This window comes from Phacochoerus africanus, chromosome 3 (genome assembly GCF_016906955.1).
Source record: "Phacochoerus africanus isolate WHEZ1 chromosome 3, ROS_Pafr_v1, whole genome shotgun sequence".
NCBI classification, from domain to species: domain Eukaryota; kingdom Metazoa; phylum Chordata; class Mammalia; order Artiodactyla; family Suidae; genus Phacochoerus; species Phacochoerus africanus.
Window position 1 is genome coordinate 95,465,241 of NC_062546.1, and position 122,587 is coordinate 95,587,827.

The window sequence follows — 122,587 nt, forward strand, 5'->3', positions numbered from 1 at the left end:
TTTGTGCTTTTTAGGGCTGCACCCATGACTTGTGGAGGTGCCCAGGCTAGGGGTCTAATTGGAGCTACAGCTGCCAGCCACAGCCACAACCACAGCCACAGTCACACTAGATCCGAGCTGCGTCTGCAACCTACACCACAGCTCATGGCAATGCCGGATCCTTAACCACTGAGCAAGGCCAGGCATTAAACCTGCAACCTCATGGTTCCTAGCTGGACTCGTTTCCGTTGCACCACGACGGGCTGTCTTGGGGAGCACAGAGTTTGGAAAGAGCTTCCTCTGGGGAGCTCAGAGCACTTGCTTTCACAATAGTTTTCTGTTTTGTTTTGCATAACCCATAGCTCGGTGTCAATTTGGAGATGAAGATTCCAAAAGTAACAAAGCAAGCCATAAAAATGAGCCTTGAACAGTTCCCACAATGGCTCAGCGGTAACAAACCCAGCTAGTATCCATGAGGAGACAGATTTGATCCCTGGCCTTGCTCTGTGGGTTAAAGATCCATTATTGCCATGAGTTGCAGTGTAGGTTGCTGACATTGGTCAGATCTTGCATTGCTGTGGCTGCAGCTCCAGTTCAAGCCCTAGCCTGGGAATTTCCATATGCCACAGAATTAAAAAAAAAAAATGAGCCTTGGGGTGCAGTTCTCGACAACATCCCTGCGGGATGTTGGGGTGAAGTCTTTCACATCGGTGGGCACTCAAGTCCTGAGAGGAGAAAGGCCTTTGTCTGAATTGGGCTCAGGGACCTGTGTTCACTTTCCCACCACTGGTCAGGAAGCCACCCTTGCCAGACGTCACCATGATGCAGCACACCTCTCTGGAGTGGCTCACTATCTCAACAGGAGAAGTGGCGTGTCAGACATGAAGGCCTGCCCCAGACACAGGAGAGGGACAGCTTTGAGCCAGGTGCAATGCAGGATCCAGCTGAGAGGATCCCAGGGGGCAAAGGGCCAAAAGCTGACCTTTGTAAAAGCCCAGACACCCACACAGAGCCTCAGAAAGCCCCAAAGCCACCTCATGCTTGTGCAGTCCCAAAATGAGTCTTCTTTTTTTTTTTTTTTTTTGGCCACACCCAGAGCATGCAGAAATTCCCAGGGCCAAGGATGGAACCTGAGCCACAGCAGTGACAACACCAGATCCTAACTCACTGAGCTGCCGGGGAACTCCCCAAAGTGGGAGAGTGGGCACGGAAGGGTTATTTTGATCAGGCAGCCCCTTATTTCTCACCAGGACAGCTGGACATTGCCCACATTCCCACAGCCCTGGCAGTCCCCCACATCCTCAGGGCCCCCTGTAGCCTCCCAAAGATGCCTGAGAGCCCAGCAGCTGCTTGGAATTGGTGTATCCCAGCTCCGAGATGGGGTTTGAGATGGGTCTGGTGGATACCCCCCAGGGCATGCCTAGCAAGCAGGGGTAGGTTATAGGTCACCTCTGACTCTCCAGTATAACTTACTTTACCTAATAATGAGGACATGCATGGTGCTGCCTTCACATCTGTGGGTCACTTTCAGATAGCTCAGGTAGCCCAAAATCCTGAGGCACCCGCACAGGGTCAGTGCGGGTGGGTTTCAAACGCAGAACCTCCCCCCCAGTTCCAGTGATCCCACAGGGCAGCCTGCCTGTGTGTCCCCCTCTCCTGCTTCCCACCACAAACATCTGACACACATGGGTGAATCACCTTGAATGATCCCATGCTATTCCTAAACCAGCTCTACAACAGCACCACCTTGCCTCGTGGTTCCTCTTGAGCTGATTCCCTCAGCTCCTGGCCCTTGAAACCTACTGTGTTAGCAAGAACCACACAAGTCATTGTGTTCCTGGTTCCATTCGCAGGAAGGGGCTAGCTTGAGAGGACTGGGGGAGGCCTCCTCCACTTCCCCATGGCAAGGCTGGCTGCGGGGGTGCCTGAAGCTGCGGGAGTAGGATTCCATGTGTTGTGAACATTCAGGATTTTTTTTTTTTTTTTTTTAGGGCCACACACCCAGCACATGGAAGTTCCCAGGCTAGGGGTTGAGTTGGAGCTGCAGCTGCCAGCCTACACCACAGCCACAGCAACACCAGATGTGAGCGGCGTCTGCAAACTACACCGCAGCTTATGGCAACACCAGATCCTCAACCCACTGATCAAGGCCAGGGATTGAACCCGCATCCTCATGCATACAAGTCAGGTTCTTAACCCACTGAGCCACAATGGGAACTCCCACTTCACTCCATTTCTGCCATGAGCAGTCCTGCTCACAGCTCCCAGATGCCTGCGTGCGCCAGAACCCAGTGAGCTGATTATTTGGCAGCTAACAAAGGGAGAGGGGAACATTTCTAAAGTTTCCTCACTTCAGGTCTCCAAATCCAAATACATCCACTTCAGGAACACCTGGATCCAAACTCCCCTTCAATGGCATTCCTCTGTCCTCAGCTGACCTTGAACTTCAGAGCTGACCTTGAACTTCAGAGATGACCTTTACAATCTGCACCTTGAGAAATGAAGAGTGCTCTGCCTGTCCAATGAGCCGCCAGCCTCAAAAAAGGCACAGCTGAACCAAGATAGCGTTTTTCCTCTTCTAATGTGAGACAAGGACAACGCAGGGGAAAAAAAGAGGGAAATTACCCTTGTACAGAGGCATAGACAAGACATTATTTTGCTTATTATTCTTCTTAATTTATTTATTTTTGCAGTGCCCACAGCATGCTGAAGTTCCTGGGCCAGGGATTGAACCCTTGCCACAGCAGTGACAATGCCAGATCCTTAACCTGCTGAGCCACCATGGAACTCCCCTTTTGCTTTCTAAATAAGACCAAGGACTGTTTCTGTCCATTTACATATGTGAAGCAAAGGACCTCTATTCCCAAAGGCCACCAAGTCCCCCAGTGCACCTGTGTACCCCATATTCCTATATAATCTGTACCTGTGAGGCTCTGACAGGAAAGCAGCTCAGAAAGAGGCCATCATCGTGTTACGCTCCACATAGGTTCTACCCTTCCTTACAGCAGACTCAGATTGAATTCTCGCTGCCAGTAAACCAGCCTCTGCTTAGCCATGGAAGGAAACTCTGCGGGGGTACCCACTGATTGTAGAAGAAAAAACCCCAGCACAATGCCCAGCTTCATCTCCCCGACAGCCCAGGTCTGTTGACCGGCTTCTGAAGCCATGTTAATTTCAAGTCCTCTCCAGGTTCTGTCCTCTCCTCCAGCGGGGCAACCCCACAACTCAGCCCCAGACTGGGCGTTGGGCAGGCACACATCCCCTGCTCCTCGGAGGGGCCCTGGGCCCCAGTGAGTCAGATGCTAATCCAGAAAGGCGGCGTTTCTTACACACCTCCCCGGGCCCAAGTGCATTCAGCTCTTTCAGCCCCTTCCCTTCCCAGTGCATTAGATTGTGTGTTGAAATGCTGGAGGGAAAAAAAAAATAGAATGAAAAGGGAAGGATCAGATTTTTGCTTGATGGATACATGTATTTATATCTAATTAGGAGACCCCACTGCGAAGGGGGTAAAGTGTTTTAGTTCTGGCCTATTGAAGGGCAAATACCTATTGTGTGCTTGCTCTCTAAGTTGGTGAAAGAGTCCCAGAGTCAGTCTGTATTAGCAACCCAAGAGACCTGTGAGCAGAACCCCGAGTGGCAGGCAGCGTCCTCAAGCCTCCCCCTGCCAGCCGGGCCCGTCTGCCCAGAAATTTTTCATGCAAGCTGTTCTCAAGCCAGGGATTTGAGGATCTGCCCTATTCCACCTTCCCAAAGAGAGAGAGAAAGGAAAAGAAAAAAAGAGAGAGAGAGAAAAGGCAGGGAGGGAGGAAGAAAGGAAAGGAAAAGAGGGAAGGAAGGAAGGGGAAGAAAAAGAAAGAGAGAGAGAGAGAACGAGAGAAAAGAGAGAGGGAGGGAGAAAAAGAAAAAACGAGGAATCATCATCTATAGGACAAAGACATACACAATATTAAACTTTCACTTGAGGAATTCCCTGGTAGGCTAGTGGGTTAAGAATCCGCCATTGTTGCTGCCATGGCACAGGTTCAGTCCCTGGCCTGGGAACTTCTGCATGCCAAGGGTGCAGCCAAAAATAATAATAAATTAACTTTGGGCGTTCCCGTCGTGGTGCAGTGGTTAACGAATCCGACTAGGAACCATGAGGTTGCGGGTTTGGTCCCTGCCCTTGCTCAGTGGGTTAACGATCCGGCGTTGCTGTGAGCTGTGGTGTAGGCTGCAGACACAGCTCGGATCCCGAGTTGCTGTGGCTCTGGTGTAAGCCGGTGGCTACAGCTCCAATTAGACCCCTAGCCTGGGAACCTCCATATGCCGCAGGAGCGGCCCTAGAAATGGCAAAAAGACCAAAAAAAAAAAAAAATTAGCTTTGATTTGCATTTCACCTCCCTTCGGGTGTCTAAGGCTTCTCGAACCCCCGCAACTTCCTACTGGTTCAGAAATAACAGCACAGAGCGAGGGACTTCATTAAAGATAAAAAGAAACTGCCAACGCCTTGGCTTTCATCAGGGACACAGGTACTCAAACACGCATCAACTGGCATTCACTCTTACTCGTCAGAAGCAGCTAAGAAAATGCAATTGCATAAAATCCCTTTATGACATTGTTTGTATCTGAAAGTAATGTTGTCAAACTGTGGCTTACCTCAGCTCAGCTCACCAATAATCCTTTATCAATTCAGTGTGTCCGTACTCTGACCCCCAGCCCACCTTGCACATACTGAGGATAACTGACCCTTGACGGCCACAAGGTCATATTCTGGGCTCAAGATTCCTCAGCACCATCTCCATCCCTTCCTGAGGCCTCCCTCTATTGTTCCAGAGGGGGTTTTTGTTGTTTTGTTTTCTTTTCCTTTCTTTTTGCCTTTCTCAGGGCCACACCCCAGCATATGGAGGTTCCCAAGCTAGGGGTCTAATCGGAGCTGTAGCCACTAGCCTACACCACAGCCACAGCAATGTGGGATCTGAGCCATGTCTGCGACCTACACCACAGCTCATGGCAACACTGGATCCTTAACCCATTGAGTGAGGCCAGGGATCAAACCCACAATCTCATGGTCCCTAGTCGAATTCGTTAACCACTGAGCCATGACGGGAACTCCTCCAGAGTGTTCTTTAATTCATGTACAATGCGTTTGTACAGAGGACCTGGTAGGAACAGAGTGGTGGGTCAGGCAATGACAGGACTGTGGAGCTGCCCCACCTTCGGCTCAGTGAGGAAGGAGAGCTTGCTGGGCCGGTGCAGAGGGTTGGAGCGACTCTGGAGGAGGTCAGGCAGAGCCCGTCAGGGTCAGGAGTGTGTCTGGCCAGACAGCCGACTCCTCACATGTTCTCAATGGCGGAGCAAAGAGACTGGAGCAGGGTCAGGGTGACTCTGTAGGGCCACACCTGCCCACAGCAGCCCTGAGAGCAAGGACACATACATCTGAGATGGGGTGACCACCCAGTTAGGGAGGCGGAGGAGAAAGAAGACAGGAAACAGAAAAGGAGCAGTCAAGGAGGTGGAAGAAAAGCCAGGGTGCAGGGATGTCATGTAGCCAGAGGGACTACAGGAGCAGAGCTGGCCAAGAAGGCCAAGTGCAGGAGTTCCCGTTGTGGCGCAGTGGTTAACGAATCCAACTAGGAACCATGAGGTTTTGGGTTCGATTCCTGGCCTCGATCAGTGGGTGAAGGATCCGTTGTTGCCATGAGCTATGGTGTAGGTCGCAGATGCAGCTCTGATCCCCGGTTGCTGTGGCTGTGGTGTAGGCCGGCGGCTACAGCTCCAATTAGACCCCTAGCCTGGGAATCTCCATGTGTTGCAGGTGCGGCCCTAGAAAAGACAAAAGAAAAAAAAGAAGGCCACGTGCAGTGGAGGGATCTTCGAAGGAGGCCAGGAAGGGGTGCTGGGGGTGGGTGGTCTCTTAGTGAGCAAACTGCCAAGGGAGAGGAGACTTGAGGATGAGAAAAGTCACCGTGTCCCTCATGATCCAGGCCAGCGGGCCCAGGGCTGCAAGGAAAGGGGGTTCTTTCCTCCCAAAGTGGGAGCAGAAGAATGGCTGACTCCCAGAAGCAGAGGCCAGTAGACTGCAGGGGAGGGCTGGAGGGCAGCCCCCAGGCACGAGTCCATGGGGGAAAGGGTTGGCCTGAGGCATCTTACAGAGAGATGGAAATGGAGACCAAAGCTGAAGCCCAGCCCAGGAGGTGGAAGCCACGGGACAGGGCTGGGCCTGAGAAGGTCAACGCAGGAACTGAGATCAAAGGACTGATGGGGTGGGGTGGGGGGTGTGTTGAGGTGTATGTGTTATGTGTCTTGTGTTAGCATATCTGTTGGAGTGTGTATTAGTGCTTGTACTGGTGTGCATTGGTGTGTGTGTCTGTGGTGTTTTGAGTATGAATGTGTTGGGATGTGAGTGCTGGGGTGTGTAGGTGTTAGTGTGGGAGGGGTGTGTGTGTGTATTGAGATGTATGTGTGTCATGCATGAGTCCTGTGTGTGTTAATGTATCTGTTGGAGTGTGTAGTAGTGTCTGTACTGGTGTGTTTTGGCGTGTGTGTGTGTGTGTGTGTGTGTGTGTGTGTGTGTGGTGTTTTGGGCACAGGTGTACTGGAGTGTGCAAGTGTTAGTATGGGAGGTGTATGGGGGATGTAGATATGTGATTAAGGCACCAAAATATAAGAACAGTGACCAGTCTCAGGATGCTTTTGCCAATAAGATTGAGAGCAAGAGAAGCGATAGTAAGGCCCTTTTCTGCTCTATCCACTCTCACTCCCGACTTCAAGTGAGACTTAGGTAGCATTCTTAAGCATTTGTGATTGAGGAGGAAGAGGCAGAGAAGAAGTCAGGAACGCCAGTGTTGGCTGTGGGGCAGTTTCCCATGAGCAGGTGGGATGTTAGAGATGGTCCATGCGGCCTTGGCGTTGCCAGTATGGCCCCTGCCCCACTGTGGGACCCACTGGACAGGAAAGTACAGACTCACCCAGGCCCTCCTGCTTTTCCTGCATCCCCACAGCCACAGAAAGAAAATGATCCCCCAGCTCCCCTAGAATGAATTTTCCTGGGAACATCAGGCAAGTGTGGTCTGCAGAATTTGGCCATCAGAAGTTCCAAAGAATCAGCTGAGAAGAAGCAGTGACTTTCCCAGAGCTGCCCATGGGCATTGGCCCTGGGGAAGGGGGACTGTGTGGACAGCACATGTCTGGCATGACTATTCCAGAACTGGGGGTCTGAGTGGGGGCCAGAGCAGCGACAGCCATGCCTGCCATCCATGACAGGCAGGCTGGTGGTCTGCAACTCCTGGCATGTTCTAGGAGGAAGAATCATCCTCCAATTAATACATAGTTAATACTTTCCTAAACTCTGTCCCATCCTGAAGTCTTTACAGTGGTTCTTCACTGTCAAGGAAAAAGTTCAAATTCATTGTGATGCCTGCCAGGCTCCTCATCTGGTTCCTGGTCCCTGGTCCCCCTCCAGCATCTGATGAAAGATCCTCTTTCTCAGCGCTAGCCACTCACTTACTCTCTCAGTCCTGCAGCTACTAGGAGCCACATCTTGTGACCCAAGTAGCCACATATCTCTAGGATAACGCATCGTCCTGGTTTTCCTGGGGAAAAGGAGTTTCCTGAGATATGGGACTTTCCGTGATGGTCCCAGACCATCTAGGATAGTTGGTCATCCTGGGTGCCTGACCCCTTCCTATCTTTACTTGTGCCATTGGCCAGCCTACAGTGCCCTACCCCAAAGCTTGTCTGCTAGTAACTTGCTCCATCCAAACTTGCCTCCACCAAGCTCCTCCTCATAACTTCTGCCACCATTAAAAAGGACATCACCCAAGATCAATTTCTCTCAAAAATTCTGAAAAGTTGGGAGCTCCTATTGCGGCTCAGTGGGTTAAGAACTTGACACAGTGTCCTTAAGGATGTGGGTTTGATCCCTGGTATTTCTATTTTTCACTCATGCTCTTTCTATTTTTTGTATCATGAAGTTTCTATCATCAAAGTTATCTCATGATCACAAGATGGCTGCTGGAGCACCATCCATCACATGCCAGTCATTTGAGGATTTGGTGTTGCAGCAAGCGGGGGTGGAAGTTGTAGACCTGGTGTTGCCATGGCTGTGGCATAGGCCAGCAGCTACAGCTCCAATTGGACCTCTATCCCAGGAACTTCCATATGACACAGGTATAATCCTAAAAAGAAAAATTCTGAAAAGTCATCTTACTCCCCCAAATCATTTAACATGTACTTAATGAGTCCCCATCATATACCAGGCCCAGGAGCTAGAGCAGTGAACAAGACAGTCAAATTCTCTGTCTTCACAAAACTTTACTATCTAAGAAAGAAACCAACAATAAATATGTTTTTAAAAGCAAATAATTTCCAAGCATGAAAAGTGTCATGGATTTTTTAAAAGGAGGTGAATGGGAAGCAGACTGGTCAGGGGGCTGCATAAGTCAGGGGGAGAAGGTGATTCAAAGATAAGGACGCAGTCACAGAGATCTGGGGGAAGGCTCCAAGGTGGGACTAAGTTTAGAATGTTCAAGGAACAGGAGTTCCCGTCGTGGCTCAGTAGATTAAGAAACCAAATAGTATCCACGAGGATGTATGTTTGATCCCTGGCCTTATTCAGTGGGTTAAGAATCTGGCGTTGCCAGTGGCTGTGACATAGGTCAGCAGCTGTAGCTCCAATTTGATTCCTAGCCTGGGAGCTTCCATATGCCACAGGTGTGACTCGAAAAAAAAAAATTAAGAATATTCAAGGAACAGAAAGCAAGCCAGTGTGACTGGAACATGGTAAAGCAAGAGGAGAAGTGTTGAAAGGAGAAGTAAAGACCAGATGACACTGAGGTGTGTAAGTTCTACTCCTTAGGACTAGATTTGACCTCAATGGCCAACACACATAGGAAAAGCTCAGAATTAGGACTTCCAAGCCTGATATGATGGCTCCATGGTCATTAGGCATTCATGCTCCTTCTCTGTGTCATATTACAAAGTTTCTATCATCAAAGTTATCTCATAGTCACAGTATGGCTGCTGGAGCACCATCTATCACATCTCCATCTCAAGCAATGGGAAGGAGGAAAGTGGAAGGGCAAAGTCTTGGATCCGCAAACCTGAGTCAGCTCTGTTGAAAGAATAATACCCCAAGTCCCACTCAACATGTCTGCTTTTCTCTCACTGGCCACCCATAGATGTAAAAGAGGCTGGGAATTAGAGACACGTAACCAGGTACCAAACTGCTCCAAATCAAACAAGAGTTCAATCAGGAGGTAAGAAATACAGAGTAGGAGTTCCCGTTGTGGCGCAGTGGTTAACGAATCCGACCAGGAACCATGAGGTTGCGGGTTCGGTCCCTGCCCTTGCTCAGTGGGTTGATGATCCGGCGTTGCCATGAGCCATGGTGTAGGTTGCAGACACGGCTCAGATCCTGCTTTGCTGTGGCTGTGGCATAGGCTGGTGGCTACAGCTCTGATTAGACCCCTAGCCTGGGAACCTCCATGTGCTGCAGGAGCGGCCCAAGAAATGGCAAAAAGACAAAAAAAAAAAAAAACAGAGAGTAAATATTGAGTGGGCATTAAGGGTATGGCAAGGAGCCTGGGGTTTGTCCTATGTGCAGTGGGAAGGTTTTAGAGGGTTTTTTTTTTTTTTTTAGGGCCGCACCCATGGCATGTGGAGGTTCCCAGGCTAGGGGTTCAGTCGGAGCTACAGCCTCTAGCCTACACCACATCCACTCCAGATCCAAGCTGCATCTGCAAACTACAGTACAGTTCATGATAACGGCGGCTCCTTAACCCACTGTGCGAGGCCAGGGATCAAACCCAGAACCTCATGGTTCCTGGTCGGATTCATTTCCATTGCGCCACATGGGAACTCCTAGAGGGTTTGTTTGTTTTTTTTTTTTTTTATCAAGTCCTGCTGTGATCTGACTTACCCAGTGAGAAGATCACTCACGCTGAAGGTGAGAATAAACTGTAGACGGGTAGGAGGGGAAGAGGGAGATGAGTTAGGCACCATTGCAATAATCCACATGAGAGATGATGGGGGGAGCAGCATCTCAGCAGTGAGGTGGCAAGAAGTGGCTGGATCTGGACTCTGTTTGGGGTTAGTGTCAACAGGACTTGCCGATGGACAAGAAACAAGAGAATGGATCCCAGGTTTGGGGGCTGAGCATCCAAGAAGATGTGGTGCCATTTATGAGGAAGGGAGAGATGGGGAGAGAAGCTGGGGGTAATTAAAAGTTCCCTTTGAAGATATTGATTTTGAGGGGCCTGTTAGCTAGCAGTAGAGGCTGCCAAACTGGGAGTTGAAGTCCGTTTGGGGTTTGGGACAGAGGTCAACCAAATTTGGAGCTGCCAGCATATGGACGGTACTGAAAGGGAGGGCAAGATGAGTTCACCCAGCAAGAGGGTGCAGATGGAGAAGGGGAAGGGAGAGGGCCAAGGGTGAGGCCCTGGGGCATCCTGGCCTTGAGAGGTGGGAGAGCCAGTGAAAGAGGCTGAAAGGAGGAGGAAAGGAGCCCTGTGCGGTGGATGGACAGAGCGGGGAGCAAGGGCCAGCTACCAAGTGCTGGGAGCAGCCAAGTACAGTGATTTCTGAGAATTCATCCAGGGACTTAGCTAATCCAGGAGCATTTCAGCAGAGCCGTGGGGAGGAAGGCCCTGGACAGAGCAGCTGATGGGCAAATGGACCGGCCCATAAGTTCTTACCCACAGCATCACTGTGGAGGCTGGCAGAGAGATGGGGCCAAGTTAGGGGGACAGAAGCAGATAAGATAAGGAGGCAGTCACAGAGATCTGGGGGAAGGCTCCAAGGTGGGACTAAGTTTAGAATGTTCAAGGAACAGGAGTTCCCGTCGTGGCTCAGTAGATTAAGAAACCAAATAGTATCCACGAGGATGTGTGTTTGATCCCTGGCCTTATTCAGTGGGTTAAGAATCTGGCGTTGCCAGATTCTGAGCCACAGCAGTGACAACACCAAGCCCTTAACCCACTGAGCCACCAGGGAACTCCTTGGCCTTTATTTTTTTTTTTTTTATGCAATAACATGGAACGATATACAGAGTTCCCACTGTGGATCAGCAGGTTAAGAACCCAACATAGTGTCCATGAGAAGGCAGGTTCAATCCCTGGTCTCACTCAGTATGTTAAGGATCCAGTGTCACCACAAACTGTGGTGTAGGTCACAGATGCAGCTCAGATCTGGCATTGCTGTGGCTGTGGTGTAGGCTGCAGCTGCAGCTCCAATTCCACCCCAGCCTAGAAACTTCCATACACTGGGGGTGCAGCCCTAAAAAGCAAAAAAAAAAAAAAAAAAGCAATGGGCTAGAAAATAACAGAAATCACACATTAAAAAGGTAATTATCCTTCATGCCACTCACCTCAGTAACATCTGCATTTATCTATTTGTGCGCATGTGTGTTCTAGGTTGCCACGTCAAGTGGATCTGTTACATTGAGTTTAGGGTCAAAAGAGAACTTCCCCTTGTCTCCCTGCCCCCACCTCAACCTCAAGGCCTGGTTGGGCAGTCACCCCTCAGGGCCTGCAGCAGTTGTTTCTGCTCTCATGGGAACTCTGTGTCCTGGAGGCCCCTGCTGGAGAAATAGTGTATCTAGGTTGTGACCTACTGGTACTGGAAGCTACATCGAATGTACTGAAACACAACCACACACAGCTGTGGGAGGACCCTGCCCAGGGCCCCCAGGTTGCTGAGCAGAACAGTGGTACAAAAGCCAGCAGCCCAGCCCAGACCCCCACAGGGGGACAGACCAGCAGCTCTCAACCTGATTGCACCCACTGCCAAAAGATCCCACCCGATGCTGGGAGGCTGCCTGGCTCTGGGACGCACTAAGGCTTATTCTAAGCTAGGGCTGGGGCTGAGAACCACTGGCCCAGAGGGAAACAATGCCCTACCACCTTCCCTCATTCCACAGCCAGACAGATGTGTTTGTGGCTTCTCTGCCTGAGGCTGCTGGTTCCCCTGGGCATGGCAGAGGTGGTGCCAGGCCTGTCGGCTCCCAGCAAGCCCTGGAGGTGGCAGACCAACTGTTAAGCCCCCTCTGCCACCTGCCCCAGAGACCCAAATGCATTCGAGTAGAGACACCCCAACTGGCACATCTGGCTGAGCACAGGCAACCAGCAGGGAGCAGAGTCCACCTCAGCCATGCCCCCTGACCTCCCTCTAACACCCACATCTTTCCAAATGGATGTGTCCTCCTGGTTCTCCAGACATCAGCCCCTCCCCACCCCTCCCCTTGCCAGGGCTGTCCTCTGTTTCCCTCTAAGTATTAGAGGAGGAAAGGAGCATTCCAAAGATGACTGTGACCAGGATGTGACTGCATTTGAACTTCCTCATAGAAACTTCCAAGTACGCTCGAGAATGGAAAGGTTGGTCAATGAGCCCAGTCCACAGATCACCCAGCTTCCTAGTCAAACCACAGTCCGTGAATGCTTGCGCCCCATCAGTGAGAACCTTGCTACCCGATGTCACAGCCTTTCCCCTGTGTGCATCCTCTGAAGACTGGGCTCAGAAGAAAACAATTTGGAGTTCCTGTCGTGGCGCAGTGGTTAACGAATCCGACTAGGAACCATGAGGTTGTGGGTTTGATCCCTGGCCTTGCTCAGTGGGTTAAGGATCCAGAATTGCCGTGAGCTGTGGTGTAGGTCGCAGACGTGGCTCGGATCTGAGGTTGCTGTGGCTGTGGTGTAGGCTGGCGGCTAAGGCTCCGATTCAACCCCTAGCCTGGGAACCTCCATATGCCACAGGAGCGGCCCTAGAAAAGGCAAAAAGACCAAAAAATAAATAAATAAATAAAGGAAGAAGAAGAAGAAAACAATTTGAAAACTCCAGGAAGCCCCCTGGGGCCCTAAGAGCTCTTATCTGGAGACTTGGCCCCTGGGCTCAGACACCAACAGGGGCCTCCGAGAACGAACGAGCGCCCTTCAAGATAGAGGCACTTGCCCACTATGGACTTATTTCTGGAGAAGGATTGGCCTTGGAAAGGACTGCTGAAGAGCTCCCAGCCTGTGCACAGAGAAGCCACTGGTGGAATTTCTGAATCCACACCAACTGGGGGCTTTTTTTCCCCTGCTCTGTGCCCAGCTGGTCAATCCAGCATTGGCCAATCACCTTAGAGAAAAAGGAATATTGCCTTCAAAAATCCATCAGCCCCCAGGTCACCACCTTTGCCACGAGATGAAAATACATCTGAAGTGGGTTTGCCAGGGCCGGGGGGGAGGGGGGGAAGCAAAATAGTTCATTTCAAACTTGAGTGGCTTTTCCAGGTTTTGCTCAATCCCGGGCCAACTGCTAAACTATCTGAACTCCAAACCAAAATAAATACACCTCTGAAGTTAACCATGTTATTACATCAAGGCTGATGTAATGGTTCCAAACCATGAGAAAATAAAATTCCAGCATAATGGGTCTCTCTGTTTAGCTGGAGGAGAGGTTGGGCTGCTGGCTTCTTGTCAACTGGAATTTGGCGTTTTCGCTCATTGTTGAGCTGGGTGTGTGTGTGTATGTGTGTGTGTAACCTAATTAACAATGTTTTAGTAACTGGGCTATGAAAGGGTAGAGATAGATATTAAAATAGGACGGGGTGCAGAAAAGGTCCTTGACCTACCCAAAGAAGGTTCCAGAATGATGGCCCCCTGCCGCCCCACCCCAGAGCCCTCCCAGACTCAGCGTCTCACAGGGTGACATTCAGGATTCTGACAGCCCTCCAGGAGGTCACCCAGTTCAAGGGATGGACAAAGCTCAAAAAGGCTCAAAGATGACTTCATTCTGGGGGACAGTTTCCAAATAAAAGGGGAAACTCACCCACCCCCCAAGAAAGCACCTGCCTGGGCCCCTCCATCCTCAGGGGTTCTATAGCCAGGTCACCGGCTGGCCCCCGAGGCCACACCAAGCTGAGTAGAACTTAAGATCGATAAGGAAGTCCGATTGGGGGCATGTAGGTTCCCTGGTGGCACAGTGGGTTAAGGATCTGGTGTTGTGACTGCAGTGGCTCAGGTGGCTGATATGGCACAGGTTCGATCCCTGGCCCAGGAACTTCTGCACACTGCAAGTATTGCCAAGAAAAAAATGATCAACAACAACAACAAAGATGTCCCACTTGGTTGATGCCCTCCGCACCAGAAGCTCAAGACCACAGTCCCCTGACCTCATGCTGGGCCTACCCTCTGGCCTGGGGGGCTTGGTCCCCGAGCTCTGGCCCTTCTGCCTCCCCCACCAGGTCAAATGGAGGCTGATATAGAAGGACATCGACATAAAAAGCCACAGGTCCCGGAGTTCCCATCGTGGCGCAGTGGTTAACGAGTCTGACTAGGAACCACGAGATTGTGGGTTCGATCCCTGGCCTTGCTCAGTGGGTTAAGGATCCGGCATTGCTGTGAGCTGTGGTGTAGGTTGCAGATGCAGCTCAGATCCCGTGTTGCTGTGCCTCTGGCTAGGCCGGCGGCTATAGCTCCAATTAGACCCCTAGCCTGGGAACCTCCATATGCCGTGGGAGCAGCCCAAGAAATGGCAAAAAGACCAAAAAAATAAAATAAAATAAAATAATAAAAAATAAAATAAAACAAACAAAAAAGCCACAGGTCCCAACACCAACACTCAGCCTGCGTTTCCACTTCCCCATCCCCTGGCAGCAGCTTTGTAACTTTGCCTTCCCCAGGCCAGCAGGACTTCTCAAGTCAGAGAGATTTGCCAACCAGTGGCGCCCTGCCCATGCCAGGTTTTACCTTGAATGCAGGTGTATTTGAGGCTTTTTAAAAAATATATCCATCATGAACATCACCTGCCCACCAGGTGCAGAACCCAGAGCCGGCCTTCACCCAGGACCTGAGGGTCTGCATATCAGGCTGAGGCTCAAGTGGGGGTGACCATTCATCTTGTCATAGCTCATGGTGGAAACACAGGCCTCAAGGTGGAAATAAACACAGGCCTGAGACCACTATAACAAAGCACCCCGACTGGTGGCTCCAACAACAGAAATGTATTGTATCACTGTTTTGGAGGCTGGAAATCCAAGATCAAGGTCCCTTCTGATGTTGGTTCTCTCTTTGCCTTAGAGATAGCCCTCTCCTCCCTGTGTCTTCATACAGTCGTCCCCCTGTGTGTATCTGCATCCTGATCTGCTTTTTAGGGCTGCACCTGCCTAAAGTTTGCAGGCTAGGGGTTGAATTGGAGATGCAGCTGCTGGCCTACACCACAGCCACAGCAATGTTGGATCTGCACTGCATCTGCGACCTACACCACGGCTCATGGTGACACTGGATCCTTAACCCACTGAATGAGGCCAGAGATAGAACCCATGTCCTCATGGATACTTAGTCAGGTTTGTTTAATGGCTGAGTCAGGTTTGTTTAATGGGAACTCCTGATCTCTTCTTAAAAGGACACCGGATGTATTGGATGAGACCCACACAATGACCTTGTTTTACCTTAATTTTCTCTTTCAAGACCCCATCTCCAGGGAGTTCCCTGGTGGTCTAGTGGATAGGATTCAGTGTTTTCAGTGCTATGGCCCGGGTTCCATCCCCATCCTTGGTCTGGGAACTGTGATCCCACATCAAACCATTGCATGTTGCAGCTAAGAAAAATTAAAACAAAAATAAAAATAAAAACCACCCTATCTCCAAATACAGGCACATTCTAAGATCCTGGGGATTAGGACTCTAACATATGAATATGGAGAGGAGGATCAACTCAGCTCACGGCGGGCTCACTCAGGGGCAGTGGTGGGGACAGGGTGTAGTCAGTTCTAAGAACAAGCATTGCCATTTTGCTGAGAGCCTGCTGCCCATCAGGCCATGGTGGGTGTGAGACCTGGTGGGTGGATCTGGATGCCACCATGTGAGTGACACGTGGAAGGCAAGGACAGCAGCCCAAAGAGGAGCTCTTTCCAATGGTCCATTGAATCAGGTCAGTGAGCCAAGAATGTGTGCCTGAGGCTTTGCAAATGCATTCAAAACACATCTGCCAACTATATAGACTCTACAGGTGCCCTGGAGTCCTGCAGCCTCGGGCTGGCTCTCTGGTGGTCCCAGGAATCTGGCCCCACCCCAGACACAGAAGTGTGGGGTCAACCAGAATTTGCTGAGTTTCCCGGTGGCCTGGTAGTTAAAATCCAGCATTGTTACTGCTATGGCTTGGGTTGCTGCTATGACGCGGGTTTGATCCCTAGCCCAGGAATTTCCACATGCCTAGGGCATGGCTTTAAAAAAAAAAGAAGAAGAAGAAGAATTTGCTGAACAAGGGAACAAATAAATGCTAGTTGTATTGGATTTGGTTCTCTTGGTCTGCCCTCATTTCTTCTCTGCTGAAACTTCATTAGAATTCTGTACCAGCCCCACCATCCACTAGTAAGAATGGAGCTGGGGCTGCCCCCAGAGCGTTGGACAGCTCTCAGCTAGGCAGTAAAACCCCCAGCATGGTATCCACACTCTGAGTTGCTGGCTCTCTCTGCCCTTTGGGGGCAAATGTAAAATTTCTTCTTCTTTTTTTTTTTTTTTTGGCTTTTTTAGGGCCACATGCATGGCACATGGAGGTTCCCGGGCTAGGAGTTGAATTGGAGCTACAGCTACTGGCCTACACCACAGCCACAGCAATGCCAGATCCTTAACCCACTGAGCAAGGCCAGGGATCAAACCTGCATCCTCACGGATCCTAGTCAGATTCGTTTCCCCAGTGCCACGACGGGAACTCCAAAAGTAAAATTTCAAACACACCAGAAGATGTTCAAGAAGTGGGCATCCAGGCAAGGATCTGGCGTTGCCATGAGCTGTGGTGTACGTCCCAGACTTGGCTCAGATCCCATGCTGCTGTGGCTGTGGCTGTGGCAGGCAGTTGCAGCTCCAATTCAACTCCTAGCCTGGGAACCTCCATATGCCCCTGGTGCGGCCCTAAAAGACAAAAAAAAAAAAAAAAAGCCAAAAAAAGAAGTGGGCATCCAAAACCCCATCCCTGCCACCCTACCCCAGGGACTAGCTACGGCAGCACTTGAGCCTTGAGCATCAGGCATTTCCTGATGGAAGGGCTCATTAAAAGCCAGAACCAGATTCCTGGGGGAGACCTCTCTGTAGGTTTCGCCAGCAGGCCCCTTCTGGGCTGTCTGGATCAGTTTGGGCGTGGTCTGGTCTTGCCAGGAGGGAAGATCAGGTGACCTCCTTGAGTCCCTTCCTGCTCTGGGATTTCTGGCAGACGCAAACATCTGGGGAGTGGCAGTAGCTGAGCAATCCCAGGGGCCTGATGCCAGCAGGCACAGGGTGGCCCAGTCTGGACAATCCACCCGGAGCTCACCAACGGGTAGAGTTGCCAAGGGCAACAAGTCTGGCAGCTGCCAGGATCACCCATTTGACAAGAGCAAGAAGCAGCAGAGGAAACAGCAGCATGGTGCGAATCTCAGCTCACATGGAAAGTCAAGAAACACTAGAGAGATGGTCAAGATCACGTTAAAGTCACCCCAAACCCAGGGGGGTTGTGCTGACTGCTATGGCCCCCATGCCTTTCTAAGTTACTTTTTGATTTCAGCCACCTCTGAAATCTTCTTTGCTTTTATTATTATTATTATTTTCTGGCTGCACCTGCAACATGCAGATGTTCCCAGGCCTGGGATCGAATCCACACCACAGTAGTGACAACACCAGATCCTTAACCTGCTAGGCCGGCAGGGAACTCTAGCTTTTTTTTTTTTTTTTTTTAAGCCTGGTGGATAATAGCACAATCACCCGCTAACCTTATCCATCGGTCAGTCACCGAATCATCCCACGTGCATTTTTGAGGGTCTATACTTGATGTGGGAGAAATGTTACCTTCTTTCAAAGAGTTTCATGTTGAGAACAAGAAGAGCACAAGAGAAGCAATCATAGACAAGGTGAGGCAGTCCGTGACAAAGAGCTAGAAGCAACCTGTGTGTTCAATAGAGGTGGATGCCTGCAAGGGCAATCAGGGCTGACTTCCTGGAAGAGGTGGGGCATATGCCAGGCCTTAGGGAAGGTTTGGATTTGGAAGACACACTGGGGGCGAGTGACCCACTAGTAGGGGTGTGGCAGAGTCACGGGCAGAGGGAGCCACCCAGGCCCAGTACCAAGGGTCACCAGTGAGACACAGGTCAGCGGTGGTAGGGGACAGGCCTCCCAAGTTCTGGAGAGGCACCAGGTGAGATGCTCTGGTGGGCTGGTGGCTGTGGAACGTTTCTGCAGAGAGGGAACTTCCCCAAAGCATCCCTGAAATAACTGTCACATGCACATCGGACTGTGCACATTGGACTGTGCCAGCCATTCACGTGGTACATCAGACCACCCATCACGCTGCAGCCGGAAATCCATAGGCTCCTTCTGACCCTGCCAATGCCCACAAGCAGTGTTTTCCGTTGGATGGAGCCAGGTGGAACCCCTGCACCTCCCAGGTGTTTTAACCCACGTGAATTTCTCGGTATATTCATCACACACCCACACAAAGGCACATGTGGAATGACAGACTCAATACTACTTTAGTGGACTGGACTTGAGTTAGAACTATGTATTTTGGAGTGGGTTAAGAACCCAACTAGTATCCATGAGGATTCCCTGGCTCACTCAGTGGGATAAGGATCCAGCATTGCCAGGGGCTATGGTGTAGGTCGAAGATGCAGCTCTGATCTTGCGTTGCTGTGGCTGTGGTGTAGGTGAGCAACTGCCACTCCAATTTGACCCTTAGCCTGGGAACTTCCATATGCCATGGGGGCAGCCCTAAAAAGACCAAAAAAAAAAAAAAAGCCTGTAAGTTAGCCTCTCAGCAAAGTCTCCATATCCACAATTAATTGCTGAATATGCTGATTTGTTTATCCATTCTTCCTGCAGCGCACAGGTGCTTTGAACCAGAGAGACTCAGTCAGTCTGGTTTCCTGAGACTGACTTTTCTCTCCTGCTCTGACCTTTGCTAAGTGCCTTCTCTCATGTCCCTCCTCTACCACCAACCCTCCCCAGCTCCCACCTGGGGCAGCCCTCACCCCAGCCCCTCTGCCCACATCCCCTCCCAGAGTCACTCATTCATCCCCATTTGCTCTCCCTTTAAGTCTTGACTATGGGTCTGCATGGTGCTTACATACTGGAGAGGCAAGTGGAAACCAAATATGAAAGTCATCATATCAGCAAAAGCATTGTATGCTGTGATGGGTGAATGAGAGAGAGAGAGAGACAGAGAAGAGAATAAATGACTCTCACCAAGGAGATGTCATCCATGCTGAGGCTGAGAGGATGAGAGGGAGGTTGTGGATGTGATGTGTGAGGACAGAAGCAACTCTGAGATGGGGGTGCAGCATGTGCAAAGGTCCTGGGGTAAGAGGGGCTCTGTGCAGCCAAGGAGCCAGAAGCCAGCCAAGGGGGCTGGTACATGGTGATCAAGCTCCCAAGGTCTCACAGGATTTCAAGGGCCGTAGCTGGACTTCTGCCCTTTTCCAAACCCTTCCCATCCTCTATAATCACCTATAGGCAATGGAATCACCTTCGACCTCCCTGCTTCCCCTCTCATTCCAAATCCTCTTGGTTCTACTTGAAAACCTCTCCTGACCCTCCATTCTCTCTCAGCTCTTGCTGTGCTCTAGGTTCTCACCATCACTCACTGAATAAGGCTACGAGCCTGGCCATCTCTCCTGCCTTGAGCCCAGTGTCTCACGGCAGGGCCCCCAGGTGCTTCAGATCTGCTTCCTAAAACGCCAAGTTCAGCCTCAATGTCAAGTGCCCAGAAAGCCTCTCTTTCTGTACTGGTTTGTAGGGTTCTAGGGCTTCCTGGTGGGCGAGGATGGGCTGCCCTTGGGACAGTTTTGCTCTGCGCCCAGTGCTTCCCTTGGGGTCTTGCTTTAGCCCCCCTCCCCCAACCCCGCCGCCAGTGTCCCAGCTGCCTGTCACCCTCCCTCCAAGCAAGCCTCTGAGTATCCAGCTGCAGACCCGCAGCCCAGAGGCTTTGTTTCAGAGTGTCGGAGTGCATCTTGGCCTCAGGAGACCCTCCAGTGCCCCCCACCCTCCTCACATCCCACGTGTAGCCCCATGGCTCCACCCCAGGGAACCCAAAGGGGGAAGGGGGCTGTTGGGAGTTCCCATGACGGCACCAACCTGACCAAACTCATTTCCAGGTAATTTAACATGAGTCCTTACATCACTTTGTCCTCCCAGAAAAATAAAAAGACAGACCCAAAACCGTGACGGAGGGCCGTGCTTAGACTTGTCCCTGATGGAACAGTAACCACACCCACTACTCTAATAAACCTGTCTGCAAAAATGTTTTTCTAAAGAGCTCGTGTTAAAAACAGTATTAAGGTATAATTTCTCCGCCGTGCTGCTGTGGAACATTTCGGAAGCCACGGCTAAGGGCACGATGGGGGAAAGGCTGCTTCCCACAAGCGCCAGCCTGTCCGCACAGCTGTGGCTCTTTGCCTTCATAGAAATGGTGGTTGACAATGAGGTGACAGGAACTTAGTGACATGTGACACCAAATGTAAAGATTTGTTTTTAAGCAGTTATTGAGGTTGGTGTCCACAACCTCAGGCCTTGGGTCATGCCAAGTGAATTCATCTATGCTATTGCCTGTGTAGAGCCTCTTTCCCTTAAAAACGAGTGGTTCCTGGAGTTCCTGTTGAGGTTCATCATGTGAAGAACCCAACTGGTGTCCACGAGGATGCAAGTTTGATCCCTGGCCTCACTCAGTGGGTTAAGGATTCGGCGTTGCTGTGACCTGTGGTGTAGGTCACAGATGTGGCTCAAATCTCACGTTGCTGTGGCTGTGGCACAGGGTGGCAGCTGCAGCTCCAATTTGACCCCTAGCCTGGGAATTTCCATATGCCGCAGGTATAGCCACCAAAAAACAAAACAAAACAGGCGGTTTCTAAAGTATGTGCTTTCATGTCAGCCGACTCACCTCCTCACCCTGTCCCTCAGCCACTGAAATGCCAGGGTGTCTATGCCTCATGATGGGTTCTGAGCTTGAGATGAGTCTGCAGGGTACCAGACCTTCCCAAGCCAGACTCTAAAAGAAGTTGGGTTCACATGTAAAGAAAATATGCTCTGTGTAAGGGAAGAACAAGTATTTAGGGAGCTTGGGGTTTGGGGAGGGGTTGGCCACGCCCATAGCATTCAGAAGTTCCTAGGCCAGTGGTCAAATCTGTACCACATTAGTGACGATACTAGATCCTTAACCACTGAGCCACCAAGGGACTATTTATTTATTTATTTATTTATTTATTTTTAGGACCACATGTGTGGCATGTGAAAGCTCCCAGGCTAGGGGTCAAATCGGAGCTACAACCGCCAGCCTACACCACAGCCACAGCAATGTGGGATCTGAGCCATATCTGCAAACTACACCACAGCTCATAGCAACACCGGATCCCTAACCCACTGAGTGAGGCCAGGGATTGAACCCGAATCCTCATGGATACTACTTGGCTTCGTTACTACTGAGCCACAACAGGAATTTCCATGTTTATTATTTTTAGCTCTTCAGTGGGCCTGGCTCCAGAGTTTAAGTCTTTTCTCATGCACTAGAAATGCACCAGAAAAACATGACCCACTGACCTCCAACCCCGTCCACACTGTAGCAGGGTGACCAGGGGCCAGCCCTGGCCTACTGGAGCCACTTGAGTGCAACTTTCAGACCTCAAACTGCTGTGTGATCAGTTTACTTACAGAACATCTAAAAACTGTGGGGTGGGGAGGTGGGGAGTTCCCACTGTGGCACAATGTGATAAGAAGTATCTGTGGAGCACCAAGATGCATGTTCGATCCTCAGCCCCACACAGTGACTTAAGGATCCAGCATTGTGGCAGCTATGAATCCAGCCCTGTGGTATAGTTTGCAACTGCAGCTTGGATCTGATCCCTAGCCCAGAAACTGCATATGCCACAGGGCAGCCAAAAAAGAAAATATATAAGATAAATCAGATAAAATAAAATAAAAGCGGTGAGGGGGATTTCCTTTCTTAAATCCTGGGCCTGGTCCCAGCCCCGGGGGGCCACCCTTCCTAAAGCACCATGGCCCTGACGTGGACCCAGGCTGTGCCGCTAGTTCTGACATCTTTCCTGGAGAAGCCTGCCTCCCTCAGCAAGGCTCCCCTGGCCTCCACCTCTGCAGCAGATGAAATGAGCTTGCAGCGGCCTAATTTCCTCCCAGGGAGTAAGACAACGTTTGGAGGAAGGGTTCACTATTCGGAAATGCTCTAGAAACAAAAGAGCTTAAAAACGAGGTATGAAAAAATGAAAAAATGGTTTTGTGCCTCAAGGTTATTTGTCAGATCAGCAGGGCCCTGGTGCAGAAACCACAGATGACTGGAGGAGAGATAGATTCCCCTGGAGAGGACAGGGGTCTCAGGCCACCTGCCATGTGCCCTGGGGCTTCATGAACCTGCCTTATTGAATCTTTACAAAAACCCCATTAAAGCAGGTGCTCTCACCATTTTACATGAAAAAACTGAGCTCAGAAAGATGAAGTCATTGCCAAAGTCAACAGTTCCCAGGTGGCAGGGCCAGGACAGGAATCCAGGTCTGTCCCAGCCCATGGCCCACACTCTCCCCACCCTGGGCGCTGCATCCAGGAGCACCTCGCACACGCCCAGCTCCACAGCCAGCTGGCAGAAGAGAGATGGGGTGGATGGAGGGGAGGTGGGGGCAGGGAAGCAGCTAATGGGCCTCTATGAACATCCTCATTAAGCAAAGGCGAATGTCCATCAACATGAGAAGCGGGCTCAGCACCAGCAAGGCTGGGAGCCCCTGGTATCCCCCAAAACAGTAGGCTGTGGGGGCAGGGGTAAAAGAGCACAGCTAGGGGCAGAGGGCAAGGCAGGCATTGTTGGGGTGGGTTACAGAGAAGCCTGGAAGTTCAGGCAGCAGCCAAAAGCCAAGCTCTGCTGCACGTCTGTTCAGTGGTCCTGGGAGAGGCCCACAGGTGCAGTGGATGGTGTCCTGAAGGAGTCTCAGGACTTGGGCGTCATCTTGCAGGAAGCTGGTGGGTGAAGCTAGCAGAGTCAGTAAACACAGACCATGACAGGAGAGACCACAGAGGAGGGAAGAGGCCAGACACTGGGTGTTCCTTTCCCTCCACCCCTGCACAGAGACCAGCCGATGGTAGAAGGGAGGAGCAAGCAGAGCTGGGAAAGCAGAGCAATAAAGGCCAGCCCGGCTTCAGAGGGAGAGCCTGGCCAGAGGATGGAGCACCCAGAAGGGACAAGGAGTGGGAACTGTGAGGACACTGGCAACTATAGTGACCAGGGGGCCGTGAGCTGGCCACTGACCAAGTCACAGGCCGCCACTGAGCAAGGAGGAGGAGATGAAGTGAGGAAGACCTCATTCTGGCATTGACAAGAAAGGATCCATGAATAACAAGACAGAGGAAGACTTTTTTTTCTTTTTTGAAAGATAGGGACACTCTGAACATATTCACAGACAAGAAGGAATGGAGCAAGTGAAAGATAAGGATGGACACTGCAGAGGAGAGAAAGTCTTCATGGGTTGGAGCTGAAGAGGAGCTGGAGGTAAGCAGGGTCGGAATGGAAAGCATCAGCAGATAAGGATAGATTTGAAAGGAAAAGACAATTTATCTTGGAAGATAGGAGAGGAGGGGAGCTGTTGGAGGGGAGTGGGGCAGAAACACTAAGGTGAAGGGGCTGAAACTCACAAGCAGCCCTGGGCGATCCTAGAAAGCAATGTCAAGGCAGGCCTGGGAGGTCCAGGCAGTCTGTATTAGTCAGACTAAGCAATGCTAGCTGCTGAAACAACATATCCTCAAACCACGGAGGCCAAACCCAATGGAAGTTTGTTTCTCACTCATTGGAAGCCCAAGGCCATGTTGTTGGACAGCAGCAACCCTCTGCACAATCATTCAGGGCCCCAGGCTCCTGCCCTCTGGGAAGGAGGGAGCCCATGGGCAGTGGTGTGGGGAGCTCCTCCTGTGAGCAGGCAATGTCACACCCATGCCTCTCTGCTCAGCCCAGGCACACAGCCACACCCAATAGGAAGCTAGAATGAGTTATCCAGCTGTGCGCCCAGGAGGAGGAGGACACCGGCTTTGACTGAAACTAGCCCTTTCTGCCACCAGAGGAGGGCTCAAATAAAGGAGAGAAGATTCCAGGATCTGGGTCTCTAGTGGTCACTGTAGGTGATGGGAAATGAAGCACTCCTCATGCCCAAGTCCTCCAAGCAAACCTTCTGTGAAAATTCTGAAGATGCCAAAGGCATCATTCTGCCTGGCCCGTCCATGTTCCTAACATGGGGACAAAAAGCCTTTTCCATACATCTCTGCCACAGGACGGCTCTAGTGGGTTGTTGATCAGCACTGAAAATGTATGGTATTTGCCACAAAACATCTTTGGGGAGGGGGGCGGGGGAGGGAGCTGCACTCTTAGCATGTGGAAGTTCCCAGGTCAGGGATTGAACCTGCAGCACAGCAGCAATCCGAGCCACCACATTGACAACACTGGATTCTTAACCCACTTGAGCCACCAGAGAACTCCCCAAATGTCTTTCATGATGCAAGAAACAAACCCTTTATGCAGTCATTTCAGATGTTCTCTCAAAGCTTAGGGTTGTAGCCACTGCTGGGCATGGCCCCCTCTTCATCCCACCAGGCATATCAAGAGGGGGCCGGCCAGTCCTTCACACTCACAACTGCTAAGAAAGGTCCATGTGTAAGAAGGCATCTGGAGATGGATGTTTTCCTTTGGTTCTTGCTCGAGGAACTGGCTTTTTCTGTTTTTTCTTTTTTTTTTTTTTGTCTTTTTGCCTTTTCTAGGGCCGCTCCCACGGTATATGGAGGTTCCCAGGCCAGGAGTCTGATCAGAGCTGTAGCCGCCAGCCTACACCAGAGCCACAGCAACGTGGTATCCAAGCCACATCTGCGACCTACACCACAGCTCACGGCAACGCCGGATCCTTAACCCACTGAGCAAGGCCAGGGATCGAACCTGCAACCTCATGGTTCCTAGCCGGATTCTTTAACCACTGAGCCACGATGGGAACTCCGGAACTGGCTTTTTCAATGGGACCCCTGAGCTCCCCAACACTTTCCCTTCATTACAAAGATACTGTCTTCCATTAACAAAAAAAAAGAAAAAGAAAAAAAGAAGAGGAGAGAAAGAAGAAAGAAAGAAAGAAAGAAAGAAAGAGAGAGAGAGAGAGAGAGAGAGAGAGAGAGAGAGAGAGAGAGAGAGAAAGAAAGAAAGAAAGAAAGAAAGAAAGAAAGAAAGAAAGAAAGAAAGAAAGAAAGAAAGAAAGAAAGAAAGAAAGAAAGAAGAAAGAGAAAGAAAGAAAAAGAAAGGAAGCTTCCCAGGCCAGTTCTGAGAAGGTTACATGGTTCCATCCTATCCCACTCTGAGAAAACAGAGGTGCCTGTTTGCCCACAGGGGACGGCCAGTTGAGTGCCATTAATAAGCTGTTATTTTCATCTAACAGCTTTGTCATATGGAGTTGTTGAAACCCATCAGCCTTAAAGAGAGCAAAAGAAACACTGGGTTGAGACATCTAAGTGACCTGGGAGAGAGAGACCGGTGGCCACATGTGGTATAGATCTTGCAACATCTGTAACTGCAGGGAGAGAGGGGCGGGGAAAGAGGAAGAATACAATTGAGGCCGAGAGGCTTCTGGAAGGAATGCTAGGCTGTGTCTGGCTGTTGCACAACTGGGACCTGCCTTCCCAGGGGGCTTGCCAGGTGCCAGTAAAGGATTGGGCCCTGCTGATGGCTCATTTCATCCCCTCTGGAAGGAACACAGGGAGCCGGTTCAAGGTTTCAATGTCCTTAGAGCAGCAAAGAGGCCAGTGATGCCAGGGCACAAGAAGGGCAGCTCTCCCATGAGAGAGAAGTGAGCAGACAAGCGTCTACCTGCACGAGGTGTGTTTACAGGAGAGCGAGGTGTCTGTTTGCATCCAACACCTGTGGTCAGGTTGGAGAACAGAAGCTCATTCATTCCCCATTCGCCCCAAAGCCTAAACCTTCTCCTTTAGTCACCTGGCATTAACAGCTCCTGCTCCGCACAAGCCCCCTCTGGATGTGGGCGCCATCACTCTGGGACAGAAAAGATGGGATCCTGGGCCCTCCTTGCCTGCCACACTTCAGCCGTCCTGACATCGGTCTACAAATTCAAACCCAAACACCCACCCCCACCCCACTCATGGTTCCCACCGCCCAAGCAAAGGCTCAAAAAAGGGAAAATCAAGGAGATTAGGTCAGAACTGCAGAGTCGGGCTACTGAAAGTTTGAGCAGCTCCAGGGCATCTGATGCGCAAATTGCTAACTACCCTGATGGCTTTGAACTCCCTGGACATGCTCGGAAGCAGTCACGGGTATTGGAAATGCCCGGCGGAGCCCTAGAGAGGTCACAGCAGAGGAGACAGGTTGGGCTGGGCTGTGTGTCCTCCCCAGCCCAGCTCCAATCACTGACTCTATGATGACTTGGGGTGACTTGCTTAACTTTTCCATGGCTCAGTTTCTTCTCAGTTTATACATCCGAAGCAGTAACTAGGACCCAGTGAGATGGTCATGTCTGTAACATATAACATGGAACTCCTATTGTGGCTCAGTGATAATGAATTTAATTAATATCCATGAGGATGCAGATTCCATCCCTGGCCTCACTCAGTGGGTTAAGGATCTGGTGTTGCTGTGAGCTGCGGTGTAGGTTACACATGCAGCCTGGATCCTGTTGCTGTGGCTGTGGTATAGTCCAGCAGCTACAGCTCTGATATGACCCCTAGCCCAAGAACTTTCAAATGCCCAGGTGTGGAGCCTGAAAAGGGGAAAAAATAAAAATAAATAAATAAATACATACATACATAAGTGCCAGGGTTGCTGGTCTCCATCCTAGTGGCACTAAGTCACACAGCCACGTTGGAGAGCCAAGCCCAGACGCAGCCACTGTTCCCAAGTATCTGATCCTCCTGCTCTGCCGCAGGGTCTGCTCCAGCCCAGAACCCTCTTCTCCCAACAGCCTCGTCACCAGCACTCAGACCTGAGTTTGATAATTCCCAGCCTTGAGGGGCTCAGAGGGCCCCAACCTTGAGCTGGCGGCAACACCTCTCCCAGAAGTTGGGCCTTGGAGGCGCCACCCAGCCCACACTCACACTAGAACTGGCTGCTGAGGGTCCCCTGCTCGCCCCGCCCCCCACGTGCCCCACACACCTGCCCATCTCCCCACGTCCACAGTCAACACAAAATCAATCCGCCTTTGTTTTGCCATTCTGTTTCCACACACCCCTTCCCTTCTCTATGAAAACAAAGTTTCCCATCTTTGCTCTGATTTCTCAGCCTCCTTTTAAACTCAATAATAATAAGCTCCTCCAGGGCAGAGAAGAGGGTGCGTGCCAAGATCGGGGTTTGGCACGGAGCCCATGCCTTTCAGGCCCGGGTTACTGGGCAAGAGGTCGGGGAGACGGCAGAGGAGGAAGGCCAAGGAGCCGGACATCCCCTCACCCATCCCCCATCCAGCTCCCAGCTCGTCATGACGCTCCTCCCGGTTCCCAGGAGCCTCAAGTGACCCTGAGGGGTTCCTGCGCCCCTTCAGCTGACCCACCCAGGCTGCCTAACCGCTGCCTCCTGCCTTGAATTTTGTATCCACCCTCCCCTCCCCCGTACACACACATACACGCTCCCACCTGACCCTCGGGCGCATTTTCTCCTGGAGGAACGTCGCTATGGACCCCAAGGCAGGCCACACTGAGGCTGTGGGAATCCACCTCCCAGGGCCTCAGTTTACTCCCCACAAGGGGCTGCCAATACAAGCCCACACCCGAAGCTGCGGTGAGGAGTGATGGAGATGCCGGAGGCCACGCCCTCACCACCGCGATATCCCCCCCTCCTGTCACGGTGCCCACTTCTGCTCTATCCCACGGGACCGATGCTCACCCAGCCCATAGGCAACCTCTGCCTAAGAACTTACAGGTGGGGCATGAACTTGAACTAGATCTCACAAGGTGATCAGGCATTTCCCAAGACTGCCAGGGGAGGAGGAACTAGGGTCTGGTTCTGCCAGGGGGACGGTGGTATGTAGTTCATGGTGGGGGCTGGATGCTGGTGGAAAAGGAGGGGCTGAGGGGCAGTGAGGCCATCAACACACCCGAGAGAGGACAAGGAGAGAGGGGACTGGTCACCAGGGCCAGGCCATGGGGAGAGTGAGGAAGCCCTAAGCTGCGTCCTGGAGGGCCAGCCCCAAGCCCACATGTGTCAGGGCTGTGCTGCCATCAGCCCGAATCAGGGAGAAGGAGAAGGTCCATTCTAGAAGCCGGGCTGGAGGGCAGGAAGTAAAGGATTATGGTTCAAAGGAAATGACTTAATGATGAAGAAACAGGCTATGTTACTCCATGTGCATGTGTGTGCGTGCGTTATGGGGGCAGGAAGCAGGTACCCACACACCACCAGGGTCGCCAAGAAGAGAGAATTACTGTGAAGCCTAGGCGTGACGAATGTTCAAGACGGAGGTGGAAAGGCTTGGGGGACAGGAAAGTTGCCGACTTGGGCCAGTTGTTTAAGGACAGAAGTCAGGAAAACGCTGCCCCGGGTTATGGCCTCCACCCAGCCAAGGCATCCTGCGAGAGTGGTGAGAGCTGGCGGGGAGCCCCAGGGCCCCTCATTAGCGAAGCCACATCAGCCTGCTCCGTTTTATTACCTTCGCGTTGCCTCAGAAGAGCTTGCTCCATCTGCTTGTGGCTGTTAAAAATGTGCTTGTCTTTCTTCTTAAAAATAAAACCCCAATCAAGGGATGAAAGAAAGTGCTTTGGAGCTCGTCCAGGGACCCATCGCTCACAGGTGGGGGGAGAGGAGGGCTGGGGAGGATGATGGGGGAGGGGAGCAGGGCGGAGCGGGCCATTGGCCTGACACCACACCTGCCTTAATGACCCCAAGAAGTCTAAAGATGACTTTTGATGCTCAGACCGAGCAAGGGTCTGTAATTTAGGGCGTGCAGAAGGAGCGGTCGGAGAGCAAGGGAGAAGAGGTGTGAACATAGATGGCGAGAGGCATGCAGCTACTTTTAGCTAGGTAACAGGAGACTGCTATTAAAAGTCTGCTTGGAAATGTAAAGCAGCATATGGCCACAACTCCGAGATGTGCCAATGGGTTTCTTGTGCCTGCCGAGTCCTGAACTACCCAAGGCAAGGCTGATTGGCAGGGTCTGGAAGGTAAGACCCCTTCCCAGGGCAAACCCCTCCTCCTGTTTCCCCCTTCTTGGTAAGGGGACCCATCCGTCCCATCCCCCATGTGCGAAACACCGCCACCCTGATGCCTCTTCCCACCTCTCCCACCTCACTGCTGAAACCCCTCTGGATCCCCCCCAGCCTCCTCCATACCAGCCATCGTCTCTGGCCAGGACATCCTCCTCCCCTAGAAAGAGAGACTCTAGGGGACTCTAACATGGGACAAGAACAAAGTCCCGTGCCACCCATTGTGGCACGGTGGAAGCAAATCTGATTAGCATCCATGAGGACGCAGGTTCGATCCCTGGCCTCAATCAGTGGATTAAGGATCCGGCATTGCTGTGAGCTGTGGTGTAGGTCACAGACGTGGCTCAGATTCCGAGTTGCTGTGATTGTGGTGTAGGCTGGCAGCTGCTGCTCCAATTTGACCCCCAGCCTGGGAACTGTCAATATGCCATAGATGAGGCCCTAAAAAGACAGGGGAAAAAAAAAAAACAACAAAGTACACACCATGCAAGATGGTCTCCTGTGACCTCCCACCCACCCCAGGGGTCCAGCCTGTGGGTCATGGTCAGAACCCCCCGTCTACCTGCACCAGGCTGGCTGCTCAGACCTCCAAGGTCACACCGTGCAGTTAAAAAGAAGCTGTCCTCAGGAGTTCCCGTCGTGGCTCAGTGGTTAACGAATCCAACTAGGAACCATGAGGTTGTGGGTTCGGTCCCTGGCCTTGCTCAGTGGGTTAAGGATCCGGTGTTGCCCTGAGCTGTGGTGTAAGTGGCAGACAAGGCTTGGATCTGGCGTGGCTATAGTTCTGGTGTAGGCCGGTGGCTACAGCTCCAATTGGACCCCTGGCCTGGGAACCTCCATATGCTGCGGGAGCGGCCCAAGAAATGGCAAAAAGACCAAAAAAAAAAAAAGAAGAAGCTGTCCTCGCAGCAAAGGCCATTGTGTTTGATCACAGCCACCAGGGCACATGCAGCAGCTGCTGAGACTGGGCCACCAATGACAGCCTGCAGGTGTCTCTTATTCCCCAGGCCTGAGTGCTCCTTGGGCAAAGGCACTTGGGCCTTTCTGAGGTGAGCGCACCTCCCTACCTGCTCCCATCTCAGTGGAAGAAGAGTTTGCCAAGATCCCTGGAAAGGGCTGGGGCTTCTCTTTCCTTTCTACATCTTTTCTCAGCAAGCCGAACTAAGCACGGAACCAGGATTCCTGTCCATTTCAGGACAAATTGATTAACACCATCAAAATGGGCCAGCAACCATGGGCCCTCCCAAACAGTGGGGCTTATGTTGTCTGCTCTGCTCTCAAAAGGAACATTTCCCTCAAGAGGATGTGTATTGTTCACCCTTTTTCTTGGCACGCACACAGCATCCAAAGCCTATAATAACGCAGGTCATTAAACTAAACAACTGCATTTGGACCTTTGTCAAGGGAGTGATTCAGGTGAGCGCTCTGCCCGCGCTATCCATTTATAAAGTGTTATCCAATGCTATCCTCCACCGAGAAGTGGGGAGGTACCAGCCCCCCACCCCACCCCAGTCTCTCAGCGACATGGACTATCCTCTGGCCACGAGGTGGCACTGTTTACCCGAAAAGGGCAGCTTGGGCTTCCGTGCAGCTTAGGACTCCTTGAAATGCCCATCTCTGTGCACAGAAATATACATGGGAGGGGGGACTGTATGAAAAGCACACAGAAGTTTTATATTGGAGGGAGCCCCACCCCCACACTCTGGTGTGATCAGAAAGACATCCATCTCTCACTTTATTGGAGTGAGAGAGGCGGGGTGGGGAGGACCTCTTTCAGACCCCCAGACCCTCCCCTGCCTGTGATCCACTTTGTCATTGGCTTTTAGCCTCCCCCGACATGAGCATCTTGGAATCTGGAGGCCACAGGGCCACCCGGAACTTCACTGCTGGCTGTGCCAGGTCACTGTCCAGGCGCCCATGCCCTGCATGGGCCAGGGGAGCTCCCACTGTGGCTCAGCAGAAACAAATCCGACTAGCATCCATGAAGATGAGGATCCAATCCCTGGCCTCGATCAGTGGGTAAAGCATCCAGCGTTGCCGCAAGCTGTGGCATAGGTCACAGACAAGGCTTAGATCTGGCGTTGCTGTGGCTGCAGCCTGGGCTGGCAGCTGTAGCTCCCATTTGACCCCAGCCTGGGAACCTCCATAAGGGTATGGCCCTAAAAAGCAAAAAAAAAAAGAGAGAGAGAGAGAGCGGCCAGGAGACCTCAACAGAGCCTCCCAGTTAGAATCTCTGGCTCAGGTGATGGATCTCGCACATTGAAAGAGGAAAGCTAGTTAAGTTCCAAACAAACCTCCAAAATGTGTGGCATGAGAAGTTTATTAGAGCAGCATATGTATTTTTTCAAAGCAGAGTAATACAATTTAATTAAACTCATTAATACAATGAAAAGGAATCAGATCAGCAGATTTGGGCAGCAGCAGCTAGCTCCAGGGTCCTCCAAAGCTGAGGTTCAAGAGGAAGCATTTCTTTCTTTTTTTTTTTTGTCTTTTTGCCTTTTCTATGGCCACACCCATAGCATATGGAGGTTTCCAGGCTAGGGGTCTAATCAGAGCCGTAGCTGCCAGCATACGCCACAGCCACAGCAACGCAGGGATCCGAGCCGAGTCTGTGACCTACACCACAGCTCAGGGCAACGCAGGATCCTTAACCCACTGAGTAAAGCCAGGGATCGAACCTGCAAACTCATGGTTCCTAGTCGGATGCGTTAACCACTGAGCCACGATGGGAACTCCAAAAGGAAGCATTTCTATGCACAGAGATAGCATTTGCAAGACTGGGGTTCTGATCTATAGGGTGTTAATGGGTTTTACTTAAGGTTTTTTTACATTAAAATCAATGGGGCGGAGTTCCCGGGTGGTTCAATGGGTTAAGGATATGGCGTTGCCACTACAGTGGTCAAACCCTGGTCCTGGAACTTCCATATGCCACAGGTGTGACTAAAAAAAAAAGGCAGAGTTCCCGTCGTGGCTCAGTGGTTGACGAATCCGACTAGGAACCATGAGGTTGCGGGTTCGAGCCCTGGCCTCGCTCAGTGGGTTGGAGATCCGTATTGCCATGAGCTGTGATGTAGGTTGCAGACGCGGCTCGGATCCCATGTTGCTGTGGCTCTGGCATAGGCCGGCGGCTGCAGCTCTGATTCGACCCCTGGCCTGGGAACCTCCATATGCCACAGGAGCGGCCCAAGAAATGGCAAAAAGACAAAAAAAAAAGAAAGAAAAGAAAAGGCAAGAGTGCTTCCTGCTCAGATAAGTCCAGAAAACACTGGATTAAAAATAAAATGACCCTCAACTTCTATTATAATTGTAAACTTGTCAGGGTTTTTTTTTTTTCATTAGACAACAAGTATTTTGAAGGCAGCAAATTTATTGTCTTTTTGCTATAGTCCCAGCTTAGATTCTGGCACTTACATAGCAGCAACTCAATAAATACTTCTTCAATGAATGGGGCAAAATTTTTAATTGAAAAAATAAAGTGACTCTGAGCACGTAGACCCTCCACCAGCAGAGGCCAATGTGTAGTTCCATGGACATGTTTGGTCAGAGCCAAAATATGTTTTCACACCTTCTGAATGGTCCAGCAGGGCCCCTGCTCCAGGACTGAGTAAGTTATGTTAGAACCTCACAAAAAAAAAAAAAAAAAAAAAAGGCGTTCCCGTTGTGGCTCAGTGGTTAGCGAATCCGACTAGGAACCATGAGGTTGTGGGTTCGATCCCTGGCCTCGCTCAGTGGGTTAAGGATCTGGCGTTGCCGTGAGCTGTGGTGTAGGTTGCAGACTCGGCTCGGATCCCGTGTTGCTGTGGCTCTGGCGTAGGCCGGCAGCTGTGGCTCTGATTCCACCCCTGGCCTGGGAACGTCCACATGCCGCAGGAGCAGCCCAAGAAATGGCAAAAAGACAAAAACAAAACAAACAAAAAAAACCTCACTTTATGGAATACATTTCTGGAATGTCATGTACAAACGGAAGCATGAACAAGTCAGTCTAGAATCCCAGAGAAGAAACTCCATTTCAAACAACCACAGCATCACAATGAAGCTCTTTGTGGTGTCGCTGCAGTCCTGCTTTGTGTTTGGGTGGCCAACGCCTTCACATACTTTAGTCCTTTGATCTTCACCACCAGCCTGGAGACAGGCGGCCCCGGGTGATCAGGGCTTAGGATGAGGCAAACTGCCTCCCTCTGAGTCCAGACGAGGAAACTGAAGCACAGAAAAGAAAGGAGATCTACCCTTTGAATTAGAGACACAAAGCTCTCGTGTGTAATATGTTTCCTATTTTTGTCAAATGATGGTCAATTACATATGCCAAAACGTTCTGCGGCTTCAGACTGAAAATTAGATTGAATATAAGCAGCTGAAAATGAAATTAACATAAGTGTTAAAACCAGTATGGAAAAATCCGTACGTGTGCTGTTTCCAATTTTGAGGTGACGGACGAAGAGAAAAGCTTAAAGAGCATCCAAAAAAATGTCAACGTCAGTCATGAAACAAATTAACCAAAGTACCTGCCGAACTAGAGGAACTGACTCTTATGAGGAGCTAACAGATTTTACCTCATGGGTTTTTACCACTGTATCCAGTAAATTCCCACCCTTCTCTGAGTTCCAGGCTACTGGCCAGGATGCCTTAAGTCTGCATTGCCCTTGACCCTTGATTGATTGATTGATATTTTAGGGCTGCACCCAAGGCATATGGAGGTTCCCAAGCTAGGGGTCAGATCGGAGCTACAGCTGCTGCCCTATGCCACAGCCACAGCAACAGGGGATCCGAGCCACGTCTGCAACCTTACCCCCTGAGCGAGGCCAGGGATCAAACCTGCATCCTCATTGAGCCTAGTCAGGTTCGTTAACCGCAGAGCCATGAAGGGAACTCCTGCCCTTGACCCTTTAGAACAAGTGCCCAGAGGCTATTACTGTGCAGAGACCACCAAGCTCTAAGCCAAGTGACCCTGCCTGTTCCTGGCCACAGCAGCCTGGCAAAAAACTGAAGCCTGACCCCAAGGAAGCCATCCTGGCCCGTGAGGTCTCCCCTACACTAGGGGGAGACTAGCCCACCATGCTGACAAAGCCTAAGGTGACCCCAGGACTCCAGCTGCTGGGTTCACACTTGCCTTTGTGTAGTCTTCTCCCTTCAAGTATCGATGGGACAAACCAAAAGGCTCACTTCCACAGCCGCCAGATGAATTCCACCAACAACCCGAATTCAGAATGGGATTCTCTGGCTATTGAGCCTCCAGGTGGGAACACAGCCCAGCTGCCACCTGGACTATAGCCCATGAGATCCTGAGCAGAGGACCTGGCTAAGCCATGCCCAGACCCGCTCCCCCCACCCCACCCCCCACCCCGCCCCAGGATTCACGAGCTAATAAATGCATGTTTTTTAAGCCACTGTGTTTGTGGTGCAATAGATTAATAATATACCCACAGGCCCAGGGCAGCCAAAGTTTGACACGGAAACGGAGATCCCCAAAGAAACAGTCAGGGATGGCAGCCGCGGAACAGACACAGCAAATGTTGGCACAGAGGACCGGAGTCAGAGAGGAACTGCCGGCAGGGAAGGGGACAGCAGGGGGCCCTGAGCAGACTCCGACAGCCTGTCCACCAGAGCCAGGCATCCTGGACATGATTCTGAGTCTACAAAGGCTGGCTCTCCACAAGTCCTCTCCCCTGCTTAGTCCATCTTTCTCTCAAAACTTACCCATCTCCCATGGCCGCTGTCTCAGGTGCTGGACCATCAGACCCTCCCACCACCCACAGCGGAAACCTGCAAGCTGTGGCAGACTCCTCCTGAACAAGTCATGGCAGACAAAGTTTTTCTCATTTTACCTCTTAGAAATAATTCAGGACTTCCTGTTTTGGCTCAGTGGGTTAAGAATCCAACAGTGACTCTCTCAGGAGGGAGGTTCAATCCCTGGCCTCACTCAGTGGGTTAAGGATCCAGCTGCAGCGTAGATCCATAGGTCCAGTCCTACCCTGGCTGTGGTGTAAGTCTGCAGCTGCAGCTCCAATTCGACCTCTAGCCTAGGAACGTCCATGTGCTGCCAGTGGAGCCATAAAAAAGACAGACAGACAAAGAAAGAGAGAAAGAGAGGGAATTCACTCCAAACCCTTCTCTGTTTTTCCTCGGCCATGGCTCTAGTTCAAACACTCGTCTTCAAATAGCTCAATAAATCGGTGGCAAGAGGCTAATTGATCTCACTCTCCTCTCTTGTGCTCCTTTAAAAATATTGCTAAGGAGGTCCTGATGTGGCGCCAACGTGCTGTCGTCTCTGCGGCAACACAGATTTGATCTCCGGCCCTGCACAGTGGATTAATGATCCAGCATTGCTGCATCCGTGCAGCTTGGATTCGATCCCTGGCCCAGAACTCCCATATGCCATGGGTACGGACCAAAAAAAAAAAATTAAAATATTGCTAACAGGACTACCAGCGTATACCATTTTGTTTGACCTCTGTTACAAGCTAAGCACCATACACACAGTTATACACACAGTCACTATAGCATTCCACAGATTCTAAAAACATCATTATCCCCATTTTGAAGATGAGAAAATGATGCTCAGAGAGACTTGTCACTCATCAAAGGATACAGAGCTTTGTTGCCAAGCCAAGACTTGAAGCTGCTCTATTCAAAACCCACGTTCTTTGCACAAGCTGCCCCCTAAATGTAAACAGTCCTTAAACTTGGCCCAGCAGTGTCTGTGGTCTTATTCTTGAGGACAAGGTCCCACAGGCAGCAGGAGGTCAAGGAGGCATGTGACCAGAGTTTTCTCAGACATCCTCAAATTGTGTGGCCCCCAGAGTGATCCCCTCTAAAGCTGAGGCACTTCAAACACTGAATTGAGTCCCCGCTCCATGCACCATGTGGCCTCCAAAGCTTGCCACCACCTGGCTGTCCCCCATCAGGAAGATGCAACCTTTTGTAGTTCCCTCTGCATAGCTGGCTGCTTCTCTGCTCCTCTGGATTTTCCTCTAGTTCTCCCTCTATCTTAAACAAACTTCCTCTTTTTCCTAGTTCTCTCCTTTTTCATTCTTCAAATCTCAACTCATCATCACCTCCTCCAGGAAGCCTTCCTTCCCTTCCCCAACTGGGTCACTCACCCATCCGCCCTTCTGCATAACCCCAGTTGCACACAACTGGCACATCTCTGCCTCAACTGCACAGCATGAAAGCTGCTGCCAGTGTGTGTGTGTTTGTCCCCCCAGCAACCTGGAAGCTCCTCGAGGTCAGGTTTGTGCTTGATTCCAATTTCCTTCCCTAGTGTTTAGCCCAGAGCCAGGGACAGAGAAGGATGCTGATTGAAGTGAAGCCTTGTGCCCTGGAAACGACTGCCAGGAGCCCTCACCGCCACACGGCAGGAGTGTATAGGCTGGTTAAAAGCCGGGCTGGTTTTATGTCTCTTTGAAACCCTACCATCACCCACTTTAGCACCCACCTAGGAATTTTCACAAGGGGATAAATATTTGTCTCATTAACGGACTCTCCTTTGCCTCCCCAGGAGCCAGCTGGGCTCTCACCCTCCAGCCAGGGAGGAGAGGTCACAGTGGTCCTTGAAGCCCTGTTCACCACCATGCACTTGACTGCTGGGCGGTACCACCTGGTGGACACTTAGAAGCTTCTGGGTACAAACAAGAGTGTCTGGGAGCCTCTCTAGGGAACCTGCGCAGCAGAGGCAGAAGAATGACCTCTAGTGGTCCTCCCTGGTGCTGTTGGTCCCTGAAGCACTGGGCATTCTCAATGGGAAAGATGCAGTAATTCAAACTCTAGCATCCAGACAAAGCCCTTCATGACTTAAGAGGCTTCTGGCAGTTGCAACAGAATAAACGTCCCCAAAACTCTGTGGTAAATATTAAATACACGTCTTTATGGTTGGTAAAATCTTTAATGTAGCAGTGAATAAATTTTCTTTGTGTTTTAAAGTCAATGAAATTATCAATTTAAAAAATTCTTTAAGAAACTCTGATGGACATTTGAAATAATGTAAATACAGACAACAGGTATATCATAGTATATATTTTTCTTAAAAGGCATGTTTTAAAATGATTCTTTTAAAAAAGATCCTCCTCCCTAAGAATCACTAATAAGAGAATGTGAAAGAAATGTCTATTAAAACCAAGGCTGGGAGTTCCCATCATGGCTCAGTGGTTAACGAATCCAACTAGGAACCATGAGGTTGCGGGTTCGATCCCTGGCCTTGCTCACTGGGTTAAGGATCCGGCATTGCCATGATCTGTGGGGTAGGTTGCAGACACAGCTCAGATATGGTGTTGCTGTGGCTGTGGTGTAGGCTGGCGGCTGTATCTCCGATTGGACCCCTAGCGTGGAAACCTCCATATGCCACGGGCATGGCCCTAAAAAGCAAAAAAGAAAAAAACAAACAAACAAAAACAAAACACAACCCACCAAGGCTGGAGTTCCCGTTGTGGCTCAGCAGAAATGAACCCAACTAGTATCCATAAGGATGAGGGTTTGAGCCCTGTAGTCCCTGCTCAGTGGGTTAAGGATCTGGCATTGCTGTGTCTGGGGCATTGGACAGCAGCTGCAGCTTGGATTTGACCCTTAGCCTGGGAACTTCCATATGCCCTGGGTGTGGTCCTAAAAAGACAAAAAACAAAAACAAAAAAAAAGGCTGGCATTCCCTTGTGGTGCAGCAGGTTAAGGACCTGGCATTGTCACTGCAGTGGCTTGAGGACGAAGCTAAAAAAAATAAATAAATAAAACCAAGTTTCCAGATGAACAACAAACATATTGCATAGCACAAGGAATTATAGACATTATCTTATAATAACTTCTAACTCTTAATAGAGTATAATCTGTAAATACACTGAATCTATGCTGGGAGGCAACGACCACTTGAAGGGAGGAGCATCGTTATGGCTCTGAAAGGATGGATAGAAATTTATCCGAAATTAGAGGAGATGGAGTTCCTGTCATGGCACAGTGGTTAATGAATCTGACTAGGAACCACGAGGTTGCGGGTTCGATCCCTGGCCTTACTCAGTGGGTTAAGGATCCGGCGTTGCGGTGAGCTGTGGGGTAGGTTGCAGACACAGCTCAGATCTGGTGTTGCTGTGGCTGTGGTGTAGGCTGGCGGCTATGGCTCCGATTCGACCCCTAGCCTGGGAACCTCCATATGCCACGGGAGCGGCCCAAGAAATGGTAAAAAGACGAAAAAGAAAAAAAAAATTAGAGGAGAAAAAGCTTCCGGGCAGATGAATTGCGTGAGAAAAGGCATAGAGTGGGACGGGGGTGCAGAGCACTTTGCAAAATACTGATCTTTACCGTCGCCTCCCGAGGCGGCTATAACCACCTCGGTTTCACAGAGGCGCCCAAGTCACTGAGCCAAGATTCAAACCCAGGTGTGTCTGATTTCATACTAAGGCCTGGCAACCTCCCCTCCCCCAGGCAGGAGGGCTGCTGGGGAGCATGCGTGCTGGATGCAAGGGGCGGGATGAGAGGACGCCAGAGGCCAGGTTGGCGGCTACAGGGACGCAGGAGTTGCTCTGGGATTCCTACCAAGAAAAGGTTTGCAGGAAGAGTGGGGGTTAGGGTCTGATGCGCTGTGATGGTCAGTAAGGTTGATGCTTATTTATTTGAGGCGGTTCATTAATTGCCTGCAGCGCCAGGTAAGTCACTTGTAGATCACTTCCGTAGAGAACAGGTGGGGCACGGTGGGGGAAGGAGGGCTAGTTGTCCCCAAAGTGTGTGAGATCAGGGAAAAATAGGAAGGAAGAGGAAGAGGAATATTATAAGTAAACCTGAGGAGTTCCATGGTGGCCTAGGGGTTAAGGATCTGAACCCAGGTCGCTGCTGTTGCACGGGTTTGATCCCTGGACCAGGAGCTTTTGCATGTGGTAGGTGCCGCCCCTCCAATAAATAAAAGTAAAAATGGAAATCTACACTTTGGAGGCTAGTGGGGAGGAGGAAGAAGAGCCAGCAAAACATTACTAAGATAAGGGCTGCAAAGATGGGAAAGGCTCTCCGAGCAACATGGCAGCGAAGGTGGGGAGTATCCAGGCCGACAGCAGCATCCACTCCCAACCACCGCAGGAAGCGTGTATCTGCCTTTGTTTCTGTGGACTCAGAACACACATCTTCAAATCTAGGTTTGGAGAAATAGACTTTCTAGGGTAACTGCTCTGGCTCATATCACTTTGCCACTTGAGCCTGGGCCTCAAAAGAGTCACTATTTAGAGAGAAAATTTAATGAAGTCTTTTTCAAGGCCATCTGACCTTACATTGGAGCTATTTTTTTTTTCTTTTTTCTTTTTAGGGCTGCACCTGCAGCACATGGAAGTTCCCAGGGGTTTAATCAGAGCTGCAGCTGCCGGCTTATGCCACAGCAATGCCAACACCGGATCTGAGCTGCATTTGTGATCTACGCCACAGCTTGTAGCAACACCAGAGCCATAACCCCCTGAGCAAGGCCAGGGATTGAACCAGCACCCTCATAGACACCATGTCGAGTTCTTAACCTGCTGAAGCACAACGGGAGCTCCCACATTGGAGCTATTTAAATCAGTTTAGGAGTTCCCATCGTGGCTCAGTGGTTAATGAATCTGATTAGGAACCATGAGGACTCGGGTTCGATCCCTGGCCTCGCTCAGTGGGTTAAGGATCCGGCATTGCCGTGAGCTGTGGTGTGGGTTGCAGCTCGGATCTGCGTTGCTGTGGCTGTGGTGTAGGCCGGTGGCTACAGCTCCAATTGGACTCCTAGCCTGGGAACCTCCATATGCCACAGGATCGGCCCTAGAAAAAAGACAAATAAATGAATAAATCAGTTTAGCAAACACTTAAGATTCTAAGCTGAGCCAAGAATGACGTGAGGCCCAGAGGACTGAAGGGCACAGGCTTCTGTGCTCAGACTGTAGGGACCAAGGAACATACAAGATGCAACCATTAATGTGTGAGGGGCTGATGAGGAAGGTCAAGGAGAGTGGTTGGTGTGTCTGGGACTGGCCTTCAGTCAGGAAGGCTGGAGCTCAGAGATGGGCTAGGGGGAGCCCCAGCAAGGTTGAGGGTGGCTTGGTTGGCAGGTCTGGGTGGTATCCTGCAGAAACAGAACATTCAGGGTGCAGAGATGATCAAGAAGGTATTGTATGGTTTGCATGTTATTCTTCAACAAATCTGAATTAAAAAAAAGAGGAGTTGCCGTTGTGACTCAGTGGGTTAAGAACCTGACTAGTGTCCATGAGGAGGCAGGTTCGATCCCTGGCCCTGCTCAGTGTAAGGATCCGACGTTGCTGTAACTGGCGTAGGCCGGCAGCTACAGCTCCAATTAGACCTCTAGCCTGGGAGTCTCCATATGCTGAGGGTGCGGCCCTTAAAAAAAAGATGTTTTTACTGTTAAAGACCCCCAAAATAAAAAAAGGGTAATATTTTCCTACAGCTACGCAATTCAAGCATCTCTGCAGAAAAAATCTTCCTACATGCCGAAAGCAATATATCCCTAGTAAAGAACATGATTTGCCCAGCACGAGTTGACCAATTGCGCTCCGGAAGGGCTGTTTGTCGTCAGAGCCCCTAAGGAAACTCCACTCCTCTGTGGGTTTCCACAACAAGGCACAGCCCCCAGCACTTAACTGGTCGCCAAGCCCTCCCAACAAGCTGAGAAACAGCCTGGAAGCTGCCTTTTCAGTTGTGCTGAAAGGAAGAAGTTCAAGTGTTAAGACCTCTTGTCTTAGCATTCTCACTAAAACCAGCATGTGCCTGAGGAGGGGAAGCCACAGTCTATATTTACATATTATCACCATAGATTTAAGGAAAGATATATTTGCTTAGGTGTGGAATCTAAAAAAATAATGCTACAAAATGAACATATCTACAGAACAGAAACAGACTCATAGACATAGAAAACAAACTTATGGTTACCAAAGGGGCTAGTTGGGGCGGCGAAGGATAAATCAGGAATTGGGGATTAACAGGGACACAATATTGTACATAAAACAGACAAACAACAAAGACCTATTGCAGAGCGCAGGGAACTATAGTCAGTGCCTTGTGAATAGCTAGAAGGGGAAAGGAACTGAAAAAGAATATATATATATATATTCTTATATATATATGTAAAGCTGAATCACTTTGCTGTACACCTGAAACTAATGTTACCAACCCTGCTTCTTGGACTCTAATTAGTACAAATTGATAAGAAGCCAGAGGAGAAATTCATGCAAGGCTTTCCTGGGACTTGGGCCGCAGCAGGAGGGAGTGAAAACAAGCAACAGGTTCCCAACAAGCAAATGTGCCCTTGCTCTCTTGCTGGGGGAAATGCAGAGGGGGCGAGCTGGTTCCTTAAATGGAGCAAAGGTAGGAGCAAATTCATGGGCGGGGCTGGAGGAGTGGCCTAGGTGGTCTGCTCACCCTCAGCGTGGTGCTATGTGCAGGGATCATGCTCAGGACCCTGATTTTACTCCCAAGTGGCAGTGGGTTTGGCCTTTTTGAATTTTAGGGTTCACAATCTGCCCCAGCTCTGCATGTGTGCAGTTATTTTTAGCCCCTTATAGTTTCTTTGTGTCTGTTTCTCCAGGAGATGTTTGTCTAGGTGCAGGCACTGTAGCAAAGGGTCCCAGGTCCCAGCCTGTCTCATTCCCCTTTGAGGGATTCTGCACCCCTATTCTTCAGGGTTAAGGGGCTGTAGGGCTCGTATTCTTCTGCCGCAAGACCCTAGCCCACCCTAGAGATGTAGAAATCCATCACTGACTGTTCAAAGGCCATCCTCCGCTGCAATGGGTTGAAATCCTTGAGCCTTCATGCGCTTCATTTGAAACTCTTGGAGTCTGGGAGACACAAACTGAACCAAAAGGTTAAACAAACGAAGGCCAAAAAGGAGAACAGTAGCCACTAAAGGGCCTAGAGAGGGCAGGGACCAGGTTAACTGTGGGAGGGCTTCCTTAACTGTTGACCAGACAGTAGAGATGACATCGCCCCAGCCAAAATTGGAAGCCCTTCTGCTTGGGTGTAAATGTCCTTCATATGAACTTCTCCCTGCCCTGTCATGTCGATCCAGGCTAGCAAGAAGTATTAGTGCACAAACTCCACCTTGTTCTGTTGGAAGGTCATCAAGAGCTAGACGATTATCAAGAACTACATTAGCCAAAGAAACAGTAAAGGTCTGGAGTTCCCGTTGTGGCTCAGTGGGTTAAGAACCTGACATAGTGTCCATGAGGATGTGGGTTTGATCCCTGGCCTCAGTGGATTAAGGATCAGGCATTGCTGCAAGCTTCAGCTTCAGATGCAGCTTGGATCCGGTGTTGCTATGGCTGCGGCGTGGGGCCAGCAGCTGCTGCCCTCGTTTGAACCCCTAGCCTGGGAACCTCCATATGCCGTATGTGCGCCCCTAAAAAGAAAAACAGAAAAACAAAAAACAAGAGGTCTTAAATCCTGGTAAGGCATGCCTTGTCTGTTCCTTCATATAACTGAGCTGTCTGGTGAGATTTCTTATGTTGCTTCATGATACAGCCAGCCTCCACCCCCGCCCCCCTCCATGGAGCCCTACCCCTGCCAAGATCATTCTTTGTGTTCTCCCCTGGTTCGGTGGTGAACCAGGGTGGTCCTATTATAGATAAAAATCCCTTTTATCCCTACAGTCCCTGTAGTGCACTTACCTATGAAAAGGACATTATCAGTGCATTTATAGGCTATAGCATGGTTGGAAAAGGACAGGGCCTGGTCATAATTCTGTAACTTATGGTGGCTGGATGTCTGCAGAGGAAAAGGAAACTTTCAGGGTGCATACCTGAATGTCTGTCTCCTGGTTGTTAAGAGCAGACCTTGAAAGACATAACTGTTGCTAGTACTTGATCCATCAGGGGACAGCAGACTACGATGTTGATTATTAAGCGTATAAAGCTCTACAACATTTTTAACAAGATGCTCTTGGGAGTTCGCAGCATGGCTCAGCGGTTAACGAATCCGAGTAGGAACCATGAGGTTGTGGGTTCGATCCCTGGTCTTGCTCAGCAGGTTAAGGATCCATGGCGTTGGTGTGAGCTGTGGTGTTGGTTGCAGATGAGGCTCGGATCCTGCGTTGGCGTGGCTGTGGTACAGCTCTGATTAGACCCCTAGCCTGGGAACCTCCATATGCTGCGGGTGCGACCCCAGAAAAGACAAAAAGACAAAAAATTTTTAAAAAGATGCTCTTGTATGGTCCTGCTGGCACCACCAGGGGGTCACACTCAGTGATCCAGATCATTATTTGCCCAGAATCCCACAGGTGAGTTGAACTGGATTGACTGGGCAGATGGGATGTATCTTTCCCTCTACTCATGTTCTCCTTCCATGGTGTTTAGGAGAACAGGGTCATAGTTTGAAACAGGGCACCTCTTGGCCCTCTATAAGAGGCAGGATATCTGGTATAATTAAACCTCAGCAGTTGTCGGGGCATGAGAGACAGATGCCATCTGTGCAGTTTAACAGGGAGCCCCTCACCTTGGGCCCAGTCATACGGGGGAGTCAGGTTAAAGCATTGGAGTAGCCCCTAGGAGGTGCAGGTGTGACTAGCAGAGGTCGAGGGCAGTGGCCATTGAGCCTGATTTAGATTGTTAATTACCATCAGTCCTGGCAGGTTCAAGGGAAATGGGAGAGGAGGGCAGTAGCCAGCTGGGGGTGGTGATAACATATCCAGCCATCTTTTACATGTTCCCCTTTAGAAAGGATTTTGGAAATGTTAGTGAGTTTTCTTATAATTGTCCCCTAATTGCAGGTGGACAGAGTCAATAGGAGGAGCATGTCAGTGGTAGACTGCTTCTGGTACCAAATGCAAGTCCATGTGTCCAAAGCACAGTGAGACCAACCAAACCAAAATGTGGGAGTTTGGAGCAGAGAAAGGTTTACTGCAGGGCTGAGCAAGGAGATGGGTGGCTCAGGCCCCCAAAGTCCCAGACTCCTCAAAGGGTTTCAGCAAAGCCTTTTTTTTTTTTTTTTTTGGCCCTGTAATTTCCAGATTCATTCATAGATATCTTCTGACTGATGTCTGCCCTTGTAATTGTGTTTATTTCTCCATTAACTATAGGACTTGACTAAATGATTACTAGTAATATATTATTGAAGGGGAAAATCCTTTTTTTTTTTTTTTTTTAAGGACTGCACCCAACTTCCTAGCCTGGAAGTTCCTAGGCTAGGAGTTGAATCAGAGCTACAGCTGCTGGCCTATAGCACAGCCACAGCAACATGGGATCTCCAACCCACCAAGTGAAGCCAAGGATCAAACCCACATCCTCATGGATCCTAGTCAGGTTCGTTAACCCCTGAGCCACAGAGGGAACTCCCTCAGCAAAGCACTTTTAAAGGCAAGGTGAGGGAGTGGTGTGGTTAGTTGTTGCAAAATTCTCCTGTTGGAATCCTTTGTTTTTGCAGCTGTCCACATAGGTCAGGTCACAGTGTTCCTTGTAAACCTCCAATAAGACATGTTATTTGCTGTTCTGCAACTTGTTATCTCTGTATGAATAGACTCTTCAAAGTCAAAACCTTGAGAATAGGCAATCCTGTATATTTCAGGCTCTAGGCAACATTTTTTTTTTTACAAGAGGTGCAGAGCCAGCATGACTAAGCACAAAAAAAGGAACAGATGTAACATGGAGTCAGATTTGTTCTTAAACTCTGCACAAAGGAGCTGCTCAGGGTGGCTTAGCAAACCGGTAAAATGCAAACAAGAGATCAATAGCAAGAATGGCAAATAGGAGTCCAACCCACCATATCATGTGACTTATCTGTGGAAGGTGCCTGTCCTTTGAATGGATATCTTGGATTTTCCACTGGCTCATAGGTGTATTGTTCTGTGACCTCTGGGCATTTTGGAGGTGAAAACATTACAAAGGTAATCAACTAGATATCCCTTGCAGTTTGACAGCAGTAGAAGTAGCTAAAATTCCTTTATAGGGGCAGTTCCATTTTAACAATAGCTGGTCTCAAGGGGACTCCACTTTCCAGGTTTGAACAACTTGGCCCCTGGGGTCTATTTGAAGGGACTGCCCCTTCTGCTGTATTTTTAGTTGGAGCTGGCAGTGCCTTGTGGGCATAATCCTGGATGGCCTTCTCAATTGTCCTAGATTAATAGATTGTTATAGATTAATAATATATCTCAGGGTCTGGTTCACTTCCTTATCTAGAATGTAACTAGTAAGAAAAGACCTCCCACCACCAGCCCTTCCAGCCCTGACTTCACCACTTGGTCACGAGCAAAGTACATGTTCAGGACCGACCCCCCCTCCCCTGCCCCAGTACACACCATGCAGATGCTCCAAGCTGCGCCAGCTTCCAGCAGCCGGGCATTGCAGGTCCGCTCCACTAACCCTTTCAAGGGGCCTGTTGACACTGACCTCATCTGGGCTAAAATGCTGAGTTCTAAGAAGGCTGGGTCCCTCGTGGGTGCCTCCTGTGGAACAGCACCATGAAGGTAGATGATGGTGCCTAGGAGAGCCTGGGCCTGCACCCACACCATGCCTACTACATCCTGGATGTGTGTGACATCCAGGGCTCCGGACCCTTGCAGATCTGGAATGGCAGCTGGTCAGACAAGCAGCCCCACTGGCCAGGGCATCTTCAGAGCGAGCTAATGCCACATGGCAGCAGCAAGGGCATCTTCTGGATGGAGTACAGTAACTTCATCAGGTATTTTCACTCCGTGGACATCTGTAAGGTGCACTCGGATTGCCAGGAGGCACAGGTACAGGGCCGTTTCCCCAGCTCAGCCAGTGGGCCGGTGGACGACACAGCCCTCACAGTGCTGGAGCTCGAGTCCCTGGAGTTCGCCCTCTTCCAGGAAGGCAGCAGGTGTGCAGATTCAGTGGACAGCCACCTCCTAGACCTGTGCGTCCTGGTGTTCCGGGCATCCTTCAACAGCGGCGGCCACCTGAGCCTGGGCTGCCTGCTGGCCTGAAGCAAGATCACCGTCAAGAAGTTAGTTGACTGTGATGTGACGCTAGAGCCCAACAGCTACACTATGGTGTGCTCCCTCAACAGGAGTTTTCCTGGGGCACCCTGGAGCCGACTGGCCATCATCCTGCTCACAGAAAGCAGGGGTGAGTGGCACGAGGGTCATGAGGGCATGGCCTGCTGCTACCTGATGCCCAGCTGGGCAGGGTTCATCATGGTTGTGGAGAGCCGGCACCCCAAGTCTTACCTGCATGTGTGACTGCTCAAACAGCTACAACGTGGTGTCCCCCAGGGCAGGCTGCACACCCAGGACAGTGTGCTCCATCACCCACCGTCTGGCCCACTGGAAGGCAGCCCAGGTCCTCCTCAGCGACAGAACGACCTCCAGGGGAAGCCACAGACCCCCACTCAAACCCGAGGTCACCGGCCCGCATGGTCCCCATTCACTGTGACTACCCTGCCCCCACCTGCCTGTCCCCACACACACTTTACTGGTAAGACCCCAACACGGGGCGCTTGAACCAGAATCTCAGGGATTGCCAGGGGTGGGGGTGGTGTCCCCTGGGCCTTCCTCCCTGCCCCTCCCGCCTGTCCAGGGCCTCCCAGCCACCAAGCAGAACACCTCAAAATGGCCTCTAGCCCTAGGGGCTGTGTGCCAGCTCTTCTAACCAGCCCACCTGGTGGTCTGGCTCAGACTGCCAGAGCCAAGGTGAGGCACCAAGATTTCTATTCCCAAAACCAAATCTAGGCCATTCAGAGGCCTGGACCCCAGGGTGAGAGCAGGGACCACCCCCTTTGTGGGGTATGAGGTCAGGAGCATTTTTCCCCAGGTTGCCCCCAGAACTCATCTTACCCCCAACCCCTCATGAGGAAAGCCGAGGTCCCTGGAGTCCCAGCAATGTGTCCCAGGAGGCAGGTGCCTGGCGACCTTGGGCTCAAGCAGAGGTGAGAGGGACACTATGCAATCCCCATGCCTTCCTGGGGATGGGCCGGTGGGTCAGGTGGGCCCAGGCCAGCCCTGTGCTTGATGAGGTGGGTTGTCCTCAACACCACCTGCCCTCTGCTGGGAAGAAGAGTCCAAGAGAAATCCTGGGCCCACCCTGTCCAGGCACATGCAGGTGTGGCCCATCCCAGCCCCACCCACCTCAGAAGCCCAGTGTTCTTCCTGTGGCTACTCAGCCCTGAGTTCTGTGCCTGCCTGAGGATGACCAAGGCCCCTGCCAGCAGGGCCCTGGGTTGGGCGGGGGGTGTTGCACCTGGAGACATTAGACACCGCCCCCCCACCCCCACCCCCGCTTGGGCCTCCTTTATGCTCCTCCTTTTACTCTGAGCTGAGTATTTTTAACCCTGTATATACGGCAGCTCTTGTGAGACAGAGACTATTTTATCAGTTGTCCCGTAGGATGTCTCCGTGGGTGTTTGCAGACTCAGCCTCCGACAGACCAAATAAAAATATTTTGCTTTAAGGGAAAAAACAAAAAAAAAGACACACCCCCCACCATAGGTCATTTCAAGTGGGCCCAGCCTCAGACCACTCCTGGGGGCTACACAAACACAGTAGGAAGCAGGTTGGTCCAGGGCTTATGAGTCTCTTAGCAGAGCTTTGCCAAGGTTTTCTTTAAAGTATGGTTCATTTCCTCCACCTTCCCTGAGGGGTGGGCGTGCCAAGAAGTATGCGGCTAGTAGTCTATCCCTAGACCATAGTGAGCCCCTGTGTGATTCTGGCTCTGCCGGAGGGCACTTTATCACACTGGAGGGATATTGGAAGTCCAAAGCAAGGAATTATTTCTTTTTTTAAACAAAGATATCCGGAGTTCCCATCGTGGCTCAGTGGAAATGAATCCGACTAGCATCCATAAGGATGCAGGTTCAACCCCTGGCCTTGCTCTGTGGGTTAAGGATCTGGCGTTGCCATGAGCTGTGGTGTAGGTCGCAGAAGTGGTTTGGATCTGGTGTGGCTGTGGCATAGGCTGTCAACTGCAGCTCTTGATTCGACCCCTAGCCTGGGAACCTTCATATGCCATGAGCGTGGCTCTAAAAAGACCAAAAATAAAATAAAATGATGTTTAGTTGATTCACAATATTGGGTTGGTTTCTTCTGTACAGCAAAGTGATTCAGTTATACATATGTGTGTGTTATTTTTCATATTCTTTCCATTATGGTTTATCACAGGATATTAAATGTAGTTCCCTATGCTATACAGTAACACTTTGTTGTTTATCCAGTCTGTATGTAAGAGCTTGCGTCTGCTAACCTCAAGTTCCCAGTCCATCCCTCCCCTACCTCTCTCCTCCTTGGCAACCACAAGTCTGTTCTCTGTGTCTGTGAGTCTGTTTGTTAGATAAGTTCACTTGTGCTTTATTTTATTTTACTTAAGATTTTTCTTTTTTCTATTATAGCTGATTTCAGTGTTCTGTCACTTTCTGCTGTATAGCAAAACGATGCAGACACACACACACACACACTTTTTTTTTTCTCACATTATCCTCCATCATGTTCCATCACAAGTGGTTGGGTATAGTTCCCTGTGCAGTACAGCAGGACCTCATTGCTTATCCACTCCAAATGCAATAGTTTGCATCTACTAACCCCAAACTCCCAGTCCATCCCACTCCATCCTCCTCCCCCTTGGCAACCACAAGTCTGTTCTCCAAGTGCATGGGTTTTTTCCTTCTCTGTAGATAGGTTCCTTTGTGCCATATATTAGACTCCAGATATCATATAGTATTTGTATTTCTCTTTCTGCCTTCTCTTTGTATGAGTCCCTAGTTCCATCCATGTTGCTGCAAATAGCATTATTTTGTTCTTTCTTATGGCTGAGTAGTATTCCCTACACCACAGCTTATGGCAAAGCCATATCCTTAACCCACTGAGCAAGGCCAGGGATCAAACCCACCACCTCATGGTTCCTAGTCGGATTTGTTAACCACTGAGCCACGATGGGAACTTAGTATGGCCATTTTAACATTATTAATTCTTCCAACCCAAGAACATGGACTATCCATTTCTTTGAATTATCTTCAAATTTCTTTTATTAATGTTTTATAGTTTTCAGCTTGTTAAGTATTTCACCTCCTTGGTCAGGTTTGTTCCTAAGCACTTTTTTGAGGCATTTTATTTAAAAAAAAAATTTTTTTTAGGGCTTCACCTGCAGCATATGGAGGTTCCCAGGCTAGGGGTTGAATTGGAGCTGTAGCTTCCAGCCTATGCCATAGCAACACCAGATCTGAGCCACATCTGCAAGCTATACCACAGCTCACAACAACTCCAGATCTTTAACCCACTGAGTGAGGCCAGGGATTGAACTTGCGTCCTCGTGGATACTAGTCAGATTCATTTCTACCAAGTCACAACGGGAACTCCTATGTGATTTTAAAAATGATTGTTTTTTTATATCCCCTTTCTGATATTTCATTGTTAGTGTAAATAATGTAGTAACTTATGTATGCTAATCTTATATCTTGCTACTTTTCTGAACTCCTTTATCAGATCTAGTAGTTCTTGTGTAGAGTTTTTAGGGTTTTAATATATAGTATCATGCCATATGCATATAATGACAGTTTTATCTCTTCCCTTCCAATTTCAATACGTTTTTATTGTTTTTTCTTGTCTGACTGCTGTGGCTAGGACTTCCAATACTATGTTGAATAGAAGTGATGAGAGTGGGCATTCTTGCCTTGTTACAGATCTTAGTGGGACTGCTTTCAGAGCTTCACCATTGAGTGTTATATTGGTTATGGGTTTGCCATAAAGAGTTTTTATCATGTTGGGCTATCTTTCCTCTACACTCACTTTGGTAAGAGTTTTTATCATGAATAGATGTTCAATTTTATCAAATGCTTTTTCTGCATCTGTTGAGATGATCATGTGGTTTTTGTCTTTGCTTTTGTGGATATGGTGTATGACATTGATTGATTTGCATATGTTCAACAATCTTTGTGACCCTGGGATGAATTCATCTTTGTTGTAGTGTGCGATCTTGTTATGTGTTCTTGGATCTGGTTTGCTAATATTTCATTGAGAATTTTTGCATCTATGGTCATCAAAGATGTTGGCCTGTAATTTTTTTTGGTGTTATCTTTGTCTGGTTTTGGTATCTGGGTGGTGTTGTCTTCATAGATAATGTCTTTGTGAGTGTTCTTCTTCAGTCTTTTGGAAGAGTTTCAGAAGAATGGGTATAAGTTCTTGGTGTGTTTGGTAGAATTTTCCTGTGAAGCCATCTGAACCTGGACTTTTGTTTGTAGGAAATTCTTTTTCACTTCTAGTTGTCAGTCTGTTCAAATTATCTATTTCTTGATTCAGTTTTGGTGGGCTGTATTTTTCTAGAAAGTTGTCCATTTCTTCTAGGTTGTTGAATTTTTTTCATATAATTGTTTATAGTATTCTCTTACGGTTTTTTTGATTTTTTGTTTTATTGTGTGTGTGTGTGTTTGTTTTGTTTTGTTTTTTTTTGCAGTTCTGTGGAATCAGTTATTTCTCCTTTTTCATTTCTTACTTTGTTTATTTGCGTCCTTTCTCTTCTTGGTGAACTTGCCCAGAGGTTTGTGAATTTTGTTTACCCTTTCAAAGAACCAGCTCTTGTTTCACTCATTTTTTTCTATTGTATTAATTAATCTCTGTTTATTTCCTCTCTGATCCTTATTATTTCCTTCCTTCTGCTGACTTTAGGTCTTAATGTGTTCTTCTTTTTCTAATTCTTTCAGGTGATAGGTTGTTCATGTGAGATTTTTTTCTTGTGTTTTGAGGAAGGCTTGTATCTCTTTGAACTTCCTTCTAAGTTCTTCTTTTTCTAATTCTTTCAGGTGATAGGTTCTTCATGTGAGATTTTTTTCTTGTGTTTTGAGGAAGGCTTGTATCTCTTTGAACTTCCTTCTAAGAACTGCTTTTATAGCATCCCATAGATTTTGTATGGTTGTGTTTTGTTATTTTTCTTGATATTTTTAAATTTCCTCTTTGATTTCCTTATTAACCCATTGGATTTTTAGTAGCATGTTCTTTAGTAGCATGTTCATTTTTAGTAGCATGTTCTTTTAAATTTCCTCTTTGATTTCCTTATTAACCCATTGGATTTTTAGTAGCATGTTCTTTACTCCATGCAGTAGTGTTTTTTTCCCCCCTATTTCTTTTCCTATGGTTGATTTCTAGTTTCATGGCATTGTGGTCAGAAAAGATACTTGAAATAATTTCTGTCCTCTTAAATTTGTTGAGGATTGTTTTTATGCCCCAGTATGTGGTCAATCCTGGACAATGTTCCATGTACACTTGAAAAGAATGTATATTCTGGGGCTTTGGGGATGTAATGTCCTGAAAATATAAATTAAATCTAACTGTTCTATTGGATCATTTAGAATCTACTGTCCATTTAGGATCTCTGTTCTTATTGACTTTCTGCCTAGAAGCTTCCTATCCATTGATGTGAGTGAGATGTTGAAGCTTCCTACTATTATTGCATCCCATCAGTTTCTCCCTTTTGTCTGTTGGTATTTATGTTGGATACTCCTATATTGGTGTATATATGTTGCTAAGTATAATATCCTCTCCTTGAATTGATCCTTTTATCATTAGATAATGTCCTTCTTTATCTTTCATTGTGGTCTTTTTTTTTTACTTTATTTTTATTTTTATTTTTTGCCATTTCTTGGGCCACTTCTGAAGCATATGGAGGTTCCCAGGCTAGGGGTCGAATCAGAGCTGTAGCCACTGGCCTATGCCAGAGCCACAGCAACACAGGATCCGAGCCACAGCTCACGGCAACACCACACCATAGCTCGTGGCAACACCGGATCCTTAACCCACTCAGCAAGGCCAGGGATGGAACCCGTGACCTCATGGTTCTTCGTGGGATTCATTAACCACTGAGCCACGATGGGAACTCCCTGTGGTCTTTGTTTTAAAGTCTATTTTGTCTGATATGAGTATTACAACCCCCACTTCCTTTTCATTCCCATTTGCATTATTTTTTTCCATCCCCTTATTGTCAATCTATGTGTGTCTTTTGCCCTAAAGTGGTCTCTTGTAGGCAGCATGTTGTAAGCTTTTGTTTTTATCCAATCTCCCCATCTGTGTCTTGATTACAACATCTAGTCCATTGACATTTAGGGTAATTATTGATAGATATGTATTTATTGCCATTTTAAACCTTGTTTTCCTATGAATGCTGCATTTCTTCTTTGTTCCTGTCTTTTTTTGTTTTTCCTTTTATGGTTTGATGATTTCCTTTTATATTATGCTTGTGTTCTCTTCTTTTTGGTTTTTGTGAATCTATTTTTTTTTATTTGTACCCTATTTTTCAAATATGTTAATTTCTCCCTTTATCTATGTGCTTTAGATGAATAGTCATTTAGGCTCAACCCCCCCTCTTTTTAAAGAAAAAAAAACCTACATTTCCTACTCTCCTTCACATTTTATGGTTTTCATGTCCTTTTTATATCTTCATGTTTATCTTTTTGTTGTTCATTGTGGTTATCATTGCTTTCGCAAGAATCTTTTAAAAACTTTTTTCTTTTAATCTGTACACTGGCTTATTTAAGTGATTTACTTTCCAGTTGTGATTTTCTCTTTCCTATAGCTTCTTGCTTTTTTTCTTTTAAGACCTTTCAATATTTCCTTTAGGATGGGTTTAATATTGCTGTATTCTCTTAGGTTTTTATTTGTTTGTTTGTTTGTTTTGTCTGAGGAGTTTTCTATTCTAAATTTTAATCTTGCTGAGTAGAGTATCCTAGGTTGCACATTTTTCCCTTTCAGGATTTTGAATATTTCTTGCCACGCCCTATTGGCCTGCAATGTTTCTGTGGAGAAATCAGCTGATAGCCTCATGGGGGTTCCTTTGGAATCAATCCCTTTTTCTCTTGCTGCCTTTAGAATCTTTGCTTTAACTTTTGCCATTTTAATTATGTCATATTATGTTTGTGTTCATATTGTTTAGGACACTCTATGTTTCCTGTACCTGGATGTTTCCTTCTTTAGGTTTGGGAAGTTTTCAGCCATAATTCAAATACATTTTTGAACCCCTTTTCTCTTTCTTCTTCTAGAATTCCTATTATGCATAAGCTGGCATGCTTTATATTGTCACAGAGGTCTCATAACTTTTTTTTAAATTTGACTTTCTATCTGCAGTTCTGATTGGATGATTTCCATTATTCTGTCTTCCAGCTCACTTACTTGTTTCTCTGCATTATTCATGCTGTATTCATTGTCTTTAGCTCAGCTTTTGTCTCAGCAAATGCATTTTCTAATTTTTCTTGGCTCCTCTTTATAGTTTCTAGTTCCTTTTTACAGTAATCTGCAATTTCTATCAATAGCCTTTCTTAATTCCTTCAGTATTTTTATTATCTCTCTTTTGAACTTGGTGTCTATCAGATTGAAGAGGTCTGTTCCTTGTTTATTTTTTTCAAGGGGATTCTCTTGATCTCTTAACTAGGAGTGTTCACTCTGCTTCTTCCTTTTACTCTTTTCCTTTTATTCTTACTCTGTGAGTTTAGGAGAAACAATTCACCTACTGTGGTCTGGGAAGGTTATTTATATGTGGGAGTGTCCCTGTGTGACCTGCATGGGTTTTACATTTTTGGTTTGAGGGCTGTTTCTAGTATGGATGCCTGCTGCCTCTTTTCTCAAAGTGTCCTGGCCATTATCCCCTTGATAAGCAGTGTGACTGGTGTTGTGGTGATCAGAGCCTGCATTGGATATTGGGTGGAGATTCCTCTTTGCTCCATGATTGTCATGGCCATGTCAGTGACAGGGTCTGCTCCCCAGTTGTTGGAGTAGAAGCCCCCAGATCCATTTCTGAACTGTTTCTGGGCTGCAGAGTGAGGCAGGCAGGATTGGAGCACTTCCACTGGGAGAGGAGCTACTGAGTATTTCTCCACCAGGTAGTACATTTGGTGGTATCACCTCTCACCTGTTGTGCAGACTCAAAAGTACACTGCTGTTGGCACTGCCCTTGGCCCAACCTCAACTGTGGGGTACTTTCCCACTGTTAATATTTATCTGCTGTTTAGCTTCTATAGTATTTTAATATAGTGTTGAGACCAACAGAGGTGAATTTTATATCTCAATTTTGTTAACTCTAAATTTATATATCGGAGTTCCCGTCGTGGCGCAGTGGTTAATGAATCCGACTAGGAACCATGAAGTTGCGGGTTCCGTCCCTGCCCTTGCTCAGTGGGTTAACGATCCGGCGTTGCCGTGAGCTGTGGTGTAGGTTGCAGACGCGGCTCGGATCCCGCGTTGCTGTGGCTCTGGCGTAGGCCGGTGGCTCCAGCTCCGATTAGACCCCTAGCCTGGGAACCTCCATATGCTGCGGGAGCAGCCCAAGAAATGGCAAAATGAGAAAAAATAAATAAATAAATTTATATATCATAACTCACTAATCTAAATGTCCATTTTCCCCATATATTCATGTCACTGAAAATCAGGATGGATTCACATAATCGGCAGGGTTTTTTTTTCCTCAGTGGTACATAAATTATGGTGATGTCTTTCAATCAGTGGTATCTTATATGTGATGAACTAGGATACTTGTAGGAAAATATATGTCTGGGTATTTTCCCTTACATCACTCTATGGAACTCTAGTCTGTTACGTCTTTTTTTTTTTTTTTTTCTTTTTAAGGTTGCAGTTGTGGCATATGAAAGTTTCCAGGCTAGGGGTGGAATCAGAGCTGCCACTGCTGGCATATGCCACAGCCACAGCAATGCCAGATCTGAGCCACATCTGCAAACTACACCACAGCTCAAGGCAAGGCCAGATCCTTAACCCACTGAGCGAGGCTGGGGATCAAACGCACATCCTCATGGATACTAGTCAGGTTTGTTACTGCTGAGCCATGACGAGAATTCCCTGTTACATCTTTTTCTAACATTCTGCTATTCTTCATCACACTGTAGCCATATGCTGGTCTTTGGGTTTTTTTCCTGAGCACCCGAGGGCCTCTGGACCCCAGGAAGCTCATGAGGCTGGCTCCTTCAGGCCTTAGCTTAAGCTGCCATCTCAGCTTAAATGTCACTCCCTTTCAGAAGCTTATTGACCATCCAGTTAAAATCAGCACTCTTGCCCAAAACAACTCCTATCATATTATCCAGTCTTACAGTCATGAAAGCACTTGCTCTGATACTTTCATTAGTCTCTTTCCTTGCTCAGCATAAGCTCCAGGAGAAGAGTTCTTGCCCATCTTGTTCAATATCATACTCCGGCAACTGGAATAGAGCCTGACACCAAGTAGGTGCTCAAATATTTCTAGAATGAATACTTTAGAGAAATAATGTTAGGCTACGGACACAATTCTCTAGTCATTTAGCAAGTAACTATGTTTCAAATTTATAAATAACATTGCTTATTTTTCTATGGAAAAGAATTTCATATGTGTAAATCATTTTGTTGGAAAGATCCATTTCTGATTGCTATCCAGTTAAATTTCAGAGATATATTACTGGCTGCCATTAATATATATATATTATTGGCATATACCAAGAATAATCTCCACAGCATGAAACAATTCATAGCATCCGTAATTTATCTGTACATATTGCAAATCTACTTACTCTTGACCAGAAGTGATATCAAACAGGAAGCAAACTAGGGTGAAAAGAGAAAGGTTGTTTCAAAAAATTTAAGAATGTGATTACCTTCAAGTTTTGTTTCTTTTTATTTTTTGGCCACCCTGTAGACCAGGGATGAGCTCTAAGTCTCAGTTGCAACCTAAGCTGCAGCTGCAGCAATGTTGGATATTTAACCTACTGTGCTGGATTAGGGATACCTGTTTGGGGCCAGGGATCAAACCTACGTCCCAGGGCTCCCAAAACGCCACTGATCCTGTTGTGCCACAGCAGGAAACCCACCTTCAACTTAAAAAAAAAAAAAAAAAATTTTTTTTTAAGGCCGCACCTGCAGCATGTGAAAGTTCCTGGGCCAGGGGTCAAATTGGAGCTGCAGCTGGGGCCTCAGCAATGCCAGATCCAAGCTATGACCTACACTGCGGCTTGCAGCAACAGCAGATCCTTAACCCACTAAGTTAGGCCCAGGGATCAAACGCACATTCTCACGGACACCATATTGGGTTCTTAACCCACTGAGCCACAACAGGAAGTCCAAACTTTTTAAATTTCAAGAAGAAAAATTTTAAATTTTAAAGGAAAGATGAAATTAAAAGTATTGTTTATACCTATACATTTATTTCCCATGGCCCAGTTCAAAAAATTAACTGAAATAAAGTTTGTCTGACATTGCAGAACATCTAACGAGGACAATAATGAGTAACTTAATGTCAGTACTTACATTTTACATGTATGACAAAAGGATTTAAAAAAAAGGCTGAAATTCTAAAAACTGTATTTGTCTTTTTTTTTTTTTTTATTCAAAAAGCCCATGATTCTGTGGAAGGTGATACAAGATGGTTTTCCAGTTGGATCATAATTTCTACAATTTGTCATAACCATAAATCCAAAAGGTTCCCATTCTCCCCACCCCGATTCACTTTTGGCACCTGTATGTGAAATGTCACTTCTGCAAAATGAGGGGAAAATGTGCTGAGCACAAGGTTTTTAATCACAGTACTCTGTGCCTGATGAAAAATTTTCTGACAGCTGGATTTAGCTTATTGATACAAGAAAGATGAACCATCTCACCAATAAAAATCTAACTCCACGGCTGTCTCAGAAACAAATGCATATTAGAAACAGTAGTCAATGCTCAGAGGTAAAGGGGAGATGGCTGCTCTCATTGTTCTCCATTTCTAACTGAAATTCAGAGTCATGAGCAATTCCCATGGGAGGAGGTGGGGTGTCTGGCACAGGCCCTGGCTTTGTGGTTTTAGAATGCCACCTTAATTCCTCACGTCCTTCAGAGGAACTCGGGTCACACGGGATGAAACAGCGAGAAGCTGACAGGACAGAGCTGTTGGCTCCTGGTGCAGGAGGCGGGGCCCGCCCGCAGGACTGGAGGCTAGGAGAGGACTCTGCCAAAGAATTCTGTTTTAAAATCTGATTAGAAAAAATTGTATCATTTATATAGACTTTTGCTCTCGAGCCTTCACCTAGTCTATTAAAAAGAAGCTCTTGCAGAAAAATCAGGATGCTATAGGAGGAAAATAGCCAACACAGACTCCCATTGGCTGATCTTACAATATGAAGAATACAACTTTCACTTTTCATACTGAGAAGGATTTCATATGAACCCACATGGTCCAATTCAAATTTATTTTCTTAGCTCTGCTTCAGACCCACAGGGGATGGCTAAGAGATTCATATAGAAAAATCTCTGAATGTTCCGGCGTCATTAGAACCTAATGCATGTTTCTGAGACCTACTGGAGAGCTGACAGAGGTTGGGGGGTGGGGGGAGGTCTTAGCCACCCCCTATCTATCAAGATCTAATAAAATAAGACATTTTCATGTTAAAACCAAAGAAGCTAATGTTACAAAACTAGGGGGTGGGGAAAGAAGCCAGGATATGGTCCTTTTTCTTTTTACTTAACACTTGGCTAACTCCTGCCTATAGCACCACATATGTGGGTAACTTGTGGAAGGGATGGAGGGAAGAAACTCTGAAACCTCCTGACAAAGGAGCTGTTCCATTGCACAGTCAAGGGCTTCTTTCTTCTGCCAGCCACTGCTGCACAGATATTTTCCCCATTTACAGAAGTGTGTGTGAGTGAGGCTGGGGAGAGCAGGGAACAGGCGGAGAGGTGGACTGTCGCCTTCTGAGGAGCCTGCCCTCTGTCCTTAGTGGCGACTGATGCACCCAGCACCTTAGCCTTCACAGTAAGCAGCACCTCTCCTTAAAACTCTTCTTGTTCTTGCTGCTTTTCTTGCCGTTCTTGTCTTTGTTTTCTGACATCTTCTTTGCTCTGATCTCTCTCATTAGGTCAAAGAACACCTGCATGGGGTGGGGGGGGGGGTGGAGAATGAGGAGGAAGAAGCCATTTAATGATTTAATGAAGCAATTTGACTAAGGAAGATATGTCATTACATTTCAAAGCATAAAGCCAAATTTATTCTTATAAACCATAGGCCTGGAGTTCCCAGGTGGCCTAGTGGTTAAAGATTCAGCAGTGTCACTACTGTGGTGCGAGTTTGATACTGGCCCAGAAACTTCCACATGCCACAGGCTTGGCCAAAAAAAACAAAAAACAAAAAACCATAAGCCATATAAAACAAGAAGTCGAGGGCAAAGAAGAGCAACTGACATTAAAAACACAGTCTCATTCTACAAAGGGAAATCTCTGTTCCCTTCACACAACAGGTCAAGCTAAGGACAGAAGCATCACACTGTCGCTGCCACTTGGCAGCTTATTTCAAAATGATAAAACCTGGAGTTCCTGTTGTGGCGCAGCGGAAACGAATTGGACTAGGAACCATGAGGTTGCAGGTTCGATCCCTGGCCTTGCTCAGTGGGCTAAGGATCCAGCGTTGTTGCCATGAGCTGTGGTGTAGGTCACAGATGCGGCTCGGATCTGGCATTGCTGTGGCTGTGGCATAGGCTGGCAGCTACAGCTCGGATTAGACTCCTAGCCTGGGAACCTCCATGCACCATGGGTATGTCCTTAAAAAAGGCAGAAGACCAAAAAAAAAAAAAAAAAAAAAAGATAGAGCCCGTCTTGAGTGTTAAGTGTGAGAAGGATGAGGCGTCACAGGACCGGCCAACAACACCTTGTGAAATTCACATATATTAAGAGTGACAGCAGTCTTCCAACTTCCTGGCTCTTCCAACCACCAGGACAGGAGAGGAAGGCCCGAGTGCCCTTGACCAGGAGCTTTGAGACACACCTGGGGACCGACCAATCAGTCCTTCCTATGACCTCAGAGGGACAAAGTCACTGCACAGTACTGCTCTCCCAGCCTAACCCCACAGTGGCAGGCTTGGGATCACAGGGCCATGGGGAGGACAGGAAGCAGAACGAACAGATGACACAGGGACAGGGAGAGAGCGGAGCTTCTGACATCCTCCCCTTTCCTCAGTCCTCAGTTCCATGTGATGTCACTGGAAGGAACTTTATCACCCCTCCAGGTGATGAGACGCACCCTCTGAACACAAGTGCTTTACTTAGATGCCAATTAGCACTTGTCACAATAGTTCGGGCTTGGCCTTCCGCTACCATCAGCCAGGCCCGTGTACAGAGTAGCCCCCTGCAGACAAAATATCCTCCTGCCAAGAAACCCTCAAGATTCCTCACAGAGAAGACAGAGACAGAAAGTACGTGGCTGAGGGGAGGCCTTAATCCTTGGACGTTTACCCAAAACTACAAGCTCCTGTTATTTTCTTAGTGAGGAGCACTTCCCACCAGCTCGGGGCACAGGAAAGGACCCTCCCCCCAAAAGTGGATCTGACTGACCTAAGCACCCCTTTCCTTCAGCCCTTCAGGAAGGCTCCCCACCCCGGACAGCTTTTCTTTCAGCAAAAGCAGAGGAAGGGAAAAGCATGTGTCCAACTCAAAATGATGACCAAGCTGCTCTTCACAGATCTTATCGACAAGCTCCTCGGCCTGTCAAGTGTTTACAAGTGAATACAATGCTGCCAGTCAGAGGTTTCCGGCTGGTTCCTGTTTGGCAGGTCCAGTGGGTCCGGGGCAGGAAGTGGGGAGAACAAGCCCCTGTGACAGCCCCTGCCCCCCCTCATCGTGGTTCCCAGGCCAGGGAAAGTCTTGCTGATTTTTTAAAAAATGAAGTTAGGTATTTGGATTTCCTGTGTGTTTTCAAACTCTACCGCTAGAAAACAATTTGGCAGAAGTTAAGATTTGGAAATGCACAAGAATCAAATGCACAAGAGCTGAGAGGAAAACACAAAGGAAAAGAAGCTGACAGGGGAACAAGATACAACTAAACAGATTTCTGGGGGGGTTTCTTTGGCCCTGCCCACAGCCCATGGAAATTCCAGGGCTGGGGACCAAACCCTTGCCACAGCACAACCTGAGCCTCAATGCTGGATCCTTAACCCACTGAATCACTGCGGAAACTCCGCAACTGAACAGATTTCTGTTGCTGGAGAGGCTTCCAAAGTGAACCCCTTCTGACACCAACATCCGAAATACCAGCATCATTTCAAGCTAAAGGAAAGCTTGGTTACAAACCATTTCCTCTTCAGGTGAGAAGCAAAGGAAAATTATTTCTCCATAAGAAAGAGGGGTGTAAGAAGGGATGTGGGCAATTCAGACACCGATGCTAGCACGGGGTGAGGTGTCCATGGCTTGGCTGCCAAGGTGATGTGTGTAGGTGTTGCAGAAGCCTGAATCGTGATGTGAGAGCTGATGAACAGGGTGAGGGCAGAAGAGAGAGCCTCAGCTTTAAGTGGGTCTACTTTAGCTCTGTGGCAAGTGCCTCAAATCTTACCTTAAAAAACCACAACCACGACAAAAACAGAAAAGAAGGGGAGTTCCCTGGTGACCTAGTGGTTAGGATTCAGTGCTTTCACTGCTATGGCCCAGGTTCGATCTCTGGTCTGGGAACTGAAATCCCACATTAAGCTGCTGCTCACCACCGCCAAAGAAAAGGGTCTCTCGGAGTTTCCGTTGTGGCATATCAGAAATGAACCTGACTAGGAACCACATGGTTGTAGGTTCGATGCCTGGCCTCACTCAGTGGGTTAAGGATCCCGTGTTGCTGTGAGCTGTGGTGTAAGTTGCAGATGCTGCTCGGATCTTGCACCATTGTGGCTGTAGTGTAGGCCGGCAGCTGTAACTCCAACTGGACCCCTAGCCTGGGAACCTCCATATACCGCAGGTACGGCCCTAGGCAAAAAAAAAGTCTTCCAGTCACTGGAGGATGCTCATCACTGTCAAGGCCATCCTTTAACTACCTTCAGAGATTTGAATGAAAAAGTAAGCTGGGACCCAGAGAAGAGAGACCTGGAGGGCTGATTTCTGGGAGAAAACACTATTGAGAGACTATCAGAACCCCTGGCTCTGCCAGGGGACAGGAAGGTGAAAAGAAGGCACTAACTAATCCTTCAAGGAGAGCAAAAATCAAGAAACGCGCACTTCTCTGGACACCTGCATGAGAGGCATTCCCAGGGCTGGCTCCGCCCTGGGGAACACGGGCCCCACAAGCCGGTGGCCTCCCCTGGGTACACGTCCACAAGGCGCATCTGACCAAGGCTCAGGACACAGCCAGGGAGCTCCAGGTGCGATATCTGCATCGGGCCGTCCTGGTGCTTCTCGGGACGGTACCAGGACATCTGGGAGGACAGCCCTACCTCTGCCCCTCCCAGAACGGTTCCCTGGGGTCCGCAGATGGGACGCCAGGAGCCATGCCCACCTTGTCCACGTTGGCGCGCGTCTTGGCCGACGTCTCCACGTACTGCACACCCCACTCCTCGGCCTTGGCCCTGGCCTCCTCCACTGGCACCTGCCTCCGCTCCTCCAGGTCCGACTTGTTCCCCACAACCAGCAGCGGGATTTTATCTTCTTCTGCCTTCACACGGAGGATCTGCTCCCTGGACAGCACATCAGGAATGAAGCCACTGAGAAGCTAAACTAGGAACCCCCTGCCTCTAACCCAGCTTGACTGGGGAAATGCCTCCACTCAGGGCTCCTCCGTCAGCGTCTTCAACCGCAGCTCTGTCTGCCTGCCCCAGGGTGACCTGAGATGCTCATTCCAAACTTGGATGTGCGGCCCAGGAGGGGTCCTACAGAAGCAGATGTCTGGGCAGGAGCCCAAGATTCTGCATTTCAACAGCATCCTGGGGAAAATTCATGCTTAGGAGAAAAAAAAAAAAAAAACCTGGGAACCTCTGGGATCAAAACAAGCTAAAAGAAGTATCTTCAGGGAGTTCCCCTGTGGCTTGGTGGGTTAAGCACCCAGCATTGTTACTGCTGTGGGGAGGGGTTTCATCCCTGGCCCAGGAACTTCTACACACTGCAGGCATGACCAAAAAAATTAAAATTTTAAAAAATTACAACAAAATTTAAAAGTAAGTATCTTCATATACAAAATCCTTAATAATTCCCTTGGAAGAAAAATGTGATTTCTTTGTGAGAATAAAAAACTATGAATTCCACTGTTTTTCATATGGAAAAACATTAGCAGACATGAAATCATTTAGTGGAAAAAAAAAAACCCTGGTAATTCTTTTTCCTCAATGAATTATAATATTATAGAATAGCAAAGAAACATTAGAGGGACTCTCAAGCAGTAAAGGTGAGTAGGGTTTTGCAAAACTCCTGTTCCAACTATATCTGCGTTATGTGAGTGCCCCCCACTCTCCCCGCACCCAGTTCTCTTAGGCAGTAACCCTACTGCAACAAAATGTGAAAAAAATAAAAGAAATACTCCTAAGGAAAAGTACTTCAAAAACATCGTTAAAAAAATTCTTACTGGAGTTCCCTGGCTCAGTGGATTAAGGATCCGGCATTAAAACTGTTGTGGCTTAGGTTCAATCCCTGGTCCAGGAACTTCTGCATACCACAGGAGTGACCAAAAAAAAATAGAAAATAGAAAAAAAAATTTTAATTAAAAAACTGTTACCTATAGCACATTAAATTTTGCTCTACTGAAATTAACCAGCCATCTAAAATTGTTTTTAAAAAACCAAGTATTTAAAAAATTAAATGTTCCACGTCCATTATTTTGACCCAGTGGGAACACATCTACCTCTGCATTCTAATACATTCCAAAGAGATCCCTTCCAAAACCTGCTGTGGAGATTTGCGCTGATTTGTTATATAACATCAGGTGGCATTACATAATAATAAAAACATTAAAATTTTTTTCTAGGAGTTACCATCCATGGCTCAGTGGTTAACAAACCTGACTAGTATCCATGAGGACGAGGGTTTGATCCCTGTCCTTGCTCAGTGGGTTAAGGATCTGGCATTGCTGAGAGCTAAGGTGTAGGTCTAAGATGTGGCTCGCATCCCCTGAACTGCTGTGGCTGTGGCATAGGCTGGCAGCTGTAGCTCCAATTGGACCCCTCACTTGGGAACCTCCATATGCTGCAGATGCGGCCCTAAAATAACAATAAATAAATAAATAATTTTTTTTCCCATACAGTCAATTGAAGTACCAGATACCAAACTATTTTTTTTTTTTTTAATACTTAAGCCCCACCTGCCCTCCCTTAGCCCACTGAGGATTCAAATGAGCCTGAAACACCATCAGGTCTGAAGGTTTATCTGAAAGGAACTCCCGGGTTTGGCTGAAAATGATGCTCTTCTGGACCTGCTAGGGATTAGAAAGGAATGGCTTAAGGACCACTCTGCCCCTGGAGGAGGTCATTTTCCTGTGGCAGAGAGGGTATAATACCTGCCCTCCATCTACTCTGTTTCATTTAGGGACAGCCAGATACCAAACATTTTAAGGAAAATGAAAAATAAGCAGATGCTTGAAAATTGCCTCTGAGGAGCTTCGCCATAGCCTGCATTTCCACAGGGGTCAAGGAGTATGCTGCCTTTAGAAGTCACATGATCAGTATAATTAATGAACAATAAAAACTGACCCAGAGTTCCCGTCGTGGCGCAGTGGTTAACGAATCCGACTAGGAACCATGAGGTTGCGGGTTCGGTCCCTGCCCTTGCTCAGTGGGTTAACGATCCGGCGTTGCCGTGAGCTGTGGTGTAGGTTGCAGACGCGGCTTGGATCCCGCGTTGCTGTGGCTCTGGTGTAGGCCAGTGGCTCCAGCTCCGATTAGACCCCTAGCCTGGGAACCTCCATATGCCGCGGGAGCGGCCCAAGAAATAGCAACAACAACAACAACAACGACAAAAGACAAAAAAAAAAAAAACTGACCGCTTTCTGGCTCATAGTCTTGCAAAGGCATGACTGATTAGCTCCATCAGTGAGCACAGAGATCCCAAACCCGGAGTACCAAGCTTTGGTCTCCTGTAACAAACCTACTTTTCCAGTTTTTGGAATACATCAAGGAAGACGTTCGAGGAAGAGGGCAAGTATTCACATTTTATTTTCTGGTGGGGCCTTTCCATTTGGGAGGTAACACAGAAATGCATATGTTTTCCCTTTTTAAAAAAATTTTTTCTCTTCTTTTTCTTTTTAGGGCCACACCTGCAGCACATGGAAGTTCCCAGGCTAGGGATCGAATCGGAGCCGCAGCTAAGGCCACGCCACAGCCACAGCAATGCTGGAGCCAAGCAATAGCAGATCCTTAACCCACTGAGCAAGGTCAGGGATCAAACCCACATCTTCATGGACACTAGTCAGATTCTTAACCTGCTGAGCCACAACACGAACTCTATAAATGTTCTGTTTTCAAACTGCTAACGGGAATAAAGTGACTGAGTTTGACTCTAAGGGCTCAGATCACCTACCCCCATCCTTCTGTTCCCAGTGACATAAGAGACCTGGATGGCTCTGGGGCTTTTCTCTGAATGACCAGCATTTAAGCCAAAAGGACTGACTTCCTCTCCCTTTTGCTTTGAAGTCATCGCCTGTCCTTTCTCCCAGGACAAGGTGGCGCTACTCTTCTGGTTGGGGGTGGGGTGGGGACGGGGACTCTTCTACCCCCAGTGTTTCCTGTTGTGGTGATTCGTTCAGGAGGCCAGTGGGAAATCAAAGGCCGGGGTCAGGCAAGGAGAGAAGCAGGGTGGTGTGTGCATGTGTCCTGTTTTAGCTTCAAGGACAGAGACACAACCAACGGACCCTGTAGATGCTAAGCCAGTTATGAACACATGGGCTGTAGCCACTTTCAGAAATCTCTAGGCATGTCAGAAAGGGCTACAAACTACAGGATTTCTCATAGGGAGTCCTGGCCACTCAACTGACCACCACAACACACACGCCACTGTTGCCGAGAACAGCAAAATTTACCGTCTGGACTTGAGACCATGACAACAGCTCAGGCTGTGACGTATCCCTTCCCCTGGCTCTGCTGGGTCCCAAGGCCTCCCCCCACTCCCAGGGCCTTCCCGGCTTCCCAGCCTTTCCTCCCAAGTCCTGGGGGGATAGTTAGCTTCATTTTCCCCTTTGGTGATCACCTTATCTAACTGGAACTTGCTTAAGAATGAAAAACAAAGTTACTGGGTCCCCCCCCCCCTTTTAATTCCTTATTAGACTCTAGCTCTAGAGTCTAATAAAGTCATCTGGGGAGCTCCCTGGTGGTCCAGTGGTTTAGTTAGCATGCAGTGTTTTCACTGCTGTGGCCTGGGTTCAGTTCCTGATCTGGGAACTGAGATCCCACATCAAGCAACTGCATGCTGCGGCCAAAAAAAAAAAAAAAAAGTCATCTGGATGGATCTGTTTATAAGGAGGGGAGATGAAAAACAAGTGTGAAAGAGAGACGGGAAGGGGCCAGGTAAAGGGAACAAGACCCTTTCTACTAGAATCCCTATGAGAACTAGGCGCACGGCTAGGGGTCAAATCAGAGCTGCAGGTGCCGGCCTACGCCACAGCCACGCCAAATCTGAGCTGCATTTGTGAGCTCCACCACGGCTCAAGGGAACACCAGATCCTTAACATACTGAGCGGGGCCAGGGATCAAACCCGCATGCTCATAGACACTAGTCGGGTTCGTTACTAGTGAACCACAATGGGAACTCCTCACTAGTTCTTTATAACAAAATGAACTTCAGGCATCTTTACCTACCACCATGATTTCAAATAAATTATAGTAAATACATTACAAATTAAATATTCTACTGACCTTGCGCCCATACAGGGAAAAAGCTCTGGGGTCATGACCCAGTGAAGGGTTCTACTTAGGAAACCTAGTCTCATGCATCATTTCATTTCCTTTCACCAGCCGATAAGAGCATTTTCAGACACATCAATACAATGCTAAGTAAAGCTGCCAAGGATCCTGACACTGCGGCAGGGCAGGGACTGAAACCCAGGTCTGTGTGATCTAAAGCAGGGCTCCCTCCATGCAAATGTCTCCAAAGGAGCCGCAAACGGGCACTCTGACCCACAACTTTTACTCGCCTGACATTTGAGGTTTCAGAAGCCTTAAAGTAGAGCAGAACTGTTACTCCTCTAGCAAAATTAGGAAAAATATAGAGACAGTTAACTCTCGTCAATCTCTCTCTCAGGATGTCTATGAAAACAATGACAGGTTCTTGTGTACAAGCAATGGCTTTGTCCTCTTTAGGGACAAGAAGAGTCTTAAGACCATTTATATTTGGAAATTATAAAACCAGAAAGCTCAGAGTTCCCTGATGCCCTGGTGGTTAAGGACCTGGTGATGTTACTGCTGTGGCTCAGGTCCTACTATGGCCCAGGGCTCGATCCCTGGCCTAGGAACCTCTGCATGCCATGGGCATGGCTAAAAAAACAAACTATGAAGCCTCAAGAGATTACAACAAATGATGAACTGTAATGAACCATGATTCAAAATGCCCCAGGAAATTCTTTAGACAGATTTCTTCCTAACAAGCTCAACCCTGGACCATTATACTCAGCCCCAAATTCCTTCCAAGTCTCATGAAAGGAAGGCCAGGAGTTTCCTTGTGGCGCAGTGGGTTAAGGATCTGGTGGTATCACTGCAGTGGCATAGGTTGCTACTGTGACATAGTTTCAACCCCTGACCCAGGAACTTTCACATGCTGTGGGTGGCCAAAAAAAACCAAACAAAAAAAAAGGAAGGCAGGCAGAAGGCCTCCTGAAGGCTATTTCATTCCATACGTACCTGAATTCGGCAGTTGCTGTAAAGGATTCATGCTCTGTGATTGAGAACACGAGGAGGAAACCCTCCCCACTTCGGAAGTAGTTGTCTCGAATGGCTGCATAGTCCTCCTGGCCAGCCGTGTCCAGAATATCTATCTGGACTTCCTCGCCATCAAGAACCACTTTCTTTCTGTAACTGTCCGCTTTGGTGGGTTCATAGTCTTCTACGAACTGAGGAAATAAACAGCATAATTAGTAATAGTTTTGTCTTGGGGAGGGTTTTTTTGTTTTGTTTTGTTTTGCTTTTCAGGGCTGCCTGAGGCATACAGAGGTTCCCAGGCTAAGGGTCTAATCAGAGTTGCAGCTGCTGGCCTACAGCACAGCCACAGCAATGCTAGATCCGAGCTGCATCTGCGACCTACACCACAGTTCATGGCAACGCCAGATCCTTAACCCACTGAGCGAGGCCAGGGATTGAACCCACATCCTCACAGATACTAGTCAGATTGCTTCCGCTGCAATACAATGGGAACTCCAAGAATAGCTTTTTTTTTTTTTTTTTTGTCTTTTTGCCTTTTCTTGAGCCGCTTCTGCGGCATATGGAGGTTCCCAGGCTAGGGGTCAAATCAGAGCTACAGCTGCCAGCCTACACCAGAGCCACAGCAATGCAGGATCGGAGCCGCATCTGCAACCCACACCACAACTCACGGCAATGCCGGATCCTTAACCCACTGAGCAAGGCCAGGGATCGAACCCGTAACCTCATGGTTCCTAGTCGGATTCGTTAACCACTCTGCCACTACGGGAACTCCATCCAAGAATAGTTTTAAGACAAATAAAATTTGCCAAAGAATATATTTCCATACATGGGTACTTTGCCTATCATCAATGGAGTATTTATTGAGGGCCCATAATTATCATACTATGTGCAAGGCACTCTAAAGGACAAATAACTCCTTATGCAATACTTTTCTTCTTTGTTGCTTTCACTTCTTCCATTTTTCATTTTTCATTTTGTTTTTAAACAATCAGAGCAGATAGTCCCATTTTACAGGTGAGGAGACCAAGCAGAAAGCAGAACACTTGGCAACACTCCTGTGGAAAACTGTAATACAAGCACCAGCAAGGGTAAGGGACAGGAGCTCTTGTTCATAATCTAACCAAGTATAAAACACATCTGAGTGACTGGGTCACCATGCTGTATAGTAGAAAATTGACAGAACACTGTAAACCATAATATGAAAATAAAAATCAGTATGTTAAAAAAAAAACACATCTGAAAAGTAATGTGTCAAGAGGTACCAAGAGGCTTCAATAACTATACATGGTACACTCTGAATGGGTCAAAGATTCAGTGTAAAAAATAAGACCCTCAAGTACTTGAGGAAAACATGGGTATTGAGATCCCCTTATTACCTAGAAGGAGGGAAGGCCTTTTTAATTATCACTCAAAATCCAAAGCCAGAAAAAAGAAAAAATTGATAAATTAGACTCCATAAGAAGTTTTAAAACTTCTGTATGCTATAACACACTATAAATAAAGACAAATGACAACAGGGAAAAAGTATTTAAACAAATATCACAAAGAGCCATGTATTTGCAGTTCCTAGAAACAAGGAGGGGAAAGAAAAAAATCAACAATCCAGTGGGGGCGGAGTTCCCATCGTGGCTCAGTGGTTAACGAATCCGACTAGGAACCATGAGGTTGCGGGTTCCATCCCTGGCCTCACTCAGTGGGTTAAGGATCTGGTGTTGCCGTGAGCCGTGGTGTAGGTTGCAGATTCGGCTTGGATCCCAAGTTGCTGTGTCTCTGGTGTAGGCCGGTGGCTACAGCTCCGATTCAACCCCTAGCCTGGGAACCTCCATATGCCACGGGAGCGGCCCAAGAAATGGCAAAAAAGACAAAAATAAATAAACAATCCAGTGGGGAAAAGTGGCAACAGATATAAACAATTCATAGAAAAATGAATACATATGATGGTTAAACATATGAGAGAAGGTTCACCCTCACTAATAAAGAAAATAAAAATTGTAACTATCTTTGCCATACCATTTTTCACCTACCAAACTGGCAAAAATCCCACAGCCTGACGACATACTCTGGGGAAAAGACCCTCCTGCCCACTGCTACTGGGAACAGAGAACAGTGCAGCCTTTATGGAGATAAATACGGCAACACTAATGATTGAGACAAGTACTCATCCTGCTTCTAGGAATCTAATCTACACAAACACCTACACAGGTACATCTAAGCTTATCCACTGTAGCGCCACGTGCAATAGCAAAAGATTACAGACCACGGGAATGCCCAGAGCAGGGATCCACATAATGGAACACTATGCAGATATAAAAAAAAGAGGGGAGGACATGTACAGATATATAAATATCTTTAGGATATTAGAATCCACCTTTTGCATGATACATATACACATATAAGATATACCTTTTAATTGACAGAACACTGTAAATCAACTATAATGGAAAAAATTAAAAAATAAAATAAAATATTGGAGTTTCTGTCATGGCGCAGCAGAAATGAATCCAGCTAGGAACCATGAGGTTGAGGATTCAATCCCTGGACTCGCTCAGTGGGATCCAGCGTTACTGTGAGCTGTGGTGTAGGTCGAAGACACGGCTGGGATCTGGCATTGCTGTGGCTCTGATGTAGGCTGGCAGCTGTAGCTCCGATTAGACCCCTAGCCTGGGAACCTCCATATGCCATAGGTGTGGCCCTAAAAAGACAAAAAGACCAAAAAAATTTTTTTTAATTAAATAAAATTTAAAAATATACCAAAAAACCAGATGTACCGTGTGTGTGTGTGTGTGTGTTTGCCAAAAACACACCCCGGAAGGACAAAGCAAGACAAATTTAAAAGCTGATAAACAGAAAAACTGAAGAAAATGAACCTAAATGAATATTAAGTTGGTTATGTAGCCCCATAGAGAAAGAATTAATTCAAGAGCCTTTGAAACAGAATGTCTAGATAAAATGCATTCCATTAAAAGAGACTAAGGACAAAAAATTCAAAGAAATGTTAAACTTCCCTCAGTGGTTATACTATCTGTTAAAAATTAACTCAAAATGGATCAAAGACTTAAATGTAAGAGCTGAAACTATATACCCGTAGAAGAAAACACAGGTGGAAATCTTGGATTTAGCAATGCATTCTTAGATATGACACCAAAAGCACAAGCAACAAAAGGAAAAACAGATAAAGTGGACTTTATCAAAATTGTAAAATTTCCTGCTTCAAAGAACACCACCAAAAAAGTGAAAAGACAACCCCCAGAATGGCAAAAAAAAAATCTGTAAAGCATGTATCTAATAAGGATCTTATATCCAGAATATATAAATATTAAAAGTCAATAAAAACACAATTTTAAAATTAAATGAAATTAAATGCCAATGTAAAAATAAGCCAAGGAAGAAAATGAGAAGAAATAAATGAAAATGGAAAAAAAATAGACAAAGAATCTGAACAGACATTTCTCCAAAGACAACACAAATGGCCAATAAGCACATGAAAAGATGCTCAATATCATTAGTCATTAGGAAAATGCAAATCAAAACCATGAGATACCACTTCACACCCCCAGGAGGCCATAATCAAAAAGATGGAGATTAACAAACATCGGTGAGGATGTGGATAAATTAGAACCCTCATATATTGTAAAACAGTGCAACTGCTGGGGAAAACAGTTTTGCACTTCCCAAAAAGTTAAACAGAGAGTTACCACATAACCCAGCAAATTTCACTCCTCAGTATAAACCTAAAAATCTGATGTGTCTACAGAGAAACTTGAACATGAATGTTCACAGCAACATGACTCAGAATAGCCAAAAGTAGACACAATCTAAACATCTATCAGCTGATAAATAGAGAAAACATGGTATATCCAGACAATGGAACGTTATTCAGTCATTAAAAATAATGAAGTATGATTCACGTTCTAATGTGGATGAAACTTGACAAATTATGGGAAGGAAAATAAGCCAGACACAAAAGACCACACATTATGAGTCTGTTTATAGAAAACATTCAGAATGAATGAATCTATGGAAACAGAAAGCAGAGTAGTGGTCACCAGGGCTGCAGGAGGGGATGGGGAGTGACTGCCAATGGTTATGAGGTTTCTTCTGGGGTGATGAAAACATTCTGGAATTATACAGTGGTGACGGTTGCACAATTCTGTGACTATACTAAAGCCACTGAGTTGTACACTGAAAAGGGTAAATTTTATGGTGTGTGATTTACACCTCATTTTTTAAAGGAATAACGTACTGATACAGCTGTACCATGGATGAACTTTTAAAACATTATGTTCAGTGAGAGAGGCCAGACCTAAAGGTCACGTATTGTCTGATTCCATTTACATAAAAGGTCCAGAACAGGACATCCATAAAAACAGAATGTAGCTGCCAGGGCCCAGGGTGAGGGGCTGCAGGAGATTATGAGGAATGACTGCAACAGGTAGAGCTCTTCTTTTTTGGAGTGATAAAAATGTTCTAAAATCCTATCATGGTGATGGCTGCATATCTGTCTGAATATACTAAAAATCATTGAATGGTACACTTTAAAAGGGTGAATTTCATTAGAATGGATAGACAATAGGGTCCTAGTATACAGCATAGAGAACTATATACAGTCTCCTGGGATAAACTATAATGGAAAATAATTTTTTTTTTTTGGTCTTTTTGCCATTTCTTGGGCCGCTCCCGCGGCATATGGAGGTTCCCAGGCTAGGGGTCCAATCAGAGCCATAGCCGCTGGCCTACACCACAGCCACAGCCAGAGACACAGCAACGCTGGATCTGAGCCACGTCTGCAACCTACACCGCAGCTCACAATGCCGAATTCTTAACCCACTGAGCAAGGCCAGAGATGGAACCCGAAACCTCATGGTTCCTAGTCAGATTCGTTAACCACTGAGCCACGACGGGAACTCCTTTTTTTTTTTTGAAAGTAATTTTTTTAATTAAAGAATGTATATTATATATGACTGAGTCATTTTGCTATATAGCAGAAAATGGCACAACATTGTAAATCAACTGTAATTTTTTTTTGAAAAAGTAAATTTCTTGGTGCATGAATTCTTTTTTATTTTTTTAAAAAATTTTTTCTCGCTGTACAGCATTGGGATCAAGTTACTCTTACATGTATACATTTTTTTTCCCCACCCTTTGTTCGGTTGCAATATGAGTATCTAGACATAATTCTCAATGCTACTCAGCAGGATCTCCATGTAAATCCATTCCAAGTTGTATCTGATAACCCCAAGCTCCCAATCCCTCCCACTCCCTCCCTCTCCCATCGGGCAGCCACAAGTCTATTCTCCAAGTCCATGATTTTCTTTTCTGTGGAAATGTTCATTTGTGCTATACAGTAGATTCCAGTTATAAGTGATATCATATGGTATTTTTCTTTGTCTTTCTGACTTATTTCACTCAGTATGAGAGTCTCTAGTTCCATCTATGTTGCTGCAAATGGCATTATGTCATTCTTTTTTATGGCTGAGTAGTATTCCATTATGTATATATACCACACCTTCCGAATCCAATCACCTGTTGATGGACATTTGGGTTGTTTCCATGTCTTGGCTATTGTGAATAGTGCTGCAATGAACATGTGGGTGCAATGGTGCATGAATTCTTAATGAAGTCATAATTCATATTTTCTAAAAATTCAATAACTGAATTGAAAATATCTGGGAGTTCCTGCTGTGACCCAGTGGGTTAAGAACACAACTGCAGTGGTTCAGGTTGCTGTGGAGGCTTGAGTTAGATCCCCAGCCCAAAGTAGTGGGTTAAAGGATCCAGCACTGCTGCAGCTGCGGCTTGGATTCAGTCCCTGGCCCAGGAACTTCCATATGCTGTGGGTGCAAAAAAAGAAAATATCAATACGAACTTATGGCCTCTCTGATAAACACTCTTAAAAACAAGAGTATTGCCAAATTAAAGCCACTAATTCAAATTATTTTATTTTATTTATTTATTTTTGGTCTTTTTTTTTTTTTTTTTTTTGCCTTTCTAGGGCCGCACCCACGGCATGTGGAGGTTCCCAGGCTAGGGGTTGAATCGGAGCTGGAGCCACTGGCCTACGCCAGAGCCACAGCAACCATGGATCCGAGCCACGTCTGCGACCTACACCACAGCTCACGGCAACGCCGGATCCTTAACCCAAGGATCGAACCCACAACCTCATGGTCCCTAGTCGGATTCGTTACTGCTGTGCCACGACAGGAACTCCAATTCAAATTATTTTAAATCGAAAAATGAAGTTGCTAAAGGAGTTTCAGTATTAGGCTCTCTTACATTCTTATAATAATGATCTTAAAATAGAGAAAATATTCTGTCTATGCTTCACAATGGTGTCCTTCTTTTAATACCTTTCAAAGACAGATACACAATCCCCCTTAAAACACACCCCAACCCCCAGTGCACATCTCTAAATACCACCATAAAGCATCTCAGTTGTGGAACTCCCTGGTGGCCTAGCAGTTAGGAATCCAGCATTGTCACTGCTGGGGCATGAGTTTGATCCGTGGCCCAGGAACTTCCGTAGGCCGTGAGTATAGCCAAAAAAAAAAGCACCTCAACTGCTTATTTTTAAACTTCCAAGGATAAAAGCAGCCAGGGGCTTTTTTTTTCACTTGCAGTCAGAATGTCCTGATACGACCATCTAGATCCATGCTACGGAAAAGTGTGCCTGTTGTTGGAACACTGGTTTATAATCTTGACATTCACATTTTCCCACTACAAACAGGAACTTCCCAGAGCCTGGCTATCTGTTAACAGGAACCGTACAACTGGCCTTGCCGGGCTGCTGTGATTCCATCTCAAATGCCCAAGACACGCCAACCCAGGGCCAACTTCACACAGACCTGTTCTTCTCGAGCCACGTCTAAGCTGCCTGTGCTGGGCTGCTTAGAGTCTAAAGCGGTTACTGCCAAAATCCCCCCATTGCCAACCTCACTTTACCAGAAAAGGCCTCAAATCCAAAAGTCTTCAAATCCAAGGATTAAAAGGTTAATATCTCCATCTGCCACACTGGCATTTCCTTCCAACTTTTCCAAGTCAGACCTTAGACAAAAATAAAGACTTCTGAGATTATGGCTCCTTCCATAATCCAATTTCCCTGAAAATTCTAACATAGAAGCTAAAAGTTTGTTCGTTTGTTTGTTTTAAACAAAGGGCAAAGCACTGGAGCAGAAGCAAACAGTCTGAATGGCTCATGATGCTCCAAGACAGCCGGCATCTCCAAGTACAGGACTCAGTTTCCTCTTCTTTGCAATTGGGCTCGGCTGCCTCACCTCACAGAACAGCACATATGACCACATGTCAGAACTGCTTTATGAAAAGAGACCCCCCAGCTCTCAACTCCAGAAGGGATGTTGTAAAAGTGCCCCTGAAAGTCTGTTATCAGTGAGGTTTGGGAATCACTGCTAAGGTCTCAAGCTCCAAAACTGTGATTCTAGAACCATACTGTTCAAAATCACAGCCACCAGCCAGGAGTCCAGAGCTCAGCAGCCACTGGCATTGGACAGAACAAACACAATGTTTCCGGCATCACAGAAAATTCTAAGAAAATCAAAGATTCCCCAAACAGACATCACTACTCTCTCTTCTCTTCTTGCTCAGATTTTATTTGACCATTTCTTCAATAGCTGCTGCTTTCTGGTCCTCAGATAGGTCAGCCAGCAGAAAAACAGACTCAGGTCAGGTCAGTTTCTCTGAAGCAACTGGGAAGAGGACAAGCAGCTCTCGATCCTTCTGCACATGTCTCCCACCCCACCCCACCCCACTCCTTGAACCCAGACTACTGCATGCACACACAGAAACATAGGCAGTGAAAAGGAAAAACCCAGACTCAACTCTTCTGGTCTCCTGCGGGGTCGGCTGCCACACTGTGCAGAATGGATCCTGGCCTCAAAGCGAAGTCGGGCTCTATGTCTGAACCCATCCTTAGATTCGCAGCTGGGACCTGTCAGTCACCCACACAGTGGAGGAGCCCTTCCTCCACTGACCTGCTCTCTGACCCAGGCCTTCTGGACAGCAGTATGACTGTCCTTTAGGCTGGATCCTTCCTTCTTGTGGGTCTCTCCAGGGCCCTGTAACATGTTTGGTAGCATCCCGGGCCTCTACCCACTGGGTGCCAGTAGCACCCTCCGCCCCTCAGTTGTAACAACCCCAAATATCTCCAGACGATGTTCATGATTTGGCGGGGGAGGAGGAGGGATGGGGGGGGAGGGGAGGTGGGGGAAGGGCATCTTCGCCTTGATCCTTTATCTCCAGTAACAACTGCTGCTCTAACCCTGTCTCCCTCGTCCTAATTCCTCTCCTCACCCTCTTTTCTTCCCCAGCCTCTGTTAAAGAAGAAAGAGAAAGAATCATTAGTAACCAAATCACATCATCAGGCAAAAACAAACAAAGCCTTCCAAAGCCAATGTTGAAACCTGCCTCTCTTTCTTCACCCAAAAACGCTGTGGGTCAATTAAACAGATTATGTTAGATTCCCCCACTTTGGGCCTGAGTATAAAATAAAGAAATGTAAGCATCAAAAATAAAAGCTTCTCATGATAAGATACAGGAGGGCTCTGACCCAGGATGAGAGGGAGGTTTTGGTCTGAAGCTTCTTCACCACGGGGCCCTCTTTTAGGAAAAGAATATCAAATTATACAAAGAATATTAAATACAAGGGCGATCATTCGGGAGAGAGTGAGATGGACTGGGACTTTGGGGTTAGTAGATGCAAACCAATACATTTAGAATGCATAGACAGGGAGTTCCCATGTGGCTCAGCAGGTTAGGAACCCAATTAGTATCCATGAGGATGCAGGTTTGATCCCTGGCCTCACTCAGTGGGTTAAGGATCCAGCATTGTCAAAAGCTGCGGCATAAGCAGCAGATGTGGGTTGGATCTGGCGTTGCTGCGGCTGTGGCACAGGCCAGCGGTTGCAGCTCTGATTTGACCCCTAGCCTGGGAACTTCCATAATGGATAAGCAATGAGGTCCTACTTTACAGCACAGGGGATTGTAGTCCAATCTCTTGGAATAGACCATGATGGAAGATAATATAAGAACGTGAATATATATACATATATGCATGTATGTATGACTGGGTCCCTTTGCTATGCTGCAGAAATTGGCACAACACTGTAAAACAACTAGATTTTAATAAAAAAATAAGAAATTTTTTAAATAAGCAATCATTTAGAATGAGAAAAGAAATCATAATTCATCACAAGTTTTCTGCAATGTCCCAATGCTGGGGTGAACCCACCCTCAGGGGCCCCTCAGTGAATCGGGCCCTTGTGTGATGTTCTCCCCTTAATGGCAGAGGACCCGCGCCTAGCTTCTCACCAACAGGACACGGCAGCGGTGATGAGCCAACCCCATGACTATGTTTCTGGTTCGGAACCCTGCAGAGACTTTCCTGCTGGCCGGGAAGAAGCCAGCTTCATGGTAAGAGTTGTCTATGGAAAGGGCCACTCGGCAGAGGCCTGTGGGCGACCTCCGGAGCATCTGCCCGCCGCTAGGGGGCCTGGAGGAGCCGGGAGCCTCACCACACCCTTCCTGCAGACTGAGACCCAGAGCCACACTCTCAGCTCAGCGGAGCCACACTCCTCACCCCTGGAGCCTGGAGATAATTGATGTGCATTGTTTCAAGCTACTGACCATGTGGTAATTTGTTACACAGCAATAATACAAATACCACTTACATCAAAAAATCCCAGGAAAATAATGTTATCAATCACCTGCCTGACATACCTCTAGAATATCTTCCTACTTTGTCTGCTTCATACATTCGAATAATCTTGTCGTGTGCCCAGGATCCTGAAAAATTTCCTACAGAGAACTAAAAAATAATTCAGTCTTTCCTCTAGCAAATTGAAAAATAGTTCTGTTATTGATGGTTTAGGAAAGTTTTTTTCTCGGCTTCACAACTACAGGACAATTACTGGCAATGAAAAGTTTAGGACTATTGCCAAATTTGGGAAACCTCTACTGACCCTCCCCCGTAAGACCTGGAAGAACTTTCTAGACACTGTTTCTGACACTATTTCCACCCCTGCTCTTCCTCCACCACCCACACACTTTCAGTGGCAGGTGCCACAGGACCTACTCACACCAGGACACACCCTGGCTGGTGAGTCAGCACCGCCAGCAGTGGGAAGGCTGGGACTGCTGGGAATAACCCCACCGCATAAACACACACAACTGACACACCACTGGTGCCCAGCCAAATGCATCCTCAATTCAGCTTCCCTCAGCTAGACCCCCAAAAAGTCATGACCACTCCATCGCCACCCAGCACAGGAGGAAGCTGGACAGAGGAGAAAGTCTAGGGGAAAGAGAGAGCGATCTTACTGACCATGGTTATACTGTCTTCTTTCGCGCACATTAGGCAAAGCACGTGCCTGTGCAAACACAGTGCCAGTGAGAAGCCCCAAGGTTTAAGCTCTGGTCTAAACCCTCTGCTGCAGGACCGGCAAGAGGCCATCAGGCAGGGACATTTGTTGGCTCAGGAATCAAGACCCTGGACTCAGCACATTATCCCCGGTAAGTGATGAGACTCTGAGGCAAAGATGGGGCGAACTTCACTTTGATCCCTGGAAGAACTAGAGAGAATGTGACATCTGTCCCTTGGGGAAAGATTAAGTTCATATGACAACTCGGCTCTCCCTTTCAGTATCTCCCCAAAGTGACTGTCACAAAGCTAAGCCACTGACCCATTCTTTAGATGCACCTGCTCAAAGGTCCCTTCCTCCTCCCTTGCTCCTGTCATAAAGAAGGTTCCAAGGAGAAAAGAATTGGGGTTGCCAAGGGGGAGAGGCAAGGGGAGGGATGGAGTGGGAGTTAGGGATTAGCAGATGCAAACTATTACACATACGATGGATAAACAAGGTCCTACTGTATATAGCACAGGGAGCCATAGTCAATATCCTGTGAAAACCCATAATGGAAAAACATATGAAAAAGAATATATATATACATATATATATATATATGTATGTATGTTTAACTGAGTCACTTTGCTGTACAGCAGAAACTAACAAAACACTGTAAATCAACTATACGTCAATTAAATTTTTTTAAAAATAAAAAACATGTAACATCAACTGATCCACATAAACATTTAGTTGCACTTCAATTTCTAAAAATTTTTTAATATGTCATTCTTTTACATGAATTCTGAGCTGAAGGGCAAATGTAGTAGAAAAAGATGACTGAAATGCTTCCCCTTATTTCAGGAAGGATCTCCTAAAAATAGGTTTCATTGTGCTAAAGAGTCTTGGAGATATGACATGCTCAAGGATCTTGGAGATAAATCGGTACCAAGACATAGTAAAGCAAAATTCTACTGTGAAAGGAAAGGAAAGGAAAAAGGGAAAAGAAAAGAGAAAAGAAAAGCACCAAGTATAACAATGGAAGTTAAATGCAGGGCCCCCGCATGTCTCTGCCAGAGCTGAAATTACTCACCTGCAGTCAGCAGTGCGGCTCTGACACTGGTCAGAAGCCCCTGGAGAGCTACGCAGAAACCAGCCTAACACAAGGTGCCCCAGGACCCTCCCGCTGGAGCAGGGACACGGCCACCGCAGGCTGGCAGGGGCGGGTGTCTTACCTCATCGTACATGAACTGGAGCGTCAGTGCCGATTTGCCGACCCCGCCACTGCCGACCATGATCACCTTGTGAAGGGCCAAGGAACTCTGGCTCTTACTCTTGTTGGCAGCCATCCTACTGGTTTTCTGAGGTCACGAAACACGGACAGAGGACCCAGTGGAAGAGCTGCCAGTGAAGACAACAAAGACTCTGAGGCGGGTGCCTTTTCACTCCAGTGAAATCAAATGTGAACCGTCCGCTCCAGAAAAGCCCAACCCACCGGTCCGACAGAGAGATCATTCTTCCAGGCTCCAGGCAGAGACAGAAGCCCTCCAGCACCTCTGGCAGTCACTGCCCAGAGCAGCACCAGGACCAGAGCGAAGGTGAGGCAGAGAGAAGAAGGTGTGTGTGCATCCATCGCCCATCACCAAACCAGCACATCTGCCACAGAGCTGCACTGACACGGGGGACCAGACAGAGACCCCACGTCACCTGTGCCACAGGGATCTCAGTCCCATCCCTTTATTTACACCGCCCCCTCCCACGTATGTTCAACACACACACCCTCACACGGCCTTCCGGGGGACCAAAGCGGAACCCTAAGAATGGTTAAGTCAACGTGCTTTTAATAACAAGCATCCCTTCATGACATGCGACATATAGGAAAACTAAATTATTCACTCCACATTCATTTACATCGGAGAACTAAAATGAGTTACACTTTTCTAAAATAATAGTCTATTCTGGAGTTCCATGGTGGCTCAGTGGGTTAAGGATCCAGTGTCGTCACTGCAGTGGCATGGGTTGCTGCAATGGTGCAGTTTCAATCCCTGGCCCTGGAATTTCCTCATGCCACGGATGCAAACATTAGTAAGTCATTAATTAACAACCTATTAGTCAAAATCAGTTTTAACCTCATCAGAAGTGAAATCAAATGAGCAGAACAGAGCAACCTTGGTGGTGTGGGAATAGAAAGTATTCCAGAGTTCCCATCGTGGCACAGCAGAAACGAATCTGACTAGTGTCCATGAGAACGCAGGTTCAATCCCTGGCCTTGCTCAGTGGGTTAAGGATCTGGTGTTGCCGTGAGCTGTGGTGTAGGTCACAGACTCAGCTCAGATCAAGCATTGCTGTGGCTGTGGCGCAGGCTGGCACCCGCAGCTCTAATTCAACTCCTAGCCTGGGAACCTACATATGCCGTGGGTGCGGCCCTAAAAAAAAAAAGAGAATATACATGTAAGAGAAAGTATTCCAAATAAGTACATTTAACAAGTGCCTGAAACTTATTCTAACCCATGTGCCAATTTTTATTTTAGGCAACTTGTTCGGAAAGTCTCTTTCACACCTGCTCCAGCATAAGGAAAAAGGGCCCGGGCTCAGGCACATCATAGGCCCAAGTCTGGTTCTCTCATTTGCCAGACGCGCAGCCTACATGCCAGTTACTCACTTTCTCCAGGCCGGTTTCCTGATCTGCAGACAAGTGAACTAACTACCCTGTGGGATTTTTTAGAGTAATAAATGAGATAACAGGTGAAAGACCGAAGCACTGTGCCTGGCATACAGTAGCAACTTAAGAAAGGCTGGTTTTCTTCCTATCTAATTTTAAGAGAATTTTTTTTTTCAAATTACAGCATGATGAGCAGTTATTTCCATTATTTCTGACAAAGTAACCTGAAAATACCCCCAGTGGAAAAAAAAAAAACAAACATGGAAAAATTAAAAAATAAAGATGGAAATACACATCTTTTTTTCTTTTTTTGCTTTTTAGGGCATCTGCGACCTATGCCACAGCTCACAGCAACGCTGGATCCTTAACCGAGTGAGTGAGGCCAGGGATTGAACCCACGTCCTCATGGATTGTAGTTGGGTTCATTACCACTGTGCCACGACGGGAACTCCTACAGCATCATTTTAAATCAGTGCTCTCCATCCTTGGTGGCATGATGCAACCGCTGGGCAGCTTTAATAACAACCCCAGAGATCCTGATGGAATTTGGTCTGGGATGGCTGGCATGTCTGGGATCACAGCCTGGACATGGGAATGTCTAAAAGCTTCCCTGGTGATGACAGCAGGCCTCCCAGGTTGAGAACTCCTATTAAATGCTCCGCTGAGCTCAAAAGGAAGTAAGAAATCCCTGTGCTGGGGAGGAAAAAAATCAGAGCAGTGAGAGCTGGTATCTCTTCAGTCCTAGATGACTATTATTCTTAGTACCTTAGGATTTAACAAACAAAACATACAGGGAGAGGAAACTGGACACCCATGCCAGGTGAGAGGTCGAATGGAGACCTCCTCTCATTTGAGAACTGAGAAGCCAAGGCTCTTGACAGAAGACACCTTCAGGTAAAGAATGAATCAGCCAAACATCTGTCCACTATCAGGGAGGAAGAAACTTCCTCTACCCTTCCGGGTGCTGCTGGCGCTTCTAAGAATTAAATTAACGTGAGACAGATTAACAGGAGAAAATCCCAGAAACGTTTTATAACATGTAGACATGGGAGCGACCCAGGAAAACTGAGTAACCTGCCCAAATGGCCAAAGCCCTCACCTTAAACGCCGTCCTCAGCTAAAGGCAAAAGAGGATGTTGAGGGTGGGGAGAGTCAGTTATGAGACATGAGCAGAGAAAGTCCAGTAAACAAGGGTAAGGTTGTTATGCAAGTTTAAGTCCTTGCCTTCTCCACTGATAAGAGCTTCTAGAGGTTCGGCCGCCCTCCTGTTCCTGGTACAGCACAGGAGACGCCCTTACAAATGAAGCTATATACCTTATATATGTCAGTGTTTCCTGCAAATGTTTAGCTCCTGCTTGGTTTTCCAGAATGTTTTTCCATGTCTGCTGTTTCCTGGGAAAAAAACTAGCTTAAAACGAGTAATATGCTGGAGTTTCCCTTGTGGCACAGCGGAAATGAATCCGACTAGGAACCACGAGGTTGCAGGTTCAATCCCTGGCCTCGCCCAGTGGGTTAAGGATCTGGCGTTGTTGTGAGCTGTGGTGTAGGTCACAGACACGGCTCGGATCCTGCATTGCTGTGGCTGTGGTGTAGGCTGGCAGCTGTAGCTCTGATTCGACCCCTAGCCTAGAACCTCCATATGTTGCAGGTATGGCCCTAAAAAGAAAAGGAAAAAAAAAAAAACCAGTAATATGCCACAGAACTCTGTTTTGGGGATGGTAAATTCTGCTCCCCTATACCCCCAGCAGGGGAGGACAACAAGGACGCTTGTCTGCCTGGACCCTGCCTACAGCAAAGTGCACCCTGAAACTGTAAGCACAGCATTCCTCCACAACTAAGGAATCAACATAAAAAGTAATCTCAGGCTGCTCGTGGTGCTGCAGCATGAGACAGATGCTAAATGTAGCCTCTCTGGGGGGACAGCCTGCAGCAAAGACAGCTCAGGATTCCTACAACCAAACCCCACAAAGAGAAGACCACAGGTCCAACCTACGGAACACCTAAGAAAATAACCATGCAGGAGAGCTGGCATCCCTCACAAGTAGGACTTTTCAGACAGCCATGATAAAAAAGATTATTTGATTGTTTTTAACAAAGACAAAACCAGACTGTGAGGAAAACTGCATTATCAAAAGGCCAAGAGTTGGGAGTTCCCTAATGGCTTGGTGGGTTAAGGATCTGGCATCATCACTGCCGTGGCTCGGGTTCCCTCCCAGGCCCCGGGAACCTCCCCAAGCCAAAGGCTGGCCTGGGGGGAGAGAAAGAAAAAAGAAAAAAATCCCATCACCCAGAGATATTCACTATTGACAGTGAATTTCCTGCTTGTATTTTAATCTATATATTCTTACATTTCAATCCATATAATTCTTTCTATATTTAACACCTTTTGGAGATCATATTTGTATGGTTTTGCATGTTATTTTTCACATATTATCTATCTGTCTTCTTAAATGGGGAAGACTGAACATAAACCTTTTCTGGCTGATTTAAGACTCAGCGTCACTGAAAATCAGTCAGGTGACCAGCCTTGGCTTCTCTGAGTGGGGTCACATGCCTGCTTGTTCCCCCCACACTGGAAGGCCCTCTTTCTAGGGCCCCTTTCCTATTGGTGTGCTTTTTAGTAAGTGTTTTAAGCAATTAACTGGATAATGAAGCACATTGGAATTGTGACTAAAATAGAATAAGTGGGATAAGGAGCGGGCCTCCTCCAAAGGCTGAGGAAGGTTAAACTGCTTTTGGCCTAATTTCTGGTCCACAACTGTTCACCATGGAGCTAAGATCAGTGCATGATGTTAGAAACTCTATACCATCGACAATTTCTCTGAAGCAACATTGCTTCCATGAGTTATGATATTATATTATATTTGTATTAAAATGAAGAAGTAATTTTCCATATTTGGGGGGGGGGGGATGCCAGCAAACACATGCAGGCATCTAACTCTGAGCCATTGTTTTCTAAAAGCAAAGTCAGTTTCTCTAGAAGAAACAACCATAAATGAATTGAAGGTTACTCAAGAGATCCACAGATACTTGCCAAATACCTGTGCACCAAGCCCCCAAATTGAAACAAGTGTGGTGGCTACCTGCGGGCTGTGTAACCACTTCAGCCCTGGACACAAGGGAAAAGGCAGGAAGAAGGCAGGCGAGTCAGCCCGGGCCCCGCCAGAACCAAGCCTGAAAACTGCAGGTGCCGACCTGTTAGGGGAGATTTTAAACCCGTGTGTTGAAACCACTCTGGATCTATTTATTGTTACTTGTCCAGACAGCATTCCAGAAACTGTGGTCTGTGGTCAAGAAACTCAGAGTCCAAGTTACAGATTCATCAATGATGATCATCTGGGCCAACAAAGTCTATGGCAGGAGTCCCCCGCCCCTGCCTGCCCCCACTGCCGAGGGCTCTGGGAACATAGGAAAGCCACCTGAGTCACATGGGAAGGTCAGGGGACATGCCTCGAGGGAGCAAGGGTTGGAGGAGCTGGTGACAGGGGAGGAGACATCAGGAAGAAGACAAGTCAGGGAGGCTCAGAAAGGTCATGTTGGTGACTTGTGGCTTGTAACAGGTATGCCCAGCCAATAAACATATTCTTAAAAAGTAACACAGGTACCCCTTTGCCCCAACATCTTATTATGAAAAGCTCCACGTTTTCAGAGAAATAGAAAGAGCTGCACAGTGAACCCATATACCCACCACCCAATCCTACAGTTAACGTGCTGCTTGCCTTTTGCTTCATGGCAAAGCCAGTCATCTGCCAGCCCTCCATCCAGCCATCCATCCATCTTATGTTCTGATGTGTTTCCATGTAAGCTATATACATCAGTACACATCATCCCTAGCTTCACTCACATCTTTTTTATTATTATTATCATTGGTCACACACGCAGCATGTGGAAGTTCCAAGATAGGAATTGAACCCTCACCACAGCAGTGACAATGCTCAATCCTGAACCACTAGACCATCAGGGAACTCCACATACATCCATTTTTCACAAAACAATTCTATCTGTCCCAGAATGATCTTTAAGGGGCTTGCAAACCTCGTAATTGTTCTCTTCCATGAACAATTTGGGTTCATAGCCAATACATGAAAAGTCAAAACACAGACCTTCCAACAATGGGAACTGGGGCCTGTGACACCAGGCCTTGGCAGGCTCACCCCTCAGTCAGAAATCTTTTACCAGTTGAGAAACACACCACAGATTCCCCCCCCTTTTTTTTTTCCTTTTCTTTTTACAGCCATACCTGCGGCATATGGAAGTTCTCAAGCTAGAGGTTCAATCAGAGCTGCAGCTGAGGCCTACACTGCAGCCACGGCAATACCAGATCCTTAACCCACTGAGTAAGGCCAGGGATCGAACACACATCCTTACAGAGACAATATCAGGTCCTTAGCCCACTGAGCCACAATGGGAACTCCAATAGATTCTTTTTAATGTCTCCACCTAACAACGGGAAAGCTGTATCTATAGTGGGCTTCATTTCTCTCAAAAAAAAAAAAAAAAAAACCATTTAAACGCTACTCTATGCTTAGCTGTGCATCTTAGAAAACTCGATCTCCTAAGGAAGGATATAGATATAAAGCATTGGGATAGAACTGCCCATATGCAACGATAAAGATGGTTCAGGGTATAGTGGAGAGCAGAACAAACTCTGGGAAAAGGTCTGGAAAGGCTTCAGAATTGAGTAAGAATTCACCCAGCAGAGTGGGGTGAGCACTCTGCATAACAGAGGGCATAGCAAAGCAAGAAAGGCCTGAAGTATCAAAGCAGGTCCCAGAATCACATAATATTGAAGCATAGGAATGGGGTGGGGAAGTGACTGGGTGTCACATCTCCAAAGACAGATGTGCTCATCTACAAGTAAGCCTAAAATGCTGTCTTAAGAAATATATCCAGAAGTTCCCGTCGTGGTGCAGTGGTTAATGAATCTGACTAGGAACCATGGGGTTGCGGCTTCGATCCCTGGCCTTGTTCAGGGGGTTAAGGATCTGGCGTTGCCATGAACTGTGGTGTATGTTGCAGACATGGCTCGGATCCTGCATCGCTGTGGCTCTGGTATAGGCCAGCGGCTACAGCTCCAATTAGACCCCTAGCCTGGGAGCCTCCATATGCCGCGGGAGCGGCCCAACAAATGGCAAAAAGACAAAAAAAAAAAAAAAAAGAAAAGAAAAAGAAACATATCTAGGAGTTCCTGTGTGGATGAGAAAGGGAAAGATCTGGCATCATCACCGCTGCAACACAGGTTCGATCCCTGGCCCAGGACTTCCGCATGCTATGGGCACAGCCAGAAAAAGAAAAATAATAATAACAATAATCAAAAAGGGAGACAATCCTAAATCTGGGAGAATTTAGTCACCCAAAAAGTTAAGGACAATAATGAAAACAGACCATAGAGAAATGAGGAATTTATGAAACCGTACCTATAATAAATATTAAATAAACAAGGGAGGCTATTGCTTACAGCAGAACATCAAAGGCAGACTAATAACAGTACAGGGTGAGGAAGCTAAAAAAAAAATAGATATTTTCCATCTATCAGAGTTAAGACTGGTTCAGGCAAGAATCAGCAGGAGATGCTAAATCTAAAGGGGAGACTCAGATGAGGATCAGGAGATCGGCACAATCTTGAAGCATCTCAGGTTACTTATGAATCCGACTCCTCATTTTAACAAGCAGCAGTATTAAGTATGGGGACAAATCCCAACTATCCAGACCACTTCCGGTTACAATCCAAATTAGGAACAATCCGATCTAAATGAGGGTCCTGAAGGGTCCTCCCCTCGAGAAGCAGCATCTCGGATATGGAGGAACACAGGAAAGCGATGGATGGCAGGGATTGCAAATGCTGAATAATGAAAAAGGAAAGCACAGTGAGGCCGTCCATTTGGGAGACATCATTTCTATGGACACTGAGAGTCAACATGCAGTCTCCCCATTTCTTAACATTGAACACCGACCTGTTAGATAGTTGTGAAAAAATGACTGTATATACCAGCGGGCATAGTTGTGAGAATACAAACTGACAGCACAGAATCCCTGTATCACTGTCTTTCTATTTTATTTTATTTTATTTTTGTTATTTTACAGCCGTACCGACAGCATATGCAGGTTCCCAGGCTGGGGTCAAATCAGAGCTGTAGCTGCCGGCCTACCCCACAGCCACAGCAACTCAGGATCCAAGCCGCATCTGGGACCTACACTACAGCTCCCGGCAACACAGGATCCTTAACCCACTGACTGAGGTCAAGGATCAAACCTGAATCCTCATGGATCCTAGTCGGGTTCCTTAACTGCTGAGTCATGAAGGGAACTCCATCATTGTCCTTTTAATGACACAAATGTGGTTTTTTGTACACAGTCTCACAGGCACTCCTTGGGCAGAAAGGTTAAGTAGTGTCTTATTCATATGAATGTCCCCGGGGACTAGGGCTCTTACTGACAGCCCAGAGAATGAATACGGAGTGAATGAACCATGAGAGAAGAGTCTTTAAGAAATAAAAATGAGAGCGCTTTTTTTTTTTTTGTCTTTTTGCCTTTTCTAGGGCCACTCCCACAGCATATGGAGATTTCCAGGCTAGGGGTCGAATCGGAGCTGTAGCCGCCGGCCTACACCAGAGCCACAGCAACTTGGGATCCAAGCCGCAACTGCAACCTACACCACAGCTCATGGCAACGCCAGATCTTTAACCCACTGAGTGAGGCCAGGGATGGAACCCGCAACCTCATGGTTCCTAGTCGGATTCGCTAACCACTGACCACGACGGGAACTCCAAGAGCGCATTTTAAACAATTTTCCATAACACGTACTATGCCACATTTTTCATCCACGTTCCATTAAAGAAAGGTTTATCCATTGCGTGCTCTATTGTGAACGTTGATCCTAGAAGGTAAACAATTAAGGGAGCAGCCCTCCCCAGAGGTTCTTTTTGTGGTTTAACAATAAAAGCTGTTAGCTACAAAAATGTTTAAATGCACACACACAGACTCAGGAGCCAATTTGAAGAGATGGATCCGAGATGGAAAATTAAAGATCAGCAAAGATAATAACTGCAATGGATTGAAACACATCCAGTTTGTTCATAATGATACTAAAAAAGCATATTTCGAGGACTGGTGAAACAACCCATTACTTTTAAAATTGGTAAGTAAAGGGACATATAAAAAAGGGATATATAAAAATATATCTTACTTCTCCTATACAAGCTGTCCTAACAGATGACCAAATAATAGATGAAGCAAAGTTTCCCTTTACGAAATATTCTAACTAATCAAGGAATGACAGATTTTAGGCTATCACCATTTTGCAACTTCTCATGAATTAAGAGATCTGCTAACATTACAAAAAAGAGACAATCTGACATCTTGAAAAAGACACACAACCATCAAGATGTATCCTTGCCAGAAACCTTCTAAATCTAACCACTGATTCACCTGAAGTACAGGGAGACAGAGGAATATGCTCTACAGAATAAGACACACAGTTGCTTCAACGAATAAAGTGCAAGAAAAAAAGAGAGACGGATAGAGTTCCCGTTGTGGCTCAGAGGTTAATGAACCCAACTAGTATCCATGAGCACGTGGGTTTGATCCCTGGCCTCGCTCAGTGGGTTAAAGATAGGGCATTGCCGTGAGCTATGGTGTAGGTCACAGATGCGGCTTGGATTCAGCATTGCTGTGGCTGTGGCGTAGGCAGGCGGCTATAGCTCCAATTCAACCCCTAGCTTGGGAATTTCCATATGCCACAGGTGCAGGCCTAAAAAGACATTTAAAAAAAAGAAAAAGAAAAAAGAGAGATGGAGAGTGAACCCGTAAATTATGAGACATAAGAGCCATATCAACGGATTGGAACATACGGACCAAATTTGGATCCCAGTATGAACAAACACACACACGTAAGAAAACTGGGGAATTCTGAGCATTGACTGGATTTGATAAGGAATTATTGATAAAAAATTTTCACATGACTACATTTAACCTTACTACAAATGAAGCTAAATGATTTATGACATTTGCTTCAAAGTTATCAAGGGGGAAAAGAGCAGGGATCTAGATGAAATAAGATTAGCCATAAATTGATCATTGTTGACGCTGATGGATGGATACAAGGTAGTTCATTATACTATCCTCCGTACTTTGTTTTTTGTTTTGTTTTAATAGCCGTAACCCACAGCATGTGGAAGTTCCTGTGCCAGGGATCCAGCCCCAGCCAGAGAAGTGACCCAAGCTGCTGCAGTGACAACACCAGATCCTTAACCCACTGTGCCACAAGAGAACTCCTAGATGCTTATTTTTGATGGAATACACTCATGGTACTAAATTATTACTTTAGTTTCTTGAGGATGGTCTAGTTACCAATATTTACATTAAGAAAAAAAAAAAGCACAAATTGCTCCTCTCAACAAAACCTAGAAATTCAGTTCAGGATAATTTTTTAAAAATTTGCCTAAACACTCCAAATCTTCTATATTATGTATGTGGCAGGAGAATGTATCTGTGACAAGAATGCATATCTCCAGGTTCAGGATTGCCAAACCATACCTATAATAACCCCCGTATTTTATTTCTTGCCATAAATCACTAAAATTTCTCTGAAGCCCTCCCAACTCCCCTCCAAAATAGCAGAGGACTACCTAAAGTAACAGTACATTAAGAGGCCCTTGGAGTTCCCATCGTGGCACAGTGGTTAACGAATCCGACTAGGAACCATGAGATTGTGGGTTCGATCCCTGGCTCGCTCGGTGGGTTAAGGATCCAGCCTTCCCATGAGCTGTGGTGTAGGTCACAAGACGCGGCTCAGATCCCAAGTTGCTGTGGCTCTGGCGTAGGCTGGTGACTACGACTCCGATTAGATGCCCAGCCTGGGAACCTCCATATGCCGCTGGAGTGGCCCTAGAAAAGGCAGAAGAAAAAAAAAAAGAATAAGAGGCCCTTTTGGCAAAAGCACATCCAGTAAAAATGAGTTTTTAAAACATTTTGCTAAGTAACATTAAACATACATAGTTTAAGGTACTGTCTGCCTGGCATCCTTCTCTTTTCTTTTTTTATTTCTGCACCTGCATCATGTGGAAGTTCCCAAGCCAGGCATCAAACCGGAGTCACAGCAATGATCCAAGCCACAGCAGGTCCTTAACCCGCTGAGCCACCAGGGAACTCCTTGGTATTCTGTTTTAGAAGCTGCTCCCCTCCACCATCCTCATGGTTACTACAGGAGAAGGGGCAGGGCTGAGGGAGAGAAGACATGCCAGGCTAGCATGTGGCCCATTCTCAGGGAGAAACCAATCCCAAAGGGGCACGTGACCCAAGTACGGGGTCGTTGGTGGCTACAGCTGGGAGACGAGCCCCCGGCCAGGGCTGAGAGAGAAGCAGGAACCCCTGTGGCCCTTCAGACCATGCACTGCCCGGTCTGAGGTTATCATTATTAGTTCTGAGACAGGCCCTTAAAACAGAGATTACCAGATCACCAAATAAAGTAAGTTTTGTCTATTAAACAATGCTCCACATAAACAAAAAAATGTAGGCTCAGTGGCTGGGTATTTCAAAGTCCCTATAGTTTTACCAGAGATATTCTAAAAATTAGAGCAACCTAGTCTGTATAAGAATCTCATCATTTCACCCACTGATTTATTAATTAGTTTATTAATTACTAGTCACTAGTAATCAATTATTAATCAATTAATTATTAAACCCTTATTTATTTAAATAAGGATTGCTGATCATTTGGCGGCTATCCAGCTGGCAGGGATCTGCCTGGCCGTCTATTACGTGACTTCGTGATCTCAGGAAGGAGCACAGGCCTTGCAGTGGACAGCTGAACCTGGATAGCATGACAGTGGCTCTGGGCACCTGAGTACCTGGCAGTTGGGTCACCTCGCCAAGCATCCTGCGTTGGCTAGCTGACTCTCTCCACAGCCACAAACTTCCGAGGGCTAAGGCTGAACCTCTGTTAAATCCTTCTAGCAAATGAAGATACTCAGTCTTAACTCCTCAGGCTGGTAAATCTGCATTTCCTGATGGCTTTTCATGAAATGGGACCTTCCTGGAGTGACGGTCCTGGTAAGAAACAACTTAAGTCCTCAAGGGGCTCAGTTTCTCTTACTGGAGCCTCAGCCCTTCCTACATCTAGTAACTTAAAGAAGGAAACTCAGGAGTTCCCCGATGGCCTACCAGTTAAAGGATCCGGCATTGTCACTGCTATGGCTCTGGTCGCTGCTCTAGCATGGGTTCAGTCCCTGGCCCAGGAATTTTATAAGCTGCAAGCAGAGCCAAAAACCTCAGTTTTCCCCCTCCCTTGTGCAGCTGCTATTGTCATCAGCCCCAGGGAACAGAATATTTTTATCTTCTCATACATATATGACTCAGTTTCCATGTCTAGGAAAACAAGGAAGTTGAATTAAATGATCCAAGTTCCTTTCCAATTTTTTGCTGCTTTTTTCTGAAATCCGATCTGCAAAACAACTTACATTAGGGCTCCTGTGCACCTAAGGAAATTTGTTTTAGGTATTTGTGTTCCCTGATGCATATCTCTTTATCTGTTCTCCTGCCAAAGGTGGGGCGGGGAGGTGGACGACTAAACAAAACCAAACGAAATTAACTAAAACAAAACCAGAAAGTTCTGCTTTGCTCATCACAAGCACCCTGCCTCTGGTCTGTACCGCTGGGTACACATTACTGCTTCTGCCAGGACTGCCCTTTCTTCACCATGACCTCCCTGGACCTCCAGCTCAGCTGACCCTCAGTCCACGCAGGCTACCAGGCCTGTGCGTACCACCCACTGAGGCAAAGCGGTGATCTCCTCCAAACCAGGCCTGTCTCCCCTACTACACCGAGAGCTGCCCATGTGTCTTTGTGTGCCATGCACCTGGCACTTAGGAGACCCCCAATCCATGGTGGACTAAAAAAAAAAAGAAAAAGAAAGAAAGTTCTCTGCCTGGGTTGGGAGGCCTCAAAAAGACAAGTGGTTAACTCACAAACTTTGAAAAGTTAAATTTCCTTAAAGGATGACTTTCCTCAACTACAAAGCAAAAAGAAATGGTGCGAAGTCATTTGCAAGCTCTGATTGTTTAAGCATGTGCAGTTACTTCTGAAATAAGGACCTCTCCCACCCTACCCTCACCTCCAATGGACCCTGGGGATTTCACTGGCCTTAAAGAGTCCGCCAAGCCATACAGAATCCAGTTCCTTCTACCCACAAAGGCAGCCGTGGAGACATGAGGGCTGCTTTGCCTCCGGATGGTTGAAGGTCAAGTCTGAACCCAGCATACGTGGCCCTGTCCTAAAAGACTTACCCAAAGTGCCGCTTAGATTTTTCACCTAGATTCACCATGTCACCGCTTAGATTTTTCACCTAGATTCACTTCCCCATCATCCACTAGCATGTCACATGCACACAAACAGAGCCTGTGGAACCTGCAAGGTCATTTAACTGGTTCAGAGCCCCCACTCTCAGCCAGGACACCTTTAGTGGCTGCAGGGGGTGGGAGGCGGGAGGACCTTCAATCATGGGGTGAAATACTGGAATTCCTGGATCAGAAAGCTCTTTAAGAGTCAGGAATGCACAGACAACCAGAGCCCAAGTTCTAAAACAAAGACCTAGGAGGAAATGTTCCATCAGAAGCAGTGAGGACACACCTAAAAGAACTGAAAGCAGGGCCTCAAATCGGTATTTGTATCCCCATGTTCACAGTAAATATTCACATCAGCCAAAAGGTGGAAGCTGCCCACGTGTCCACTGATAGATGAATGGAAGACAAAAGGTGATCTATCTATACAGTGGAATAGGACTTGGTCTTAAAAAGGAATGAAATTCTCAGATAAGCTACAATACGTATGACTCCTGAAGACATTCGGCTGAGTAAAACAAGCCCCTCACAAAAAGGCAGATCCCTCTCTGCTTCCACTTATAGGAGGTACCTGGCAGAGTCAAATTCATTGGGATGAATTCATAAGGAGAATAGGGGTTGCCAGGGGCTGGGGACAAGGAAGATGGAGAGTTCGTGATGAACGGGACAGCTGCAGAACGGGATGCTGAAAAAGCTTTCAGAGACGAAACAGTGGGCCGACTGTACAACAACATACATGGACTTAATGCCACTGAACTGTGCACATAAAAACTATTAAAATGAGGAGCCCTCTGGTGCCCTAGTGGTTAAGGATTCAGTGTTGTCACTGTGTGGCTCAGGTCACTGTTGAGAGGATTCAATCCCTGGCCTAGGAACTTCTGCATGTTGCAGGCATGGCCAAAAATAAAAAAGTGTTAAAATAGTAAATTTTATGTTAGCTATACTTTACCCCAACTTTTTTTTTTTTTAAGTAGTTACACGCCCACAACAGAGTGGGTCAGAAGAAAAAAAATGCACAACTTGAAGTCTGGCGTCTGCCATTGGGAAGCTAATGACCTTGGTTCAGCTGGCTCTCTCGGCCTCAGTCTGATCTAGTAAATCCAGGAGAGATCTGTGTCCCCGGGGTCATGATGAAGGAATGAGAAAACACCTACCTACCACGATACCTGTCTCTGATCAGGTACTCTGCTTCCTGAAATCCACTCGGATGTTCTGGAAAGTCTTGGAAAGAAATGGGCAGAGGAGCCCCAGCTATGCCAAGGCAGGGCAAGCTGCCAGGCTTGAGGGAGGAAGAGACAAGGCCAGGGCGACTCCTTCGCTCAGATTCTGCCTCCCAACAGCCAAGGTGACACTTGTCCAGGGCTCCATCCCAGACAGGAAGAGGCCTGGCTCTGGTCCTCATTCAGCCACTCATTCTGTGATGAGGCGAATCCCTTTACCCCTGGGCCCAAAGGATGGACAGCATTTACCCACCCCCTACCCCCCACCCCCGCACCTCGTGCCATACCTGGGAGGAACCAATGCGGAAACCCGCAGTAAAGGCTGGATGAGCATTTCACAGCCAGAATCAAGGGTAGAAATGCCACCACCTCTAACAGAGGTCCTTTGGTCCTTCCTCCTTCTGTCACCCACAAGGACAGTGGCACTCGCCTTCAGAGGCATTCACAAGGGGCACTGCAGGCCCTGCCTGAAATCTCCCCCAGAAGCTCCTAAAATCTAACAGAGGTCACCTCTCTTTCTCTCCCCGTTGTGTCAGGGTGTGCAGCTCTAGGGTGCCAGCACCAGAAGCTGCCACCAATCCAGCTGAGATCTGGGAGCCACAGTGCAGGAGCAGTGGGGAGGGCCGCACGCTGAGGGGCGTCCCTCTACCAAGTCCCCCCAGACGCGCAGGCCCCCCACTCTTCCCCACAACTAAACTCTCATCCCACCAGGATGGCATCCATAACCTGAAATGACTAACCCACCCCCACTGCATCCCCCAGCTCCTGGGCACACTGGCAAACTCTTCTAAAAATGCTCCTCTACCTTCTGGCCTATCCTGAGACCCAGGGGTCCCAGGGGACACGACATCTTAAGGGGATGCTATTTCTCCTCATGTGCTTCAGGGACAGGAGGAGAAAAGGGTCCTTCTTTCCTTCCCCCCACCAAGTGTCACATCCAACCATCTCCTTCTTCCTCTTTCAAAAGCCCTGGGCCCCCACCTGGCTGCTAGCATCTCTGGACCTCCTCTCACGGCCCTCGTTCACTCATGGTACTTGCTTCTGACTCACAGGCTTCCTTTCTACCCCAACCCCATCACCCTCCTCAGCGACCTCTATATTCACACTGACCACCCGCCCAGGAGCGTGGCTGCTCCAACCCTTGAACTTCTCCTCTCTCAAAGCTTTTTCTTTTTCTTTCTTTCTTTTTTTTTTTTTTTTTTTTTTTTGCTTTTTAGCGCCACACCCAAGGCCCATGGAGGTTCCCAGGCTGGGGGTCTAATCAGAGCTACAGCTGCCAGCCTACACCAGAGCCAAGCTGCATCTGCGACCTACACCACAGCACCACAGCTCATGGCAATGCTGGATCCTTAACCCACTGAGCGAGGCCAGGGATCAAACCCATAACCTCATGGTTCCTAGCGGATTCATTTCTGCTATGCCACAACAGGAATTCCCCAAAGCTTTTTCGTTCCTTTCCTGTGACACTACTGTGGTCACTTCATTATCATCAGCGTGATCATCATCTCCTCTCACTGTCTGGCCCTGGCCCCCATCCCTCTAGCTCACCTGCTCATCCACCCCTCCCCCATCATTCTCTGCCTCTGGATACAAGAGCACTGGTTCCAGCACCTTCCCTCAGTGCATGGACCCCCATGGATCCCACTTCCCTCCTTCCCCAACTGAGACCCCATAGCTCACTCTGCAAACACAGTCACCTCCCTCATCGCCTCACTATCCTGCCTGGCATCTGCACCCAACAAGCAAATGCTGCTGGAGTGGGAAAGTCACATGACCAACCTTAGGAAACATGAGAAGTGTGTTTAGGGTCACAAACTGGGAATAGGTGTTCACTCTACACGTCCAAGAAATCTTATTGTGACGCTCTCCGAGGCCCTCCCCACGCTCACGCTCCACCAGTGACCTTGCCTCATTTTCCCCAAACAGAAGCCATGGACCACAACGCCCTCACCACTCCTCTGCCAAGTCTACAAACCCACAGGCATCCATGCCTATCTCCTCCTTGTCTGCTGCTCTTGGCAGAGGCCAACTCTCCACACAGGTTTTGCACTCTGTGCCACCCACACACCCATACCAAGGTCATTCCTGTCATTCTGTTTAATCTTCATCCTAAACACACTTACCATTTTTATCCTCATATTCCCCTCTAGCTAGTGACACAATTTCTCTGTAGGCCTAGTTATCTGTACCAGTGCCTCTCACAGTACCTGGGAATCTTGGTCAAAGGCACATTCTGATTCAGCAGGTCTGGGATGGAGCCAAAGACTCTGTTTTGGGAGTTCTTATCATGGCGCAGCAGAAGGGAATCTGCCTAGCAACCATGAGGTTGTGGGTTCAATCCCTGGCCTCACTCAGTGGGTTAAGGATCCAGCATTGCCATGAGCTGTGGTGTAGGTCGCAGATACAGCTCAGATCCCACATTGCTGTGGCTGTGGATTTAGGCCGCCAGCTACAGCTCCGATTGGACCCCTAGCCTGGTGTGGCCCTAAAAGGATTTTAAAAAGAAGAAGAAAAGAAGAGGTTCAGAGTGTCCAGACTGGAGAAGCAGAGTTCATTTGTGTGCCACCATGGGGGGCGGGGGCAAATTCCATGAGGTCAGAAGCTCCTTGGTTTGTGACCTGGGACCTGTATCTCTTCATCTGGCTGTTGATTCATGTCCTTTAACAATCTTTGTAAGAAACTGGTCATGAAGTGATAAAATGGGTTTCCTGAGTTCTGTGAGCCACTCCAGCAAATTAATCAAACCCAAGCAGGGGGACATGGGAACCTCTGGTTTATAGCTAGTTGGTCAGAAGTACAGGTAACATCTGGGCTTTGTGACTGGCAGCTGAAGCGGAGGGCAGTCCTGTGGGACAGAGTCCTTGACCTCGGGAACCTGGTGTTATCTCTAGGTAGAGAGGGTCACCATTGAGCTGAATCACAGGTCACCCTGCTGGTGTCAGAGAATGTCTTGGTGCTGTGCCCCCACACATAATCCACATTGGAATTGGGTGTAGAACCCCTTTAGAAGTTAAAGAATGGTGGGCAATGAGATCCTGCTATATAGCACAGGGGACTATATCTAATCACTTGTGATGAAATATGATGGAGGATAATGTGAAAAAAAATCTATATATAACTGGGTCACTTTGCTGCACAGCAGAAATTGACAGAACATTGTAAAAATCAACTACAGTAAGATTTTTTTTTTTACTTTTCAAAAAATAACAGGAAGTTCCCTTATAGTGCAGTAGGTTAAGGATCCGGCATTGCCACAGCTGTGGTGCAGGTTGCAACGGCAGTGCCGTTCGATTCCTGGCCAGGGAACTTTCCCATGCTGTGGGTGTGGCCAAAAAAAAAAAAAAAAAAAAAAAAGTTAAAAGACGGCAGAAGGTACTGAATGAACACATATAATTTGAGATTTTAAAAAGGCTTAATATGCGAGGATGAGCAGAGGTACCACATTGGCTAAAATCCATTCCTAATAATGGGATCAGCTAATCTACAACAAATGCCTGGCCACCAACCTTTTCCTGTTTTCACAGGGGAGGGGAGTGGAAGGAAGAAGGGGGCTGATAGGAGAGGCAGGATAAAGAGAAAAGAAAGATACTAGCTCATAAATTAGGGCAGCAAACAGGAGACAGGCCAAAAATAGGAAGAAAGGAAAGGCAAATTGTGCTGACTTTTCTAGTCTGCCTAATGGCAACTAACAACCTTGAACTGGGTTGAAATGAACTAAAGCAATTCTCAGAAGACTTCATTTTCTGAAGTTACAATTTAACTTGATTTATGAAACCTTTTGTTATAAATATGCCCAAGTCAAAGGATATTTGTTCTATGTTAGAATCATAGAATTTTTAAGAGCTAGGAAGAAACCTACAGGCCTTTTAATCGGGCTTCAAGCTCAGCGTTCCTAAATTCTTCTCTACACGTACGGACACTTCAGAAAGATTTCATCTAGAAGTTAAAAGAATAAAGCTCTTTTTGTGCAGGTGAATAATTAAAATGTGTTAGGGCTTGGAGCTCCCTCTGTGGCACAGTGGGTTAAGAATCCAACTATAGAAGCACATATAGGTGCAGAGGGGCAGGTTCAATCCCCGGCCTGGGAATTTCCACATGCCAGGGGTGCAGCCATTTAAAAAAAAAAAAAAAAGTTTTTTTAATGTATTAGAGTTTCAAAAAAGAAATGAAAACTTGCTAGACAAATAAATATTGTCCGAAGTTTTCAGGTAATTGGGGGAAGGGCTCTATTTTTTTTTTTTTTTTATTGCCAGAATGCCACTATTTATTTATTGGTCTTGCTGTCTGGGCTCTAGGAAACTTTTTCTTGTGATTATGCCTCTTTTGCCCCTCCCCTTTTTAAAAAACTTTGTATGGGGCGTTTCCGTCATGGCTCAGTGGTTAACAAACCCCCGACCAGTATCAATGAGGACGTGGGTTCGATCCCTGGCCTCACTCAGTGGGTTAAGGATCCCGTGTTGCCGTCAGCTGCGGTGTAGGTCACAGACACAGCTCAGATCCTGAGTAGCTGTGGCTGTGGTGTAGGCCAGCAGCTACAGCTCTGATTCAACTCCTAGCCTGGGAACCCCCACATAAAAGACAAATGACTAAAAAAAAAACTTTTTATAGTGGCAGGTTTCACACATACATAAAGTTAGAAAGAAGCATTTAATAAACAGGTTCTCCAAGATGTTTTTAGCTACCATGTCAGTGAGTTTTATTTCTTAAAAAATACACAGATGGTAGAGTTCCCCTTGTGGCTCAGTGGTTAGAGAACCCACATCCATGAGGACGCGGGTTCAATCCCTGACCTCTCTCAGTCGGTTAAGGATTTGGCATTGCCCTGAGCTGTGGTGTAGATCGCAGATGCAGCTCCGATCCTGAGCTGCTGTGGCTGTGGTGTAGGCCAGCAGCTACAGCTCTGATTCAACTCCTAGCCTGGGAACCTCCATATGCCACAGGTGTGGCCCTAAAAAGCAAAAAAAAAGAAAGAAAAAAAATACACAGATGATTAACAACTAACTTTGCTCATCATGGAGATCATTTTGGGCTAATTTTTAACCAGTTTCTTTTAGGGTTTCAAAAAAACAAAAGAACAAACAAAAAAAACCCCAGCTGTTTCATTTGGTTTAGGGACCACCAAGATTTTGCTTTAGTTTAGTTTGCTTTTAGGGCCGCGCCCATGGCATATGGAAATTTTTTAGGCTAGGGGTCGAATCAGAGCTAGAGCTGCTGGGCTACACCACAGCCACAGCAACTCGGGATCTGAGCCTCATCTGCAACCTACACCACAGTTCACGGCAACACCAGATCCCCGACCCACTTAGCGAGGCCAGGGATTGAACCCATATCCTGCAGAGCCAGGAAGGGAACTCCCCAGCGAGATTTTCATTTCTAATTTCCAAAGCTACTGTATATTTATTTGGCTAATTAATTATAGCGCCTGATAAGGAAGGACCAGAAGAAAGAACATAAAACTTCAAGTATAATATTAAAAGTTTCAAGAATAGTAAAAATTCCAGCTGCATTTTCATCTCCTACAGTACACACTCCAGTAAGCACCTGAAAAAAAAAGAAACCATAAAGAAAGGAATTGTGGTAGATAGGTTCCAAGAATGCCAATGGTCGGGGTTCCCATTGTGACTCAGTGGCTAATGAATCCAACTAGGAACCATGAGGTTGCAGGTTCGATCCCTGGCCTCACTCAGTGGGTTAAGGATCTGGTGTCGCTGTGAGCTGTGGTATAGGTCACAGATATGGCTCGGATCTGGCGTTGCTGTGGCTCTGGTGTAGGCTGGTGGCTACAACTCAGATGAGGCTCGGGTCCTGCATTGGCGTGGCTGTGGTACAGCTCCGATTAGACCCCTAGCCTGGGAACCTCCATATGCTGTGGGTGCGGCCCTAGAAAAAGACAAAAACAAAAAACAAGCATGCCAATGGTCTTCAAGCTTCCCCAGGGCAGTCCACTCCCACGTTACACCAGGTTGGCCTATGTGCTGGCAGAAGTGACAGTATGTCACTTAGATACCAAGACACTGCAGTTTCCACTTGATCATCCTTTCTCCCACTTCCTCCCCGTCTCAGATCATTTGCCCTTGGGAGAAAGTGAGCCACCATGTTGTGAGGAGTCCTATGGAGAAGCCCCTTGGTGAGGACTGAGGCCTCCAGCCAACAGCCATGTGAGTGCGCCATCTTGGAAGCAGACTCTCCAACACCAGTCAAGCCTGCAGATGACCACAGCCTCGGGAGAGACTCCGAACCAGAAGCACCCAGCCAAGCCACTCTCCAGTTCCTGAACTTCAGAAACTGTGATAGTAAATGTCTGTTGCCTTAAGCTGTGAAGTAGGGGGTAATTTATCACATCAGTAGAGGATTCATTCAAAAGACAAACTTTAGAAATAGCTATGCAGGAGGACCAAATTACTATACATCCTTCAACTCCTGCCGTTTACTAAGCAAAATTACCCAGCTTAGACTATTTTAATTTGGATCAAAACTAACTTAATATTATGTATGTCAATTCCCAATATAGTGGGCCTAAAATACATTGTATATAAACTTCCCACAAAGCATTAACAAAAGCAACAAAAGACAAAAATATGTTAGCAATTATCTATTAATGGCACCTTTTCCTGCATTTATATTTCAATTTTTAAAAAAGGAAAAACTCTGCCAAAGACTTGTCTACAACTACAACAGAGAACACTCAGGAAAATTACGGCAGTTTATTTTATCTTATCTTACTGTCTTTTCAGGGTCACACCCACAGCATATGGAAGTTCCCAAGCCAGAGGTCCAATCGGAGCTGCAGCCACTGGCCTACGCCACAACTATGGCCACACAGGATCCAAGCTGTGTCTGTGACCTACACCTCAGCTCACGGCAACACCAGATCCTTAACCCGCTGAGCAAGGCCAGGGATCAAAACTGAGTCCTCACGGATGCTAGTCAGATTCATTTCCACTGAGCCACCACGGGAATGCCAGTTACTCTTTTTTAGAGTAACATCAACTTGAACTTGAGACCTGGCTGGTATTCTGTAGTTGCTATTGTACCTTCCTGCTTTGACACTTGGCGTCCACATTCTCTACATCTTTCTCTCCACTCTCACCCATCCAAAAGCTTATTACACCCTCTTGCCTACCTGGCCTACTTTTGGGAACATCCAAGAACATGTACACATGCACATCCATACTTGTATTCCTAGGCACCAAAAAGAACTGAGGAGCCAAAGGACACAGCTCATGGTCAAATCTCCAAGGCCAGATATTTACCTGGCCTTAGTCAGATCAGTGGGTCTGTGCTGAGCAGACAGCTGATGCTCCACAAACACCAGTTTCCCTCCACCTCCTCACCCATCCCAGCCCCCTCTGCATGATGAAGGAAGAGTCCCATTTTCTCTTGAACTTGTTCACCTCTTCTTTCTTTCTTTTCTTTCTTTCCTTTTCTTTCTTTCTTTTCTTCCTTCCTTCCTTCCTTCTTTTTCTTTTCTTTTCTTTGCCATACCTGCTGCATATGGAAATTCCCAGACTAGGGATCAAATTGGAGCTGCAGCTGCCGTCCTACACCACAGCCACAGCAATCCAGGATCCTTAACCCACTGATCCAGGCCGGGGATCAAATCCGCACCCTCATGGATACTAGCCAGGTTCTTAACCTGCTGAACCACACTGGGAACTCCTCAGTCAGCTCTTTTATTCAGACTCTCCAGCAACATGCATTCGCTTTAGAAAAATATCCAAAGGGCTGTTTGTTTAGAAGTATAGGCAGCCCAGGATAATAATAATAAAAAAAGAATGTATGTATATGTATAACTGGGTTACTTTGCTATACAGCAGAAATTGACAGAACATTGCAAATCAACTATAATAAAAACAATTTTCTTTTAAGTACAGGCAGCCCCCAACTTATGATTCAACCTACAATTTTTCAACTTTATGATGGCTAAAACAAAGGTGATATGTATTCAGTAGAAACCATACTTCAGAGGTTGAATTTTAATATTTTCCTGGGCTAGCGATACATGGTAAGATCCTCTTGTGTTCACAAGACCTAAACAGACATTTCTCCAAAGATATACAGATGGCCCACTGGCATGTGAAAAGATGCTCAACATTGCTAATTATTAGAGAAATGCAAATCAAAAGTACAATGAGGTACCACCTCACACCAGCCAGAGTGGCCATCATCAAAAAGTCTACAAATAACAAATGCTGGAGAGAGTGTGGACAAAAGGGAACCCTCCTACACAGGGGGTGGGAATGTAAACTGGCACAACCACAATGGAAAACAGTATTGAGGGTCTTTAAAAAACTAATAATTGAGTTGCCATATGATCCAGCAATCCCACTCCTCGGCATAAATCCAGAGAAAACTCTAATTCAAAAAGACAGTTTGAGTTCCCATTGTGGTGCAGCAGGAACGAATCTGACTAGCAACCATGAGGTTGAAGGTTCGATCCCTGGCCTTGCTCAGTGGGTTAAGGATCCGGCATTGCTGTGAGCTGTAGTATAGGTCACAGATGCAACTCAGATCCCGGGTTGCTGTGGTTGTGGTGTAGGCCAGCAGCTCTAGGTCCGAATGGACCCCTAGCCCGGGAACGTCCCTGTGCTGCAGGTGTGGCCCTAAAAAGACAAAAGACAAAAAAAGAAACAAAAAACATTAGTCAAGGAGAGGTACTCTGAATGGAGGCAAAAAGACAGAACCTGTGAATGGATTTTAGCTGATATACATATATACATTTCTAATAAAAATTATCAGTATTGAGAATATCTTCCATTTAGTAGAATTTTTCTTCTCTTGTAGAAGGTATTTTCTTAATTAAAAACATTATAATCTATAGAGAAGAATTAACTGAAGACATCTACAATTTCAAATTTAACTGTAAAATGCAACTGTGAAACAGATTGCGGGCATTTTTTTGAAAAATTTAAACCATTAAGACCATATTGGAAACATACTTTTTCAGAAAAATGGTGTTAAAGACAGTTATGGCTAAGAAACCAATTAAATTATGTGGCTATGTACCAAAAAGGAAGGAAAAAAAAAAAAAAGACCGTTCGTCTGCAAACTTGATGCTGCGAGCGGGAGCGGCTCAGAGTGTGCAGGCTGCTGTCTCCAACCTACGTGCTGTCTCTGCGCCCACAGCGCACTGTCTGCACCGCCTGGGGGGCTGCGGATGGGCACAGTCCAGGAGCTGGACACCAGCCCCGCTCTGCTCTCTGTGGGAAAATTCACAGACAAACATGAATGGATAACAACAGAAAATGTCATTGGAACAGTGGGAATCAGCAATTTTGCAAAGGAAACTTTGCGAGATATTGTTTACTGCAGTCTGCCTGAGGTTGGGACAAAATTGAACAAACAAGAGAAGTTTGGTGCTTTGGAAAGTGTGAAAGCTGCCGGTGCACTCTATTCTCCTCTACCAGGAGAGGTAACTAAAATGAATGGAGCTCTAGCAGAAAATCCAGGACTTGTCAGCAGATCTTGTTATGAAGATGGCTGGCTGATCAAGATGACACTCGGTAACCCTTCAGAACTAGATGAACTAATGAGTGAAGAAACATATGAGAAATACAGAAAACCTATTGAGGAGTAAAGTGGAAGCCCTAAATAAACCAGTTTGAAACAACTTAATCTAGCATAGATGTCTTAAATTAGTGGTGGATAGATTTTTTTTTTTTTCTCTTTTTAGGGCTGCACCCCTGGGCATACGGAGTTCCCAGGCTAGGGGTCTAATCAGAGCTGTAGCCACTGGCCTACGCCACAGCCACAGCAACGCCAGATCCAAGCCTCCTCTTCGACCTACACCCACAGCTCATGGAGATGCCGGATCCTTAACCCACTGAGCAAGGCCAGGGATCGAACCGGCAACCTCATGGTTTCTAGTCGGATTCCCTTTTCTACTGGGCCATGATGGGAACTCCAGTGGTGGAGAGATTTTTAAAAAGCAACTTTTAGGAGTTCCCATCAGGCGTGGCTCAGTGGTTAATGAATCCGACTAGGAACAATGAGGTTGCAGGTTCGATCCCTGGCCTTGCTCAGTGGGTTAAGGATCCGGCATCACCATGAGCTGTGGTGTAGGTTGCAGACTCGGCTCAGATCCCTTGTTGCGGTGGCATGGTGTTGGCCGGCAGCGACAGCTCTGATTCAACCCCTAGCCTGAGAACCTCCATATGCCGTGGGAGTCGCCCAGGCAATGGCAAAAAAAGACAAAAAATAAATAAATAAATAAAAATAAAAAACAACCTTTAGCAAAAGAACCTACTTACAATGTTACCAGAAAAAATTACCACTTATCTTCCTAATGACCTCAGATAAACAGTATGCATCTTTTGCACAGCACCCTATGATTTTCAGGCTAGGCACCAGTTAGAGTATTCAGAATTCTTGAAATTATCTGTGGTAAAACTACTTATAAAATTACATAATTCAAGGATAACATCATTATCTTAAGCCTTATATATATATATATAATATTGTAACTTTCTTACAGCCATCCCTGGATTTGGGTTAAAGTACTTAATGAACTTCCCATTGGAAATAACTGGCTGTGGAAAAAAATTTTCGTTAGTTGCACAGTGTCAGTAAAGAACATTACTATCTTAATTTTACAATATACTGTGTTTGCTGGTGCTATTTTTATACAGTGAAGCAACAGCCTTGCAGAAACATAAGGAAAAGTTTAATAATAAAATATTCAACTTAAAAAAAAAAAAAAAAAGACAGTTCGTAGCAGTACTCTTCACAGTAGCCAAGACATGGAAACAACATAATTGTTCATCAACAGAGGAATGGATTAAGAAGATGTGGTATATACACAGTGGAATATTAGCCACAGAAAAGAATGAAATAATGCCCTCTGCAGCAATGAGAAGGACCTAGAGATTATCAGACTAAGTAAGCAAGCCAGAGAAAGACATTTATCATATGATATCACTTACATGTGGAATCTAAAATTTATACAAATGAACTTATTTACAAAACAGAAATAGATTCAGACATAGAGACCAAACTTATGGCTACCAAAGGAGATAGTGGTGGGGGAGACCAATGAATTGAGAATTTGGGGTTAAGAGATACACACTACTAAACATAAAAAGATAAAGAGAAAGGACCTACTGTAGAGCACAGGGAGCTATATTCAGTATCTTGTAATAACCTATATATATGTAAAAGTGAATCACTTTGCTGTGCACTTAAGACTCATACAAGACTGTAAATTAACTACAATTAAAAAAAAAAAAAAAAGCCCCAGCTCCCAGTCAGCCAGAGCTGATACACAGACAGTCCATACCCATGCAGCCAGTTTGTTTTCCACTCTGAGTACAGTATTCAGTAAGTTACATGAGATATTCAACACTTTATTATAAGATAGGCTTTAGGTTAGATGATCTTGCCCAACTAACTGGAGGCCAATCTGAGTGTTCTGAGCACATCTAAGGCAGGCCAGGCTAAGCCGTGAGCTTCCATAGATTGGGTGTAGTAAATGCATCTTTGACTTAATGATATTTTCAACCTATGATGATGGGTCTATCGGGACATAACCTCATTGTAAGTCAAGGAAAATCTGGACTCATAGCCCATGAAAAGTGGGATCCTTGCATACCACCCTGAGACCAGTCACACCAGAAGCCTTAGAAAAGCTCACCACCATCTCTCAGCACTGTTGTCACGTTGTCTCCCAATTTAGCTTTCGGAAAAGGTCTCCCAGGATGTTTCCAATGTGGTTAAGAATTCAGTAACTGAATGCCAAGAAATACTGTGGAACTGGGTGATGCAGCCCAGAGAATTCTCTCAACTCTCTGGCTTGAAAATCTCCAGAATCTCAAGCCATTTTCAGCTGAGGCAAGAACCTCGAAAAATTAAGGAAAGAAATTAGAACTCTTCCACTTCCTCCATCTCCTACCAAGACCCATTTAGGCCTCTAAACCTGGTTTTCCTGCATTTATGTGTCCAGGTCCCATATTCCTGAAAGACATATGATAACCAGACCTCCACTTTTTTTCCACACAAAATCCTGGCAAAGGCATAGGGAAATCTTGCTGACATCTCAGATCAGAATACCCACTGTTTCCGACGGGAAATAACATGAACAGAAAAGGAAGGAAAGGCCTAGATGTGGTCAGAAGGAGGCTAGCTGTCGCAACTTAAACCACACACAAGGGACAGGATTCCCTGGCCTCTTTTCCTCCCCTCCCTCCATCCCACCCCCCCTCTATCACAAAGAATACCTCAAACATTCCTTAATTCATTGAATCCTAACAAGTAGGCCAACCATTACCACCTTTTTTTTCTACAGCCATGGACTCTGCAACACAGAGAGGGGAAAACCAGGCTCACGATCACACCAGAGGAGTTCCCATTGTGGCTCAGCGGTAGCCAACCAGACTAGTATCCATGAGGATTTGGGTTCAATCCCTGGCCTCCCTCAGTGGATTAAGGACCCGGCACTGCTGTGAGCTGTGGTGTAGGTCCCGTGTTACTGTGGCTGTGGTGCAGACTGGCAGCTGTAGCTCTAATTCACCCCCTAGCCTGGGAACTTCCATATGCTACAGGTGCGGCTCTAAAAAGAAAAAAAAAAAAAGGAAAAAAATCACACCATGAATAAAGTTTCGGAACCTAGGTCTTCACACTTTGTACCCTGCTCTTCCCAATATTCACAGGTACTTTTCACTGTCACTCCGTATCAGAGAACTTTGAGATTCTACTTATATTGTTCCAGGTTTAAGGAAGATTGCCTTACATTGTTCTGAACTTTGATATCAGAGATCTTGCGGCTCTGCTTAAAAAAATATGGATCATTTACACATCTCAAAGATTCGCTAACCCCTCTGTTAATCAATGCCCTCTCTCCAGCCTCAAAACCTAACAACAAAAAATAAGGTTAGGAAACCAGGACAAAGCAGAAAGTTCAGGGTTCTACAGGGGTTAGAATCAAGTCACAACTAACTCCAATGAACCATCAGCCAAGTCTCCTCCTTGGCAATTCTACATCAGTCTGCTAGAACCTCTCTCCAGAAGATTCACCTGAGAGCAACATCAAGTCCCAAGGTTTCCAGTATTCACCTGAAAGTGGGCAGAGAATGGACACTGCTTCAACAAGTAGTCTGGGCGCAGCCACCTCTGCCGCTAGTCACGGATAACCTCACAGCCCTATCCGAGGGCAGGAAGAGGTGCTGAAGCCTGGACCCGGCTAACACGCAGGTCCTTGTGCTTCCTATCAGAGCCTCATCAGGGCCAGGCCCCCTTAGAAAGGAACTAGGGGTTGCGGGGGGGTGGAGCACTTCACACTCTTCTCCCAGACAGGAGCAAAAACAAACAGACCGAGCAACTTCCCTAACAGCGCCCCAGCACAATCCAAGTACAAGTTCTTAAGGCACGACTAAGTTTTTGCAACATTCACACCTCTCACCCTGACCGCAGCGGCGACGAAGGGCCTGAGGAAGTGGACCGTCCTTGGCTGGAGGCCCAAACGCGCAGGAAGTGGAGGCAGAGGCCATTTGCGGGAAAAGGGAAGGAGTGAACAGGGGGAGGCTGGGGCGCCGCCCCCATCTCCCTAGCCCCGCGGCTCTGGGAGGCCCCCCCCCAATCCTGGCCCAAGCGGGGCTGCAGCCCTCGGGTCGCCCTCCCGCCACAGCCTGGCGCGGAGCCGGGGGCAAGGGCCACCCAGCCCTGGGCGCGCACCCACTTCCCCAGAGCGCGCCCCACCTCGCCCGGAGGGGCCCGCCCGGGCGCAGGAACCCTTACCTTGGACCTTCCCGCGCCTCCTGGCCGTCCGCACCGGACCCCCCGCCCTTAAACCCGCCCCGCCCGCTCCTTCGCCTCTGCCGGGGGCTGGACCCCAGCCGCACCCCACCGATTTGTCATTGAGTTGCCGGCTCGCTTCCCCACCCCCCGAGCGCGCGCCCGGCGTCGCCAAGGCAACCCTGTCCCTCGAGAGCGCGCCCTGCCTTCAGCTCCTCACCCCCGGCCCCCGGCGGCCGCGCCCATCGAGAGCTTATTATCCAATCCGAAGGGGAGGTTCCAAGCCTTGGGCGGGTGGGGGAGGAGTCTTCGCCAATGAGAAGCCGTCTCGGGGAGGGGGAAGGGGCGGAATCGGCACGCCGGCCCCGCCCAACTCCTTTCCTGCTTTCCGCGGCGGACGCGGTGCACGTGACCGCTGCTGCAGTGAAGGAATCCTGAGCCGGTCTGGGGACTCTGGGTGTGGCGGGCGGAAGGGTGCTCTAGTTTTGGGCTTAGGTCAGGGCGAGGCCAAAGCCGTAGAAAGCAGAAGGGAAGGACAGATCTGATACAGAGAAACCGAAGTAAATTGTGATGTGTCCGGGAGGCCGTCGTGACGCCGGCCGGGGGCTCCCGTAGGCGGGATCTCCGCTTACCACCACGACGCGTTTGGCTGATGACATCCTATTAGTAGTAATGGGGTTGCTAATGCCTAGCAATAACTTAGCCCAGCTCACGTACAAGGGCCAGAAGCTTGAGCCCATCCTGGATGCAGGAAGTTCACTGAGGAAGCTCATGGCCGGAAGGTGTTTCACCCACAGTACGTCCCTATCATGATCCGAAACCCGGGAACTTCTCATTTCTATCCAAATAGGGTTTGGGTTGATTTTCCTAACTGCCCCTTCCTAGAGCTGAATCCTACCCCTACTCCACTTTGCCTAGGCAGAATTTATGGCCCCACTGACGCCGATACAACCTCATGGCTCGTCAAACACTATATGGCAATTAATTGTTTAAATGCCTGCCTCTATAACCTCTAGGGATGGAAGCCATCTCTTGTTCAATTCGATATCCACAGCAGCTAGCACTGTGTAATTAATTCTTTCCTTGTTGATAATTATACATCAGGGTGCTGCATGTATTACAGGAAAAGCTTTGTACTCTTATTAAATCGCTGTGTATAAGCAACTAACAGATCCAGACCCTCTACCAAGAGCAATATCAAAAAGCACAGAAGCATTAACTTAGTTTTAAGTAACAGGCTTATCAAAGACCATGTCACCAGACTCTGCTAGTTTAGCCTAGGATCTTAAGTATTCTGTTTGACCTTCCCCATATACATTAAAGACTTATATTGCCTGCTAAGTATATGAGAAACTGCTGGTACTGTTAAGGGAGAAGGTAGGAGGCTCCTCAGAAAGGAAGTTCTCCAGTATGAATGACCTAGAAGGGGAATCAGATGAAAATCTATTCCTATGGATAACGATTAAGTGCACAGGTTTGGAATCAGGAAGCAGAGGTTTAAAGGAGGGCTCTGCCATAGAACTAACAGTGTCTTAATTAGAAAGTTAACCACTGCAGGCCTTGGTTTCCCCAACTGCCCAACAGGAGCAGCACCTGCGCACTGCAGGTGTGATGATTTACATGCAATGACATATAAAGCACTTGGCGTAGTGCTGGGAACTTGATGGGTGCTCAACAAACATTAGCTTCCATTGTGTTGCCACCCAAAGCCGAGATGGACACGAGCTTATTATAACCACCTAGGGAGAGCATTTCCTCCCACTACAGCACCGTGTATGGCCTGGTAAAAAGGACACGCTGTGGCAATGCCATTTGATCAAATGCAAGTTCAGACCTGGGAAGGGCTTACTGCAGCCTGCCCTAACGAAACGGACAGGTTAGGGAACAGCATCAGGGCCCTGGATGACCACCAGCATTTTCCTGTCCCCATACCCCTAGGACCTACAGCAGTCACAGGTGGTTTTCTTACCATTCCTGGGGTGTATAACTGCCATTCCTATGACTAGTAACAGGGCGCATTAGGTCTCAAAAATGATGCCCTTACTCTCCACATCCCATCCCCACCCAACCACCCGCCTACCTGCCTCAGCCCTCCCCACCCCCCACCCAGGGATTCCACTGGGACTCGGCCAAGAGGGTCATCTGTTCAGCTCTTGCACATGCCAGACCCTAGCTAAGTGAGGCTGTCTCAGAGGGGACTGGCAGGGCACTTGGAAGAGTTGTCTCACAAAGGACACAGACCCGGAACATATCCCCATCTGGGGATGAACCACAGCCTCTGGGACTGCTCCTGTCAGATCTCAGAGGACACCCTTGTCTGCTGAGCTTCTCCTGAAGGAACTCTGACCCCTGCAGAGCAGCAGCCTGAACAGCAAGAATACAAGAGCCCCAGCAGGACCCTGTAAGGTCGCTCTAACCCGCTGCAGCTGTAGAAACAACATACTAGATGCTTGCTCCTTCAAAAGTACTGACTGAGTATTGAGTGAGTCTTGACTGCTGTTTGGCGAATATTTCCACTTCTCTTTCCTGGGCCCTAGACAGTCTTGAACTTCTAGCTCCCTGTAGATGGGTGACTCTATGGGACCCAATGACTTGGAAGCAGACATGATACACAAATCATTTGGGGGTGGGAGAATTTATCTGTCCATGGGAGACCCTTCAGAGCTCTCATCTGCATGGTATGGTACTGGGAACGTTTGGGGACCCCATCAGCCTGGGCCCCTGCAATGAACACAGTGCCCCCCATACCCCAGCCCCGGCCCACCACTAACCTGTGACAGACATTTATGTGATTGAGAAACAAACTCTGTGATTTGAAGATACTAAGATTTGGAAGTCTTTTGTTGCTGCTGCACAGCTTAGCCTGCTCTGACTGATGTCAGGCCCTAATGGGTACCAAGCAAGGGATATGGTGGTGGCTAACTCAGACAAGAGAACCAACAGACAAGCAACTAGGTCGTTACAAATTGTGTGCCATTACAAGTGACTTTAGGAGTTCCTGTTGTGGTTCAGCGGGTTAAGAACTATATAACATCCATGAGGATATGGGTTTGATCCCTGACCAGCTTGTGGCAATGTCAGATCCTTGTAAAGGACCTGACATTGCCACAAGCTGCACTGTAGTTCGCAGACATGGCTCAGATCCCACGTTGCTGTGGCTGTGGTGTAGGCTGGCAGCTATAGCTCCAGTTGGATCCCCAGCCCAGGAACCTCTTCATGCCATGGGTGCGGACTTACAAAAAAAAAAAAAAGAAGAAGAAGAAGAAAGAAAGAAAGACCACCCTGGCTATTGTGTGGAGAGTGGCCTGTAAGGGGCAAATGTGGGAGTGGACGTGGACATTGAAAGGCTGTTCAGGGGGTCCAAGCAAAGTGGGGCCCACAGGGGCAGAGCCTGGCAGTGTTGTAATCTGCCCTTGGTTAATTGGAGATCTGGGGAGATTGCAGAAGGAAGGGAGCAAAAGCACTGAAGACTAAACAGAAGGTCCTTCTGCCAATCCCAGCGGCTGGAAGTTGGGACCTCTGGAGGTGCTTTGACCCCAGGAGATAGGTGCTCAAAAGCCAGGCAGAACAGGGGAGGATGTGAGAGGGCAGCTGGCCAATTTCCTAGAACATCAGCCAGCATATGAGACTTGCTCCCAGGAGCTGGCAGGATGATATAAATAGACGGTATTATTAGAAAGAGTCTGACAAGCTCCAATTATCCCTGCAGGCATTTGATACTTGGTGACCATCTGGATTAGAAAAAAGAGGGGGGTAGTTCTCGTTGTGGCTCAGCGGTAACAAATGTGACTAGTGTCCATGAGGTCGCGGGTTCCATCCCTGGCCTCACTCAGTGGGTTAAGGATCAGGCATTGCCATGAGCTGTGGTGTAGGTCATGGACATGGCTCAGATCCCACATTGCTGTGGCTATGATGTTGTCCAGCAGCTGCCTAGCCTTTTCCATATGCTGCAGGTGCAGCCCTAGAAAGGAAAGAAAGAGAAAGAAAGAAAGAAAGAAAGAAAGAAAGAAAGAAAGAAAGAAAGAAAGAAAGAAAGAAAGAAAGAAAGAAGGAAGGAAGGAAGGAAGGAAGGAAGGAAGGAAGGAAGGAAGGAAGGAAGGAAGGAAGGAAGGAAGGAAAGAGGGGGAGCCACCGACCTACAGATGAAAAGAAGCCATTCTTACCTACCAATGGTTATAGGGAGAATCCACTATAAACAGCAAGACTCCTTAGAGTTCTTCTTGGTCATCTCCCTCTCTGTTTCTCCAGCCCTCAGTGTCCAGCACTTCCTGCCAGCTCCTCCTGTTCTCAGGAACAGCCTCATGGGTTCATCCCCACATAAGAATAAAGGGCTAAAGACAGCTCAGTGGGTACCCACTCCTTCCTGGGCATTTGCATCATCCGAAACTGAAACTTGAGGTCTTAGGCTAGGGGAAGGATTTAGGGGAGGACCAGAGATCTTTTTTTTGAGGGGGGGCACACCTGCAGCATATGGAAGTTCCTGGGCCAGGGGTCAAATCAGAGCTGCAGCTGCCAGCCTATACCACAGCCACAGTAACGCCAGATCCGTGCCATATCTGTGACCTACATCGCAGCTCATGGCAATGCCAGATCCCCGATCCACTGCAAACCCACACTGTCACAGACATTGTGTCAGGCTCTTAACCCACTGAACCACAATGGGAACTCTGAGGACCGGAGGTCTTTTAACGCACACTACTAGGATAGAGTGACTTTTCCCTTCCTGGCTGGGGCTGGCAAAGGTTCAGACTCCTGAGTTCTCACCCAAGGCACCAGGTAAGGGTGATACTTTCTTGGAGCCTCCCCAAAGCCTGGGGAATATCCCTCTGCCTTCCTTTCTTGCAGCCTCTTGCTGGCAGCTACCAAGAAAAGCGCTGGCGCTTTCTTATTCCCAGCCATATTCCGGCTCTTGACTTTGGTGCTCGATTATTTATGGCCACTTGAAAAAGACTTACTGGGCCCTTTCTCAACCACTTTCTGCTAAGTGTTTTATTGAGAGCTTCTCTCTCTCCGTTACTCCCTTTCTATGTCATCTCACCAGCCCCAGCCAGGCAGCAGGAACTAACCAGATATTCCCAGGAATTGTTCTTCTGGGAAAGCAGAGGCCCACGTCATTAGCTAGAGAATGAGCTTTCTTCTTCTAAAAGAAATTAATCAACTTGGGTAACACATTAGAAATAAATGAGGAGTTCCTGTTGTGGCTCAGTGGTAATGAACCCAACTAGTATCCATGAGGACTCGGGGTCGATCCCTGGCCTCACTCAGTGAGTTAAAGATCCTACCTTGTCGTGAGCTGTGGTGTAGATGGTAGCTGAGGCTTGGATCTCGAGCCCAAGTTGTGTGTCTGTGGTGCAGGCCAGCAGCTGCAGCTCCAATTCTACCCTTAGCCTGGGAACTTCCATATGCCACAGGTGAAGCCCTAAAAAGACAAGAAAGAAAGGAAGGAAGGAAGAGAGAGAGAGAGAGAGAGAAAGGAAGGAAGAAAGAAGGAAAGAATTCCTCTCTGAGTTCCCTGGTGGCCTAGCAGTTAAGGATCAGGTGTTGTCACTGCTGCCTGGCCTGGGAACTTTCGCATGCCACTGGTAAGACTTCCCCCCACCCCACAAAAAGATTCCTTTCTGTTTTGAAGTGTTGAATGAGCCGCACTTATCTTTCTGCCGTCATAGTTTACCAAGAATCATCTCCATGAAATGAGGACAAGTCTATCCTGTCATTAAGTAATAAGTCTTCATTATGGCTATGCCCCACCCCTTGCCAGCTCACGTTCTCCTCGTCCAACTTCATGGACACCCATGCTCAGTGCTTCCAAAAATCTGCAGGGTACACCACTTCCAGGTAACCAGATAAAAACCCTGCAGGGTGGCAGCGGCAAAGCCCTGGCTTGTGATATAAAATGAAATTTGAGTGTCTGGATGCTGTGCTGAACGCTCTCCAACATGAAATATTACCCCGTCTCTCCAGAAGCCAGCCCCATCCAAGAGCATGAAAACACCCCTCCTCTCTCCCTGCCAGTGTGTTCTCCTGACCGCATTGCGAGGTCTTCCCCGGATGCTGCCTCGGCCTCAAAGGTGCCAGACTCAGCCACCACGCACCAACCCTGCCTTCTTGGTGCCTCGACTCCATTGCTCCTCAGACCCCAGAGCTCCTGAGGGTCCCATCTCAGCCACCTGTCCTTCCCTGAGGGCCCATATCACCCACCCAGTGCCTGCTGATGACACCCAACCAGAGCTGGGTCCCCCACCCAGACGTTCTTCTGATCTTGAGATTCATGTCACCCAATGAGTCAGAGTCCAGCTGTCAGCACCTGGGCAGGCAGACAGACAGATAAAAAGGACAGGACACGAAAGCCTGAGTTAGGAAGGCAGATGAGGAAAGAAGGTGATGTTGGCTGTGCAGGGGAACCAACTTTGCCACCCCAAAATGTGTCTCTCTGGAGTTCCCTGGTGGCTCAGTGGGTTAAGGATCCAGCATTGTCATTGCTACAGCTCGGGTCGCTGCTATGGCAAGGGTTTGATCCCTGGTCCAGGATTTCTGTAAGGCGCACCCCCCCCCAAAAAAAAAAAAAAAAAAGTTTCTCTTTGGCCTACAGATTATTTTGGATTATTTTGAGCTGAACACAATGAAGGCCCAAAGACCCAGGAGGAACCTTTGACCCTCCTCCTAACTGCCTGAAAGAATTTAGATGGAGGACCTGTTTCAGGAAAATATCATTATAGATTATCATAATATCATGAGTACCAGCCATGATGGACCAGGCAGAATTAGCAAGGCCTAGGTTATCATCGAGGACTTCTGGGTCCCAATGTCACTGCACAGCCCAGCAAACATTTGTTTTCTAAACATCCTCTCATTTCATCTTCCTGTGAATTGTCTTCCTCACCTTTTTTTTTTTTTTTTTCCTTCATTTTACAGCTGTACCTGCAGTGTATGGAAGTTCTGAGCCAGGAGTCAAATCAGAGCTGCATCTGCAACCTACACCACAGCCACAGCGACACCAGATCCAAGCCGCCTCTGTGACCCATGCTGCAGCTGCAGCAATGATGGATCCTTAACCCACTGAGTGAGGCCAGGGATCGAACCCACCTCTTCAGGGGCACCATGAGGCACAATGGACATTCCTCTTCCTTGCCGTCAATAGCCCCCAGCCCCTCCCCCCACTTCAGAGGGCAGATAAGCCTCAACTGCCTGACTTCTCCGTGGGCCCCGTATTATTAGGGAGCCCCTGTACATAGGTAATGAACTTTGATTTCTCCTATTAGTCTGTCCCGTGTCCATTTAATTCTTAGACCAGCCAAAAGAACTGAGACGAGCCAAGGCAAGTTCTTCCTCCCCAGCATCTGAGGGCCTTTCTCGGGCCTGTGTTGTGCAGACTGCCCTTTGCTCTCTCGTGATCCCCACAGCAGCCCATGGCACTGCTATTCCTCACCTTATAGATGAGGACCCTGGGCCTCGGGGGCCCACAGGGCACAGAGGACCAAGGGGCAAAAGCCTGAGGTCAAGCCTAGGTCTGGAGCTGGGCCTTGACTAGCTCTGCTCTTGGCCTAGTGCAGCCAGAACCATCCTTGCAGCCTCCCAGTGAAGTCCAGGCCCCCGGGTTTTTAGTCACCACCTGCCTGCTTCTCGAGGCTGATTCCAGCTCCTCTGGAGAAGGTGAGGGGGCCTGCATTTCAGCCTTGGCCTCAAGCTGCCACCCTGCCACCCTTATCCCTGCCCTCAGCCAATCACCATAAACACCAACCCTTCCCCGCTCCATGATTTTTTAAATTAGCAACACTTTTTAGGGGGAGGGGATACACCTACAGCAGGTGGCGGTTCCAAGGCCAGGGAATGAACCCAAATCACGGCAGTGACAACGCCAGATCCTTAACTGCTATGCTACCAGAGAAATCCATTAACACCGTTTTTTGTGGGGTTTTTTTGTTTGTTTTTGTTTTTTGTTTTCTGCATTTTAGAGCCACACCCATAGCATATGGAAGCTCCAGGCTAAGGGTTGGATCAGAGCTATAGCTGCCAGCCTTCGTCACAGCCGCAGCCAACTCCAGATCATCAGCCCACTGAGCGAGGTCAGGGATCAAACCCACATCCTCATGGATAACCCACTGAGCCACAATGTGAACTTCAGCAACACCTTTTAAAAATGTGTTTTGTTTTTCTTTTTAAAATAGATCTCTTTCCTGCATGAGCTCCAGAGAGCAGGTCAAGGCTAAAGGGTCAGAGGTCTGAGGAATGTGAGGTGGCCAGTGGGGGATAAGGGGCCCCTGAGCCAGGAGAGTTTCTGATTTGGAAAGAAAGCAAAACTATTATAAGTGGAGTCTCACCCCTGCCCTCCCAACCCCTAGTCCCTCCTCCAAAAGCAAGACCACCCAGACATTAAAATTCACATCTCTGGGAGTTCCCATCGTGGTGCGTTGGAAACAAACCCAACTAGTATCCATGAGGATGTAGGTTCAATCCCTGACCTCTCTCAGTGGGTCATAGACCTGGCACTGCTGTGAGCTATGGTGTAGGTCACAGATACAGCTTGGATCTGGTATTGCTGTGGCTGTGGTGTAGGCCAGCAGCTGTAGCTCCGATTTGACCCCTAGCCTGGGAACTTCCATGTGCCAGGGGTTCAGCCCTAAAAAAATAAGCAGAAAAAAAATTCATGTCTCTGGGATGGGGACTGGATAACCATCCCCTTTTCTGCAATACATTTTTCTGTAGAGTTGTGATTCCTTATCATGCCAAGAAATGTGGCGGAAGGGAGTAAAATTAAAGTAACAGTGAGGTTAGTATGGCCCCCAGGGGTGGGAAAAAGCTGCATCCTCTTTAGGTTCCCCCGAGGCAGGGCCCCACTGGGAAAACTCCAGAAGGACAGAGTGGCTAGGGCCACACTCCTGGGACATCCTGGCACAACCCATACAGGTGGCAGATCCAGTCATAATAGTCGGGGCCATACATGGCAGGAAGCAGTCTACTTCAGCCCCGTGGTGCCAAGAGAAGGCCCAGTGGCCAGAGGTGGATTCCTGCTCTCTCTCCTGGGGGACCTGCTCCTGCCTGCCCTCACTGCAGACAGAGAGGAGATGAGGCCCAGAGCTGAAGAGGCCACAGGATGAGTCCGCTCAGCAGGTCAGATGGGCACCCTGCCAGGTCCTGTGCCAAGCAATTTATAACAGCATCTCGGCATCTTTCATGCCCTACTGTCTTAAGAGGGAGGTACAGGAGTTCCCATTAAAACAAATCTAACATCCATGAGGATGTGAGTTGGATCCCTGGCCTCGTTCAGTGAGTTGGTGATCCAGCGTTGACATGAGCTGTGGTGTAGATCACAGACACGGCTTAGATTTGGTGTTGCTGTGGCTGTGGTGTAGGCTGGCAGCTGTAGCTCCAAACTGACCCCTAGCCTGGGAACTTCCACATGCCCTGGGTGCGGCCCTAAAAAAAAAAAGAACAAAAAAGAGGGAGGTGTAATTTCCTATTAACAGGTAGGTCAGGCAGGTTGAGAGGCAGAACAGGCCTCAAACCAGATGTGCCTGATGATGAAAAACACACCCTTTATCCCAGTCCCATGGCTGCAAGGCTGTGTGACCTTGGACAAGTCACCTCCCCTCTCTAAACCTGGGTTTTCTCTATCTGGTGATGGTCTCAGGTCTGTGCTGAGCACCAGCTATGGCAGAGCTCTGCCAGGCCCCAGCTTTCAGGAAAGAGTGCCATCCTGTATTCTCACCCCTCTCCTCGGGCAGCTGGCCCAGGTGGAGGCCAAACCTTCGGCAGAGCCAGCTCAGTCCCCTGCTGTTGTGGCTCCTCTGGACTCCTGGCCCCCTAGTGCTCCAGCTCCCATCTCATCACAGCCTGAAGCCTGTTCCAGGAACTCCCTTGGAGAAGTGGCTGCTGCCTAAACGGCGAGGCTAGAGAATCTCTCCCCAGATCTCCTGGTGCTGAAACACAGGAACACGGATCCTTGGTTCACCAGGTCATATCTGATGGCTGTCATTAGCCTCTCACACTTAAATATTAATTCCTCTGATCCCTCCCACAGCTGAGATGTTATACATCAAAGGGCCCATTACAGGGTTTGATCCTTAGTAAGCCTCGGAACCTGTTAATTAACGGATGGATGGATGGATGGATGGTTGGAGGATAGATGGGTGGATGGATGGATGGATAGATGAGTAGATGAGTGGATGGTTGGGTGGGTACACAGATGGCTGGGTAGAATAGGTAGATGGATAGGTGGGTGGGTAGATGAGTGGGTGGGTGAGTGGATGGTTGGGTGGATTGATGGATGGATGGGTGGGCGGGTGGATGGCTGGGTGGATGAGTGGGTGAGTGAGTGGATGGATGGGTGAGTGGGTGGGAGGATGAATAAGGGGATGGTTCGAGATATAGGATTAGGAGAGCCATTCACAACTGGGGATGCCCCGAGGTAGGTGCGAGGTGGTGGACACAGGAGCAGGTACTTGGCGGCCAGAGGGCCTAGAGGCCCTGAGACTACAGGCAGGCCATGGCGAGATACGTGCAGAAACAGCCTGCCAGATCTGGAACACAAACCTTCAAGGTGTTGACAGCACCCATCTCCCACAGCAGGCTCTGCATGGAACGCAGAGCAGTGTCAGGCACATGGCCCATTTTACTCCATCTGGTAATTAGGGCCCCACTGTCAGACTGATCAGCTCACATTGGGTAGTGGTTTGACCCAGGGCCACCTCGTGTGTCTCAGCAGAGCTGTGACAGGCTGGGCCCAGGCCCTGATGACCAATGTCTGTGGCAGGCCTGGCTCTGCCTGAGGCCAGCAGGCCCTGACCAGGAGCACCCAGAGCACCATCCACTGGCCCCTCTCCCAGTGGACAAAGCCTCAAGGCTACTAAGGTTGCCACATCAACCGGAGATGCAATGTTGGGAACATATTTATACTATAAATTCTTCATTGATGATCTGAAATTCAAAATCATTTGGGCATCTGGAGTTCCCTGGTGGCCTGGAGGTTAAGGGTCTGGTATTGTCTCTGCCATGGGTTGGGTCTCTGCTGTGGCATGGGTTCCATTCCTGGCCCAGGAACAGCCAAAAAAAAAAAAAAAGAACAAGATGCCAAATTGAATTTTTCTTTTGGCCACACCCTCAGCATGAAGAAGTTCTTGGGCCAGGGATCAAACCTGAGCCACAGCTGTGACAATGCCAGACCCTTAACCCTTTGTGCCACCAGGGAACTCCCAAGGCATCTTGTATTTTTATTTGCGAAATCTGACAAAACAACCCAAGCCCAGGGTCTCTGGATGGGCAAACTGCAGCAGCCCACACCAACCAACGTTGTCAGAGCCCAGCTGCAAGGCTGGCTGAGAAGGGAGGCCAGAGGAGCAGGCCAGACAAATGGCTCCAGACAGAGCCCCCCCGCCCAAACACACACCTCCAAAGCATGCAAGCAGCCCCCCAGCAAGGACGGCTGCGGGCTCCAATGAGATGGCATGTAGCAGCGCTACCCCTCGAGGAGGTGGGCAGCGGGGAGGCACCCCTCTGGGGCTTCCCCGATCCCACCCCTCCTCTACCACCCCTCCTCCATGACTCATCCTCTCAGATTGTCTATACACTTCACCACTGATTCCACAGCACCTTGAATTCTGCTGCTGTCCTGTGGCTAGAGGACCCCCAGCTGAAATCATAAGACCCCTCAGACTGAGTGCCCAATGCTACAACTCAGCCCAACACCCTGCAGCCAGCTCTCACTCAGAATGTAAAGTTGATCGAAATCCTGGCCTGCCACAGACAGCCCAGCCCCCTGGGGTGCTGTATGGCCTGAGCCTCAGTTTTCCTTTTTTTTCTTTTTTGGCCACCCCTCAGCATATGGAGTCTTTGGGCCAGGGATCAGATCCAAGCCTCAGTTGTGACCTACACCAAAGCTGTGGCAATGCTGGATATTTTAACTCACCGTGCCAAGCCGGGGGTCAAACCTGCATCCTGGTGCTTCAGCAATGCTGCCAATCCTGTTGAGCCACAGGAGGAACTTCCAAGCCTCAGTTTTCTTGTCTGTAAGCGGAGTGAGCTCACAGAGCAGGCTGGGGAGATTCAATAACACAATACAGAGAGTTTGCTGCCATTTGGGCCTGTAGGAGCCCCTTGGTCCACATCCATTTCCTTGATTTTGTTTTGTTTTGAGTTAATTTTTTTTTAATTGTGATAAAATACACAACATAAAACTCACCATTTCACCCCCTCCCCTTTTTTTTTTGTCTTTTTAGGGACACACCCGTAGCACATGGAGGTTCCCAGGCTAGGGGTCGAATCAGAGCTGTAGCCACTGGCCTATGCCACAGCCACAGCAACTCGAGATCTGAGCCGCATCTGCAAACTAAACCACAGCTCATGGCAACGCCAGATCCTTAACCCACTGAGCAAGGCCAGGGATCAAACCTGTGTCTTCATGGATGCTAGTCAGATTCCTTTCCGCTGAGCCACGATAGGAACTCCTCAACCATTTTTAAGTGCACTTTCAAGGGCCTTAATTACATTCCAGTTGCTATGTAACCATTACTACCCTCCTTCTCCAGAACCTTCTCACCTTCCCAAATTGAAATTCTTTATTTATTTATTTATTTATTTATTTATTTTGTCTTTTTGCCATTTCTTGCGCCGCTCCTGCGGCACTTGGAGGTTCCCAGGCTAGGGGTCGAATCGGAGCTGTAGCCACCAGCCTACGCCAGAGCCACAGCAACACAGGATCCGAGCCTCCTCTTCAACCTACACCACAGCTCATGGTGATGCTGGATCCTTAACCCACTGAGCAAGGGCAGGGATCGAAGCCGCAACCTCATGGTTCCTAGTAGGATTCGTTAACCACAGCACCACGACGGGAACTCCCCAAATTGAAATTCTGTACGTTAAATAATTCCCCATACCTTCTCCACCCCCGCGCCCCAGCACCTGGGGATCAGCATGAATCTGACTCTTCTAGAGACCGCATGTAAATGCAGCCATACGGTGTCTGTCTTTTGGTGACTGGCTTATTTCACTTCACTTAAAGTCCTTGAGGTTCATCCACACTGTAGCCTATGTCAGAATTCCACCCCGCTACCTTTTTAAAAATTTTTTTGGCCTGATGTGCAGTGGCTCGATGTGGAATCTCAGTTCCGAGGCCAGAGATCGAACCTGGGCCACAGCAGTGAAAGCGCTGAATCCTAACCATTAGACCACCAAGGAACTCCCAGAATTTCCTTTGTTTTTCGGCTGAACAATATTCTGTTATATGTATAAAACATTTGGGTTATGCATTCACCCTTCAATGGATAATGCTACTAGGGGCATGGACATGCCCTAGCTCTTTGAGATCCTGCTTCCAAATCTTTAGGGTTTATACACAGGAGTAGAGCTGCAATCACATAGAGTTCTATGTTTACCTTCTTGAGGAAGCTCCATGCGTTCTTCCACAATGGCTGCACCATTTTACGTTCACGCCAACTATGCACAAGATTCCAGTTTCTCCACATCCTCGCCAAGACTTATTTTCTGTTTTTGTTTGTTTGTTTTGTTTTGTTTTAGGACCACACCCCTGGCATATGGAGGTTCCCAGGCTAGGGGTCAAATCAGAGCAGCAGCTGCCAGCCTATACCACAGACACAGCAACATCCCAATCCGAGCCGCATCTGTGACCTAGGCCACAGCTTGCAGCAACACCAGATCCTTAGCCCACTGAACAAGTTCAGGTGTGGAATCCACATCCTCACAGACACTAGGTTGGGTTCTTAACCCACTGAGCCACAATGGAAACTCTTATTTTCTGCTTTTTCATAGTAGCCATCCTAAGAGGTGTGAGGTGGCTGTTCCCCCATTTCTGGACCCTGCTTCTAACAGGTGATCTGTGAAACCTGTGAACTGGATTCTGGCCTGAGCTTTGGTTCTTTGGTTTCCTGGGAGGAAAACGGGCTCTTTTCCTTCGTGGCGGGGACCTTGGGCCTGTGGCTCCCAGGGGTTATTTACAGAGGGGGCCACCTCAGGCCACCCTTCTGGGCAGGCTCAGGAAGGGCCCTTTCTGGGAGCAGTGGGGAGAGGGTGGGCACAGGGCATGGGATCCCCGTGGCTTTCCCTGCAAGAGCACAGAGCTGACACAGGGCCAAGGACAAGCAGCCGTGACTGAGGGAATCAGGGGACCCTTAGTGGCAGCTTCCCCTCCAGCTCTCTGCACTGACTTTGCCGCCGCTGTTCTGGGTTCCCAGTAAAAAGCCTTCCCCTCTCCCCTGAGGCTGGGCTCCCATGGCCCCACCCAAAGAGACACTGTCACCAAAACTCCCTGACTCAGAAGCCACCCTCTCACCAACCCAGCAGCATACACAGCAGAAGGCAGGCCCCCTGAGGCTGGGATGTGGAAATGGTAAGCTCTGATGGAGGAAAGGCCTGGAATGATCCAGAACTAGACGGGGAGGCAGGCCAGGGTATATCCAGCTGTTCCTCCCATCCAGGGAAATTTAACAGGGCTTGGAGTCACAGAGGCCTGGATTCAAATCACAGCCCCATCAGCACATCCTGTGTGACCCTGGGTAAGCCCCTTGGCCTCTCTGAGCTGCTTCTCTCCCATGAGGCTGAAAATGCCTGAATCACAGGGGTTTGATTCAATCTGGGCCCCACTGGCCCGCCACTCTTGCGTGCAGACTCTGCCCTCCTCCCCTCCCCATCTGCAGCCGCTGAAACTCCACATACATTCAGACCTTCTAGAAGGAACAAAGCACTAGATGAAAAGGATAACGGCCTCCCTTTTCCGACTGGGGCTGGCTTGTTCTTAAGGGAAAAAACAACCCCCCTGTAGCATCACCTCCTTTGTGTTTGGGTCTCAGGAAACAATGAGTGGTGGGCGGTTTCCTTTCCGGACCTGCCCCTCTTCTTCCCGAAATTCCCCAATGGCGGCCAAGCTGTGATAAGAAAAGTCAGCTATTTCCAGCAAGAGGCCAGCTCAGATCACAGGCGGTAGAATAGAGGCAACGCCTCTCCTGCGCACCGCCCCCCTCCACTTTCAAGACAGATCACCTGAGCCACACACCCATCAGCACACTGGTGACCTCCTGGAAAGTGCTGGATCAGGTACCCTGTGGGGGGTGAGCTGGTCACCTCCTCCTGGGCTTGTGGCTCCTGCCCCTCTCAAATCCTGGGCTTCAAAATCATGGGGGGGTGTGGACCCCAGAGATCCTGGCACTCAGTAGGCACATCACATCAGGGTGATGTCTTGACCACACACTACTTGCCAGGCACCATGCTGGGTATGAGGACACCCTTGTGGGCACAGGGATGGCAACTCTGGGGGGAGCAAGAGGCCAAAGTTGCCCTCCTCCCATCCCCCTGCACTGCTGGTGCTCAAATTTCTCCACCCTCTGCTCGCTTGAAACTGAGGGAGGAGCGACAGCAGAGCCAAGTCCAGAAAGGAGCCGGTGCCATGAAGCAGAGAGTCAGGTCGTTGGGTGCATGGTTTGACTTCAACTCTGAATGCAAGTGTTGACTTAAAAAAAGTCACAACCTGAAAGGTGAGGGTTAGGTTTTATTGGGGAGGAGGGTGAATTAGGGATTCAGCTCGGAGAAACAGCATCTCAGGTAGCCTTGAAAAAAACCCCCGCTCTGAGGAGGCAAGGGGGGGGGGCTAGGATGTGTGAGTTTTGCCAGTAAGAACAAAAGACTTACAAATGACCAGATTTGGAGAAAAAGATTTATAGAAAATCAGTTTCTATGGGAAGATGTCAGGGCCTGGCCTTACTGGAATGACTCCATTGACAGGCACCTCAGCTGTGGGCCAGTCTTGTTTCTTTCCTGAGTCTCCTCAGGGCTCACTGACCCACCCTTGGGAGTGGCTGTTCTCACAATGACCGTGACATCTTTTGTTTTGTCAACTTAACTGCAGCCCAGGAGGCAGTATCTCAGATAGCTCTGAAATACTGCCCTGAGAGGAAAGGGGAAATATCTAGATATAAATCATAAAGATGAAGGGGGAGGTGCATGCAGCCTGGCACACATTTTGCAGAAGTCTGCTGCTGGTCTTGTGAAGGTTGATACTAGTCACAGACATTAGTCATTGTTGATGGATTTTAGTGTTTTTCTAGATATGAGGAGATGCAAGAGTTGGGCTCATAAAATCTTCTCCTAAAAAGATCCTACTCTTTGAAAACCTATTCTTCCAGTTTTCCCAGAATACAGAGTGCCTCACTTCTGGTCTCCACCCTGAGCTCTGCTCAGGGGATGCTGCAGTTTGGCTGCAGCCGTGGTGGCTCCCGTTTTACTCCACGTAGAGGCAGATGGCGAGGGCCAAACTTCAGTTCACACAAGGAAGTAGGAAGGTCCTAAGGAAGGCCCTCCATCTTCCTCACGCAGACCAAGCAGAAGACAGCTCCGGAGACTGGGTTCACATCTTCCACCCTTTAATCCAGGATGGGCGATGATGGCGCGAGGGGGCAGGAGGTGGGAAGGCCTGGACCAGGGTCTCTGAGGAAGCCTCCCGGGGGAGGGTGGGTGCAGCCCCTCCCTCCCCTCCCAACAGGCTCCACACACAATCAGACCAGACCTTGCCCCCTCCACACTGATAGGTTCCCAGGAGGATGGAGACGGGCCCCCAGATGTGACTGTTCACCTTGGAGACCCGTTGTAGACATGGGTACAGCCCAGCAAGATCTATACCCTTTCCCGGAATGTGGAGCATAGATTAACCTCCTATAAGGATTGATTGCCCTCTTACACACTCGACCACCTTCCTCCCCACCTCCACCTTCTTCGTCATTCCTGCC

The 122,587-nt window shown here is 47.8% G+C and overlaps 1 protein-coding gene and 2 pseudogenes across 2 annotated transcripts; 2 read left to right on the top strand and 1 right to left on the bottom strand.

The window, feature by feature from the left end:
* Positions 1 to 45,342: 45,342 nt before the first annotated feature.
* Positions 45,343 to 46,440, top strand: LOC125121934 (calpain-15-like; annotated as a pseudogene).
* Positions 46,441 to 56,313: 9,873 nt separating this feature from the next.
* Positions 56,314 to 106,065, bottom strand: RALB (RAS like proto-oncogene B). 2 transcript variants are annotated; one of them, XM_047772178.1, is made up of 5 exons: positions 105,864 to 106,065; positions 78,153 to 78,318; positions 66,551 to 66,759; positions 61,234 to 61,411; positions 56,314 to 57,859 (listed from the first exon to the last, which is right to left on the bottom strand). In XM_047772178.1, exons 2-5 carry the CDS (start codon positions 78,264 to 78,266, stop codon positions 57,740 to 57,742), a joined length of 621 nt encoding a protein of 206 aa, XP_047628134.1. In that variant the 5' UTR covers positions 78,267 to 78,318; positions 105,864 to 106,065; the 3' UTR covers positions 56,314 to 57,739. The 2 variants fall into 2 exon arrangements, with proteins under 2 accessions (XP_047628134.1, XP_047628135.1); XM_047772179.1 differs by lacking the exon at positions 105,864 to 106,065 and adding an exon at positions 78,413 to 78,637.
* LOC125121935 (glycine cleavage system H protein, mitochondrial-like) lies at positions 101,189 to 101,790 on the top strand (annotated as a pseudogene).
* Positions 106,066 to 122,587: the final 16,522 nt, after the last annotated feature.

Bases quoted from the DNA above. Each gene is read 5' to 3' on its own strand.
- RALB (XM_047772178.1), bottom strand. From the start codon at position 78,266: ATGGCTGCCAACAAGAGTAAGAGCCAGAGTTCCTTGGCCCTTCACAAG. The intron at 61,412-66,550 runs GTACGTATGGAA...TGTGCTGTCCAG, and splicing joins ACAGCAACTGCCGAATTCAG to GGAGCAGATCCTCCGTGTGA. The intron at 57,860-61,233 runs GTGGGCATGGCT...CACCCCATGCAG, and splicing joins CGCGCGCCAACGTGGACAAG to GTGTTCTTTGACCTAATGAG.